The sequence below is a fragment of the Aquarana catesbeiana genome, linkage group LG02 (genome assembly GCF_042186555.1).
Source record: "Aquarana catesbeiana isolate 2022-GZ linkage group LG02, ASM4218655v1, whole genome shotgun sequence".
Taxonomy (NCBI): domain Eukaryota; kingdom Metazoa; phylum Chordata; class Amphibia; order Anura; family Ranidae; genus Aquarana; species Aquarana catesbeiana.
The window spans coordinates 122,676,794-122,820,972 of NC_133325.1; the positions used below are offsets into that span (position 1 = coordinate 122,676,794).

The 144,179-nt window shown below is 43.0% G+C and overlaps 1 protein-coding gene across 1 annotated transcript; it reads left to right on the forward strand.

The window, feature by feature from the left end:
* The first annotated feature begins 12,598 nt into the window (after positions 1 to 12,598).
* MTMR6 (myotubularin related protein 6) lies at positions 12,599 to 116,974 on the forward strand. The gene is made up of 14 exons (XM_073613424.1): positions 12,599 to 12,730; positions 36,506 to 36,622; positions 39,735 to 39,897; positions 43,363 to 43,520; positions 45,978 to 46,106; positions 57,806 to 57,940; positions 60,294 to 60,426; positions 67,595 to 67,704; positions 69,919 to 70,044; positions 80,027 to 80,076; positions 87,959 to 88,159; positions 97,237 to 97,371; positions 97,456 to 97,582; positions 107,204 to 116,974. The coding sequence occupies exons 1-14, from the start codon at positions 12,707 to 12,709 to the stop codon at positions 107,510 to 107,512; spliced, it is 1,917 nt and encodes a 638-aa protein (XP_073469525.1). The 5' UTR covers positions 12,599 to 12,706; the 3' UTR covers positions 107,513 to 116,974.
* Positions 116,975 to 144,179: the final 27,205 nt, after the last annotated feature.

A 144,179-nucleotide genomic window follows, 5' to 3' on the forward strand; every position in this document is an offset into this window, starting at 1 on the left:
CAGATGGAGCGCACAATGGCGTCCCCGCGTCCACTTGTTCTTTTAACTTTGTACACTTGTTTGTTTTTTGTGCTTCACTTTAATAAAACAACAACGTACTTCACCATGGGAGACTGTTCCTTTTTCACTCTTTGATCCTGTTGTCTGGAGATTTGGTCCCTTCTTTTGAAGACCGATTGGAGGCTTCATTGCCGGGTACTGTGAAGGACCATGGGAACATCTTGCACCCTAATGTTGTATATGACTTCTGTAATGGCGGTCGTGTATATCTGGTAAGTATATTAAGGGACCGGTGTTGGTGGAGGAAGATTTACAATCACTTGTTTATTGGGATGCATGAGATCACTGCACTACTGGAACCATTTGATTAATTTTTGGACTTTTGTTTATACACTTATTCTTTGGACATTGCACAATTTTTGGTATCCACATGAATATTGGGTGGTCATTTCTATGCTCATTCATTTTGCACTTTATAATTGTTTAGCAATACTGTTATTACGGTAATGACAGTTAATAACAGTACTGTTATTACCCACTGGGTTCACATTATTGCACTTTGCACTATTGTATAATATACCCTATGGGCGTGGTTCATCACCAAATTTTCACTTCATAGGTATTAACCTCACAATGAGCAGCTCCTAAATATATAATTACATTTTTTCACACACCTTTGCGCAGGTAGGGAATAACACAGTTACTCCCCTATTCACATTTATTATCACCTGAGAGGAGATTATTACCCACAGCAATGGATATTTTTGATTATATAAGTAACAGACCTACTGACTTGAATGATGTTTTCTCCACGGCGCAAAATTTGGGGCATATTTAAATCAAAATTTTAAAGCTTTAAAAAATGTGATGGATAAGAAAATCCGTGTATGGTGGGACATAGCCATCTTGGAACAATATGGTAAAAGTAAAATGACTTCCAGACATCTCCGGTGGGATCTTGGTCCTAATTATGTACTTTCAGATCCAGAACTGGAGAGTGAATGGTATGGTTTTTTAATTTAAGTGAACAAACACTATTGGACCTGATCATTTCTAGAAGGAAAATTAAATTACAAAAATTACAGAATAAAAATCACAGAGTTAAGAGAGGCATTATTACATTTCAAGAACACCCCTGAATATAAAGAAAAGTACCCTCAGGTTCAGAAATGCTTAGAAAAATTAGATAGGGATACTAAACATAAAAAGGTAAAAAAGTATCAGAGAGATCTGAAGGACTACAGAGAGCATGTTGTTTACAAATGGCAGGATCAGGGGAATTGGCTCTGGTCCAGTCTGCTGACTCTTCGCCTGAAAGACATGAGAGGGTAGAACCTAACTCCTATTCAACACCTATTATGAGGGGTAAATCTTATTCAACAGCTGTCATGATGGGTAACCCTAGTATTCAGCCCAGACCGATAGGGGTAGAGGTTCACCTAGACCCCCACTGTACCCATATCCCATTGAAGAAAGGAATCAATATGAGCACTATGATAGGAACATGAGTTATGGTGTACCCACCCATAACCGGTTCCAACCCTTACAACCATATAATGAACTTTATAGAGGCAACCAGCCCAATAGGAGTTTTCACAGGAGAGTACATGGGGATCCACCCAGAAGGGGTAGTTGGGATTACAGCAGAGGATAGCCAGCGTACTGGGGAGGGAGGAAGGGTGGCTATTATCAGAACCAGACCTGGCCCAATTATCATCAGGATACCCACCAGAAACACCAGGGTGCCCCGCAATGGCAACAAAGCAAGACACCCCAGTGGCAGCATGGAGTACAAAGAGACACTCCAGAGGTAAAAGAGGAGGAAGGAAGAACAAAAAGAAAGAGAGACCAATAGGCGAGGGCATCTTCAATCTCTGGTGAAATTTTCAGCATCAATGAATTGAAAGTGCTAGAGTCGGGACTAAAATATGCTACAAATATAGGATTCAAGAAGTTTGATGCTTTTATTGACACAAAAAAAATTGTAAGAAAATTAAATATCAAGAAACATTTTGCAGACAAACCAACTATAGGAAATATTGATACGAGGGTCTTTCAAGATAGTGGTTTGAGGAATCGTTCCACACTCAACCCAAAGAAATCTTCCGATCATTTTTTGGAAGCTTTTAAAGCCATGGTAAAGCAGGATATTAGATTGATTCAAACAAAGGTTGGAAGGAGGAAAGGTAACATACAAAAGGGCATAGAGGCCTTAGAAAAAAGGAAAAACATAGCAATAAGAATGGCAGACAAAGGGGGAGGAATTGTGGTGCTTAAGAGCGAAGAATTTATCAAAGAGTTAAACAGATTGGTTGGAGACGTGAATACATACAAAAAGCTTAGCGGCAATCCGACCAATAAACTCAAAGCCTCTCTAAAAAGGATCATCAAGCAGGCTCAACACAAAGGAAATTTTAACTAAGAAAGAAGCCAGGTACCTTATTCCAAACGCTCCCAGATTATCTGTAATATACCAACTTCCAAAGATTCACAAAAACAAGGATTATCCACCTGGGAGACCCATTATAAGTGGTATAAACTCCGTGTTCTCTCGTATAGGCGAGTTTGTGGACCGATTTTTGCAGCCCATTGTACAAACCTACCTATATTATTTGAGAGACAGTAAACATCTTAAGAGATATTGAAATCATGGATAATACATTTATTGTCACCATAGACGTTGAATCACTGTATACCAATTTTGAGACAATAGGATGTAATATCTACCACTAGGAGAGCCCTAGACTGTAAATCTGATCTTAAGAGAGAACAAAAAGAATTCCCGTTAGAAGCCCTGAATCTAGCCATGTCTAACAACTATTTTTGGCATGAGGGCACCCATTACAACCAAATTAGGGGAGTGGCCATGGGAGCCAAGTATGCTCCAAGTGTGGCCAATATACTAATGAGTCAATAGGAGGAAACCAGTATCTTTGGTAAAACCAAACCAGAAGTATCTTTGTACAAAAGATACATTGATGACATCATATTATGGGATGGTACAGAAGAGAGTTTAAGAGTATTTCTATCTAATATTAATAATAATTGTTATGGACTCAAGTTCACTGATAGTTGGGATCTAGATGAACATAGTTTTCTGGATTCGGTTTTGATGAAATGTGATGGGTTGATAAACACCAAAATCTTTTTTAAGGAGATGGATAGAAATAGTTACATCCCTACAGCAAGTTGCCATCGTCCCAAGTGCTTGGGGGATCCCAAAAGGTCAGCTGATGCGTATTCAACGCAATTGTGATAGTATGGGCGATTACTTACAACAGTCTGACATGGTCGTGAATAAGTTTAAAGAAAAAGGGTATCACAAGCAGATTTTAGTACCCATACAAAAACAGGTAATGGAAATGGATAGAAGGACATTATTGGAGGATAGACCTAAAAAGAGAAAAACTAGTGAACATCTAACCAACTTTAACTGAGACTATAAAATACTAGAGCGTATTGTGAACAAACACTGGCAAATATTACTAAGGGATAAAACATTAACTAATATAATCCCCAGGCGTCCACAATTTATCTACTGTACAGCACCAAATCTAGGGAATAAACTAGCCCCTAACATTCATGCTCCTCCTAAAAAGAAAGTTACATTTTTGGATCAAACTAGCTTTTTCTACTGCCATAAGTGTAAAGCATGTCAAACTACTAGGAAAAATAAGAGAAAAATAGATACGTTTAGATCATTTAGCACGGAGAAGGAATATAGTATTGAGAAGTTCATTACATGCAAATCTACTCATGTCACCTATATGGTGGTTTGCCCTTGTGGGTTGCAATACATTGGATGTACCACGAGACTATTAAGTACAAGAATCAATGAACATCTCAATAATATAAAGAAAGGGTTCTCTAAGCATAGCCTTTCAAACCACTTCAGGGTGCATCATAATCAGGAGCAAAATTCGGTGCAGCTCTGCATAGATACTAATCAGCTTCCAGGGTTTTAGTCAAATCTTAAAGCGGTGCTCCAGCACCCCCACGAAAAAATGAAAGTCAGCAGCTACACGTGATGTAGCTGATGACTTTTAATATTAGGACACTTATCTGTCCTGGAATCCAGAGATGTCGGCACCCCAGCTGAAGTTTTCATCAGCTTTCGGGGGCTGCCGCCGCCATAGCCTATAAGGCAAACTGGCAGTAAAGTCTTGCGGCTTCACAGCTGATTCTCTACTGTGCATGTGCGAACCGCACTGAGCTTTCTGAATGGCCTGGGGCTGGGATAGGAGGAGTTGGGGGTCGCATTGCTGACGTACCTCGCCGCGGTGAGGTCTGATGGAAGTGGAAACAAGTGCCTGTCAAAAACAGGTATCCGCCCCCCCCCCCCCCGAAAGGTGCCAAATGTGGCACTGGAGTGGGGGGGGGGGGGATGGAGCTTTCCACTTTTGAGGGGAACTCCTCTTTAATAGTACAAGCTGAAGTTAGAAACTAATTGGCTACCATGCACAGCTGCACCAGATTTTGCACTCTCCACTTTTAGTAAATCTTCCTTACTATTACTGATCTTTACTAAGTTGCGTGCATGGTTCCATAAACAACAATGCATTTAATTTTAAATTAGTAGTAAATCTAGAGTTTTTTTTATTCCCATGTGTAAGAGGCCTTATTCTTATTCTTCCCACCACTTCCTCAGTCTGACCGGCCAAAGCGGTGAAAGTGGAGGAGAGCAGGACTGATTGAGGCACTGCTAGGTTAAAGAGCTTACAGTCTGCTAGGAACACAATAGAAGGTGAAAAGCTTACAATCTACTGTACAGTACAAGAGTACAGACACACATACACTTGATGCAAGGAAATCTATCATAAATCTTCCAGCATTTTGCCAGGGAGCCATGAAAGTTTAATGTTCTGGAAAATACTCTATATGCATGTGTGTAAGTAAACTCCAATGCAAAACACCATATGCGTTTACACAAGTACAAGGAGTACAGCCATGCACTTATATGGCCTGGAACTACATGTCACCTCTGGCTCTATATTAGGCAGGATATAGATGGTTAAAGAGCTTACCATCTATCAGGGTATACATTATGATACAGAATACGAAGGATCTTATAATCTATTAGGGTATGGAGGGGGGGCACAGAAGGTAGCAGAGCTTCCAATCTATGAGGGTATAAGGGGGATATAGAAGTCAAAAGAGCTGTTATGGTATAGGGGAGGATACAGATAGCAATAGAGCTTACAATCTATTAGGGTAAGAAAAGGGTTTTTGGAACCTTAAGTAAAGCACAAGACACGTGGTAGGAGAAGTGTAGCAAGTCAGGATCTGCAAGGCACGTCTAGGGAATGAACCCAAGGAGGAAACGAGCGCACCAACACACCCCAAGGGCACCCTCCAAATGTAATAGGCGAAGGTGAAAAAAATGCAGATATGTCTGTAGAGAAAATCATATTGGACCACTATGTGTGAATAGTACCAGTATATACATACAGTATTCATGAACTATAAACCCTGAAAAAGTGAAAAGCATAGCAGATACAAAGTGAAGGTAATCATATATCAAAGAGAAAAGATCCTTATCCTTAATCCTAAGATCCTTAATAGTTGGCAAAGCCAAGAAAACGCTGCAGAGGGCGTAAATCCATGGGTCGGGGCCACTGTAGGACTGCTGAAATTTTCTCTGGGTCCATCGAAAAACCAGCAGTGGAAAAGACATAACCCAGGAATTTAACCTGTTCACGATGGAATTCACACTTCTCCAATTTACAATAGAGATGGTTCCCTCTTAGTTTCTGAAGCACACGACAGACATCTGTGTGGTGGCTCTCCAGGGACTTGGAAATATGAGGATATCATCGAGATAAACCACCACACATAACTGCAACAAATCTCAGAGGACATTGTTAATAAGTTCCTGGAAAACTGCCGGGGCGTTACAAAGGCCAAAAGGCATTACAAGGTACTCATAATGGCCTGTTCTGGTATTAAACGCAGTTTTCCACTCGTGGCCCTCCTTAATCCTCATGAGATTGTATGCCCCTCTCAAATCAAGCTTTGTGAAAACGTTGCTCCTTTGAGGCGGTCAAATAACTCCGTAATCAATGGAATTGGATAGGCATTCTTAATCGTAAACGATTGAGATCCCTATAATCTAAACAAGGTCTCAGTTGAGCACTATTCTTCACAAAGAAGAAACCAGCACCAGCAGGAGACGAGGATTTGCGGATTAGGGTAGTATTGGGGGCATTAGTGGTAGGTTAACCAAAGCACAAAAACACAAGGTGAGTATAGTAGCAAGTCCTAGTTGCAATCTCGAAACACCCAATACGAAGACAATATGCGACCGGTCTAAACTATGTGGCATGTTCACCAATGCCAGGAGCATGGCGGACAAGATGGGTGAACTAGAGATACTGTTGTACGAGGAGGAGTTGGATTTTGTGGGAATTTCAGAGACCTGGTTCAACAGCTCTCATGATTGGCTGGCAAACATTCAAGGGTATACCCTATACCGCAAGGATAGAGAGGGTAAAAAAGGGGGAGGGGTATGCCTATATATCAAGAATAATGTACAAGTGAATGTGAGAGATGACATCACTGAGGGAGCTAGAGAGGAGGTGGAATCCTTATGGGTAGAGCTCCAAAGGGATAAAGCTAAGGGGAAAATAATACTGGGAGTATGCTATAGGCCCCCTAACCTGAGGGAGAAAGTGGAGACGGATCTCCTATCACAAATTGGAGTAGCAGCAAGGATGGGAAGTGTTATCATAATGGGGGATTTTAATTATCCAGACATAGACTGGACGGAGGGAACCGCGCATTCATTTAAGGCTCGCCAGTTCCTTAATGTCTTGCAGGACAATTTTATGGGTCAGATGGTAGACGCACCAACTAGAAATAAAACATTACTGGATCTACTGATTACCAACAATACAGACCTGATCACGGATGTGGAAATGCAGGGCAATTTAGGTAACAGCGATCACAGGTCAATTAGTTTCAGTATAAATCACACAAATAGGAAACATAAAGGGAATACAAAGACACTGAATTTCAAAAGAGCCAACTTCCCTAAACTACAAACCTTGCTAAAAGGCATAAACTGGGCTAAAATATTAGGAACAAAGAATAGGGAGGAGGGATGGGTTTGCTTTAAGATCATATTAAATAAGGGCATTAGCCAATGTATCCCATTGGGTAATAAATTTAAAAGAGCGAACAAAAGTCCTGGATGGCTTAACTCCAATGTAAAAATGCATATAAAAGCAAAGGAGAAGGCCTTCAAAAAATACAAGGTTGAGGGATCATCCTCAGCATTCAGACTTTATAAAGAATGCAACAGGAAATGTAAAGGTGCAATTAGGACAGCTAAGATAGAACATGAAAGACACATAGCGGAGGAGAGCAAAAAAAATCCCAAGAAATTCTTTAAGTATGTAAACAGTAAAAAAGGGAGGACAGACCATATTGGCCCCATAAAGAATGAGGAAGGACATCTGGTTACAAAGGATGGGGAGATGGCGAAGGTATTGAATTTATTCTTCTCCTCAGTCTTCACGAGTGAATCGGGGGGCTTCAGTAACCAAAACTGCAGTGTTTATCCTCATGACACAACACAGGAAGCACCTCCATGGTTAACAGAGGACGGAATTAAAATTAGACTTGAGAAACTTAACATTAATAAATCACCGGGACCAGATGGCTTGCATCCGAGGGTACTTAGGGAACTCAGTCAAGTGATTGCCAGACCGTTGTTCCTAATTTTTACAGATAGTCTACTGACTGGAATGGTACCAGCTGATTGGAGAAAAGCCAATGTAGCACCTATATTTAAAAAGGGCCCAAAATACATCCCTGGGAATTACAGACCAGTTAGCCTAACATCGATAGTATGTAAACTCTTGGAGGGGATGATAAGGGACTATATACAGGATTTTAGTAATACAAACGATATCATTAGCAGTAATCAGCATGGATTCATGAAGAATCGTTCTTGCCAAACCAATCTATTAACCTTCTATGAGGAGGTGAGTTGCCATCTAGATAAGGGAAGGCCTGTAGACGTGGTGTATCTGGATTTTGCAAAAGCATTTGACACAGTTCCCCATAAACGTTTACTGTACAAAATAAGGTCCGTTGGCATGGACCATAGGGTGAGTACATGGATTGAAAACTGGCTACAAGTGCGAGTTCAGAGGGTGGTGATAAATGGGGAGTACTCAGAATGGTCAGGGGTGGGTAGTGGGGTTCCCCAGGGTTCTGTGCTGGGACCAATCCTATTTAATTTGTTCATAAACGATCTGGAGGATGGGATAAACAGTTCAATCTCTGTATTTGCAGACGATACTAAGCTAAGCAGGGCAATAACTTCTCCGCAGGACGTGGAAACCTTGCAAAAAGACCTGAACAAATTAATGGGGTGGGCGACTACATGGCAAATGAGGTTCAATGTAGAAAAATGTAAAATAATGCATTTGGGTGGCAAAAATATGAATGCAATCTATACACTGGGGGGAGAACCTCTGGGGGAATCTAGGATGGAAAAGGACCTGGGGGTCCTAGTAGATGGCATGCAATGCCAAGCTGCTGCTAACAAAGCAAACAGAATATTGGCATGCATTAAAAGGGGGATCAACTCCAGAGATAAAACGATAATTCTCCCGCTCTACAAGACTCTGGTCTGGCTGCACCTAGAGTATGCGGTCCAGTTCTGGGCACCAGTCCTCAGGAAGGATGTACTGGAAATGGAGCAAGTACAAAGAAGGGCAACAAAGCTAATAAAGGGTCTGGAGGATCTTAGTTATGAGGAAAGGTTGCGAGCACTGAACTTATTCTCTCTGGAGAAGAGACGCTTGAGAGGGGATATGATTTCAATTTACAAATACCGGACTGGTGACCCCACAATAGGGATAAAACTTTTTCGCAGAAGAGAGTTTACCAAGACTCGTGGCCACTCATTAAAATTAGAAGAAAAGAGGTTTAACCTTAAACTACGTAGAGGGTTCTTTACTGTAAGAGCGGCAAGGATGTGGAATTCCCTTCCACAGGCGGTGGTCTCAGCGGGGAGCATTGATAGCTTCAAGAAACTATTAGATAAGCACCTGAATGACCACAGCATACAGGGATATACAATGCAATACTGACACATAATCACATACATAGGTTGGACTTGATGGACTTGTGTCTTTTTTCAACCTCACCTACTATGTAACTATGTAACCTCGAGAAAGTGCGTCTGCAATATACTCCTCTATGGCCTTATCCTCCAAGATCGACAAAGGGTAAACCCAGCCACAAGGGGGTATGGCACCAGGTTGAAGGTCAATTGCACAATCATACGAACAGTCTGGAGGCAAACTACCGACTTGACCTTTGTCAAGACATCGCTAAAATCACGGTACTCCTCCGGCAAGGAGGAGAGTGAAGAGGTGCACAGGACCTTGACTACCTTCTGGAAGCATGTTTTACTGCATTGTGGCAGCCAGGAGAGAACCTCAGCACGGAGCCATTTAAAAGAGGGGTTGTGCTTCTGTAACCAAGGATAACCAATAACCAGCGGAAACTTAGGTGAGGAAATAAATTAGAATTGGATTATCTCATGGTGAAGAGCCACGGACAATGGAACAGTCTCATGAGTCACATGGGCAGGCTGTAGAGGTCTCCCATCAAGAGCCTCAATGGCAAGTGGAGTGTCACGCAGCTGCAGAGGAATTGAGTGTTTAGATACAAAGGCAGCATCAATGAACAGGCCTGCAGCCCCAGAGTCGATTAGAGCCTGTATCTCGACGGACGACTCAACCCAACCCAAGAAAGGGTAACCGAAAACCAGGGGCTTATCCTTCTGGATAACTGGGGATGAAACAATGCCACCTAAGGTCTGTCCGTGACAGGACCTCAAGGTTCAGGCGTTCCCTGGACGGGTAGGACAAGACTTCAAAAAGTGACCTACCTGGCCACAATAAAGGCACAATCTCTCCCTCCTCCTAAGGGTTCTCTCATCCGCAGAGAGACGCGTGAAGCCCAAGTGCATGGGTTCGTCTTCACTGACCAACTCGGTACCATGAGGCATAGGAGGTGAGGGAGGCAAGGGTGGGACTGCAAACTTCAGAGACAAATGTAAAGGAGGCTTCTGCAAGCACTCTTAAAAGGAAGTCTTTCTCCGAGTCTGGAGTCAATTAGGAAGGCAAACGTTATCAACCTCTCCAACTCAGTGGGTATATCTCGGGCTGCTATCTCATCCTTGATGGTATCCAAGAGACCATGAGAAAAAGCAGCCACGAGGGCCTCATTGTTCCAAGCAGCCTCTGCTGCCAGAGTACGGAATTCAATGGCGTAACCGGCAACAGATCTTGTACACTGTTTGATGGACATGAGGCACTTAGCAGCAGAAGCGGAGCATGCTGGAATGTCAAATACCCCTTTAAAAGAAACCACAAACTCAGGGTAACTCAAGACAACAGGTTTTTGCGTCTCCCACAGAGGGTTTGCCCAGGCCAAGGCTCTCTCAGAAAGCAAAGATATCACGATACCTACTTTGCTTCTGTCTGTGGAAAACACCTGGGGCAGCATCTCAAAGTATATCTCAACCTGGTTGAGAAACCCTCTGCATTGGACTGGATCGCCCCCAAATCCCTGGGGAAGCGGAGCGGAACCTACATACCTCTTATAGAGGTAATACTCGAGGCGGGTGCCTGCACAGAGACTGGAGCAGCAGCAGGGACGGCCTACAATACAGGTTGTACCAGAGAAGACACAGTGGGAGATTCCTGGTGAGCCGTGCGACTCAGCTGTGTTTGTAAAGCCATGGCAAACTGAACTATGCGGTGATCCTGCTCATCCAATCTGGAAAAAATATTGCCAACAAGTGGATTGACTGCATCTTCTGAATTCATGGCCTGAGACACTTAATAGAGACAGAAGTACAGTTAAATCACACTTGTTTAATAATAATAAAAAAGGTAAACAGAGTAAACATAGTCAAAACATAGTCAGAGTTCAGGAACTGGAACGGATAGTCAGACAATCCAAAACGTCAGAGAGCCAGAGATGAGCATAGCAGAACAGCAAGCAGGATCTGGAGCCAGAAGGAATGTCAGCCAAACAAGTCTTTAACAGGAACACAGGAAAACAGGAACACAGGAACACAGGAACACAGGAGATAGTCTCTAGATATGTGACCAATGCAAAGGCACAGATTATCTGGACTGGACGGCTTAAGTAGGCAGGACTGACGAGCAGGATATCAACAACAGGTGAGTCACTGTGGAGAGATAGAAGCTGGCAATTAGCCGACAGCTGAGCGGCCAGCTTTGAGAAGGAAGGGCTGAGCCCAGCTCTGACAAATAGAAACTATCATTAAATATGGAATAAAGGATGCGTGTATTCAAAAACTAGACTCAGTACAAATAATAAAATACAGAAAGCATATGCGGACAAAATGTATAGTATCATCCAAATCATACACCAATATGAATTGATCAAAAAGTAACAAATTAATCCAGACCAACCAGTCAATTGTGCCTCCATCCCTATTAATATAGAAAGCAAGGGAGTTTTGGGACCTTAAATGAGCTGCATGATAACATACACCTCCATCCCAAAATCAGAAATAAGAAAGGGGTTTTTGGGACTTTGAGTGAGGCACAAGACACGTGGTAGGAGAAATATAAACTTGTTTAATTGGCATATAAACAAAGCGTTGAACATGGTTTTATATATATACACACAAGACGATGGCATACAAAAATGATTTTATGTATGTACATCTGAAATCGCATAGTATCCCATGGAAGTAACTAGTAGAAAAAGCCAGTGCTCATTTAGTAATGGATACAGATGGGTTACAGGATGCAAATAAATCACAGTTGAGGTCAAGCTGTGTGTTGGGAACATGACATAGATAGGCTTGACGCGTTTCGTGGGCAGGTGCCACTCATCAGGAGAAACCGCATAACGTATCTGAAAAAACTGAAAACAGGTACCTTTTTTATTTTTATCAGATACGCTGTGTCAGGCGATCCTATTGGATGCCTAGCGCTTTGGCGGAAGACACACAATGGAGGAAGCTGGAGTAGCGGACACCAGAGCCGCTGCCTCCACTTCAGGAGAGGACACCACAGCCCCGCCACACGAGTGGGTAAGTGCCGCTCGCAGGGGGGGGTTGTTTGTTTGCTGCCCCCCCCCCCCAAAGAAGAACCCACCAACCGCCACTGTTACAATCTATTAGGGTGTAGGGGTAGAACAGAAGGTAGCAGAGCTTACAATCTATTAGGGTATAGGGGAGGATACAGTGGTAGAAGAGCTTACACTCTATTATGGGGGAAATACATAAGGTAGATGAGCTTACAATTCATAGAGATAGAGAAGCTGAAATCGTTTACAGCCAATCAGAGAATAAGGTTATAATGTATAAGATTTAAAACATTAATATTCTTATCGTTCTGGACTATGTGAAAAGGGTGAGCAGTGAGCACACAGCGGGTGTCATTAGAGGTCTGAGCTGATTATTATCATGATGTGGTTGGGAGAGACCACACTCCGCACATCCCACCTTCTATCGGGAGAGAAATCATGTGCAGTTCTCCAGGTGACCTCGGGGTGGCGCCTGACACAGTGTCGGCGGCTGCGGCGGCGCAGTCCGGGCGTGTAGTGTGCTGTCATAGAGCAGGAAGTATCTCCAAGATACAGCGGCAGGAAGAGAGGCGGAGCTTCCTCATACCCCGCCCATCATCTCCACAACACAGCACGGATGGAGCACATCAGGACCACCAAGGTACTGTACACAGCCATCCCCCCATACACCGAACCGGGCAGTATTGTATATTGATGGCGGCTATGGGGTGTTACAGGAGGACACTATGTGCTGGCAGCATCTTCTACATTACACAGAACCCCAAACACAGACATGAGGTCATCTCATCACTGCACAGAGCCCTCCCCCACTCTACCAGCATGTTGTCACCCTCCCTTCCCCCTTCCAGTATGTTGTCACCCTCCCTTCCAGCATGTTGTCACCCTCCCTTCCCCCTTCCAGCATGTTGTCACCCTCCCTTCCCCCTTCCAGCATGTTGTCACCCTCCCTTCCCCCTTCCAGCATGTTGTCACCCTCCCTTCCCCCTTCCAGCATGTTGTCACCCTCCCTTCCAGCATGTTGTCACCCTCCCTTCCCCCTTCCAGCATGTTGTCACGCTCCCTTCCAGCATGTTGTCACCCTCCCTTCCAGCATGTTGTCACCCTCCCTTCCAGTATGTTGTCACCCTCCCTTCCAGTATGATGTCACCCTCCTTTCCAGTATGATGTCTCCCTTCCAGTATGATGTCACCCTCCCTTCCAGTATGATGTCACCCTCCCTTCCAGTATGTTGTCACCCTCCTTCTAGCATGTTGTCACCGTCCCTTCCAGTATGTTGTCACCCTCCCTTCTCCCTTCCAGTATGATGTCACCGTCCCTTCCAGTATGATGTCACCGTCCCTTCCAGTATGATGTAACCCTCCCTTCCAGCCTTCCAGTATGATGTCACCCTCCCTTCCAGCCTTCCAGTATGTTGTCACCCTCCCTTCCAGCATGTTGTCACCCTCCCTTCCAGTATGATGTCACCCTCCCTTCCAGCCTTCCAGTATGTTGTCACCCTCCCTTCTCCCTTCCAGCATGTTGTCACCCTCCCTTCCAGTATGATGTCACCCTCCCTTCCAGCCTTCCAGTATGTTGTCACCCTCCCTTCTAGCATGTTGTCACCCTCCCTTTCAGTATAATGTCACCATCCCTTCCAGCCTTCCAGTATGTTGTCACCCTCCCTTCCAGTATGATGTCACCATCCCTTCCAGCCTTCCAGTATGTTGTCACCCTCCCTTCCAGTATGATGTCACCATCCCTTCCAGCCTTCCAGTATGTTGTCACCCTCCCTTCTCCCTTCCAGCATCTTGTCACCCTCCCTTCCAGCATCTTGTCACCCTCCCTTCCAGCATCTTGTCACCCTCCCTTCCAGTATGATGTCACCCTCCCTTCCAGTATGATGTCACCCTCCCTTCCAGTATGATGTCACCCTCCCTTCCAGCCTTCCAGTATGTTGTCACCCTCCCTTCCAGTATGATATCACCCTCCCTCCCAGTATGATGTCACCATCCCTTCCAGCCTTCCAGTATGTAGTCACCCTCCCTTCTCTCTTCCAGTATGTTGTCACCCTCCCTTCCAGTATGTTGTCACCCTCCCTTCCAGTATGTTGTCACCCTCCCTTCCAGTATGTTGTCACCCTCCCTTCCAGCATGTTGTCACTCTCCCTTCCAGCATGTTGTCACTCTCCCTTCCAGCATGTTGTCACTCTCCCTTCCAGCATGTTGTCACCCCCCCTTCCAGTAGGCTGTCACCTTGTCTTCCAGTATACTGTCATTCTACCTTCCAGCCTTCAGTATGATGTCACCCTCCCTCCCAGTATATAGTCACCCTCCCTTCTCTCTTCTAGCATGTTGTCACCCTCCCTTCCAGTATGTTGTCACCCTCCCTTCTCTCTTCTCTCTTCTAGCTTGTTGTCACCCTCCCTTCCAGTATGTTGTCACCCTCCCTTCCAGTATGTTGTCACCCTCCCTTCCAGTATGATGTCACCATCCCTTCCAGCCTTCCAGCATGTTGTCACCCTCCCTTCCAGCATGTTGTCACCCTCCCTTCCAGTATGTTGTCACCCTCCCTTCCAGCATGTTGTCACCATCCCTTCCAGCATGTTGTCACCATCCCTTCCAGTATGTTGTCACCCTCCCTTCCAGTATGTTATCACCCTCCCTTCCAGTATGTTGTCACCCTCCCTTCCAGTATGTTGCCACCCTCCCTTCCAGTATGTTGCCACCCTCCCTTCCAGTATGTTGTCACCCTCCCTTCCAGTATGTTGTCACCCTCCCTTCCAGTATGTTGTCACCCTCCCTTCCAGTATGTTGTCACCCTCCCTCCCAGTATGTTGTCACCCTCCCTCCCAGTATGTTGTCACCCTCCCTCCCAGTATGTTGTCACCCTCCCTCCCAGTATGTTGTCACCCTCCCTCAGTATGATGTCACCATCCCTTCCAGCCTTCCAGTATGTTGTCACCCTCCCTTCCAGCATGTTGTCACTCTTCCTTCCAGTATATTGTCACTCTCCCTTCCAGTATGTATGATGTCACCCCCCCCCCCCCTTCCAGTAGGCTGTCACCCTCCCTTCCAATATGCTGCCATTCTACCTTCCAGCCTTCGGCATGCTGTCACCCTCCCTTCCAGTATGTTGTTACCCTCCCTTCCAGTATTTTGTCACCCTCCCTTCCAGCCTCCAGTATGTTGTTACCCTCCCTTCCAGTATTTTGTCATCCTCCCTTCCAGCCTCCAGTATGTTGTCACCCTCCCTCCCAGTATGATGTCACCCTCCCTCCCAGTATGATGTCACCCTCCCTCCCAGTATGATGTCACCCTCCCTCCCAGTATGTTGTCACCCTCCCTCCCAGTATGTTGTTACCCTCCCTTCCAGTATGATGTCACCATCCCTTCCAGCCTTCCAGTATGTAGTCACCCTCCCTTCTCTCTTCTAACATGTTGTCACCCTCCCTTCTCCCTTCCAGCATGTTGTCACCATCCCTTCCAGCCTTCCAGTATGTAGTCACCCTCCCTTCTCTCTTCTAGCATGTTGTCACCCTCCCTTCCAGCATGTTGTCACCCTCCCTTCCAGCATGTTGTCACCTTCCCTTCCAGCTTTCCTGTATGTTGTCACCCTCCCTTCCAGTATGTTGTCACCCTCCCTTCCAGTATGATGTCACCATCCCTTCCAGCCTTCCAGTGTGTTGTCACCCTCCCTTCCAGTATGATGTCACCATCCCTTCCAGCCTTCCAGCATGTTGTTACCCTCCCAGCATGTTGTCACCCTCCCTTCCAGCATGTTGTCACCCTCCCTTCCAGCATGTTGTCACCCTCCCTCCCACTATGATGTCACCCTCCCTCCCAGCATGATGTCACCCTCCCTCCCAGTATGTTGTCACCCTCCCTTCCAGTATGATGTCACCATCCCTTCCAGCCTTCCAGTATGTTGTCACCCTCCCTTCTCCCTTCCAGTATGATGTCACCCTCGCTTCCAGTATGATGTCACCCTCGCTTCCAGTATGATGTCACCCTCGCTTCCAGTATGATGTCACCCTCCCTTCCAGTATATTGTCACCCTCCCTTCCAGTATGATGTCACCCCCCCCCCCTTCCAGTAGGCTGTCACCCTCCCTTCCAGTCTTCCATTATGCTGTCATTCTACCTTCCAGCCTTCAGCATGCTGTCACCCTCCCTTCCAGTATTTTGCCACCCTCCCTTCCAGCCTTCAGTATGATGTCACCCTCCCTCTCAGTATGATGTCACCCTCCTTCTCAGTATGATGTCACCCTCCCTCTCAGTATGATGTCACCCTCCCTCTCAGTATGATGTCACCCTCCCTCCCAGTATGTTGTCACCCTCCCTCCCAGTATGTTGTCACCCTCCCTCCCAGTATGTTGTCACCCTCCCTCCCAGTATGTTGTCACCCTCCCTCCCAGTATGTTGTCACCCTCCCTCCCAGTATGCTGTCACCCTCCCTCCCAGTATGTTGTCACCCTCCCTCCCAGTATGTTGTCACCCTCCCTCCCAGTATGTTGTCACTCTCCCTTCCAGTATGTTGTCACCCTTCCTTCCAGTATGATGTCACCTTCCCTTCCAGCCTTCCAGTATGTTGTCACCCTCCCAGCCTACCAGTGTGTTGTCACTCTCCCTTCCAGCATGTTGTCACCTAGTCTTCCAGTCTGGAGCTCGCTGTCAGGATCTCACTGGAGGCTTTATACATTCCTATTGGTGACCAGTGCTGGATTTATAAGGGGGATTCCCCGGACCCCCAACAGAAGGGGCCCTCTGTATACAAGAATATTTTATATAGGAAATTAAGTCACAACTCATGATCTGAAGTCTGGGACAGTACCTATCAGGGATTATTGAAGGCAGAGGATCAGCCTGACATGCGGTGAGCATCTTTATAGGGAGGTGAGGTGTGCTTTGCTGTCATTGTATACAGTGGTGTATGATGTGTGTACAATATTAGTGGCCCCCATACTGTCATTATTATTATACAGGATTTATATAGCGCCAACAGTTTACGCAGCACTTTACAATATACAAGGGAGACAGTACAGTTACAATACAATAATTTACAAGAGGGTTAAAAGGGCCCTGCTCATAAGAGCTTACAATCTAATAGGGTGGGGGAGGTTGTACAAATGTTGTAACTGTGGGGAATGAGCTGATGGAAGTGGTAAAAGATTAGTTGGAAGATTCATAGAGTAGGAATAGCCAGACGGGTTAAGGTAGAGAGTTCCAGACGATGGGAAAGGCTCTGGAGAAATCCTGGAGACGAGCATGGGAGAAGGAGACAAGGGAGCTTGAGAGCAGAAGGTCTTAAGGCTGAATTCACACTGATGCAGCTCCTAGCAGGGGTCCTGTGCATTCCTGTTCACCCTTTCAGGTCCAATTGCAGCCCGAATTTTTGGCTGAAATGGACCAAAGGATGCACAGGGCTCCTGTGCAAATTCGCACCTGAGCCGCAGCCGAGATATGTGAACCGACTCTCTAAATCTCCTGCTATTGTGAATTGGATGTGGGGAGCCTGCATCCAATTCAAATGGTGTGAACCCAGCCTGAGAGGAGCAAAGAGGACAGTTTGGGTGATATTTGGAGACAAGATTGTTGATGTAGCTCAGGGCGGAGTTGTGAATGGCTTTGTATGTTGTGGTTAGAATTTTTAATTTACAGTGGAACCTCGGATTACAAGTATAATCCGTTCCAGGAGTATGCTCGTAATCCAAAGTACTCGCATATCAAAGCGAGTTTTCCCATTGAAGTCAATGGAAATGAAAATAATTTGTTCCGCATTGACTTCAATGGGATGCAATACTGCACGCGGCCAGAGGCGGGGCGCCGGAGAGCCTCGGAAACGGCCGAAAAGGCCCCGAGGACACTTCGGCTGACCTCGGCAAACCTCAGAAAGACTTCCTACTCAAGATTTGCCAAGGTAAGCCTTGCTGTCCTCTGGCCTTTCCGTGCATTTCCGAACGGTGCCGATCGACGTTCGGCTCTGCTCGGCTCCGGCGCCCCCCCACCTCAGACCAAAAGCGGTACTGCATACCACTTTGGCCTGAATCGTGCTCGTTTTGCGAGACAACACTCGCAGACTGAGTTACAATTTTTAAAAATACAGTGCTCGTATTGCGAAACGCTCGTTAAACGCGTTACTCGCAATCCAGGGTTCCACTGTATTTTGCTTGGCGATCGGGAGCCAGTGTAGGGATTGGCGCAGAGGAGTGGCAAACACTGAGCGGTTGGTGAGTCTGGCAGCAGCATTCATCATTGACTGAAGAAGGGATAGCCTATGGAGAGGTAGGCTAATGAGAAGGGAGTTGCAATAGTCAAGGCGAGAGAAAACAAGGGAGCGAATGAGTAGCTTGGTTTCATTAGTTAAAAAGGGGCGCATTTTAGAAATCTTATGGAGGTGAAGTCTTCAAGCTTTCGGCAATGATTGGATTTGGGGCTGAAAGGACAGGTCAAAATCTAGGATTACACCTAATACCCTGGCAAAAGGAGAGGGATTGTTGATTGCATTATTGATTTTGATGGAAAAGTCATGGAGGGGGGCACGGACGGGGGGGGGGGGGGGTATTATCAGCTCAGTTTTAGAGAGATTTTGTTTAAGGAAGTGGTGCAACATCTATGCTGATATGTCAGTTAGTAAGTTAGTAATGCGAGATGAGACCAAAGGAGAGAGGTGAGGAGTAGACAGATGGATTTGGGTGTCATCGCCTATAGATGGAATTGGAAGCTGTGGGCGGTTATCAAGTCACCAAGGGAGGAGGTGTGGATAGAGAAGGGGTCCACGAATAGAGCCTTGGGGGACCCTCACAGAAAGGGGCAATGGAGAGGAGGAGACAGAGATGTAGGTAACACTGATGGAGCGCTGTGATAGATAGGAGGAGAACCAGGATTGAGCAGAATTTTGGAGGCCAAGGGATCGGAGTTTATTAAGAAGGAGCAAGTGGTCAACGGTATCAGAGGCCACAGAGAGGTATAGTAGTAGGAGTATGGAGTAGTGGCCATTGGTTTTAGCAGTTAGTAAATCGTTTTTAGTAACTAAAAGTGAGTTTTAGTAAGGCAGTTTCTGTGGAGTGCTGCAAATGAAAGCCAGACTGTAATGCTGCATACACACGAGTGGACTTTTCGACCGGACTGGTCCAATGGTCTATTCGACGGACTTTCCGAACAAACGGACTTGCCTACACATGATCACACCAAAGTCCGACGGATTTGTACGTGATGACGTACGACCGGACTAAAATAAGGAAGTTGATAGCCAGTAGCCAATTGCTTCCCTAGCGTTGGTTTTCGTCCGTCGGACTAGCATACAGACGAGCTGACTTTTCGATAGGAACTGGGTCCGGCAAAGTTCCGACGTAAAGATTTGAATCATGTTCCAAATCTAAAGTCCGTCAGATTTTCGACCGAAAAAGTCCGCTGCAGATCCGATGAAGCCCACACACGGTCAAATTGTCTGCCGGACTCGACCGTCGGACCAGTCCGGTCGAAAATTCCACTTTGTGTACACGGTATAAGGGGTCAAGAAGGTTATTTTCACTGAGCTAGGAGCTAAGATGGTTGTAGATTAAGCGTTCTAGAAGTTTAGAGGTGAATGGGAGCAATGAGATGGGTCTTAAGTTGTTCAGGTTGGTAGGGTCCAGTGAGGGCTTTTTAAGTATGGGAGTGATCTGTGCATGTTTTAGAGGGGAGGGGAAGGTGCCACTAGAGAGGGAGAGATTGAAGATGTGAGTGAGGGAGCATAGGATAGAAGAAGAGGGTGACTGTTGTAGTTGTGAGAAAACAGGATCCAGGGGACAATTGGTTAGGTGGCCATCTGAGAAAAGTTTTGTAACCTCTTCAGTAGTAGCCAATTCAAAAGAGGAGAATGTTGCCTGGGCAGTGAGTGAGTTAGTGGGTGCAGGGCGTGGAGGATGAAGCAGAGAGTTAAATGTTGAGAAGAGCCGACGGTGATTGGATGACAAGGTATTAATAAGAGAGACAAAGTAGGTTTGTTTGGCAGCATGGAGGCAGGAATTGTATTTTAGGGGGGCAGATTTATATAGGGTGAAGTCCTGCAGGGATTTGGTTTTATGCCACAGTCGTTCAAGAGCACGGCAATGTCTCTTGAGATTTCTAGTGTTGTCAGTTTGCCTGTTACCTCTGTGCAGAGAGGCCAGCAGCACTTACGGTCTGTATACTTATCACCTCCACTCCCTGCTGTTTTCTGAATACAGATAATCGTCAGCAGCTCTTCACTTTGCCCCCTCCACGCTCACTGGAGTGCTGAGCTGTGGAGGAGCAGGGAGCGGCCAGATTAGGCTCGCTAAGAGGCTGAACTGGGTGTCAGTCCAGGCACCTGGCAGATCCCGACTTCCATTGTCGCGATGACGCGGTAGGCTCTGAGGAAGAAGGTATTCCTTTGAAACGTGTCAGCCAGCAGCGTCCCTGATGTCTTCTCCCTTGCCAACTGGAGACTGTCAGTTTCAGGACTGATTGCCACGAATAGGTGGCTCATACAAGCAATATTTCTCTGCATGTTTATGAGCAGTTTTTAACTGCTTGCCGACCAGCCGCCGCAGTTTCACTGCGGCAGAATGGCATGGCTGGGCAAAACGACGTTACCTTACGTCCCCTCACCTTTTGGCCACTAGGGGCGCACGCGCCCGTAGCATGTGCCAGGAGCCGATGCGAGTGCCCAGTGGGTGCAATGACTGCCGGACACCTGCGATCACTCATGACAGAGATCCCGGTTCTTTTAGGGGAGTAGAGACAGATCGTGTGTTCATACTAAGTATGAACACCGATCTCTCTCTCTCTCTCTCTCTCCTCTTAGACAGTCCCATCCCCCCTACAGTTAGAACACACCTAGGGAACACAGTTAACCCCTTGATCGCGCCCTAGTGTTAACCCCTTCCCTGCCAGTGACATTTATACAGTAATCTGTGCATTTTTATAGCACTGATCGCTGTATAATTGTCAGTGGTTCCAAAAATGTGTCAAAAGTGTCCAATTTGTCCGCCGCAATATCGCAGTCCCGATAAAAATTGCAGATCGCCGCCATTACTAGTAAAAAAAAAAATAAATAAATAAAAATGCCATAAATCTATCCCCTATTTTGTAGACGCTATAACTTTTGTGCAAACCAATCAATATACGCTTATTGCGATTTTATTTTTATTTTTTTAACAAAAATATGCAGAAGAATACATATCGGCCTAAACGGAGGAAAAAATATTTTTTTTGATAAAAAATTTGGGATATTTATTATAGCAAAAAGTAAAAGATATTGTGTTTTTTTCTTTTGTTAGCGCAAAAAATAAAAACCGCAGAGGCGATCAAATATCACCAAAAGAAAGCTATATTTGTGGGGAAAAAAGAACGTCAATTTTGTCAATTGTCAGTTAAAGCGACGCAGTGCCGTATCGTAAAAAATGCCCTGGTCATTAAGTGGCCAAATCTTCCGGGGCTGAAGTCATTAACTTTGTTTTGTCAATAAATTAACTTGGGATAATGCACTAGGCTGGTGCGCCCTGTTGTCTTTACTTTAGGTGGCTCATTTCAAGCGATATTTCTCCACATGTTTGCGAGTAGTTTTTAACTTTATTTTATTAATTTACTTGGGATAATGCACTAGGCTGGGCTGCCCTCTTTTCTTTACTTTTTCCGTGATGACGCAGTACCTGGACTGATTTCTGTGATGTCAGCAGAGAGCAGACTTCAGCCCGCCCATTGCTGAAAACGGGTCACAGGAGTGCAAAACAAATTGCACTTCTGTGATCCACAGACGTATAGCCAAACAAGCTTTGGCTATACTTCTTTAGCTTTTACAAAGTCTGCTGTCTCAGTTTTTATGTTGGCAATTTGCATATACTCCATAATGTTATGAAGAGTGACCAGATGAATTGCAATTAATTGCAAAGTCCCTCTTTGCCATGAAAATGAACTTAATCTCATAAAAATACATCTCCATTGCATTTGTGAAGAAGGGCTTCAGGGCTCCCAAGAAAGTCCAGCAAGTGCCAGGACCGTCTCCTACAGTAGATTCAGCGGATCGGGGCACCACCAGTGCAGAGCTTGCTCAGGAATGGCAGCAGGGAGATGTGAGTACATCTGCACGCACAGTAAGGTAGAGACATTTGGAGGATGGCCTGGTGTCAAGAATAGCAAAATCGTAAAATTGAACATGGCAACAAGTAAACAAATTAAATTACCTGTTCAGAAGTCTGCATACCGTTCTTAATACTGTGTATTGTCCCCTTTAGCATCAATGACAGCGTGCCGTCTTTTGTAATATTTATCTATTTATTTATCGAATTCTTGAAGGTGGTTTAGCTGCCTATTCATCTTGGCAGAATGCCTTCAGGTCATGCAAAATCTTTGGTCAACTTGCATGAACCACATGTTTCAGATCTCCCCAGAGTGGCTCAATGATATTAAGGTTGGGAGACTGTAATGGTCACTCCAGAACCCTCACTTTTTTCTGCTGTAACCACTGGTGGGTCAACTTGGCCTTGTGGGTAGGGTCATTGTCTTTCTGGAAAGGAGCATCCCATGCTCAACTTTCGCGCAGAAGAATGCAAATTGTCTGCCAGTATTTTCTGATACCATGCATTCATCTTGCCATCAATTTTCAGTAAGCCATCGCTATGCTTTGCTGTAGGAATGGTATTCTTGTTGATATAGGCTTTGTTGACCCCTCTCCAAACATAGAGCTTATGGTTGGGACCATAAAGTTCTATTGTGGTCTCAGCACTCCAAATTACAGTGTGCTACAAGCTGTGAAGCTTGTCAAGGTGTTGTTGGGCATATTGTAACTGGGCTTTTTTTGTGGCATTGGTGCAGTAAAGGCCTCTTTCTGTCAATTCGACCAAGCAGCTAGTTTTTGTTCAAGTATTGTTGTTTTGTGCTCCTTAAAACAACCACACCATCATTTTTCAGAGCAACCTTTATTTCTCCTTAGGTTATCTGTGGGTTTTTCTTTGCATCCTGAAAAATGATTCCACTTCTTAAGTGATTGAACAGTACTGACTGGCGTTTTTAAAGCTTTGGATATCTTTTCAGATCATTTTCCATCTTTTATAAAGTTCAATTACCTTGTTACGCAGGTCTTTTGACAGTTCTTTTCTGCTCTCCATGGCTCAGTATCTAGCCTGCTCAGTGCATCCATGTGAGAGCTAACAAACTTATTGACTATTTATACACAGAAACTAATTGCAATTTAAAAAGCCACAGATGTGGGAAATTAGCCTTTAACCCTTTCGCTGCCAGGTCCTTACATTGCACGGACCTACATTGTAATACAGTCAGTGGAGTTCAGAGAAGGCATGTTTAATTAAAGAGAACCTGTCACCTAAAAATCATCACATAGGGGACTTTTTGTCCCCTATGTGATTAAAAAGTTAAGCAAAAATAATTTATTTTTGCAAAAAAACGAAGTTAAACAAAAACTTTTGAGCCCCCCACCCTCACTTATACGCATGTATGAACGTTAATGCACGCTTCAGGGGCGCCCACCCATTAAAATGTTGATTGCGATAAACATGCTACATATCGCTGTGCATGCCCGAGTGAAAGCAATAATTCTAGACTTCCTCCATAACGCTAATCTGATGACCTATAGGGTACTGAAGTTTGTCGGCATTTCACAGGCGCACACAAATTTAAGGTTTGACATGTTGGGTATCTGTTTACTCGGTGCAACCTTGGCTTTTTTATTTTACCAAAAATGTATTGCATTTGTTCGCCCTAAAAATTACTTTAGTGTGTTTTTTACAAAGATGTTGTATTTCCTAGACCTTTTCAGTAATATTGTGCGACATAATAAAATAGTTTTAATTCCATTTTTTTATCTAGGGTGTATGCTTTCAGAAAATATATAATATTTTGGGGTTTTGTGTAATCTTCAGGCCTAGAGGGATTTTTTTTAAACGTGTGCAAAAAAAATGCAAAAACTGCTTTGGCAGTGAAAAGGTTAATTGCCATGTGTGACCCGTGTGTGTGTCACCTTTTGTGTCTGTACCATGGCTAAACGTTTCCGGGTATGGAAACTTTTGATAAGGACCATTTGGGTGATTTTTGTTATCATTATTATTTAAAAAGGAGCCAAACAACTATGTGATAATAAATGGCTTCATATGATGACTATCCTTAAATAAAAGACAGTTTTTGGCATGATCAGTCATATATCAGTGCCAAAATTTCACAATTTCTGCCAGGGTATGCAAACTTTTGAACACAACTGTAAATTAGCAGGAACAGGAAGCATCCAGCTAACCCCACTGCTTAAGGTGTAATGAATGTGGTTGTAAAGGCAGAAGAATTGTATGCATTAGGATAAAAAATCCTTCTGTGTGCAGCAGCCCACCTCAGCCCCCCTAACACTTACCCAAGCCTGTCCTTTATCCAGCGATGTTGCAGGAGTGTCTAAGCTGCCCGGGGCTCCCCTCCTCATTGGTTGAGATAGCAGCGCGGCACGATTGGCTCCGGCTGCTGTCAATCAAAATCAGTCAGCCAATCAGGAGAGAGAGGGGGTGGGTCCGTGTCTGAATGGACACAAGGAACTGTGACTCGGCTTGGGTGCCCCCATAGCAAGCTGCTTGCCGTGGGGGAAGTCAACAGGAGGGAGGGGCCAGGAGAGCCGAAAAGGGAACTGAGAAGAAAAGGATTTGGGCTGCTCTGTGCAAATCCACTGCAACAGGGCAGAGAAGTATAATATGTTTATTATTTTTAAAAGAAAAAAACTAGACTTTACAATCCCAGCATTAGTGACCACCCTGTACTTCCCAGACATCTCTAAGTCACTACATTCCTCCTCCTCCTCCTTCTCATCTCGGACAATAATATAATAATGGTGCGCTCAAACGATTGGTGTATTAGTGGACTGGCAATTGACCCTCATGCTGGTGACACATCAATGTCTGAAGAGTTTTGGCCCATTTGCCACTAACTTGATCACTAGCAATGTAATTACAAAGCTCGAGCCATTATGAAATCATGTATAATGCAGTTAGGTTATTGCGTGACTGACCGGCTTTGTTCGTGGCCATCGGGTAAGCGGCAATGTATGAACTGTATGTTTTTGAGCTTAGATACGCTTTTATGTGTACTTCCACGTTTGCAGCCAAATTGGCAAACAGTAATGCCCTGTACACACGATCGCACATTCCGACAACAAGATCCATGTTTTTTTTCCGATGGATGTTGGCTCAAACTTGTCTTGCATACACACAGTCACACAAATCTTGTCAAAAATTCCGATCGCCAAGAACGCAGTGACGTACAACACGTACAACGAGCCGAGAAAAAGATAAATAATGTCCGATGGAGCCTATACACGGTCGGAAATTACGACAACAAGCTCCCATTGAGCACTTTCCGTTGGAAAATCTGACCGCGTGTACGGGGTATTACTTTATATTTGTTACATGTCTCCTTTTACTGAAAAGTTGGAAACTAAAGTTAAAGTACAACTAAAGCAAAAACGTTTTTTATTTTAGTTTTGGATAGAGTGCAGAGGGATTAGACCACCTGTCTGTTATTATTGCTTTCTGTGCCCCCGTTAACCACTTCAGCCCTGGAAGATTTGGCTGCTCAATGACCAGCCAATTTTTTGTGATTCAGGACTGCGTCGCTTTAACTGACATTGTACCCAAACAAAATTGACGTGCTTTCTTTTGGTGAAATTTGATCACCTTTGCGCTTTTTATTTTTTTGCGCTATAAACAAAAGAAGAGCGACAATTTTGAAAAAAACACTATCTTTTATCTTTATCCCACATTTTTATCGGGACTGCGATATTATGGTGGACACTTTTGACACATTTTTGAGACCAATGACAATTATACAGAGATCATTACTATAAAAATGCACTGATTACTGTATAAATGTCACTGGCAGGGAAGGGGTGAACACTAGGGGGTGATCAAGGGGTTAAATGTGTTCCCTCACTGTGTTTTAACTTTGGGGGGATGGGACTGTCTAGGACAGTGGTTTTCAACCCTTCTAGTGCTGTGACCCCTTGATAAAATTTCCCAAGTTGTGGGGACCCCTAACAGCAAAATAATTTTTTGTAGCGTGGGTTGTCAGCATCCAAAGCAAGACAAGTAATTTGCGCCCCTAACCCACCGACATTTAGTGCTCCCCGAGTCCCTTCCACTCGTACAGTATAAAACCCCTTATGGTACATTTTAGGATGTACAACTCTTTCTCTTTGTTCTCTTTTCCTTCCCTTTTATCTCTCTATTCTAATTTCTTCTTTTTTTTTCCCCATCCCTCTCTCTAGCCGTCTTTCTTCTTCTTTCTCTTATTCTTTCTGTCCCTTTTTCATTGTTCTCCTCCCCCCCCCCTTTTCCTCTCCCTTCCATGTATTCTCTATTTTTATTCCTTCTCTTATTCCTTGGTGGGGGGGTCAGCTGACATTTCTCACCAGTCAGCTGACCTCTAGTCTCTGCCCCCTGGCCGCAAAAAGGCTGGGAGAGCGGTGCAGGCTTCAGGAACAGCCCAGGATTTGGTTACCCCTGGCAAATCATCATTCGACCCCCAGGTTGAGAACCACTGGTCTAGGAGGAGAGAGAGATCGGTGTTCATACTTGGCACGAACACACGAATCAAGCAAATCTATTACCTGCAACCTGTGGTTGCAGAAAAGGAATTTGCACCGTGTATGGCCGGCTTTACTTTACCCCTCCCACTTTCACTCTCAAATTGTTCACGGTATCTTGCCCAAAGGCCTTCTCCAAAGAAACAATTGGAAAGGTCAGAAACATTTATTAAATTAGTTTTGGGTATGCTGTGTGTATAGGGACACATGACAACATATAGGGAGGTTTTCTCAACTGTGAATTCGCTAGTAGAAATACAGCACCTCCGACACGTCTCAAAAAGTTTAGTCTTTCTTTCCTTTTGAAAGACTATACTATTTTGAAACGCGTCGGAAGGGACACTAGGGGCTATCATGACATCACAGATAGAAAGGCCTTGTCTTTATGAGCGGGCTTGACAGCCGTACTGGGAGGTCTGTCTATTGTCCCATCAGCAGAGGTACTGACATTAACGATCAGTACCAGTCTATGGGATGACTATTTATAGCACTTCTATTGCTAGTGTATGTGTTTGGGACATAGTACGCCTGGGGTCATTAGAAGTGACAGAAATATTATATTTTCCAGAATCTTACGGCAAAAATCATACTTTTCGTAGAGCACCTTTTGCACTGTTGTATTCAATATTAGTTTCATGCAACAAAATGCGAACGATACGTTGTACGATAAGTCTAAACATTGTAACAATTTGTCAAAGGAATAGACTTCTGTGTGTAAATGAGGAAAGTTTAACCACTTAAACACTAAACCTTTTTCTGACAAAAGTTGGTTTCAAGTTAAAATCATTTTTTTTTTTGCTAGAAAATTACTTAGAACCCCCAAACATTTTTTAGTAGACACCCTAGAGAATAAAATGGTGGTTGTTGCAATATTTTATGTCACACTGTATTTGCGCATCGGTCTTTCAAATGCAATTTAAGAAAAAAAATTACTTTAATGAATATAAAAAAAAAACAAAAAACTAACCAGTAAAATTAGCCCAATTTTTTTGTATAATGTGAAAGATTTTACGCTGCGAGAATCGAGATCTTTTATTCTAAGCAAAAAAATCGTGATTCTCATTTTGGCCAGAATTGTGCAACTCTAATCAGTGACAATATTTGTTTACAGAAACATTTTAATCGTATAAAGATTATAAAGTGTTGGGTGTGGTTCTTGCTTTATAAGAGTGCTGTGAAGTCCAGAGATTCCTCTGTGTGACTTAGAGGGCTGTCAGAATCATTTGAGGAGTTTTTTTTTTCTTCTTTTATTTTTTTGCATAGATCTCCATTAAAGTGATTGTAAAGGTTCAATTTATTTATTTTTTTTTAATAACAAACATGTTATACTTACCTGCTCTGTGCAAGGGTTTTGCACAGAGCGGCCCCCCGATCCTCTGCTTCTGGGGTGCCCCAGCTGCGCTCCTGGCTCCTCCCCTTCATCGAGTCCCCCCATGGAGAGCCGCATTCCATGGGGGCACCCGTGCTGGCGTGCTCATGAGTCCCACTGCTATGTCCATTGACACAGACTGCAAGACTCAGCCCCGCCCCCCGCTCCCATGTCACTGGATTTGATTGACAGTAGCGGGTGTAAACCAATGGCTCCCGCTGCTATCAATCTATCCAGTGAGGATGGAGGCAGCATTTGGACCTGCTGGTCTCGTGCACATCGCTGGAACGGCCAGGCTCAGGCAAGAAAAAGGGGGGCTCTGGGGGCAGCTGCAGCACACAGAAGGTGAAAAACCTGGAGACTTGACAATCCTTTTTAGAAGTAATTTGCACTTTTTCAAGAGACAACTTGTGTGAATACTACTTTGGAAATGTTTTAAATGTTGCACATAATAAATACTCTGCACTCAGTAAAGTAATCTTCATCTATTATATTGCCTTCAATAAAGAACAGAGCTGCTGTGTTCCTTGCTTGGTGAGCTTATACGTAGCTCTGTTTAGCAGCAGCATTAGTGGGATTGTATCTGGAAGCCCGTGGTCTGTTATGATCCAGGAAAATTTGTCATTTGCATCTTTTTTTTATAGCAAGCAGAAATGTATAAGTAGGATCATAAATTCTAATAAAGCACAATCAAAGCGTGCGAGCCACTAAAGCCCAAATAAATGAAGCAGAACTCCTGGCAAAAATAACCAGTACAAAAAAAAATCACCAGTGTTTTCTGCAATATTCACATTCAGTTCAGAGATTGCCCCCAAATACTTTATCCCACTGCTAGATGTCCTTGGTCTGATGGCCAGCATTATTCAGCCCACCATAGACCTGCCTCAGCATTCACTGGACAGTGAAAGGAGAAGCAGCACAGTGATAAGCTCATCTCTCTGTCACTCTGATTTCTCAACCTATCAGCTCAACTGATTGAAATATCATCAGGCAGAGATTTGTTCAGGGGGGGTCTGGACCTAGAAAACTGTCGCATTTAACTGCAACGTCGCTTTAACATGCAAAATATTCAGGGATACTGCCACATGTTAAAGGCTAAGTTCACTTTTTGAAAAAATAGAATAAAAGAACTTTTTTGACAGTAAAATGAGCATTTATTTATTTTTATTTTTTCCAAGGAGCCTGCAGAGCTTTGCAGAGTTCATCTTTGGAATATGTTACATGTATCAGCATCTCCACCTTCTCCACCCATACCTTCTTTCTACTCCCGCTGTCACAATTTGAAACCAGTGCGGCCGCGCAGGTCTCCGCCCACACGGCCGCATCATTTTATTTATTTTTTATTTTAGGTACTTGTATAATGCCGTCAATTTATGCAGCACTTTACATATACATTCACATCAGTCAATGCCCTCAAGGAGCTTACAACCTAAGGTCCCTAACTCACATTCATACATACTAGGGGCCAATTTAGACAGGATCTGATTAACCTATCAGCATGTCTTTAGAGTGTGGGAGGAAACCGGAGCACCCGGAGGAAACCCACACAGGCACAAGGAGAACTTGCAAGCCTCAGGAAGATGGTGTCAAGGTCGGGATTCAAACCCGCGGCCGTTTTTGCTGCTGGGTGAAAGTGCTAACCACTTAACCACTGTGCTGCATCATTCATTCGATCATTCATTCACAGTTTCCTGTGACTGAATAGACTACAAGTATCGTCAGTGATTGCAACTGATGGCTTGAAGTTCTTGGTGAACCACGAGGGCGCTGGTGAGCGTTCTCGTAGTTTATTGATCTTGCTGCTCGGATCAAAGGTAAGAGCAGACAGCTATCCTGAAGGTCTACAGAAGCCTGACATTGCACCCGCGATCACAGTCACATGACAATAAATAAATAAATCTTTCTTGAACATTTTTTTTAGGCAATAACATGGTGTAGGTGGAGATGATTGATGCTAGCTTTCATTTTGTTCAGACGGCTTCTGCATCCAAGGCTCCTTTTTTACTCTACAGTCGTTAGCAATTACACTTGACATATTTAATACTGATTTATTATATTTATTAATATTAAGCTTTTTGTGAGTCTCTTAGTGAATGTTATTAATCAGCGTACTATATCCCATCCCCATAGTGTTTAACTATTGGAGCACATGGAGGAGGAGGAAAGATGGGAGTGTAATTTACCACTGTGTATACACCCACTTGTTTGACTCTATAGTCATGTGGGCTGCACAGATAAGAAAAGGGAGCAAATGAAGAGCTTAGGAGGGAAATTAAATTAAGCATGCTCTGTAGAGGACACCATCTCGGCTAGACAATCTCAGGCTGCAGTGGGGACACCGAGAAGATGGGAGAGACAGCTGAAAGCAGGATCAACCAGATATATTTCACTCTACACAATACAAAAGCTTTAGTGGCTTTGTAAGTATATGCACTCTGCTATATTACATGTAATGTAAGTTTTTCATAGTCTGGGTTTAATGACACTTTAAAGGAGAAGTACAGCCAAAGCTTGTTTGGCTATATTTCTACTGTGGATCACAGGAGTACAGTTCATTTTGCACTCTTGTGACCCGTTTTCAGCAGACAGCGAGCTGAAGCCTGCTGACATCACAGAGCCGATCCAGGCTCGGGCCGGATCGTGACAATGAATTCAGCATCTGCCCACATGCCTGGACCGGCACCCAGGTCAGCCTCTCAGCAAGCCACAGGAAGCTTGAGTCAGTGGCTCCCGCTTCCTCAACAGTCTAATGCTCTAGTGAGTGTGTAAGGGCAGAGCAGAGAGTCAGTGAGAACTGAGCGGTCGGCAGTATTTGATCGCTCAGTTCTCAGTGTTAGAACCGGCGGGGGGACGGCTGCAGCATCGCACTGATCCTGCATCCAGCTAGGTAAGTATGATTTAAAAAAACAAATCACATATTTCTTTTTTAAGGTTTAACTTCTGCTTTAACATGGTGCCATCATCTATTTGTCAGCTTGCTGCCCCCAACAACACACTTTGGGGTTGATTTACTAAAACTGGAGAGTGCAAAACCTGGTGCAGCTGTGCTTGGTAGCCAATCAGCTTCTAATTTCAGCTTGTTCAATTAAAGTGGTTCTAAAGCCTAAACATTTTTTACCTTAATGCATTGCTTGCATTAAGGTAAAAATTGCTTAGGCATCAAATGTTGCCCCTCACCCCCCTTATACTTACCTGAGCCCTCATTCGATCCAGCGCTGTGCACATCTGCAGCTTTTTTCTCCCCTCACTTCCTGGTCTTACTGGCTTTACTGGGGCATTGGGGGCCGTTCGATCCCAGTGCTGTCAATCAAAGCAAGTGACAAGGGGTTGGAGTCCCGCTGTCTTTGTCAATTGACGCAGCAGCGGGGCTCGGGAAAAAGAATGCACAAGTGCCCCCATGGGATGCGGCTTCCCATGGGGGCACAGGGAGGAGCCAGCACCGCCGGCGGGGGACCCGAGAAGAGGAGGTTCGGGGCTGCTCTGTGCAATTCCATTGCACAGAGCAGGTAAGTATAGACATGTTTGGGATTTTTTATTTTTTGTAATTGTTTTAAGCTTTGACAAAACAAACCTGGAAGTTGATTGGTTTCTATGCAGACCTGAATCAGATTTTTCCCTCTCCAGTTTTAGCAAATAAACCCCTTTGTTTTTCTCTATCATTATAAAGTAACATGAACAGAAAGCAGCATGATCTCAGAATACAAAGCTGAAGTTGATGTTGCACAGGATCCTCGTTCCCCGGTTTGCGCAGTTGGCACAGTGCGTTCTGTGCATGTGGTTCTGTTTACATATTTCTAACAATGAGCACAGCTGTTATTGGTCGGTACATCTGCTTCAAGCCCTGGCTTGATTGCTTCCTTTGTTGCAATATGTGAAGAAATTCTTTGTTGGCAGGAAGTAAATTACCCCAGAATAATTGTCACCAAGGGAAAAAAAATCTTCTAGAGTGCTGTGGATAATCCTGGAACATTCTGAACCAATACAACTATGAATGGGCAAAACAGTGTTTTATTTTACCTTTTTATTATTATTATTATTATGTGGGATCATTAAAGAAGAGCTCTGGTCCAGTGCAAAAGCAGGGCATTCCTTTAAAAAAAAAGGAGATGCTAAAATCATGATTAAATATAAGACTTTTCATTCTTTCTGCTTATATAATATACTATATTATTTTGCTAATTGTTCATCAGATTGATGCACCAGAGATGGTAGGCACAGACACAAAGGGGTGTATTTCTAAAAAAAAAATATCTGCACAATTTGCAAAAAACAAGCTGCACAAAAGGAAATGTAAAAATCTGAATGTTCCAGTGGATGTTAAATGACGTAGTTTGGTGGTTTAAACCTCTGGCCAGGTGCCCCAACCACTGAGCAGGAAAGGGCACTCCGAATTGCCTTTGCCAAGTATTACATCACACCACACTGCGTATCACATGGATTATAAGGAATACTTCTCCAGTTCAAATAAGCTGAAGCTTCCAATATGTAAAAAAGGATGCTCTTGTGGTATCACTGTCTACCAGTACAAGAATAAGGCTATTATAATAAACTCAAAAAATACATAATAAAAAAAAAATAAAAATAATAGGTGTACATAAACCAATGAAAGGGAATATGTGATGGGAAATCACACAAATAAAACCACATAGGAAGGTAGGTCAGCCTCTCCTACCATAAGTAAATCTAAATAACACACACTTGTGTATAAAATGGCTAGTGATTGACATAAAGTAGCTCAATATCAAATCAGCGTTATAAAAGTCCTAAAAAACAGTCAAATATATATGGTGAGAAAAATATATTAATGCAAAAATGTGCTAGGTGATGAAACATGCACAACACACAGCCAAAATGGGATTAGTGTCTCTTCTTCCAGTGCAGTGACATCTCCTGTGCTGATTGGCCTCTCACCTTACTGCTGTAAGGTAACAGATAATGGATAATCTGTGAAACTTCAATGGTTTAGATCAGCTCTCCTGTGGTTAGCCCAGCTGATGGATCTCTCGCACTGCAAATTTCAGCTCCTCTCCTAAGCCAGGTGATTCCCCGGGATGGTTGTTATGGCTCCTCCAGGTAAATCTCATGGTCCTTCCCGGATTTCTCTGTGTAGTGTATAAAAGAGAGGGATTCCCAGATAGTGTAGTAACATTTTGATATGTTTATTGAATAAAACTGCTAAATAAATTAGTTATTACTACACAGGGAAATCCAGGAAGGATCCCCACACCACAAGATTTACCTAGAGGAGCCGTAACAACCACCCCAGGGAGTCACCTGGGTTAGGAGAGGAGGACCCCTAGAGTGAGCTGGAATTTGCAGTATGAGAGAACCATCAGCTGGGCTAACCACAGCTGATCTAAAGCATTGGAGTTTCACAGATTATCCATATATGCTGTTACCTTACAGCAGTAAGGTGAGAGGCCAATCAGCACAGATGTCACTGGAAGAAGAGACACTAATCCCATTTTGGCTGTGTGTTGTGCATGTTTCATCACCTAGCACATTTTTGCATTAATATATTTTTCTCACCATTTATATTGGACTGTATTTTTAGGACTTTTATCATGCTGATTTGATATTGAGCTACTTTATGTCCATCACTAGCCATTTTATACACAAGTGAATGTTATTTAGATTTACTTATGGTAGGAGGGGCTGACCTACCTCCCTATGTGGTTTTATTTGTGTAATTTCACATCACGTATTCACTCATTCATTGGTTTATGTACACCTATTATTTTTTTGATTATTTGTTTGAGTTTTTTATAATAGCGAAGCTTCCACTATACCAATGGTCATCAACCCTGTCCTCAGGGCCCACTAACAGGCCAGGTTTTATGTATTACCTTGGGGAGATGCAGACTAGAATACTGCATCACTGAGCAGCAAATGATATCACCTGTGATGTATTTCAGTTATCTTGCAAACCTGGCCTGTTAGTGGGTCCTGAGGACAGGGTTGATGACCACTGCACTATACCATCAGTAATATTGGGGGAAATAGGTTGCTCACTTTGCATAGGAATTATGCTCAGAGCTCAGTGAATGTGGTGAAAGTTCACTTTTCAAAGAATACCCAAACATGTGCAATGTGCGGAGCATCACCGCAATTGCATCCAGAGGAGAAGAAATGTCATAGGCATGATTCTTGGTAATGGCTAACTGATATGCAGTAAACCAGTACACTTATAACTCCGCTTATCAGATGTGGTTTTGTTGACATTGCTGTTATTGAGTTTTCTGCTGTAAACAGTAACTTTGTCTGTTAAGTAGGACAGTGGTTACGTGTTGCCATGGCAACACAGGGCCGCCTTTTCCTCTTGAATCATTTAGTTTGACTATAGAGAAGTGACTCCGCAATCTTTTCCAGTCCTAGGTTTAGAAAAATCTTTTTAAACAGAATAAGGGAGCATATGTTGTAAAGCGCTGCGCAAACTGTTGGCGCTATATAAAACCTATATAATAATAATAATAATGTTTTCCTTCAAGGGGAACAAAAGCCTAACTATAAGGCCTCGTTCACACAGGCATACTATAGCATACACCTACACAGATATGCATAGGTGTTCCGTGCATCCCCATGCAGGCAGTCCCATACTTGTCAGTTGGGAAGCAGAGGCTGCCCAGACACAGCTGCTTCTCCCAATGTGACAGCTGCGCAGGTGAAAGAGTCAGAGCGTATGCGTTTGGGGCCATGCACTCACATGGCTGTCAAATTGGGAGCAACGGCTCTGTCTGTGCAGCCGCTGTATCCCAATTGACATGAACGGGACTGCTTGTGTGCAGCTACACGGAACACCTGTTCATCCTCAAGCTGGCAAACACAGTCCTTGCATGGGCGTACGCCATAGTACACCCATGTGAACAAGCTGATGTGATGTTCCCTTCCCCTCCTCCTGCCTAACCTATATAAAAAAGATGTGTGTACTTAACTATTCTTAAAGGAGTTGTAAAGACAGAAGGTTTTTTTAATCTTAATGCATTCTATGCATTAAGATAAAAAGCCTTCTGTGTGCAGCAGCCCCACTCAGCCCCCCTAACACTCCCTCTCTGTCCAGTGATGTCCACAAGTGCTTCAGCCACCCGAGATCCCCCCTCCTGATTGGCTGAGACACAGCAGCGACATCATTGGCTGCTGCTGCTGTCAATCAAAGTCAGCTAGCCAATCAGGGGAGAGAGGGGGCAGGGCCAGGGTGGGGGCTTCGTGGCTGAATGGACACAAGGAATTGTGACTTGGCACGGGTGGCCCCATAGCAAGCTGCTTGCTGTGGGGGCACTGAACAGGAGGGAGGGGCCAGGTTTACAGAAGAGGGACCCAAGAAGAGGAGGATCCAGGATGCTCTCTGCAAATCCATTGCAACAGAGCAGGTAAGTATAACATGTTTATTATTTTTATAGGGAAAAAAATTAGACTTTACAATCACTTTAATCTGCTCCTGTCAGCTCACATGATCCTGGTGCTCTGGCTCCCCTGTGTCAGTGAGTGGCTGCCGCAGGGGAGAGGAGGAAGCACCGACAACAGCTGGGTCATGAGAGCCTATGGGTAACATCACGACTGCCGGACTTCACAGCTGTTGTCGAGCGCTTCCTTACAAAAAGCTGCAGGATCAAGTGACTAGACCAAAGTGGAGTGAAAATATGTGAGTTCACAGATCTTTTTTATACAGGATAGGTGAGAGGAGGGGGAGAGAACATTTTTAAGAATAGGTAAAGTTAGAGTTATCTTCCACTTTAATTACATGTAATGTTTCATTATTACCAATCAGATAATTAGTTTAGTGGTTTTTAAAAGAATTCACCTCCAAAAACTTTACATCATTTTGTAGTCCTTCCTCTGTAATTAAGTTTTTTTTTTTTTTTTTATTAAGACTTATGATCTACACTGTATTGTTTCAGTTATTTACAGATAAATGCTGAAAAATTGTGATTGCATAGGTTGTCACCTCCCTTGCTGTGACCCCCACCAATGAGCTGTGGTGCAACCAACCGCCGGCATCAGAGCGGATGGCTGGTCCGTGTCTGCTTTGTTTATGCAGGCTGGTTGGATGTAAATGGACTGCCTGTCTGTTTACGCCCAACCACCATCCAATCTGATCCGCCAGATTGCTGGGGAACTGATCCTAATCCTTCTATTGTTAGTGGATCGGATGTCGGCAGGTGTCAGTGGACAGATGACTGTTGACACCTGTCGCTCCATAGAGGAGACTGGAGAGTCCGATCAGGTCCACCCATGTGAAAGGGCTCTTAGACTTTAGTAATACTTTAATATGTGTTGCCTTGTGTGTTAAATTGTGTACTTACTTTGGTATACAAGCCTATTTACTAGCACAGAGCATGCCCACTATGCCTCTGAGAACCCTTTTTTGCCTCTGCAGAAATGTCACACTACTTTGCTGGTATACATTTGCCTAGGACGGCTAAGATGTCCTTGACATCCTGCTATATATAGAGCTTTGCTATTATGCGTACCTGAGTCCTTTTTCTGTTTGTTTTTGCAGGTGGAGCAGGTGAAGTTATTGGATCGCTTCAGCCCTAGCAACAAATCTTCTTCTGGGACGCTGTATCTCACTGCCACCCACTTATTGTTTATAGACTCTCAGCAAAAGGAAATCTGGGTAGGCAATTGTACAGTGAATGTAATGTGTTTACAAAAATCTTATAATATGACATTTAATATTCAAACTGGAAGCTGAGCAGACAACCACCAACCTGGCCCTGGGAAGGGCTCTTCTGATAACACTGAGTGCCTTGTTAACCGCTATTAAAGTGGTTATCCATGTATTTGTAAGCTGATATTCAGCTATTGTGAATAATAAGTACCTGCTGAGTGTCGACTTCTGTCACAGCTATTGATTTTCTCCTTTTTCTTACAATTAAAGGATAAGTTCACCTTAGTAATAATAAATGCACACCTTTTTTGTAGGTAAAAAACAAATGTGCATTTATTATTTTTTTTTACTCAGCAACCTGTTTGGCTTTGAACCCGAGATCAACAGATCACAGATGCAATGCCAGGCTCCTTCAGACACTCCGTACAGCTGAGTACGGGCAGACAGTTATTGAATTGCAGGAAGACTCGATGAACTACGAAGACGCACACTGGTGCCCTCACAGTTCATTGAGAACTACAAGCCATCAGCTGCTGTAGCCAACGGTAGATGTGGTTCATTCACAGAACTCTATGAATGAATTACACGGCCATGTGGACAGAGCCCCGCACAGCCACGCAGGTCTAGGTTTCTGACAGTGGGTGCAAGGAGAAAATCTTCCATGCACTGTCACTGGGAGGGCGGGATTAGAAGGGAGAGGAGACAGTAGCTGGAAAATGTTACATGTTCCACCCTAAATATGGGCGGAACTTGTAACATGTTCCAAAGGTGAACTTATCCTTTAAGGCTGGCAATAGATAAGTCCGTTATTTTGGTTCAACCAGTGGGTTGAACGAAAAAAATTGACCCAATTCCCCCATCCACACATTTTATTATGATAGTGTTACGTTCTGTTTGCAAAGTGGCTAATGTAGAGTAGCCATATGCCAGGACAGGGTATGAAATGAAGGTTGAGTGTCTTTGCATTACGTTTGGTTTAATAAATGTAGATAATAGTATAAGTGTATGTGCCTCCCGTTTATATTACATAAAACAATTTATTTGAACTTTTAACCACTTAAGGACCACCCTCATTTTGAGATTGGGGTGTTTACAAGTTTAAAACATTTTTTTTTGCTAGAAAATTACTTGGAACCCCCAAACATTATATATTGTTTTTTTTTTCTAACACCCTAGAGAATAAAATGGCAGTCATTGCAGTACTTTTTTTCCCACCGTATTTGCGCAGCACTTTTGTACTTTTTTTTGGAAAAAATCACTTTTTTGAATAAAAAAATAAGACAACAGTAAAGTTAGCCCATTTTTTTTTTATATTGTGAAATCATCAAAAGTATGCCACCCAGTTAAGTTAATCAGAGCTTGTAGTAATTAATAGGTACCATCATCCTTAGTCTATATAAGGCAATGTTAATTGAAAAAGGGGGAAGGGAAAACCAAAAGGACCTCTCCAATCCGGTCCTACCTTTTTCCTAGGGGTCTTAGGACTATTGCGGTACCAAAGGGATATAGACCATATTATGTAAAATCATTAGTTTATTAAAGGATAAGACATTAAAAGAATCCATACAAGGATAGTCCTAAGACCCCTAGGAAAAAGGTAGGACCGGATTGGAGAGGTCCTTTTGGTTTTCCCTTCCCCCTTTTTCAATTAACATTGCTTTATATTGTGAAAGATAATGTTACACCAAGTAAATTGATACCCAACATGTCACGCTTCAAAATTGCGCTAGCTCGTGGAATGGTGTCAAACTTTTACCCTTAAAAATCTCCATAGGTGACATTTAAAAAATTCTACAGGTTGCAGAGGAGGTCTAGGGCTAGAATTATTGCTCTCACTCTACCGGTCACAATGATACCTCACATGTGTGGTTTGACCACTGTTTTCATATGCGGGAGCTACTCACGTATGCGTTTGCTTCTGCGAGCGAGCTCGTCGGGACGGGTCGCTTTAAAATTTTTTTTTTTTTTCTTATTTATTTTACTTTATTTATTTTTTCACTGTTTTTTAAAAAAAATAATTGGATCACTTTTATTCCTATTACAAGGAATGTAAACATCCCTTGTAATAGAAAAAGCATGACAGGTCCTCTTAAATATGAGATCTGGGGTCAAAAAGTCCTCAGATCTCATATTTGGACTTGAATGCAAAAAAAAAAAAAATGCATCTTCCCCTCACTCGTCTCCATACCACAGACGTGACAGGTCCCGATCACCTCCGTCGCTACCGACGGTTCCAGTAAGCAGCAGAGGTCGCGGGAGAGCGGCGGGAGGGGGGGTGGCACCTCTCCCGCCACCAATAACTGTGATCTTGCGGCGAATCTGCTGCAGAGACCACCATTATCGTAAACACGACCAGCTCCTGAAAAGATGGACACCTCGATTGTGGCAGCAGCTGCTGCCGTTACCGAGATATCCGTCTTCAAAGTGCCGACGTATATGTACAGGAGGCGGTCGGTAAGTGGTTACAATGGCCAGGTCAGTTCTACAGAAGCTTTTGTATTTTCCAGACAAAATGTATTCACAGACCTTTGATAATATAAACAAACATTTTGGGAAAATTTTTTTTTTTATACTTGCCAGAAACGCCCTGTTGCTATGTAGTGCTCCTAATCTGCCACTTCCTGGTTCGCGGCGCTCCTCGACGCTTCCTCCCTCGCCTGTGCTCCTGGGAAATGTGAGTCATCATTTCCCAGGAGTCTGTGGGCAGTACTGTGATCAAAAATCGTGTTATTTCCCAACAGGTTGCCATAACAACGGGGCAGGACCTTCCTCTGTTGCCGTCCGTTGTTATGGCAACTTTTGAAACAATTGACGCTACAGATGCTGAAGAATCGCGCATGCGCGAGATTGAGAGGTGCATGCTGGTTACCCAGCATGCACCTCTCCATTGCTATTCCCGGAAGAGGTATCAATTGGGCTTCACGTGCCCGCATTCATCATGGCAACGGCCAGAAGAAGTTTTACTAAATTGTGAGTTTAAAACAAATATATTATCAACATCCACAATCGTTTTTAATGTTAATAATGCATTATGCTTGTATACCAGAAAAATAAAATAAAAAATGTGGCCAGAACTCCGCTTTAAACAATGTGGCTTATACATGTGTATCTGTAACAGATTCTACACCATCACATTGCTGCGGTGGAGAAGCTAGCTCTCACAACTACCGGCTGCCCTTTAGTGATACAATGCAAGAATTTTCGAGTGGTCCACTTTATAGTTCCCAGGGAGAGGGACTGTCATGACATCTACAACTCTCTGCTACTGCTGTCAAAGCCAGGTAAGATATAACTGCCATCCCCATATTATAATTGTTTTGTATCTATGCTTTTCCCAACATATATGATATTGAAATATAACAGGAGAAAACATAGCCATACACCAATATCAGTATTCAGTAGTTTTATGTATTTACCAAGATGAAAACAGCACTTCTCCGCCTATGTCCTCAAACTCTGATGTGTTTCACCCTTTAACAAGGCCTAATTGTACACGTCAGAGCTTCAGAATTCATCTTGTTAAATAAATGGATTACTGAATGCTGCTATTGGTGCGTGGCTAAGGCTTCTTCTGTTGGATAGAAGCCTTGGGGGGGGGGGCAGGCACTTACTTTGCCAGAATTTTGTTACCCTGTCCCAACTATTTGGAGACATGTTTCTGCCATTAGTTTCAAAATGAATTTATTTATTTCTTATAATTTGGCACATTTTCTGAGTTTAACCACTTTAGTACCACGCTATAACCAACAGACGGTTACAATGTAGTACTATAGTTTTGGGGGGGCAGTCATAGTTGTCCTCCCGGAAACCTTCCCCCGGGGTCATGTGTCGGCATGCTCTGTGACCGCTGTGTTCTTTGGACACAGCTGATCACAGATGGGGGTATAGGGACAATCACAGTGGCCCTTTACCATGTTATCAGCTGTGTCTAATCCCAGCTAATCTCATGTAAACAGACTTGATGGTTATCGGCAGTCCTTAACTGACGCACTATGTCTGTTTGAGGAAAGGAGTGCCGATTACCGGCAAGGCTGTCAGCACACTGTTTACACTGATAATCAGAGCACTGATCATCAGTGCAGCCCCATCTGCGCCCTGATTATTAGTGCATCCCCATTAGTGCCGACTATCAGTGGACATCAATGCCCATCGTTATAGCCTCATTAGTGCACATCATTGAAGAAGAAAAATTACTTATTTGCAAAAATCATTTCTTTTTCTCCAAAATGTTCATTTTTTTTTTCATTTGTTTAGCAAAAAATAAACCCAGTGCTGATTAACTGCTTGCCAACCAGCGCACGACGATGTACGTTGGCACAATGGCACTGCTGCGCAAATGGGCATACCTGTACTTCCCCTTTAAGACACGGCTTAGTGGACACATGCGGGCCGCGTACTCCACGAGCGTGCTCATGGGTCCCGTGGACTCCATTTCCGCCAGGAGGCCGCGATCGTGACACGGAGTGACAGAACGTGAAAATGTAAAAAAGGCATTTCCCTGTTCTGTCTAGCAACATGACAGGGATCTACTGCTCCCTGTCATCGGGAGCAGTGATCTCTGTCATGTTGTAGTGAGCCCATCCCCCCACAGTTGCAATCTCTCCCTAGCACACACTTAACCCCTTGATCGCCCCCTAGTGTTTAACCCCTTCCCTGCCAGTGTCATTTACACAGTAATCAGTGCATTTTTAAAGCACTGATCGCTGTATAAATGTCATTGGTCCCAAAATAGTGTCAAAAGTGTCTGATGTGTCCACCGTAATGTCGTAGTCACGATAAAAATCGCAGATCGCCGCCATTACTAATAAAAAAATTAATAATAAAAGAACCTTAAAGCTATCCCCTATTTTGTAGATGCTATAACTTTTGCGTAAACCAATCATTATACGCTTATTGTGATTTTTTTTTTTTTCTTTAACAAAGATATGTAGAAGAATACATATCGGCCTAAACTTAGAAAGAAATTAGTGTTTTTATATATTTATATATCGGAATTTCGGGTTGGAATTTCCGACAACAAGGTCCTATCACACATTTTCCGTAGGAAAATCCTATCGTGTGCACAGGGCATAATTGTTTTTTATTTTTTGAAACTATTTCTTTAGATCCTAAAAGGCTGGAGGAATCTACAAATTTAATTTCTTGATTTGCCCACTGGGGTTTTAGTTCACTTCTTCCCTGTTACACCCGACCACTCTTATGCCCCGTAGGACCTTGTTGTCAGAAATTCCGACCGTGTGTAGGCTCCATCACACATTTTCCATCGGAATTTCCGACACACAAAGTTTGAGAGCTTGCTATAAAATTTTCCGACAACAAAATCCGTTGTCGGAAATTCCGATCGTGTGTATACAAATCCGACGCACAAAGTGCCACGCATGCTCAGAATAAATTAAGAGACGAAAGCTATTGGCCACTGCCCCGTTTATAGTCCCGACGTACGTGTTTTACGTCACCGCGTTCAGAACGATCGGATTTTCCAACAACTTTGTGTGACCGTGTGTATGCAAGACAAGTTTGAGCCAACATCCGTCGGAAAAAATCCATGGATTTTGTTGCCGGAATGTCCGAACAATGTCCGACCGTGTGTACGGGGCATTACCTGTAAGATAGGAGAAGGAGGATATATTTCCACAGATTCCCCCCTTTGCCTTATATATATATTTTTTATATCCTTCCAAAAGAAAGAATAACAAATTTAGGGCGGCGCCATATGTACCAGAGGTTACAAGCATTGTTTCTGTAGCTTAGGGCTTTTGCCTTAGTTGGAAATAATGTTTATAACAATGTTTTATAGACGGATTTTTTTTTCACATGGCACTATAAGGATGTCATTATACTCACAATGAGCCAGAGTTGTGCAAGATTTACTTTGCAAACTTCTTTGCCATCTGTTTTGCAATAACCAAAGGGTCTTCTATTCCCCAGCAACATTTTGAGTTTATAGCAGGTGAGAGTCAGCAGCTGGGGCTGATATTTGTCAGACATTTGTAAACACAGTGTTAAAGTATAGCTAAAGGCAAAACATTTTTTCTTGGATAGAGTGGAGAGGGATTAGAACACCTGTCAGTTTTATATTGCTCTCTGTGCCCCCATTCACAATCTCTATTCGTCCTGTTTACTGTTATCACCAAAAGTGAAAATAAATAAAAATGCATAATTTTGGGTTGTTGCCAGAACAGAAGGGAAATCTTCCAATGGGAACACTAGTTCTGGTGACTCAGGTGATAACAAGGATCTCCCTCATTTTGGGGGGATTTCCTCTCACTTCCTGTATTGGCTATGGGACAGGAAGTGAAGGGAAATTAACACCCCCACCCAAGTGGGACACAGATGTAAAAAAAAGACTGACAAGCATTACAACCCTACTTTATTCTTTTGCAAAATGAATAACAATATTTTGCCTTGAGTTCTAGATGAGTGGCTGCAGCTAAGGCTGATTTGTGTCAGACAGTTGTACACACACCCTTATACTGTACATGTCTGAGCCAGTATCTCATTTGAAGAAGTAGATGCTGTCCCTGGATGATGTCTGTATAAAGAATGCTGCTGTCTTGTTGGTAAAAACAGATGACAGCTTTGTCGGGGGGGGGTAACTTGTGATTTCTGTGAGAGATAATAGCATATATGAAAGTAAGTGATGCTAGAATCTAGATCCACTTTAAGGTGATATAAGATTCTGATATAATATGACAGATATTATAGTATGTAAAAGATGACCTGATCCTATTGATTTTTTTCTTTAGTGCGATATGCTGATATCTATGCGTTTTCTTATAACCCTAAACAAAATGAGAAGGAACGAATTCTTGGATGGCAGTGCATAAACCTGAAAGAAGAGTATCAGCGAATGGGGGTCCCTAATTCTTACTGGCAGTTGTCTGATGTCAATAGAGATTACAAGGTAATTCCACACTGCAGGTGTCCCAGTCGCTTATTGTGCCTGTTGAATTAGGTAGACCAACTGAAATTCACTTCATGGGCGATCCTGTTGGCATCCTTCCGCTCCACGTCGTTCGACTGAAATATCAAAGAAGCCGAGTGGAAAATCGTCAGTCAAGCAGCGGCTTACAGAATACAATAGCTGGCACTGCAGCTTCATCTATCTGCGCTGTGTAATGTGGATATAGAATTTTTTTTTTCTTATGCGTTTGGTTATTTTAGAAAAATCTGTCATTGTATGGTCACTTACTTAAATGTAGTTTTCCTAATTAAAGTGGTTGTGAAAGCAGATTTTTTTTTATCTTAATGCAGTAAGATAAAAAGCCTTCTGTGTGCAGCAGCCCCCCTAATTCTTACCTGAGCCCCATCTCGATCCAGCGATGTGCACGAGAGTCTTGGATGCCTAGTACTCTCCCTCCAAATTGGCTGAGACAGCAGCGAAGTGCCATTGGCTCCCGCTGCTGTCAATCAAAATCAGTGAGCCATTGAGGAGAGAGAGGGGGCAGGGCCGGGCCATGGCTCAGTGTCTGAATGGACAAAAGGAGCTGCAGCTCGGCTTGGGTGCCTCATAGCAAGCTGCTTGGTGTGGGGGCACTCAACAAGAGAGAGGGGCCAGGAGAGATTAAGACAAAAAACCTTCTGTGTGCAGCAGCCCTGCTAATACTTACCTGAGCCCCATCTTTCTCCAGCGATGTTTCACGAGTGCCTCAGCCATCCGGGACTCCCCCCCCCCGATTGACTGAGACACAGCAGCGCCAAGCTGCTTGCTGTGGGGGCACTCAACAGAAGGGAGGGACCCAAGAAGAGGAGGATCCGGGCTACTCTGTGCACAACCACTGCACAGAGCAGGTAACACATGTTTGTTATTTTTAAAGAAAAAAAAAAGAGAGTTTAGTATCACTTTAACCACTTCCCGCCCGGCCTATAGCAGATTGATGGCTGAGAAGTGGTTTCGTTATCCTGACTAGGCGTCATATGACGTCCAACAGGATAAACCGCAATTGCGCACCCGCGGGGTTGCATATCGTGGCGATCTCTGGTGTGTCAGTCAGACACACCGCATCTCTGATTGAGGTAAAGAGCCTCTGACAGGGGCTCTTTACAACGTGATCAGCTGTGTCCAATCACAGCTGATCACAGTGTAAACGGGAAAAGCCATGTATCAGCTTTTCTTCTACTCGCGCTGACAGACGCGAGTAGAGGAGAGCCGATCGGCTGCTCTCCTGACGGGGGGGCTTCACTGATTGATAGTCCCCCTGAGGATGCCCACCCAGAACCACCAGGGATGCCCACCCATGACCACCAGGTAAGCCCACTAGAGCCCACCAGGTATGGCAATCATTGCCCATCAGTGATGCCTGCCAGCGCCTCTGATCTGTGCCGCCCATCAGTGCCACCTATCAGTGCTGCTCATCAGTGCCACCTATCAGTGCTGCTCATCAGTGCCACCTATCAGTGCTGCATATAAGTGCCAACTCATCAGTGTCATTCAGTACTGACTCATCAGTGCCTGTCAAAATTTTCGTTCTTTTTTTTTTATTTGTAGCGCAAAAAATAAAAACCCCAGAGGTAATCAAATACCACTAAAGAAAGCTCTATTTGTGGGGGAAAAAAATGATAAAAATTTTGTTTGGGTACAGTGTCGCATGACCGCGCAATTGTCATTTAAAATGTGAAAGCACTGAAAGCTGAAAATTGGTCTGGGCAGGAAGGGGGGAAGTGCCCGGTATTGAAGGGGTTAAATGGGTTCAGTTATCTAGCTGAAATGTTTTTGTCTTTGATTAGGGAATGGTTATAACTCCATCAGTTTTTTTTTTTTTTTTTCCCCTTGGCTCCCATTTGGTTAATTTTCTACCAAACTTCCTGCCCTAGTGACAGCATTGTCATTAGAAAAGGAAGTGGCCAGATATCGCTCTAACAGTGACACAATGGCAGTTAAACCCCTTTTTATTAATAGGTTAAGAAAAGAGTGAATCCTCCGGGTAATTTTCAGTTGTTCCTGTTTCCCCACTGGATGTTTTCCCTTACAACCAACGTCACCAGGAAGGGAAATTTCTTGAACAAACACAGACCACAAAATACAGAAGGTCCTGTCCATTCCTTAGAAATGAATACAGAAACACTTTAGCACTCTGGAATGCTTTGTCCGATGCAGCCCTCCTCAGATTGGGGAATCTTCAACAAACTGTAAAAACACACTGGAAGGTGCCTAGTGCATTACCACCGTGTACACTTTCTATTTATTTAGTGAACATATGCTAGTGTTCTCACAAAGATAGTACGTAAGTGCATCAGATAATAACTCCAGCCGCAAGGCATGCAGTCTATTCATAGCACAGTAGAAAAGATAACGCATTTTGGGGACGTACGCTCTTCCTCAGAGCTCAGCCTGACCCTAACCAAATCTTCTGTCTTTCAGGTGTGTGAGACGTATCCACGAGAACTGTATGTGCCAATTACAGCAAGCAAGCCGATCATTGTGGGGAGCTCAAAGTTTAGAAGTAAAGGGAGATTCCCAGTGTTGTCCTATTATCATCAGGAGACACAGGTAACCATTGCCTGTCATTTTATATTGACAGAAGACTAATACGTTTTGTAAATCTGCATTGAGATAATAAAATGAATTGTCTTCCCAACAATAAGCACTGCTTCAGACTTGAATCTGCCTTAAGACGATCAGGACTTACAAAGATTAGAGCTGGCCACATGTGGCTGTTTTCTGTCAATTTCCTTGTCAAAAGAAGTTTATTGAGTATACAATGTTATAAAGATACATAAAGTAAGTTTACAAGGATCTATAAAGTAAGCTCATTGTTTTACAGGAGGGTTTATATAGGTAAATATCATGAAATTTCAAATATTAAACATTGGGTTCACGTAAACCTAAATTAAAGATATATATCATTTCCTTAGTTACTTTTGTAGGTATTTAAATGATTTATACCTACTATACATATTGTTTACAAGTAGAGTGTATATAGGTCAAATAAATTCTGATAATGAGCTTTAATCGTAAGGTGGAGAAAAGGAAAGAGAAAGAAGAAAAAGGGTTGAAAGGTAGAGGTATGGTCCACAAGGTTGTCCCGCTCGTCAGTTTATTATTCTTTTTAGTTCTCTTTGAAGCCTTAGAATGGGTGTCTCTGTAAGTCATTTAATCTGTTACCATGGCAACAGGACAGAGTCATTGAAGTTTGACAGGAACTGTTGTTTTATCCAAGGATGCCAAAGTTTTTCAAATTTTGGAATTTGATTTTGATCGATGGCTACCATCTTAGCATGGGACATTGTATTATTCATTCTGTGAATTGTTTCTGCTAGTACCAATGTAGGAGATTTCCATGCCTTGGCCACTGTTTGTTTTGCAGCCGTTATTAGTTGGATCATAAGTTTGAATTGAGAGAGTGTTAACCATTCCGGTTTTAGATTAAGTAAAGTTAAATATGGATCTGGTTGTATTATTTTTTTAAATATTTTAGATGCAATCACGAAGACTTCCTTCCAGAAGGTTTGGATTACTGGGCACGTCCACCATATGTGTAAATATGTGCCTATTTCTGGGCATCCTCGAAAACAAAGAGCTGAGGTATTAGGTGAATATTTTGCCACTCTAGCGGGTACAAGGTACCAGCGAGTTAGGACTTTATAATTTGTCTCCAGTGCTAAGATGTTGGGTGAGGATGACTTAGATGTGAGCCATATGTTAGACCAGTCCGTGTCTTCTAAAGTTCGTCCCAGGTCCTCCTCCCACCTCTGAACGTAAGAGGGTCTATTAAGATTTGCTACTCCATATAATTGATTATAAAGTGATGAAATTGTACCTTTAGCAAATGGATCTTTTGTACAGATTGATTCAAAAATGGATAATTGGGATAATGGTGTATCCCCCTTTAGGAATGGTGTATAGAAATTTTTGATTTGGAGATATCTGAATATCTCAGAGTTTGGTAGATCATATTTTTCTCTAAGCGATGGGAATGAAAGGAATGATTTAGATGCTATGAAGTCATTTAGTGTCTGAATGCCTGATGTTGTCCAAGCTTTTAAAGAATTTGGGTAGATCCATGCCGGATAAAAGGCCGGATTTCTGAAAAAAGAAAGGAGAGGATTGTGTGGAGATTGTAACTGATATTTGGTTTTTAGTTTATCCCAGAGAGATAAGAAGTGTTTAGTTATGGGATTATGAATTTTAAAGCGGTCTTTAGGATCAAGCCATAATAAATTTGATATTAATAGAGGGTCATTTTCTGAAGCCTCTATAAATACCCATAATGGGATTTCCTGTTTTGCATGGTATTTGGACAGACTGGCCAAATGTGCTGCTCTGTAGTAGTTAGTAAAATTAGGGTATCCCAGGCCTCCTTTATTTTTGGGAAGATGTAGTGTGTGTATAGGTATACGTGGTTTAGAAGAGCCCCATATAAACGAAGTTGCTCTTTTTTGTACTATTCTCAAAAAATAGGAAGGAATTGGAATAGGGAGGACTCTGAATAGATAAAGCAATTTGGGTAGAATAGTCATTTTGATTACATTAATCTTCCCTATCCAGGATAAAGGAAGTTGCGACCATTGTTTTATTAGATTTGTGATCTGTCTTAATACAGGAGGATAATTGGTTGAGAATAAGTCAGAATGAGATGCTGTTAAATGAATTCCAAGATATGGGATTGATTTTTCTGCCCATGTGAATGGGAGTGCAGCCCTAGCCGGGATCAATTCCATGTTTGTGAGTGAAATATTAAGCACTAGGCATTTCTTAGGATTAATCATAAGCTGGTATTAAGTTAGGACCAGAGACCTGTGGTGATGATAGAAAAAGTAATATATCGTCTGCAAATATACATAATTTGTGTGTAATACCTCCTACTTCAATGCCAGTTATAGTTTGGTTTGTTCTGATGTATTGGGCCATGGGTTCGAGTATAAGGGCAAATAATAAGGGAGATAATGGGCAACCCTGTCGGGTACCTCTTTCGATATTAAAGGCTTCAGATTTGTATCCAGCATATTTTATATAGGCTTTGGGTTTATTATACAATGCTTTGATCCATGTTAAAAAGTGGGGTCCAAAACCCCATTTTTGTAATGAATATTGCATATATTGCCAGGATACTGTATCAAATGCCCTCTTAATATCGAGAGATAGAAAACATAAAGGGATTTTCCGTTTTTTAGCAATATGTGCCAATAACACTGCCCTGCGTATATTATCGCCTGCCTGTCTATTTGGCATGAAGCCTACTTGATCTCTATGTATTAATTTTCCTATAATGCTATTGAGGCGTTTTGCTATTATTTTTGCTAATAATTTAATATCGAGGTTTAACAGAGAGATAGGCCGATAATTCACACAGGAAGTATCATCAGAAAGGGGTTTTGGGATCATACAAACAATTGCCATTAGTGTTTCTTGCCGAAAAGAATGTCCATCTAGAAGTTTGTTAAAAGTTTCAGTGAGAATGGGAGAGAGTATTTCTGAGAATGTTTTATAGTATAAAGCCGAGTAGCCGTCTGGGCCTGGTCTTTTGTTAAGTTTTAGGTCTTTTATGGCGTTAGCAACTTCATCTATAGTTATAGGCTCATCCAAACTGCTTTTTTGATTCTGAGATAACTCAGGTAAGGTTATTTTTGAGAAGAAGGATTCAGTCTCTGTAGGATTAAATTCATTGTTTGTCTTGTATAAAGTTGCGAGATGTGAGTGAAATTTATGGACTATTTTAACTGGATTACAAGTGTAAAAATTTTTTGATAATTTCAAACGTATTGGTTTGAAAGATTTGTTAGTTGAATTTAATGCCCGAGCCAAATATGTACCTGGTTTGTTTGTATTCATGTAGAAATTGTGTTTGGAGCGTTTGAGGGATTTATCAACTGACTCAGTGAGAAATAGATCGTATTCCAATCTAGATTTTTCCAGATGAGATTTTGTACTCTGAGATGGATTATCTTGAAATGATATGTAGGCTGCATTAAAATTGAATTCTAGTTTTTTTGCTAGATTTTTGCGTTCCCGTTTAAATAGTGCCATTTGTCTTTGTATTGTACCACGCAAGACAGGCTTATGAGCTTCCCACAGTGTTATTGGGGAAATGTCTGTTGTATTATTAATTGATATGTATTCTTTTAAAGCTTGTTCAATGGCCATCTGATGTAGTGGGTGTTTGAGCATTATGTCCGGTAAGTACCACGTTGGGTCATGCGCTTTTGGTATGGCTGAGGCTATAGTAGTGTATACTGCATTATGGTCAGACCACGGAATCGGAATTATATCTGATGCAATAATTTCTGGTATCATTCCTATTGTTAGAAAAATATGATCTATTCTGGTGAAGGTTTGATGAGGGTGCGAGAAATAAGTGAATTTCTTTTTCATTGGGTTACTTTCTCTCCATGAATCTACCAGATTGTATTTGGAAAGAAGTTGAGAAAAAGGTAATCTAGAGGTTATTTTGGATGGTGTAAAAGGTGATTTATCTAGAAATGGGAGGAGGACCTGGTTCGAATCCCCACACATTATCACTGTTCCTATTTTGTGTGTATTAATCACTTGTAATATATGTGAGAGGAATGGTGTAGGTTGTTTGTTAGGAGCGTAGTAGGAAATCACCGTGATTGCTGTATCCATTATATAACCCATGAGTATCAGGTATCTACCTTCTGGGTCTTTAATTTCTGATGATAAGGTGAATGGTGTGGATCGGTGAAATGCAATTAGAGTTCCCCTTTGCTTGGTACAGGCAGAAGCCGTGTAAATTTGTTGATAAAAAGGAGAAATATATTTTGGAGTAGAATCTTTGGTGAAGTGTGTTTCTTGGAGGCATACTATGTGAGCCTTCTTGTTATGGAAAGTACGGAAGGCTTTGGTCCTTTTTTGAGGGACATTTATTCCCTGAACATTCAGGGAAAGTATATTCAGTGGTGCCATGGCAATAGATCAAATAGTTTTGACTTACTTTTTGTTATGCAGAGCTGACTGCGCAGATCAACCTGTGTGGACTGAAGAGATGAATAGATAGAAAAGAAACCAGTGAATTCTGGAGTAAAGAGTAAACAAAAAACATATGAGATTAGATGATACATTGTATAAATTATTTTTTGCAAGTAATCACAATTTACCCGTGAAAGAGAATAAATATTTCTCTCAGGGGAATAAGTGCCTTCGTCACACTCCCACATAATATGGTTGGGAGAATGAGGAGGGCTAATGGGGGTACACGGATCTTCCGCTTACAGGAGAGAAGTGCTGCTATGTCAAAAGACATCAAAATGATGTTTCATTAATTGGAGTGCAGAATATAGTGGCTAAATAATTCAGTTAGAAAGGTACTGTTAATAACTTTGGTATTGATGAAGATAGTTTGAATTATTTTGGGATTTTAACCCTTTTAGAGTAAACAATTACATATTTTATTCATATGTAACTGTTTAGATATGTTAACTCATAAAATAGAGGTTGTATTGCTTCAGATTAGAATAAACAAAAACATAATTCTAGGAAATAGTTAGGTAATAATATATTTGTTTTAAGAAAAGAAAGAAAAAGCTTCCATTACTTCTGGATTATTGAATATATTTGTCCTAAAAAGTAATACATCTATTGTTATTACTTGATAATATATAACTGAACAAGAATTTCCTTATTTCACTTATATATTCTAAGGCTATATGAATCAGAAGTAATAAGAAATATAACTGGAATGTAACATGATACCACACAGTGTGTGACTATCAGAATGCAGTTACATTCAGTTATAAATATAGGTTTTTTATAGAGAACCATCTCTTAGTATAATAAATGAAGAGATATCAGGAATTAGGATGTCAGTCCATTGAATCTTCTTGGTCCATGGATGATGTGGCATAACGGCCTCTTTTGTGAGAATGATGATTCCCATTTTGTTCTGAAATTTTCTGGGTGCTGCCTGAAGGTGAAGATGATGCCATTCTTCTGTGTGTGGGAGTGTTGCTGCTTGTGGGTTCTGTCAGATTTAATTTTAAAAGGGTTTGTTGTAGTTCATCTGCTGATCTGCTTCTGTAAATTGTACCTTGGTAGTTAAATCTGACTGAAAAGGGGAAACCCCATTGATACATAATGTTGTGGCGTTGCAGTTCCATTAGTTGGGGTTTCATGGATCGTCTTTTAGTAATAGTAAGTTGGGATAGGTCAGCAAAAATTTGATAATTGTGTCCTTGAAAATTAAGTTCCTTTTTTTCTCTTGCAGCAATTAGTATTTGTTCTTTTGTTCTGTAATAATGAAATTTTGTGATTATATCACGTGGGGGTCCATCTTTCTTTTTGGCTGTGAGGGCTCTGTGTACTCTGTCCAGTTCTAAACGTTCAATAGGGATATCTGGCTTTAGTTCTTGTAATAGAGCAGTAATAGTAGATTGCAGGTCTGTCACAGTTTCAGGTATTCCCCTTATGCGCAAGTTTGAACGTCTGGCTCTATTTTCGTAATCTTCAAGCTTAGTTTGAAGTATTAAATTCTCTTTTTTTAATTGTTCCAATTCTGTTATATTTTCTTGGGTTGTAATTTCAATTTCATCCATTTTTATTTCTAAGGCTGCGGTGCGGTTTCCCAGCTCTCTTATTTCTTTGGTTAGGCTTTTTGTTATTTGGTCTGAGGTTTGTTTTAAAGCCTTATGAAGCATCTTTTCAAATTGTAATAATATTACTGGGGATACTGAGGAGGCTTGTGGAGAAGTTTGTGAGAGGATTTGTTCTGTATCTGACTCAAATGGAGAGTCTTGCTGTGACATTTTCTGTCTGTGAGAGCGCCCTGATGCTGTATCTTGTGAGGTGACTGGAGCTGCTTCAGCTGCAGTGAGTGCCTGTGAGCTCTTTGTGAGGTGATTTTTATTTCTGCCACGGTTTCCTCCCAGTACCATATTTCCTGCCCAAACTTTCACAGTTTGTTCCCTGGGGCAAAAAGGTTCAAATGGATACCTTTTGAGCCTGCAGGCTCCGCTTTGTCCTTCTCTTCTCTCCTCAGCGGTGTGGAGCTCTAACAATGCATGTCTGCTCTGCTAGGCTCCGCCTCCTGCCCCCTGTCAATTTCAACCACCTTTTTTCCATTAGGAATCACAGATATTAAGCAAGTAATCATTATAAACTAAGCAATCTATCACTCAGAGATTCCAACTACCGCCATTGTTCGTTCGATTATGAAGTTGAAGCTGGGTAAGAAATTGACTGCCATAGTAATAGTTTTTTGAAAGATTGCACTGAAATGGAATTGAAGCAGGAACTAACTAAGGCAGGCCATATATATGATTTATGAATCTCCCGCGCTCTAAATAATTCAAATATATAAAATGCAATATAACAAATGCTGCTACTTCAATAACATAAATATCAAAAACAGTGAAACATATATACCAAACACATATATGTGAATCCACAGAAGCGCAACAATATCAACTAATTGACTCAGTGCTCAAAACGTAATAATAAGAAAAAATGTGCAATACATAGAAGAAACAAAGAAAGAAGTCCAATAACAGTCCTCTTTTGCCAATGATAACTTCATGCAAAATGATAAGTCCCAGCGATGTCCTATTGGGAAAAAAAACACCAAAAACGATCCACCACCACTGTGTGTCACATCCGACCCACTCCCATCAGATGGCAACTCACCAAAAGCTGTTGCCCACCATTGTGGTTGGACTAATGCACTATAAGAGTCAGCTGTTAAGGAATTCAGTAAGCCAATCCACTTCTCCACCCCTCTTGTGGTAGAAGTACACATAAAAAAAGAAAGGCTCCACTAGTGTAATATTGTCAAAGCACAATCTTTAATTTAAAACCAATATTTAATCTACTTACATGTTACACATCTTGTATCAAACATTGTACAGCATAATAAAGCGATCCCCATAAGTCTCACCACCTCCATGCTAGCTCACAACTTTCCAGGGAAACGCCACTCCCTCTCACAATTTTGATGCAATGATTCCATTTGCCGTATAGTCATGCCCGATGCGTTTCGTCACTTCCGACTTTGACGCAAGACCCTCTGTGACAAAGTCGGAAGTGACGAAACGTGCCAATGCGTGACTGTATGACAATTTTGATACCATCTTTTAACCTCCCTGGCGGTATGATTATTTCGGATTTTAGGTGCTGAAAGCGGTACAGTTATTTTGCATGGAAATTTGGCGTTTTATATTGTAGGCCTGTAATTCTTAACAATAACACACTTAAATCTGTCCAAACAAGAGTCTAGTAGATATCCCGGATATGATAAAGTTTGAAACACAAAAACATAAATTATAATATAATAAATAAATATAAATAATTAAAAAAAAAAAATAATAATAATAAAATAAATTTCCCCACGATTCACTATCGCTCAATTCTGCAAGTGTTCTAATTTACTATCACTGTTTTCTAGCTGATCTAAAGCCACTTTTGACATAAAGGGACACTTTTTGGTTGCTATGGACAATCTCCAGTTTCCAGGCAGAAAGAACAGTATATATCATATAAAACTGCATGCAGGGCACGGGCCAAAGCACTGGGGACAAAAGGGATGTGAAATAATTTCATACAGTACTGTAATCTGTAAGATTACAGTACTGTATATGTTATGGTTTTATACATTTTTTTTAATTTGCCGCCAGGTTCCCCCCCCTTGCGTCGTGCCGCTCGTAGAGAACGGAGTCTGGCACGGAGAGGCTTCGGAGGAGACAGAGCCCGCAGACACAGCGGGGGACATCGCAGGATCCCGGGGACAAGGTAAGTAACATCGCACCAGGATCCTGAAATGTAATCCCGAGTGTGGTTGGGGGTTACCGCTAATGGGACTGAAATTTAACCCCGAGCCACACTCGGGATTACCGTCAGGGAGGCTACAACACCAATTTAACTCTTAATTTTTTGGGAATTTTGACAAATACGTGTGTGTGTGTGGGGGGGGGGTGCTACACTTTATAAGCTAACTGTTGGCTTTCTGTGAATTTTGGCCCCATTGTTTCCTGGGCTCAGCTGTCCCGTCTCCGTGCCCAGATCTGTGTCAAGATTGTCTCCAGGTGGAGGACAGGGAGACGAGCAAGCATCCATTTGCTGGTCTTCCCTAGTTGTAAATAGCCCAAAAGCAATGTATATAACATCACTTCCGGTTTCTCTTGTCACTTTCCCTGGCCGCTATAGCTAAGGAAAAAGCTAGTGGTTCGCCATATATGCTCCACAACTTAAATGGAAGGCAGGCATTGGGGTTGCGCCAAGTATCTATTTACTTGGCGCAACCCCATATTTAAAATTTTACTAAATAACTGGGTAATATAATGTGTTTGTGTGCCCATAAGTGAACTTCAGCCTATTTTTTACTGAAAATTTGCACTTGATATTATGTCACATTAAAAAATTAAAACTACCATTATTTTATTCTCCAGGATATCTGCTTTCAGAAAAAATATCATGTTTGGAGGTTTTAACTAATCTTCAGAACTAGAATGATTTTTTAAATGTGTACGAAAAACCGCAATTCTCATCTTTCATAAACGGACCACAGAGAGGAAGTGCAAAAACACCTCTGGCAGCAAAAGGATTAAATTAAATATATGGTTATCATATCAACCTAACGATAAGGATTACACATACTTCAATTTTCATCTTATTTCAACCAATTTCATTGCAAAAACAATTTAACCAATCACTTCAACCACCAATTTCATTGCAAAAACAATTTAACCAATCACTTCAACCACCAACAGGTTTTATCATATAATTACCATGATAGCCACTGTTAATGGTAGGTTGCCTTGATTTGTTTTGTCATTTTTGCAATTGAAAATGGTAGAAAGTGATTACATGGTTGATACATTAGGCCAGGTACAGACAGTTTGAATCTTCCTGCTGACGCGGCCGAGAATCAAACCTTTTTTAGGAAAGCTGAATGTACCTAGTTGATCAATCAAACTCACTTGTGATTATCACTAGCAGCTGCTGTAGCCTCTAGCAATAGTCAAAGTCTTCTCCTGGTGGGGGCGGCTTCCCCCGCCTCCCCCTTGGGTGCAGACAATTGCTTGGCAGAAGGGATTTCCCTGTTAGCACTGTCTGTGTTGATGGGGGAATCATGCAAATTTGGACCATCTATGGCTTTCCTACGGCTGTTTTAGTGCTGTCCATCAGCAACTCAACCCTCATAGTTTAATTTGTTCCAGATTTCAAGTGACCAAGTAAATGGGAATTGCAGTGGAAATTGATGGAGACCAGTGCAGTGTCTGGTGAAGGGCATTTCAGTGCAGGGATTTATTAATGCATTAAATACTATGTAAACACTTACAATGAGCTTCTTTTTTTTCCCCATTGTTAGGAGCATTTAAAGAGTTTTGAATATGTTGATAAGTGTAAAAGGATAAAAAAAAAACTGTTGATCCTACTTTTCTGTAGTCATGTCCCAGGATGAGAACACTGATCCTCCATAAATGTAGTACAGTGGGTTACTGTTTTCCCCCTAAGACAGAAAATGTTCTTTTACCATTCTATTACCAGGATAACATAATACAAATAAAAACGCATGAAGGACTGGTAAGCTGCAATATATTACTTCTTTTTTTATTTTTTTATTTTGTTCCTTATTTTTTCCTTCTTCTGTCCACCTTGGGAAATTGGTTAAATCAGTCAGAAGGCTCTTTATTGCTCAGGAAACCTAAAACCCCATTCCTGAGCAGTTGAAAGTATCTCTGTATATCAAGCATATTCTCCTTTTTAATAAAATATTCAAATGACACAAGGCGCAGAGCTTGTACAAAAAGGTGTTGTTTGGGTGTGCCTAGGGCAGCATAATATCTAGGTACAGCCCTGAACATGATGATCATGACACACACAATATACCGCCAAATTAAAATGCTAATAAGTAGCTTTCCGTTGCAGAAGTAATTGAACAGGTCAACTTCCCACCAACATAATTACATATTATGTGAGGTTGAAAAAAGACACAAGTCCATCAAGTCCAACCTATGTGTGTGATTATATGTCAGTATTACATTGTATATCCCTGTATGTTGCGGTCGTTCAGGTGCTTATCTAATCGTTTCTTGAAACTATCAATGCCCCCTGCTGAGACCCCCGCCTGTGGAAGGGAATTCCACATCCTTGTCGCTCTTACAGTAAAGAACCCTCTACATAGTTTAAGGTTAAACCTCTTTTCTTCTAATTTCTAGTGAGTGGCCACGAGTCTTATTAAACTCCCTTCCGCAAAAAAGTTTTATCCCTATTGTGGGGTCACCAGTACGGTATTTGTATATTGAAATCATATCCCCTCTCAAGCGTCTCTTCTCCAGAGAGAATAAGTTCAGTGCTCGCAACCTTTCTTCATAACTAATATCCTCCAGACCCTTTATTAGCTTTGTTGCCCTTCTTTGTACTCGCTCCATTTCCAGTACATCCTTCCTGAGGACTGGTGCTCAGAACTGGACAGCATACTCCAGGTGCGGCCGGACCAAAGTCTTGTAGAGCGGGAGAATTATCGTTTTATCTCTGGAGTTAATCCCCTTTTTAATGCATGCCAATATTCTGTTTGCTTTGTTAGCAGCAGCTTGGCATTGCATGCCATTGCTGAGCCTATCATCTACTAGGACCCCCAGGTCCTTTTCCATCCTAAAATCCCCACAGAGGTTCTCCCCCCAGTGTATAGATTGCATTCATATTTTTGCCACCCAAATGCATTATTTTACATTTTTCTACATTGAACCTCATTTGCCATGTAGTCGCCCACCCCATTAATTTGTTCAGATCTTTTTGCAAGGTTTCCACATCCTGCGGAGAAGTTATTGCCCTGCTTAGCTTAGTATCGTCCGCAAATACAGAGATTGAACTGTTTACCCCATCCTCCAGGTCGTTTTATGAACAAATTAAACAGGATTGGTCCCAGCACAGAACCCTGGGGGACCCCACTACCCACCCCAACAATTATTCATCTCTAAATGGCAGGATTGGCGCTAGGTTGAGGTGATCTGTTTTACAATGTTTGTGATCAAAAGCTGGATGAAAGAGGTTGAAATTGTTGGAAAGCTGTTTGTATGGCCAGAATAAGTGTCAGTAAGAAACATCTCACTATGTATGGTCCACAGTTTATTCATCATAGATTAAATTGTGTCAGGGCCCAGTAGTGTGACATTTCTGCCGGGGATGGACAAATCTCTTAGTACTTCTTGTTCCCTGTAATAGATCTGCCTGTTGATGCTCACCATAACTCAGCATTGCATGTACAATTGAAGTAGTTTCTGGTTTCTTTCTTGTTTTAGGCAGCTATTTGCAGGTGCAGTCAGCCTTTGTCTGGCTTTAGTGCAAGATGTCTGGAGGATGAACACATGCTGCAGTCTGTTAGTAAAGCCAATCCTGGGTGCAGGTCAATGTATGTCATGGATACCAGACCTAAGGTATGTAAACAAAGTGTTACATTTGTCATTGATTTAAAGGGTTATTTTACCTTTTTAGAAAAAATGATAAGGTGGTCTACGCCCCCCCCCCCCCAATTCACTGCTGTCCTTACCCCCATGGGTGATGAGCCGTCACCGCCCTAGCTGTCGGTGTAGCAGTCCGGGGATTTTAAATCCCTACTCTACTTTCCTGTCTTTCTGCAGGGCTTCCGGGACAGATCAGAGCGGTTGTCTGTGCCAGCGCTGATCTCTTAGAATCGGTCTTAGCCGTCCTGGAAGCCCTGAAGAAAATGAACGGGGTGTTCAGATTCTGGGACTGCTGTACTGCTGCATGGGAACTGACAGCTCATCACCCACAGAGGTACATACGATGGGGACCAGTGAGGTGGGGGGGGGGTGTAGGGTGTCCGTTCCCCCTTCCTTTTTTTTTTTTTTTCAACTTACACTTTAAAGCCTGATACAAACCTTGACAGTTCATACAAAGCAGAGGTAATCTTAAGGATATTAGAAACTGAAATTGTATATCAGTTACTACTTTTGTTGTGAAATACAATATTGGCCCACACTGGCTTCTGAGCCTCCTTACTGGTACCCTATTGTGATAGGCAGCCTTACTGACCAGGAGTGGGGAGGGACTGGGACTTTCCAGAAAGACTTATCGTATATTTAAAGGCAAAACTTTTCTTTAGTTTTGGATAGAGTGGAGATGTCAGTTTTTATTGCTGTCTGTGCCCCCCGTAGGGTGATCCCCCTCTTTATTTTTCCTCTGGTTGTCCCCAGAAAAGTAATAAAATGGAAATCTTCCAATGGGGACCTGCGGGTCCCCAAGGGATTCCCTTTAAATTGCAGGAGTTTCCTCTCACTTCCTGTTTTGGCTATGGGACAGAAAGTGAGGTAAATCTCCCCAATGGGGCACAGATGGCAAAAAAATAAACCAACAAGGGTTACAACCCTACCTTACTTTATCTAAAGTGAAAAAATCTGTTTTACCTATAATTCTACTTTAACCTGTTCCTGTCCGGCCTATGGCATAATGCCGCCGGCATAAACCTCTCGTCGATCCCAGTGGACATCATATGACGTCCTCCTGGATCGCACCCCGCATGTAATATCAGCTGCCTTTGTCACTTAAAGCTGATCTCAAACTAGGTTCATAAAACATACATTAATTAATTATTCTCATTAAAAATAATTACGTGTATTTCTAAAGGCAAATTCTACCTTGTAATAAGTACACCAACATAAAAAAAATTGCATTTACAGAATTTTTGCATTTAAGCCTGCAGAGCATTGCAAAGAAGCATCCTACAATACAAGAAGAGGAAACAGTTTGGCTAGGGGACTATTGCATGTGACCGTGATTCATGTTGCACCCTAAATATGGGTGTAACATGCAACATGGTGTAAAAAGTGGTCATTGCATTTAAATGCAAGCAACTAAATTTGATCAGCCTCTTGGAATTCCCTGTATAGTAGCACTGTAAGGCCCCTTTCTCAAGGGGTAGACTCTGCCAGGAGTCCGCTTGCTCAGCGGGGAATATGTCCGCTGATCCCTGCTGAGCAGACGGATGGCTGGCCTGTGTCCACTCTACTTATGCAGAATAGACACAGCCCATTCTGCTCTATGGGTAGTCAGATGTAAATGGGCCACCTGTCCGAAATGGATCCCCATCCGTCTGCTTTTAGTGCATTGGATAGGATTGGATGTAGGCGGATGTAAATGGACACGTCTGTTTACACTGACCGCTCCATAGAGATAAATGGAGGGTCTGATCTTGGCCACCTATAACACTGACAGGTGGACCTGATTGGACCACTACTGTGAAAGGGGTCTAATTCCTTGTTTAGCAAAGTGGGAGAAGAAGGGTTCAATCAGGTGTACTTATGCTTGTGTAATGACAAGAAACTGTCTGACGGGGAGAATGCAGAGCGGTAAAGGCATGGATTGCTGCTGGTTTATCACTTTCAAATCACGCGGTGAGGGCAGAGAGGTGACCTAGTATTATTAGTCATTATAAAACAGGTCACCAGGTTGGCTGTACTGTCTGGCAAGCTGTTTAAATCTCATAACTGGCTACACAGAAATGCGTATCCTTTAGGAGGTAAAATAACTCCCATATAGGTACAGCTGTGTATTCATCGGTTTACCTGGAGTTCTCTCCCAGCACTGAAGGCTAAACTATCAAGCAAGAATGGTATCACCCAAGGTTTCTCCTATACAGTATCTTCTGAAATGTTATGCTGCTTGCCTTTTACAAATCCTATGTGTTCTCAGAATTCATGATTGTTTCAATAAATGTTTGATCAAATATGTTTTTAAAACAAACATTTTGTGTGACATTATTATTTACAGTTGAATGCCATGGCAAACAGAGCAGCAGGCAAGGGGTATGAGAATGCAGATAATTACTCCAACATTAAATTTCAGTTTGTTGGAATTGAGAACATTCATGTAATGAGATCGAGTCTGCAGAAACTCTTGGAAGGTAGGTGACTTACCTTCCAAAACTATTTCTGTTACATTGATTTTATTGTGTGTTAATACATATAGTTCACTGATAATAAAATAACTGATAATCCTTGTACAGGTTACCAATCGCACACGTGATCCTGATTACAAAAAAAGTCCAAATTTTTATAAAACTTGCCGTGTTTACTTCCTTTCTGTCCCAGCTATGGTGGGGTTCACAACTAACTAAAAACTAACTACACTAGACATTCTGTAAAGGGCCGATTATTGAAAAGGTAGACTATCCCATATAAAAGGAACTGGCATAAGTCTAGAGGAGGGTGATTCAGCACAAAGAGTCAATTAATGGTGTTTTTCTAAGGGGCCAGATGTGACGTCAGCAGCTCAGCTTCTACGTGTTTCAAAATGCAAAGAAGCTGAGCTACTGACATCTCATCCGGCCCCTTGGAACGCACGCCGGCTCCGGGAACACAAGTGGTGGTACAGACGATAGTAACAATCGAGCTGGTTGTGTTGGCACCCACAGAATGTGAGTGAATTTTAACTACTTTAAAATGTTGTTTGTTTCAACTTTTTAAATAAAATATACTACACTATGAAATATCTCTGGGTTTCTTGTTCACCCATATGAGTGAATGAGAATTCATAACAGTGACATCTTTAAGCTGGATGGCATTTGAACCTTTATAGAGAAGATCTGACATCACATGTACAGAATCTATCACACAAGGCTTGTAGGCTAGTAGGCTTGTAGTCCTAGGCTATGTACTTGTCAGTGTGTTGGCTGTGGAGGGAGTGAGCGCACTGCGGAAGGAATTTTCAGTATGGCCACTACTCCCACAGTGCCAATATTGACAGATTCATGGATCTGCGCCCAGACAGAATTCTAAAGGTTGTCTATGATACCCTTTATGAATTTGCCCAAATGTGCGTGCAGTCTGTAAATGTAGCTTTTTTTCTTGTAAAATTGAAACTACGCTACGCGGGGGATTAAATAATTATTTCCCCCACTATAACAGGGCAATGTCAGACTGCACTGTGAGCTACCCCTTAAAGCCTATATTAAAGTAGATGTAAACCCGATTCATGAAATTTGAGCTGCGGACATATATCTACAGTGTTTCCTTATCTTTATTCAAAGCACTGATTCCCCTGTGTTTCTTCTGTTTCCTAGCTCTGTTATCAGCCTGACAACTTTTGACATGTTCTCCGACAGGGGGATAAAACCAGCCTGAAGTTTGTGTTGTGGGAGTTTGCTATAAATAGATTTGCACAGAGCTGCTCCATTCAGAGCAGAGCTCTGCAAGTCTTTGCCTATGTGGAGAGGGGGTGTGTGCCTTTCCTCCAATCAACTGTCTTGGCTGTATGCCAATAATCCACTCCTACTGCTGAACAGGAAGAGAAAATCTCTAACATGATGTAAGAATGCTAAAGAATATAGCAAGGGAGCAGATGTAAAACTTATGTAGGGTGATTTGTTTCATCTCTTTGTATCATCTGAGGTTATTCACTTCACTGGGTATTACATCCAATTTAAAGCTTACCTGTAGGTAAAGTGAAACTTTTCACCCTGGATGCAGCCAATTTCATCACCGACGCATGTGATCTGAAGGTCCAACATACCTTGCCAGACCTTCAAAGCTCCGTGCCGGTGTCTTGCCGAGAAAGTTCCCCCCGGTGGATAAGGACCCCCCTGTACTGTGCAGGCGCAGCGCTGACGCAGTACGAAAGACTAGGAGCCGCCGAAAATAGCCGAAGATGAAAAACTTCAATCAGCTGTACACGGTGCCTGCGCCCTAGGTCCAGGTTGAAGCCCCACCATCCAAGTGGACCAGGGAGAATAAAAAAGTGCCGAGCAAAGCGAGGCCGTGCTCGAAGCGTGGCGAGCGGCCCTCTTACAGGCGCCGTGTACAGCTGATTTATATTCTATTCGGCTTTGGCTATTTCCGCCGACTGTACAAGGGCTGCGCCTGCGCAGTAGAGGGGGGTCCTTATCCGTTGAGGGGAACTTTCTCGGCAGAACACTGGAACCAAGGTTTCCCGCGTGCATGCGTGGGAGTGGCGTCAACCTATCACATGGCCGGAGCGTGCGAAACCCCGAAAAAAAAACCCTGTAAGATGTCAGCGATGACGGCACAAAGCTGGAGAGCTTTGTTCCAAGGTTAGTATTCTATAACGTGCTAGTATAGGATGCATACTAGTACATTATGCGATTGCCTTGCAGGTTTTTTTTTTTTTTTAACAGCAGTGGTTTACTACTGCTTTAAGAAGTTCGTAAATAAAAAGTTTGTATTCTTTCATGATGAAATTTTAAGCAAATAAAATAATGAGATTCATAAAATGTGACCCACATTCTTTGCATGCCCATAAAGTTTTACAACCAAAAAGTCCCATGTATTTATTGGGTGATTGCAGCTTCCTGCTGTTTTTGTTTTCTCGCATTTCCTGACTAAATTGTAAAATACTTTTTATATAAAAGAATAAAATAAAAATAAATATATACAGGAAATTGTGGGGTTGCTTACCAGCTTGTAATACTGTTAACTTCTGAGGCCTCATGCACACAGGACATTTACTTAACTCTCCTAGAAGCCAGCAGCATTTTTGCAGAAAAAATGCCTAATGCTTGTAAAAGTGTCTTAAGCTTTTACAAGCTTTTGGGAGATTTTACAGGCGTTAATTATTATCGTTATTATTATTATACAGGATTTATATAGCGCCAACAGTTTGCGCAGCACTTTACAACATGAGGGCAAACTGTACAGTTACAATACAGTTCAATACAGGAGGAATCAGAGGGCCCTGCTTGTTAGAGCTTACAATATAGGAGATTAATTTCATTGGCCAGAATAAATAATTTATTTGAAGTTAATTAATGCTCAAGCACTAATGTTTAACTGCTTTTAGAAGGTGTTATCAGCTTTTAGCAGCTGTTAGTAGCTTCAAACTTTTTTTCTGCCCAAACGCTGCTGCTCCTGAACACACTGGCAGTGTTTTTTTTTCCCTAACTCTAACAGCCCTTATAAGCTCCTGTCGCTAAATGCTGCTAAAAGCCTGTGTGTGCATGGACACATAGGCTAACATGGAGGGGTGTTTAGAGGCAGGAAAAAAAAAACGTCAGATGCCCCTAGAAGCAGCAGTAAAAACGTCCAGTGTGCATGAGGCCTAAGACCCTACAGTATTTACTTGCAAGTCTTGTTGTATCCACTAGAGGTCAGTGTATACCTGAAGATGCTTGGCTGAGACTTATTTGAAGGAAAACACTGGGTGTGTTAGGGATTAAAGCTGGACTCCAGGCAGAAATGTTATTTTTGTAAAGTTCATTTCTTAGCTTTTAGCAATATCTTTTTGTTTTTCTATACAAATATTCACCCATTGAAATATCTTTACTTCATTCATTCATGGTGTAGCCTCCTGGTGTAGTTTTGTATGACCTTTTGCTCACTATGACTGCTATTTCCTTGACCACTGGTCTTGTAATGCCTCTGTTTAATCCCAATGCAGTGAGCGGTGACGTCATTACATCACTGGTCGCTGGAGTGAAGGGCCCAATAGTCTGACCCTTCCACTAACATTGCATTGTTTTCTGGACAAGTCAGAAGATTTCTGGTCTGTCCAATCCACACCTACTGTAAGTGACTGGCAGGCTATGCAAAGGACCCCCCCACAGTCACACCCATTGCCCCCACAGTCGCACCCATTACCTGCTATATTTTCCATTGTATGATGGAAGTTGTAGTTTGGTTCATCAACCATGCACTGTGACAGGGAGTGACATCAGCTCTTCACTAATTTCTCCTTCCAATGCTTGCCAATAGCTGCTTTGTCTCATTCAAAGTGATGAATGAAACAAAGCAGCTATTGGCAAGCATTGGGAAATATATAAAGTGATGACGTCACTGGGGTTTCCCACATATTTACTTTTCATTAAATCACATTTCAATTGTGTATGGCAACAGGAGTTATGGGGCGAAATTAGATTGCAACACGAAGTTCAGCTTTATCAAATGTAAATGCTACACAAGCTATTTTGTAATTTACTGTTACTAATATTATAGCTCAATTCAAAACCATTTTTGGTAGAATGGATAGCGGGGTCCTCCTGTCTTCCCTAAGCAGAAGGGTTTGAGCTGAAGTTCCATTTTAAAATAAAAATTTTGCATCATGGCATCTCAAACATAGGAAATATTCTCCTTTCTTCCTTCCTGGAAACACAAGAGAGGTTTAATACTTTCTCTTTCAGTATTTCCTTTTCTGTACAGGGATGGGAGTAAGAAAAGAGCTTGCAGTGGTGAGCTGCATTGGAGTTTTTTTTTAACCCCCGTACACACAGGCCGATTGTTGGGCAGCATCAACCAGATCAATAGAAACTGGCTAACATTTGGCCGTGTGCACTGCAGCCGGTCGGTCTGACAGAAGCCGGCTGTTCGGCCAGCTTCTATCCAATGGGCATGACAGAAAAAGGTCTGCCAACTGGCTCCCGATCTGCGCTGACCAAAGTGTTCTGGCAGGGGGGCTCTCCCCCTGTCAGAACACAATAGAACAGAACGGCGGCTCCAACCTGAGCTGTCAGTTTTTTTTTTTTCTTTCGTTCAGCCCGCTGGGTTGAACAAAATAAAAACTAGCGGTGTGTACTAAGCTTTAGGCTGTGGCTCTTCACACTCACCAGACTAGGAAAAGGTTACTGCACACAGCAGGTGTCTTCGGATAAGCTGTAGATGTACCTCCTTGAGCCCAACCTCTGGTTTGATTAGGGACACATTTTCACCTCTCTTCTGGGATTGGCTGGACTTTTTTGTGCTAATTGGGGTTGTAGTTATTTCTGTTATAATTTAATTAGAGACTTATTTCTTACTGTACCTTCATTTTTTTTCTGTTCCTTCCTTTTGCATGGTGAATTTCCAGGCAGAGAAGTCTTTGCTGTGTACATTAAAGTGTTTCTTATTGCTTCCTTGTGATTGATCCCACTTAAGCCTTATTTTGAAAGATTTCAGCAAGTATATCTGAATAGTATGTCTGTGGAGCAGAAGCATTAAAATTTGCAGTTCGTTTTAATTAAAACATTTTTAATGTATTTAGGAGGGAACTTTTATTCAACAAAACTCAACAGTGTGTTACCCTTTTAACCAGTGTGTAGATGAATTGACATCCTTAGGCTACACGCACATGGGCACATTTGCCCGTGCAGCGTAAAGACACTTCATATTTTTGGAGTAGCAGATGTCCTAGAGCTGTGTGCAGCCACCCATAGACATGAATGGTTGAAGGCAGCTGTATGCAGTTATTTGCATAAAGTAGCACAGACATAATACCCTACATCTGCGAATAGCAGCACATAGATGTGTACAGTTTCCTTCATTCATTCATGTCTATGTGTGTTTAATAGCCCATATACAGCCAACAATAACCAATAGTGGGTGTCAGCCCCAATTCATGTACAACATGGTCCACAAAGGGACGGGGAAATGGTGTGGAGCACCGGGACTTTGTGACACCCAGATATTTTAAATGATCATACACAATAATGAAGGTATAAAGCAAACATTTATTGAAAAAGCTACTACCGTTTGCTAAACCACGTTATTACCACCCCACGTTTCCATGAAGCTATACTACTTTTACTTTCTGGCTGTTATCCCTTGTGTCTGGGAAACATGGGCTGCTAGTGTTTTTCTTTCATCTTGCGTTTCTCTTCCATCTTGTGATCTTCCTATGCTCCACCTCCACTCTGGATGATCTCCGGCATCACCAATCAATTTGCAGTGTGTACAGCCTATCAGCTATAGAATTCTCCATTGTGCTTTCCAAGGGCCATCCCCTGAAGAAAGGCACACTGGTTGAAACGCGTTGGACCGCTTGGCAAAACGCCTAATAGGATATCTATTTGGATTCACTGTATTGTAGTACTTTGTACATGTTCAATGTTATTGGTATTTTTAATGCTCAGTGATGCCCTCTAATCTGATAGAGGTGACATTTCAGCGTTTTCAATAAATATTTGTTTTATACTTTCATTACTGTGTATGACTATTTAAAATATCTGTGGACCATGTTGTACATATTTATGTGTGGCTGTACACAGCTCTAGGACATTGTGTGCCCATGTGCATATGTAGCCTAATTATTTCACTAATCCAACACAGCCCTATCATATATATTTATATTTGTTGGTCAGCAGGCTGGTGTTTTTTGGAGGAAGAGAAATTGACTTACCTGTGACAGCACTGAGCCAATCAACAATGTGACTGGGAAATGCAGAACTCTCAGAAAGGATGAAGACTATGGAGCTGTCTGGTGGCTCATGGGTATATATAGGAGTAGGGTTGGGATGAAACTGAGGCAAATGCCACTAAAAAGTCTAATACATAAATGCCGGGCAAAAGAGCAAAGGGATGCTCCTCATAATCCAGGTCCTGATTTACCTAGTGCACATATAACAGAAGAGAGTTTTATTAAAAACTAAAAGAAATGGGAATAATGCACTCACTGCATTTGGAGCTGCCGAACATACCTAGAAGCCGCCGAGCAGTAACAGGTGGATTGCGTTCCACACCGCAGTCTGTCCTCTACTCCAGTAGTCATCAGCTCTTGTCCTCAGGGCCCACTAACAGGCCAGGTTTGCAAGATAACTGAAATACATCACAGGTGATATCATTTGCTGCTCAGTGATTGCAGTATTCTAGTCTGCATCTCCCCAAGGTAATACATAAAGCCTGGCCAGTTAGTGGGCCCTGAGGACAGGGTTGATGACCACTGCTCTACTCTGCATAGTTCTCCAGTGGACTCCCAGCCAGAAGATAAAGCTACCAGCCACTTACCTGCCAATCTCTGCAGACCAAGCCAGCAGCTTACCCGCCGAACTCTAGACATGCTTTTATTCCTCCAAATTCAGTGAGTGTGTTATTCTTATTTCTTTTAAATTTTTAAAAACTGCCTACATTTAGATGAGTGCACCCTCTTCTGTTTATACTTATACATCCAAAACTCTATTGACTTCAGTGACTTGTAGTTCACACAGGACGTCTCCATGTGTCTGTGGAGATCTGCATCAAGGTTAACCTGTTTGCATGGTAAAAGCACAGTTTCTCTTTAAGCCTTTCCTACTACCCTCATGTTCTTTTTTTACAGGAATATTATTGGTGTGACTAAATATTAACCTTTTTCTTTTTTTTTTTTTGTTTCAGTTTGCGGGTCTAAAAACCTCTCTGTAAATGACTTTTTCAATGGCTTAGAGAACTGTGGATGGCTTCGCCACATCAAAGCAGTGATGGATGCTTCTGTCTGCTTAGCCAAGGTACACAGATCATCTTCATATGTCAGCATGCATTACAATGGAATTAAATAAATCAAGAAGTCTTGTGTCCTTTTCGTTTCAATATTTTTATTGAGGTTTTCACAAAAGAGAATACAAACTTGGTTACAAGGAACAAGTACAGTATAAAATATATACTAAATAGAGGGATATCCAAACAATTTTCAAATATGTAGATACACCTACAGTGTACATTCTTTTAAGTATAGATCTTTACTGTCTATGATAATTCTACTATCCTCGTTTGAATGAGGTATCCCCAATTCTCGTTTAGAACTTCTGATGTGACCTAAATATAATACATTGCATCTTTTATATACCGTTAAAGATAGAGCCTCTACTTTTTGTAATTTAAAATTAACCTTCCGCTTGTGACTCTTTGTATGTTGTAGATGCACTTATTGACCACTGTAAGTATTAACAAAGGGGGTGAAAATCTGCATATTGAGGATACCACATCCCTCGACTCCCTGAGACCAGAATTCATTCTGAAGAAGTAGTCACTGTTCAGGGTTTATAGGGAATAAGTCAGACGACCCTAATAAATCTACAGCAAAGACTAAAAGAAGAAAACAAAAAAAAGGGGGGGGGGGGGGGGGGAGAGGAAAGGATGAAAGAGAAGTAGTAAAGAAGAAAAATAGAAAATGACCCCGTGCTCCAACTACCACCATTCAGAAATAACTCTAATTGGGTATAGATCTGGGATCTCCTGTCTAATATTTGACCCATGGGTCCCAGACTTTCTCGAACATCTGCATTTTATCTTGTAAGATCGCTGTCATGCGTTCATTAAGCATAATCCGGGAAAGTTTGTGCTTTAGTTGTGCGAATGGCAAGGCAGCCGTTTTCCAGGATTTTGCAATAATAATTTTTGCTGATATAAATATATAAATGTTATGAGACGTCTCTGGGATCTCGACGCTGTCTCCACCTTACTGCCCAGCAACGCCTGTCTCTGAGATTTAACAAGGTTCACTTGGGTGAGGGTGTAGATGAAATTGTAAGTCTTGTGTCCTTTGACTTCATCGCCCCACCTCTCCACCTTATCCAATCAGAGTACCCTTTGCATTCAATCAGAAAATGCAAAGCATTCTGTAAATGGTTCCTGTGCTGAGCGGCTGACCCCCTGTGTTCACAATAAATCAGGCCGACCGCTCAGCACGGGGCCCAGAAGCAAGTGGAGATCACTGAAGTAGCAATGTCTATTTCCATGATTTCCAGCTTCCAGGGGCATCTAGTTACATTGGCCCAAAATGGACCAATGTAACTATGTAAAAATATACCATGTCTGGAATGCTTCTTTAACCCCTAAGGGTAAAACAAATCTAAATGCCTAAGTCCAATATTTTTATTTTGACATGCGTTAGTAAAACTGTACATAGCATCACAACTACTTTGTGCATCCAGGTGGATTATAGCGTGTTTTTTTAGGACAAGTTGGGCTTTCATTTGGTGGTAAATGGTAATAGATATCTTCTGATTTTTTTTTTCTTATCAGCGGAAATAATAGTAAAAATTATTTAATTTTTTTTTAATGTAACTGTATATTTCTTGCTACTACCATAACCTACCACCAAAGAACAACCCAAAATCAATTCTCCTGCTCATGACAATTGCAGCGATACCACATATGTGTATGTTAGTTGTTGTTTGTACGCGTAGTACAGCCCAGAAACAATAATGCACATTTTGCTTTTTTTTAAATCCTACCTAAAATACACCAACACTGACACTAATACAAAAAAAAAATCCTGTCCAAAAAATACTGACCCTGACCCTGACCTTTGACCCAAACACTAACCCTCGCACTGACCTAGATCAAACCTTGATTTAGGGGTTTTTTTTTAAATTATTTTTATTGTTATTTTTTTCCTACACACCTTTTTTTTCTATCTCTGCAAGGACAGAGAGTGATACAATGTATCTCTCTTGTCCATTCACAGAGACAGAAGACACAGGGGCGGGCGTCACAGTGACTGGTTACTGTGATAGCCAATCAGAGACTACCACAGAGATCAGGTGACCCGGAATTGGATGTTCTGGGGCTCTCGGTGAGACCCTGGTCTCTGTTCTGGGAGCACATTATGTATATTGTAACTGGAAATTGTAGCATTGCCATTATTATGTTATTTACCTTTACAGTGTTATCTTCCTTTTATTATCACAATGTTAATAAATCAATGCTTGTGTACTTAGGCTATATATGAGGAGAATACCAGCGTACTGGTACATTGTTCTGATGGCTGGGATCGTACGTCACAAGTCTGTGCATTGGGATCATTATTGATGGATTCTTTCTACAGAACCATCAAAGGCTTCATGGTGAGTCCAGCTACTTTTGCTGCAGTGATGTCATTGCTTTGTAGAGAACAGGTCAGTTGCATACTTAGGAACATCTTTTCAAGTCTGGTACATGGTTTGCCCATAACCAAAGAATAGCAGATGGCACCTGGCAGTCAGTTATTTTAGGCTTTTGCTCCTGTAACCAGCTGCCAAATTACACATTTCGTAGGAGCATAGGCATGATAAGTGTAGTCTAATTTGTACTATTCATTTAAAATCCCATTAACAATATTAGATCTACTTTAAGCCACTGTGGTTTTCAAGGCAACAAGTAAGCAATGGCAGCCCAATTATTTCCTCCATGACTGGTAAAATTAAATTTTCACATGTCAAGTTCATTGGCAAAGTTCTTTTAATGCTATTTTTTTCTTTTTTAGTTATAGTTACTCATATGAGGTCACTACCACTTTTTATATTTGAATGTGGCTAATCAGCTAGCAAAAGGTTAGAACATGCCAAGCTGCCTCTATAAGGCATTAGGTCCCCCTGCATAGATGTTGCAAAAAGGGAGCCTGTGCGTCTTCCTGACAATCTTGCGCATAGCTAAAGGAATGGATTAGTAACAAAATATTTTGGTTAAGCCTTCACTTTGCCATACTGAGCCTGGGTTCACACTGCTGTGGTGTGAGACATTGCATATAATTAGCACAGGAATCGCAGCACATTCCTGTGCGAATTACATGCGGTTTCTCTGGTATGCGATTTGAGCCATGGACTTGTATGGCTCAAATAGCAGTGCATTTGCACCAAACTGGTGCCAGGACCCTTTTTTTGTCCGCACCAGAGTCGCGCTGCCTTTTGCAAACCGATTGCAGGGTGTCGTTAACTTAAAATACACTCCGCAATCGGTTCGCATGGACGAATTGCGATTTAGACACAGTGCCATATCCGCAGCAAATTCACTGTAAATTTGAACCGTATCTAGTGTGAACCCAGGCTGATGAAGTGAATGAAAATCTGATTATGTTTAAACTGCAACATATTATTATCAGAGCCAGACTTCTCCTGACCATGTGAACATGATTACCTGGTGCCCAGTACACCCCAGACTTCTGCATACATGTCTTTACTATTCAGGCACAGCACAGAGTTCTAACTGCAGTTGTGTCTGTGTTCATATAAACAGCCAATAGCTTGAAAACAGACACAAATGGAAGAAGGCATAGTCACCTGCCCTGACTTCCTAAATCCGACTTCTTCCTCTTATGACCTCTGTCCTCGTTTTCTCGGATTGTTAGCCTGTCACCAACTCTGGCCACTGTCTTTTCCAGACATGCTTAATTCTCTTCTTACTTGTCTGGTGTTATTTTATCCCTCAGTCACAGTGGCTTATGATGCTCAGTTACCACAGTAGGTTCCTGCCCTTATGATCAGATAAGTTCTCCCAGCGACAGAAGAGGCGCTTCAGTTCTGCAGTCACCACACTGTACTCACAGGCCAAATCACTGCAATTAATTTAAATATTTCCATAGGAAATTCATAAGGTTTTCCTTCTTTAACAACAACCAATTCCTACAGTCATGCAGAAGAATTATGTATGTAGCGAGGCTTTGAATATACCTTCAATGATTATTACCACAACTGATATAAAGAAAAGCAAAAAAAAAAATTACAACTTTTTTCTTGTACAAAGAGTTTTATTTAAAATACAGATCAACAAAATAATACGTAAACAGTGGTGGACACATCATGTATACATAGTTGCATAAACTTCAGGTGTCAAAAATGAAAGTCCGGGACACAAAGATTTACACAAGCTCTTGAGAATTCGGGGCCGATCATATGTGATCAGCAGATCCTGATAGTGTGGTAGCACGCTAGACTTCAGTTGCGTGTAAGTGATTTTACAGAGCCATATGTAGCACACGTGTCAAGAGAAGAATGTAAAACATAACATTTCAAAAAGAGAAAAAAAACTAAAGAGGATACATAAGGAAAGACAGTATATACCTGTAAGCAATAGCAACCTTTTCTCACCATGTGTCCAAACCCAGCAGGACCTAGCCCATGGGCCTGAGAGACATAAAAAAGAGAAGATAGGAAGAAGGCTTAAGAAGGAGGAAGGCTGGAAGAAGAGTGGGATATGGGGAGTCCACGGGGTGGGGGGAATAGAGGCATACTAGAGAGAGAGTAACGCTGGGTTGAATCAGGAAGAGTGGGTATTGTGCCACCCAGGGCTGCCATGTCCAGAGGAATTTTTCATGGGTATCTGATAACACGGCTGTCAGTTTCACGTTGACCATGATATCATTTGTGTGGTTTTTAACTGCTTCGAAACTGAGAGCCGGAGTTTTTCAGGCTTTTGCTATGGTCAAATTAGTTGCAGTAAAAATATGCTAAGCCAATTGGCGTTCTGGGTGTAGAATTACAACTTTTCATATATCTTATAAAGGAAGAAATATATAATAAGACACATTCAACCACTGATTAGGTATACAAATAGTGGAAGAACATAAATTTAAAATACAGGCAGTCCCCGAGTTACAAATATCCGACTTACATATGACTCCTACTTACAAACAGAGGGAGACAGCAGGAAATGAGAAGAAATCTACCCCTAGGAAGGGAAATTCATTCCTATAAGAGTCCCCTAGGAAGGGAAATTCATTCCTATAAGAGTTATGGGAAAAAGGTGTCTCAACTAAAGCTCTATCGCCAATCCTTGTTTTCACAACACCCCAACATTTTCAAAATCCAATCATCACAGGGGCAGAAAGTGAAGTTAAATCTTCGGAACAGGGGCACAGAGAGCAAAACAAATGTTACAGGGGTGTTAACCCTTCCCTATGATGTCCAAAAACCTAAAAATTCTTCTTTTGGCTGGAGTTACACTTAAAAAATGTACCTGTTCCAGCTTGCATACAAATTCAACTTAAAGTGGTTGTAAAGTCAGAAGGTTTTTTAGGTTAATGCATTCTATGCATTAAGATAAAAAAACTTCTGTGTGCAGCAGCCGCCCCAGCACCCCCTAATACCTGAACCCCATCTCTGTCCTCCTTATTGGCTGAGACACAGCAGCCGCACCATTGGCTCCCACTGCTGTCAATCAAAGTCAGTTAGCCAATCAGGAGAGAGAGGGGCGGGGCCAAACCAAAGAAAGAGCGGCTGGGCCGCCCCCTTTGTCTGAATGGACACAAGGATCTAAGACTTGGCTCGGGTGCCCCCATAGCAAGCTGCTTGCTGTGAGGGCACTCAACAGGAGGGAGGGGCCAGAAGAGCAGAAGAGGGACCTGAGAAGAGGAAGATGCCCCGTGCAAATCTCCTTCACAGAGCAGCTAAGTATGACATGTTTTGTTATTTTTAGAAAAAAAAAAAAATGATACTTTACAAACACTTTCAGTACAAGCCTACAAAACCTGTGTTTGTAACCCGGGGACTGCCTGTACTCTGAGATTATATATTACAGGTCAGCGCATTTCGCGGGATGACCCGCTTCCTCAGGACCTTGAATCTCACATAGAAAGAGTAGTCACTAAAATGATATTGAAAAATCCATGTTAGCAAATTAAACAAGATGAATAATTATAACAGTGGCTATCTTTCAAAGCATCCTTAGATCACTGTACAATGAAACATATAGTAAAATCAGAGTAATCAATAAAGCCTATACCCATTCGAGGAAAAGAGAAAAAATGAAAACAGTCTTCTCTATGAAGTAATAATGTAGTATCCTTAATTCCTAACCCTTCTGCAGTGTGGTACCCTCAGCTTGGCTAAGCATTGTATGTAACAATATGTGAAATTTGAATAGTAGAGTCGCAATACAGGTAATGGAAAACTCTTTTTAAAAGGCTCGCTATACTTTCAAAGAAAGTATCTTTTTTTTTTTTTTTTTTCTTTTTTTGCTAAACCCCTTTGACCTAAAATGAGCCTCTTTCCTACCCCAATTGCACTTTTTATTGTCAAGTTCCTCCACCCCAAAACTCGCTTATCCATGTCTTTATGGACTTTATGGTGTGGGGTTGTTTTTCAGGGGTTTGGCTTGACCCCTTAGTTCCCGTGAAGGGAACTCTTAAGCTGTCAGCATACCAGAACATTTTGGATAATTTCATGCTCCCAACTTTGTGGGAACAGTTTTGGGATGGCCCCTTCCTGTTCCAACATGACTGCCCACCAGTGCACAAGCAAGGTCCATAAAGACATGGATGAGTGAGCTTGGGGTGGAGGAACTTGACAGACCTACACAGAGTCCTGACCTCAACCGGCTAGAACACCTTCTCGTTCAACATCAGTGCCTGACCTCACAAATGCGCTTCTGGAAGAATGGTCAAACATTCAAATATACACACTTCTAAACCTTGTGGACAGCCTTCCCAGAAGAGTTGAAGCTGTTATAGCTGCAAAGGGTGGGCCAACTCAATATTGAACCCTATGGACTAAGACTGGGATGCCATTAAAGCTCATGTGTGTTGTAAAGGCAGGTGTCCCAATTTTTTTGGCAATATAGGGTATATATTTACCTGAACCAGATGGCCATAGCCTTCAGGAACCTTTTAAGACTCTGGCTAAAATTATATTTCCTCTGGCCACACCTGGACATCTGATTCCCATAGACTTTCATGAGACGGTTTCCCGATACAAGACAGGCCTGGGGGACAGCCCATTGGAAATCGATGGGGAATGGCTTTACAGGTATGGTCAAAGAAAACAAAGTTTCATCCAAATGCTTTGTGATCCTTTAAAGCCTAAGTTTAGCTAAAACTAAAAACAGAAGAATCAGCACAATGGCCAAAACTTACAGTTAGAGCCCTTTCACACTGGGGCCGGCGGCGGTAAAGCGCCGCTATTGTAAGCAGCGCTTTACCGTCAGTATGCGGCCACTAGTGGGGCGGTTTTACCCCCCACTAGCGGCCGAGAAATGGTCAAAAACCACCGCAAAGCGCCTCTGCTGAGGCGCTTTGCCGGCGGTATAGCCGCGCCGTCCCATTGATTTCAGTGGGCAGGAGCGGTATACACTCCGCTCCTTCACAGCTCCGAAGATGCTGCTAGCAGGACTTTTTTTACCGTCCTGCCAGCACATCGCTCCAGTGTGAAAGCCCTCGGGGCTTTCACACTGGAATGAAAGCAGCGGCACTTTTGGGTCGGTTTGCAGGCGCTATTATTAGCGCAATAACGCCTGCAAACCGCCCCAGTGTGAAAGGACCCTTAGTATGAGGAGGTGTCCCTTGTTCAGATACTTCAGCTTTCAGTAGAAAACTTGTGTCCACTGCTACTACTCCCAAATGAAAGGAGACTGTTTGGCTCTTATTGATGCAGTGCACATCATTCTACAACTAGAGTGGCACAGTGGTGGGATGGCACAGTGGTGTAGTGGGTAGCACTCACGCCTAGCAGTAAAAAGAGTCACTGGTTCGAATCCCAACCACGACACTACCTGCCTGGAGTTTGCATGTTCTCCTTGTGCTTGCTTGGGTTTCCTCCGGGTACTCCGGTTTCCTCCCATACTCCAAAAAGACATGCTGGTAGATTAATTGGCTTCTGTCTAGGTTGGCCCTAGTATATGAATGTGTGTTAGGGACCTTAGATTGTAAGCTCCTTGAGGGTAGGGACTGATGTGAATGTACAATGTATATGTAAAGCGCTGTGTAAATTGACGGCGCTATATAAGTACCTTAAATAAATAAAATAAAATAGAGGATCAACCTGTTGCTTCTACCAGCCCTGTTTCCAATCTTGGGTCATTTAAAACTCCTAAGGCCGCAAATACTTTCTTTTGCATGTAAATTTAAAGCTATTTCTCTATGGAGATTGAAAGCATCCTGACAGGTTGTTTGCTCTCCCAAATGTTTAGCAGCCTTATAACCCGTTAGTGAGTTTTCTGTACAGAAGTAGTCTATCTAGATTTATTTTCGCTTGAGGTCCCTATCTTTTATCTAAATCTAGCTTTCACTTTATTTTTTCAAACTGTTTGATTGATTAAAATCCCTTAAAAGAGATCTTCCAGCTGCCAAAGATGATTGTGCGCTTATAAAATGCATGAATCAGATAGTAGTGTTGGTAAATTTTGCAGATGCTTGGACAGCTTGCTTCTAATGCAGCGTACACACGGTCGGACTTTTCGACCGGACTGGTCTGACGGACGCCGACGGACCAAATCTGACGGACAATCCGATCGCGTGTGGGCTTCACCGGACTCTTCCCGTCGCAAATCTGACAGACTTTAGATTTGGAACAGGCTTCAAATCTTTATGTCGTAACTTCGCCAGACCCAGAAATCCGCTTGTCTGTATGCTAGTCCGATGGACAAAAACCGACGCTAGGGCAGCTATTGGCTCCTGGCTATCAACTTCCTTATTTTAGTCTGGCGTACGTCATCACGTACAAATCCGCCGGACTTTGGTGTGAACATGTGTAGGCAAGGCCGTTCGTTAGAAAGTCCATCGGAAGTCCGTCGAAAGTCTGCTGGAATGTTTGTTGGACCAGTCTGGTCGAAAAGTCCGCCCGTGTGTACGCGGCATTAGACACTTCCCTGTGGTAAGTGAACTACTAGGGCTACAAACTGGAGTTTCACTCCCTGCCCCATTCCCATTTTTTCACCTTCAACCTTCCTGTATCACCGTGTAAGATCTCTATCTAGCCCAGTTTTGCATTAAAGGTGTAATTGCCACGGGTCCTGAGGCAGTATGGTTTCAGAGGCTTTTCTCCAACCTGTTCACTGTTCCCAATCCCAATTCACCCCATTCTTGATCTCAAAGTTCTGGAAGTCTTCATTTAAGTCCATGCATGGGTTAAATGTGTAATCGTTTCCTAGCCTGAGGGTGTGTTTAGGTTGTGGTTAGGGCTTTGTTGTGGTGTATTATAATAATAATATTAACATATATTTTGGTTTGTATATTTATTTATATCTGTTTATGTTTATTTCTGTCAAAAAAGCCAGTTTGTTTTCTATGCTGAAGTAAGCTATTTTTGTTTGTTTATATATAATTTTATTTATTCTGTATATATGTAAATATCTTTTTATTATGTTGTATGTTTGTAAGATTTTTAACAAACAAAAAATTTACACTCCCATTATGAGAGGAGAGAAGCACACAGAACACCTATGGCTGTCCCTCCCCTCTGCTTCCCATTCACAGAAGCCTTATGTGTTATAATACAATGGCTTCTGTGAATGGGCAGAAGGAGGGGGAGGGACAGGCATACCAGTTCCAGCGACTCTGCTCTTCGAGGAACTGAGACCACAGTGAGCAGTGTCAGAGCTCCAGAAGTTATCTTCCTGGAGCACAATAAATCTGTCAGATGTGAATAATCAAGATAAGTCTATAATGCATCAGTTACCTCATTAGACTTAACTCATTGTATGCCTACAGTTTTCACAAAGTAGCTAAATTCATGGAATTTAGCTTTTAAGTGGAATTCTGGTCTTGAATTAACTACTCTTAAAGTAACCGTAAACCTTCCTCTGCAATGGTTTTGCACAAAGTACTCCTGATTCTCCTCTTCTGCCCCACGGACACTCCTGGCTCCACCTCTTTGGTGAATGCCCCCATAGAGATCCACTCCCTATGAGGGCATTCGCGCAGGCTCCATCCCGAGCTGCGCTTCTTGTGTATAGATACAGACTGCATGGCTTAGCCCCACCCCCCTTCTTCGTCACAAGATTTGATTGACAGCAGCAAGAGACAATGGTTCCCACTGCTATCAGTATGCCCAGTGAGAAGGGAGAGAATGGAGAGAGCACTGGATTGAAATCAGGCTCAGGTAGGTTTAAGGGGGCTGGGGAAGATCCTGTGGCAAAAAGGATATATTAAAAAAAAACCTTAAGTCTTTAGAACCCTTTATTAAAAATGATTCCTTCTGAAAATAGGTAAGTAACTCCATCTTTTTTACACAGGTTAGTAAGCATAGGTTTTAGGAGGAGGTAGGGGACAGTTTTCAGAGTGGTTAAGGTTAGGCCTGGAATTCCTACTTAAGGGATAAAGTACAACTCCAGCCTAATCTTTTTTTTTTTTTTTTTTTGGTTTTGGAAAGAGTGAGGGATGGCTAAAGTGTATTTCCACTTCTGCTTTCAGATTTGTGGAAAACCCCACTACATGCTTTATTGGTGGTTCCATTCACATAGCATACTGATGTAGCAGGAAGCTGGCTATCTTACCTGCAGTATCAAAAGACGCTCTGCAACATTGTTGCAATGAGACTGTTTCCCTTTAGTGCCAGCTAAGACTCTGTGTCATCACATCCTATCAACAGAGTGATTACCATCGGGGAGCAAAGCATAAAGGGAACTGTAGTTCCAGGACTCAAGTTTTAACTGTATGGAACTACAAAAGACCAGCATGCTCTGAGGGCAGGAAAGGAGAGACTCCATTTTTAATTTTCTGAGGAGAATTCAGACCGTTGACATGCTGTCTCCCAGGTGATTTCACTCTGCCGCCAGTCGGGACATCCAGCCTGAGAGAGGGGGATCCCAGGTGCATATCCAGGCGCACCTGCACCGACAGTGAAGCGTTCCAGTGTAAGGTGACCAGTTGGGTCGCCAGGAGAGCCTGCTGTTCCAAGATGTTTGTTTGGGCCTTGACCGCAGGGTTGGGTGAGAGGGCTTTTGCCCATTTGCAGGAAACAGGAACACTGCACCCACCATAGAAGAAGTTAAATGGACACTGCATACAGACATCATTGCTGTTAGTCTTCTTCCTGACACTTGTAGTGCCACAGGGCTAAAGGTTAAGGCCATCCATTTCCAGGGACACTGTATACAGACTCCATTGTTCTTTTCACCTTGCTGAGAAAGATCTTGCCTTCTTCACTTCATAATCCAGACAAGTTGTGTTGTTTGGCCCTGCTATTCAGGAGTTTAAGTGCACCAACAAAAGTGGCTAGCTGAAGACACAAAGTTTTATCTGTTCTTCAAAAGGACTGAAGCTACTAGTGCCATACGGACCCGCACACACATATTCAGGGCTCTGTGTGTGACAGTTTATCTAGGAAGTTAAGCCATTACAAGTTGGTTTGAATAAAGTGTTTAAAGTTGGGCCTGTGGTGTCAGGGGACAGAAGAGAGAGGCCTGACACAACGAGGGTCATTCCTCTGCTCTCCGCCTGCCTGGACTCATAGAGCCAACCTGAGTAAAGGTAACCAATCTGATATGGATTGCCATATTGGGATTTATTTGCCATGTAAGTGTGCCTCTGCTCTTGGGGTTATTCTTAGGTTTTGAATCCCCTGAAAGCATCCTGAATATAGTATTGAGCTATATTGCTCTCCCATTGCATTCCTTGAACATATATATTGTTACTGTTTGTTACTTTTCCACAGAAATATTGCAGTAAAGACAATTTCCTGTGTTTTATCATAATGTATGTGTTTTTCATTGGTTATTGCACTTGCATTAGTGCCAGAGGGGGCTGAGACTGTTACTGGAGTTGAGAGGCAGAGTAATGGACTGAACAAACTTAAGCGGCTCCTCTGGGGGGTAGCGCTACACTAAAAAGAAAATTATACAGTAATTCTTACATTTTATGTTTCTTAGGAGAAAATGTCATGGGTGACTGCAAGCATTTGTAAACCAGTGCAGGGTGAGTCTATCCCAATATAAAGGCTGAGGACAGGCTGCGGTATGGGTTAAATTTAAATGACTCCTATCGCAAACCTAGTCAATGCACACTGAGCGCCTGATGAAACCATACATAAGCAATGGTTGCTTGAAGTGCAAACCACTTGTCTTTCAGGAGAGACAGAACTGCCAGCAGCTGAATTTAGATGTAAATCTACACTTTTCTTGCAAAAGCCAATCTTAGCTGGTTCCACACAGCAAGGGATTTCATTTTTTGTTATTACATCAGGGCTATGTTCCAATGCCAGTTCAAATGTAAACTGCCTCGTATAAATAGCATTTAGCTGGGATCTTTTCTAAAAGTAAGAAATCTGAATAAAAATACAGCCAGTTTTCTGTGTTCTGCTATAAGAAGTGAACTATCTTCTGCTGTCTTACATAAAAATGCTCTCCTCTTTCTGTCCTTAGGTGCTGATTGAAAAAGACTGGATATCATTTGGCCATAAATTTTCTGATAGGTAAATATTGGCTACAGACTTCTCTGAATTGCACAGTATATCCCTATTTTAAAACACAGAGGCAGGAAATTCGGCAGGAAATCGGTGTTGCTCATACAACCAATGAGACGTTTTTTGTTTTTTTTCTCGAGAAACGTTCTCTACGATGAAGGTAAAAAAGGAGAGTTGTCGTATATAGCTGCCATCCAGGAGCTGTATATTTTCTGTAGCATGTTTTCCCTTTCAATGGTGTGTATTATTTGATAGCACGCAGTTGTACAAGTTTAATTTTAATGTAGGGTAAATGATCAATGCAATTGTGTATAGAACCAGGTGGAGTACAGGAGTTCTTCCTTACTGAACTCACATCAGACATTTAGGCTGCATTCACACCAGAGCATTTTCAGCTCATAAAACGCTTCTAAAACACCCGAAAAATGCCCAACAAGCAAAATCCTGTTCATTTCAATGGCACCTGGGCAGATTACAGGTGTTTTTCTGCTTTTTACATTGGTGACCTGTACAAAAACACGGTAAAAATCGCAGTAAAAACGTGCCACTTTGAAACGCTCAGCTATGAATGCAGCCTTAGAGATTGGACCTGCTGACGATTTGACACCTGAGACCCTGATCTGTATATCACAGTTGCTGGTTTCAGTTACACTATATTGTCAAAAGTATTGGGATGCCTGCCTTTACATGCACATGAACTTTAATGGCATCCCGTAGGGTTTAATATTGAGTTAGCCCACCCTTAGCAGGTAAGGTCCATAAAAAACATGGATGAGTGAGTTCGGGGTGGATGAATTTGACTGGCCTGCACAGAGTCCTGACCTCAACCCGATAGAACAAATTTGGGATGAATTTAGAGCGGAGACTGTGAGCCAGGCCTTCTCGCCCAACATCAGTGCCTGACCTCACAAATGCACTTCTGGAAGAATGGTCAAACATTCCCATAGACATACTTCTAAACCTTGATGAAAGCCTTCCCAGAAGAGTTGAAGCTGTTATAGCTGCAAAGGGTTCCCCGCTGACAGCTAAATGTAAAAAAAAGAAAATTGCCTGTAAAAAAAAAAAGAAAAAATTGTGACAAAAACGGCGTGGCGTCTGTTATGGATTTGGAGGGGCCCCCCGCCAAAATTCTTTAAAAAATGGCATGGGGTCCCCCCCAAAATCCATACTAGACCCTTATCTGACCATGCAGCCTGGCAGAGCGAGCACCCCCCCCCCCTTCTGAACCATACCAGCCCACATGCCCTCTACATGGGGGAATGGGTGCTTTGGGGGAAAGGGGTCCCCCTATGTGAATGAGTATGAGGTACATTGTACCCCTATCCATTCATCCCAAAAAGCTGTGAAGTGTTAAAAAAAACAAAAAAAACAACAAGAGACAGTTTTTGACAGGTCTTTCATTAAAAAATGAAAAATGTCCCCCGTTGTAGCTCCTACATGTCTTCTTCCTCCGTTTCCGATGTCTTCTCCCTCCGGTGCAGTCTTCTCCCCGAGCTGTCTTCTCCCCGAGCTGTCTTCTTCCTCGCCGCCGTTTACACGCTAAAAACAAAAAGAGCAGATCTTTTTCTAACGCTGTCTTCCTGCATTGTGTTGTCTCCCGCTGTCTGCCATTTCTTATATAGTCGTGGGGTGTGGCCATCCGGTGACATCACTCGGAGAACCCGTCCCTTGTGACGACACGTAGATTCTCATTCACATAGGGGGGTGGGATAGGGGAACCCCACAACCACCGGCCAGGTTTGTGGGGAAGAGTCTTGTCCCCGCCCCAAAGCACCCATCATCCCATGTTGAGAGCATGCGGCCTGGTATGGTTTTGGGGTGAGGGGGGGCGCTTGCTTGTCCTCTACCTTTCCAGACCTGCCGGGCTACATGCTCGGATAAGGGTCACTATTTTTTTTACATTTAGCTGTCAGCAGTGATTCATCGGTTATTAAGGACGCTGCAGCTGGCTTCCCAGCTAGCTCCTTAGCAACCAGCTATATACAGTGTTTAAATCGAAAAAGAAAAAACGCAAAACACATCAGAAATCGCATCACAAGCACAACACTTGGTTTCTGGTGCGATTCCATTTAAGTCTATTACACGCAAAGCGTGGGAAAAAAGTCCCCAACCCTTTCCAAAAACGCACAAACAAAATGGAATTTCACATGTCACGCAACTTGGGGTCTCACAAGTTGGATCCCAAGTCGCTGCAGTGTGAACCGAGCCTTAGGCCGCACTTGTACGACAAATGCAAGTCAATGTTTCCCTATGACAGCTGTCTTAACTGGTCCGACTTTGAAAAAAGTTGCTGCACTATTTTGGTCCAACTTTGATCCTACTTCAGCCCATTGAATATCATTGAAGTTGGATCAAAGTTGGATCATCGTCTTAACTGATCTGACTTTGGCATGCGACTTACGCTCTCAGGATCTTGAAGGGGAACTCTACGCCAAATAAAAAAAATAAACGGCATGGGGTTCCCCCTCCAAGGCTCTTCGGTCTGGTATGGATTTTAAGGGGAATCCCCATGCCAAAAAAACAGCGTGGGATCCCCCCAAAATCCATACTAGACCCTTATCCGAACATGCAGCCTGGCAGGTCAGGAAAGGGGGTGGGGACGAGCGAGCGCCCCGCCTCCTGAACAATACCAGGCTACATGCCCTTAACATGGGGGGGTGGGTGCTTTGGGGCAGGGGGGCCCTGCGCCCCCCCACCCCAAAGCGCCTTGTCCTGGCCGGTGGTTGTCAGGGTCTGCAGGCGGGGGGCTTATCAGACTCTGGAAGCCCCCTTTAACAAGGGGGCCCCCAGATCCTGGCCCCCCATCCTATGTGAATGAATATTGTACCCCTACCCATTCACCTAAAAAAAAAAAGTGTCAAAAACAGTACACAGGTTTTTGACAAAATAAATTTATTAAATCAGCTCCGGCGTCTCTTCCGATTTCTTCTCCTCTCACCGGCTCTTCTCCGTCTTCTGGCGATGTCTTCTTCCTCTGCTGGTTCTCCTCCGCTCTCCGCTTCTAGCCCTCTCCAGTTCTTCTCCTCTGTCCACTGTCTTCTGCCTCTGCCGGGTCTCCTCTTCCTCTGTTCTTCCTCTGATGTTGACTCGACGATCTCTCCCGCTCGAATGCTGGGTCCGCCGTGTGCCACTACTTATATTGGCATGGGGCGGGGCCAGCGGGAGACGTCACCGTCCCATCATGCCCCGGGAGGTGATGTCATAAGGGCAGGAGAGAGCGTTGAGTCAACATCAGAGGAAGAACAGACCCGGCAGAGGCAGAAGACAGCGGACAGAGGAGAAGAACCAGAGAGGACTAGAAGACATCAGCGGAGAACGGAGGAGAACCGGCAGAGGAAGAAGACATGGCCAGAAGATGGAGAAGAGCCGGAGAGGGGAGAAGAAATCGGAAGAGACACCGGAGCTGATTTAATAAATAATTTTGTCAAAAACCTGTGTATTGTTTTTATTCAGTAAACAGTGACTATCTCCTGAACGGCGCACGTTTAGGAGATATTTACAGTACCTTTAGATAAGCTTTATTCTAGGCTTACCTATAGGTACAACTTCCCCATGGAGGTTTACAACCTCTTTAATGGGCCAGGAGGCAGCAGCGCGAAGGTGTTATAAGTAGCCTATTAATTTGGATGAACTGATAAAGTACTGAAATGGACCAAAAATCAGACATGCGCTATTTTTTTCAGATTCAGGGTGCCACAACACGTGGTAGTGCGTTACTGTGCATTGGGGTGTACTAAAATGCATGTGCGTTTAAGGTGTGTTGCGGTGCCTTTGAAATATGAAGAGGTGTGAATGAGCCTTTAAAGTTCCCCATATATTCAGATTTGTTCTAATTGTGATCTGTAGTCTCCTCTTTCTTTACAAAGGTTCATTCTCATAATTTCTAGGGACACAAGTAGCACAGGAATTGGCTTATCTTGATTTCAGCAAAGCATTTGATACAGTTCCACAGAATGATCTGAAAAAAAAAAGTTGTACAAGCTAGGACTTAAGACCCCTTTCACAATAGGGCCGTGCACGTGCATTAGCGGTAAAGCGCTGCTCATTTTAGCGGCACTTTACCGCTGTTTAAGCTGCGCTTTTCGGCTGCTAGCGGGGCTCTTTTAACCCCTAAGAAGGGGTTAAAAATGCCCATGTTGCGGCGCTTCGGAAGCACTGCCCATTCATTGCCATGGGCAGGGACATTTTGGGAGCACTGTAACGCCTGAAAACGGCCTCAGTGTGAAAGGGGTCCAACTCTTAGGTGGTTCAGTGGATATGCAGATGGCTAAAGTATAGATATCAGAGTGTGGTTGTTGGGGTTCATTTGGAACAGAGTCACTAATGGTGTACCATAAAGCTATGTACTAGGTTGTGTTCTATTTAATATATTTGTAAGTAATTAAAGGTTAGGACGAGGAAGATATGTCTTTTTGCTGATGACACAAAGGTGTATGATAAGGTCGATATCCCTGGAGGTGTCTAACATGGAACATGATTTGGCATTGTTGGAAGATTGGTCAAAGCAGTGGACACTGCAGTTCAATGTTTCTAAATGTAAAATAATTCACCTAGGAAAAAAGATTCCCTTGAGAGAGTACAACATTGGGGGTACAGTGTTCGTCAGCACTAAAGGGATTTGGGGGGACTTATTTCAGATGATTGCAGAATGATCAGTGTGTTGCCATGCAATTCAAAAAGCAAATAGAATTCTAGGATGTATCACTAGAGGGGTCACCAGTAGGAGGAATGAGGTCCTGATTCCCCTATATAGATATTTAGCAAGACCTCGTTTAGAATACTGTGTCCAGTTCTGAAGACCTCACTTACAGAAAGATATTGGTAAGATAGGATGAGCCCAGAGACGGGTAACAAAAATGGTGAAAGGTCTGGAGGAAAAAACATATTGAGAGAGATTTCAGAAGCTCAATATGTACAGTCTGAGTGAAAGAAGGGAAAGGGGGGAGATTTGACTGAAACTTTTAAGTACATCAATGGGGTAATTAAGGTTCAGGAGGGCAGGATTTTCAATATGAAGTTAATATGGAGAACATAGAAACATGACGCAAAATTAGCAGGAGGAAAGGTCAAAACTAATCTTAGAAAGTATTATTTTACTGAAAGAGTAGTTAATGCTTAGAATAGAATAGAGGTATCGAGTCAATCAACAGTAAGTGGATTCAAACATGCTTGGGGGACATACAGCGGGTAAAATAAGTACTGAAGACATCACCATTTTTCTAGGTAAATATAATATTAAAGGCGCTATTGACATGAAATTTTCACTACATGTCGGAAACAACCCATGCAATCTATATATACAAAGACACCAAAACAAATAAGTTCAGAAATGAAATTCTGTGTAATCAAAATGGAATGACACAGGGAAAAAGTATTGCACACGCTAACTGAAATGTATTTAATACTTCATACAAAATCCTTTGTTGGTAATGACAGCTTCAAGATGCCTCCTGTATGGAGAAACTAGTCACATGCATTGCTCAGATGTGATTTTGGCCCATTCTTCCACACAAACCGTGTTCAAATTTTGAAGGTTCGTTGGGCCTCTTCTATGAACTCTAATCTTTAGTTCTTTCCATAGATTTTCTATTCAAGTCAGGTGATTGGCTGGGCCATTCTAGCAGCTTTATTTTCTTTCTTTGTAACCAATTGAGAGTTTCCTTGGCTTTGTGTTTGGGATCATCTTCTTGCTGAAATGTCCACTGTCATTTCATCTTCATCATCCTGGTTGATGGCAGCAGACTTTTTTTATCAAGGATGTCTGTATCTTTTTCCATTCATCCTTCCTTCAATGATATGAAGTTTGCCAGTACCGTATGCTAAAAAAAAACAGCCCCACACCATGATGTTCCCACCTCCAAACTTCACTGTTGGTATGGTTTTTTTGGGGTGACATGCAGTGGCATTTGACCTCCAAACATGGTGTGTATTATGGCATCCAAAGAGTTCAATTTTAGTCTCATCTAACCAGACTATATTCTCCCAGTATTTCACAGGCTTGTCTAAATGTTGTGCAGCAAACTTTAAACAAGTGCTTTTTCTTCAGGTCTTTCTAAAGCTCTCCACAAGTGGTCCTTAGCTCTTGGAAAACTCTTATGATAATTCTTTTCACTCCTCTGTCAAAAATCTTGTGAGGAGCACCTGGTCATGGCTGGTTTATGGTGAAATTATCTTCTTTCCATTTAAGGATTATGGCCTCAACTGGGGAAGGAAATCCTTCTGTAACCAATGCCAAGGTTTGAGAGATCTATTTGCTTTTACCCATCAAGAGATGTTTCTTGTGTGACACCTTGGGAATGAGACACCTTTTTATAGGCCATCAGTTGAGACTGAACCAGCTGATATTAATTTGCACTGACAAGGGGCAGGATTGCTTTCTAATTACTGATAAATTTCAGCTGGTGTTTTGGCTTTCCATGCCTTTTTGCACCTCCCTTTCTTCACATTTTCAATACTTTTTCCCTGTGTCATTCCATTTTATTATACATAACTTAATTTCTGAACTTATTTGTTTTGGTTTCTTTGTATGTAGGGATTGCATGGGTTGTTAATGACATGTGATGAGAATTTCATGTCAACAGCACCTTTAGAAATATATTTACAGTGAACCGAGGCAAATTTTCCCATAGAAAGAAAAATAAAACAGCGCTAGCAGAACTTAATAATATAAACAAATGATATAGTGACTAATACCATAAATCGGTATACGTGTGCAAGCAAAAATATGTATTATATAAAAGCAAATCTATACAAATCTTTAAAGTGCTTGGTGCTCATATGATGATAGAATAAAGTGCAGCGATGCTCCAAACTTGAAAAATGTGTGAGGTGCCAACACTCCCCCTTCGGTGACCCCACTCACCTGAAACAATGGACCCTCAGCTTTACAGTCTAGGGGTCAAATTGGCTGTGATCTATTGATTTGGGGTATGTAGGATGATTGCTCAAAGGCTTCTCCAGCGGGGTTGCTTTATGACTGAAAGGATACGCCACACTCCATAGATGGGGAAACAAAGATAGAGCTCATAGTGATATAACGCTAGGATAAAATATAAAAGCGCAAACTAGGCGCCACTTACAGGATCACTGGCAAAAAACAGGCATCAGTAAGAACATCCGAGGCCGCCGCTGAATAGCATGCATTCTACAGAGGAGGAAATTGCATCAATGGTTAGCGTGAACCGGAAGTGCATTGACGCGTTTCGCCCCTCCTCCAGGGCGTCATCAAAGGAAACTTTCAGTGTCTCTCTGTGACCGCGATCTCACCTACAGGAAGTCGTGACCACATGGCAGGGAAGATGGCCGTGGCTTGTGTTTTTGAACTGAAGCAGAGTTTGCGTACCAAAGCTGTACCTAGAAAAATTGTTACGTGTTCAATACTTATTTTACCCGCTGTATATGTACATAGATCTCTAACAGGACATAAAAGTAAAAAAAAAATATATATATATATATATATATATATACACACACACATTTTTTACAAATGGGGCACACTTGATGGACCACTTTGTCTTTTTTCTGTGGTCAGTCTTCTATGTTTCTGTGTTTCTTTCTGTTTACTTTACAAAGGAACACAGATACTGGTACTCCTTTTTCCTCAGTAACCATTCTAATTTCTTAACATCTGAAAATCAATTTAAAAAGAGCTTTCAAAGCCCACAGGTGCTGTAAATACATTTCTGATACTATTATATCACTATAATTTTGATCAAGGTCATTTTATTGGATGCTGTGTGACATGGTTTCACCTCTATGACCCCCTTCTGTTAGTCAGGTGCTGCGCTCCTCCACACACATGTGATGCTCTCTGTGAACAGATTTTATCTGAAAAGGATACGTTTTTAGCTCTGTAAAAGTACAAAAGCCTTTTCTCTCTTCTTTCTTTCAGATGTGGGCAATTATATGGTGATTCTAAGGAAGTTTCTCCGGTGTTCACTCAGTTTTTAGAGTGCGTCTGGCATCTCACTGAGCAGTTTCCTCAGGCTTTTGAATTTAATGAAGCATTCCTTCTCCACATACACGAGCATGTACATTCCTGTCAGTTTGGAAACTTCATAGGAAATTGTGAAAAGGAGCGGGAAGAATTGAGGTAAGGGATGCATTCTGGGTAAAAAAGTGGTTATGCCATCTGTTTACATGTACAGTGCCTTGAAAAAGTATTCATACCCCTTGACATTTTCCACATTTTATCATGTTACAACCAAAAACGTAAATGAATATTTTTGGGATTTTATGTAATAGATCAACAGAAAGTGGCACATAATTGTGAAGTGGAAGGAAAATGATAAATGTTTTTCAAAATTTTTTACATATAAATATCTGAAAAGAGTGGCGTGCATTTGTATTCAGCCCCCTTTACTTTGATACCCCTAACTAAAATCTAGTGGAACCAGTTGCCTTCAGAAGTCACCCAATTAGTAAATAGAGTCCACCTGTGTGTAATTTAACCTCGGTATAAATACAGCTGTTCTGTGAAGCCCTTAGAGGTTTTTTAGAAAACCTTAGTAAACAAACTGCATCATGAAGGCCAAGGAACACACCAGACAGATCAGGGATAAAGTTGTGGAGAAGGTAAAAGCAGGGTTAGGTTATACAAAAAAAATGATTCCAAGCTTTGAACATCTCACGGAGCACTGTTCAATCCATCATCCGAAAATGGACAGAATGGCACAACTGCAAACCTACCAAGACATGGCCGTCCACCTAAACTGACAGGCTGAGCAAGGAGAACATTAATCAGAGAAGCGGCCAAGAGGCCCATGGTAACTCTGGAGGAGCTGCAGAGATCCACAGCTCAGGTGGGAGAATCTGTCCACAGGACAACTATTAGTCGTGCACTCCACAAAACTGGCCTTTATGGAAGGGTGAAAAGAAGAAAGCCATTGTTGAAAGAAAGCCATAAGAAGTCCCCTTTGCAGTTTGCGAGAAGCCCTGTGGGGGACACAGCAAACATGTGGAGGAAGGTGCTCTGGTCAAATGAGACAAAAAAAGAGAGAACTTTTTGGCTTAAAAGCAAAAAGCTATGTGTAGCGGAAAACTAACACTGCGCATCACCCTGAACACACCATCCCCACCGTGAAACATGGTGGCGACAGCATCATGTTGTGGGGATGCTTTTCTTCAGCAGGGGCAGGGAAGCTGGCCGAAGTTGATGGTAAGATGGATGGAGCCAAATACAGGACAATCTTAGAAGAAAACCTGTTAAAGTCTGCAAAAGACTTGAGACTGGAGCGGAGGTTCACATTCTAGCAGGACAACAGCCCTAAACATCCAGCCAGAGCTACAATGGAATGGTTTAGATCAAAGCATATTCATGCGTTAGGATGGCCCAGTCAGAGTCCACACCTAAATCCAATTGAGAATCTGTGGCAAGACTTGAAAATTGCTGTTCACGGATGCTCTCCATTCAATCTGGCAAAGCTTGAGCTATTTTGTAAAGAAGAATGGGCAAAAATGTCATTCTATAGATGTGCAAAGCTGGTAGAGACATCCCAAAAAAGACTTGCAGCTGTAATTGCAGTGAAAGGTGGTTCTACAAAGTATTGACTCAGGGGGGCTGAATACAAATGCACGTCACACTTTTCACATATTTATTTTCTTCCACTTCACAATTATGTGCCACTTTGTGTTGGTCTATCACATAAAATCCCAATAAAATACGTTTTTGGTTGTATGAATACTTTTTCAAGGCACTGTAATACAACTGCTTGTAACTTGAAGAAGTACAAAATATATTGACTATGCGCAAGTACAGTTCCCCTGACAGCCAATCCAATTTCATCTTTGTGTAGTCAGGTGAAGAGAAAGAAGACATCCATTTGGTTGCTGTGGGTTAGGGACAGTTTATGATCTTGTGGGACTGCTGTTAAAGGAATTAACACTAGGATGGGTTGGGCATTTTCTGTGGATTGACAATTGTACTTCAATAGCAAGTCTAGACGACAAGTAAAAACAAACATTAAACTGAAAATGTTACACAGGAAGCATTGCAGCCGTTTGAAAGAGAGGAAGTCCAGTCAGCTACTTTTTTTAGTTAAGGGCTTAATTTACACTGCAAGAGTGGTACCATGAAGAATCGTTACAGAAAAAAGCCAGCACAGTAGGGTCCAGTTCAAATCTTTACTGGACTTCCAATAGACCAGTGTTTTTCCACCTTTTTTCAGTCAAGGAACCCTTTAAAATTGCTCACAATGCTGATGTGCACCAGTCTGAAGGCTCGCTCACACAAGGAGGTGCGTCCAAGCATGAGTGTTTATTTGTGTGTTCCCATGTGTTGTGTTTTTAATTAGACACAAGTAGCGAGAGAATGGGAACTTTATAGGTGCAAATCGACACAATATTCATAAAATCATTATTTATTTTAGATCAATAAAAATAACTGTATAAAATTCAAAGTCGCAAGACTGATAGGTTTAACAGACACATTTTACATGTTCCATGTTACAGTTGATGCATCCATCTCAACATGTTTGGACAAATATTTTACAGCTTCTTCAGGATTATATGCATCAATTTAGACCAGAGGTTCTCAACTCCTGTCCTCAGGACCCACTAACAGGCCAGGTTTGGAAGATAACTGAAATATATAACAGGTGATATAATTTGCTGCTCAGTAAATGCAGTATTCTAATCTGCATCTCCCCAAGGTAATACTTAAAATTAAAATCTGTTAGTGGGTCCTGAGGACAGGAGTTGAGAGCCACTGATCTAGACTGTTAGATTTCAATCAAATATTGTCTAAAGTTGCAGTGGCAGTTGACACCCATAGGATAATGGTCTAGGCAACTGTATAGACAGCCATAGGCAGAATAAAGGTCCGGGAGGGAATCAAAGTTCCTACGTAAAACTCGGGAGCAATTTTAGACTCTATTTTTGTCTGGATTGTCCAACAACCACAAAATATGAGGATCCAGCTGGAGCCACGAGGGAGTAAACATACTGAAAATACCTTATTGACACAGTCTGTGAATCCTCATGCCTTGTGGGTGTGGGATAATCCAGACAAAAATAGAGTCTAAAATTGCTCCCGAGTTTTACGCAGGAACTTTGATTCCCTCCTGGACCTTTATTCTCCCTATGGCTGTCTATTCAGTTGCCTAGACCATTGTCCTATGGGTGTCAACTGCCATTGCAACTTTCGACAATATTTGATTGAAATCTAACAGTCTAGATTGATGCATATACTCCTAAAGAAGCTGTAAAATAATCAGCGAAACATGTCGAGATGGATGCATCAATTGTAACATGTAAAACGTGTCTGTTAAACTTATCAGTCTTTTGACTTTGCATTTTATACAAACAATGATTTTTATTGATATAAAATAAATAATGATTTGATGAATATTGTGTCGATTTGCACCTTTAAAGTCCCCATTCTCTCTCTACTTGTGTCTAATAAATTGGGTGCTAGATCTTTTAAATCCTTTCTTTCAGGACTAAATTTTGGTAATGTGTTTTTAATTAGTTTGCTCTATGCTAGTGAAACATGGAAAAAATGTGCTGACATGATTTTTAAATTGAGCCCCACCAAAATACATTGTGTTGCGTAACCATGTTTTAAGTGACGAAAACATGCATGCAATTGATGGATGAGTGGAGGTGCCATTAAGAATTGCAAAAGCTTGGGGAGCTCTCCAATGTATCCATTTTTTCAGATTCCTCCCACCCCCGAACAACTTTTGCCAACCTCTTACTATTCTAGAAGAATATTACTCGGGAGACGGGGGCGATGCCGCATACACTCTCGACCACCTACAACCTATTGATCACACCCCCAGAGACCCATTCCCTAGGCTGTCTTAATGCGTGGGAACGGTATTTTAATCGCACTTGTAGGCCCCTTTCACACTGGGGCGTCGGCACCGTCGGGTGCCGCTTTACCATCATTTTTGCGGGGTTTTCAGCCACTAGCAGGGCAGTTTTAACCCCCGCTAGCGTCCGAAAAAGGGTTAAAAGGAACTGCAAAGCGCCGCTGTAGCGGCGCTTTGGTGGCGCTGCCCATTTAGTTCAATGGGCAGGAGCGGTGAAGGAGCGGTGTATACACCGCTCCTTCACCGCTCCAAAGATGCTGCTTGCAGGAGTTTTTTTAACGTCCTGCAAGCGCCCCACTCCAGTGTGAAAGCACCCGGGCTTTCACACTGGAGAGACAGGAGAGGCACTTTACAGGTGCTATTTTTAGCACTGTAGCGCCTGTAAAGCACCTCAGTGACTTAGTCCCCAACAAAGGCACCATATCCTTCAGATTACATACAAATCGTCCGTTTGCACGAGAGTGCAAGAAACTAATTTTAAAATTTTAACCAGATGGTATAGGAACCGGTGAGGTTACTTAAAATTTTTCCCGCAACCTCTGATCAGTGATGGAGATGCCAGGAGGAACGGGGAACACTTTTACATATTCAGGGCCTGTCCCAGGCTAACACAATTCTGGAGAGAGATCAGATGTATTGCCCAAAAATTTACGGAACGTCCAATCCCGGATTTTCTCCATGCCTCCACTGCCCTTGGGAAGGTATACAAAAAATCAATCATCCGCCACCTCCTTGACGCTGCCAAGGCATGCATTCCTCTTAAATGGAAATCACCACAAGCTCTGACCATTGGGATGTGGCTAAAGAAAGTAGAGGAAATAAATAAATTTGAAGACCTTATCCTCTCAGCACGTCATCATCAAGAACGCTACTCTAAAACTTGGTCGCTCTGGAACTTGTTCGTCTTCTCTGATGAAGGCCGTTCCCTTTTTGAATGCGATCAAAAGACTAAATTCGCCCTGGTATGACTCTGGACATGTGATACTTCGGAGACACCAGTCATGCAATCCATATACTGCCTGTATGATTCCTGATATCACATTTTACATCACTACCCCCCCCCCCACGCACCTCCTTTTTTAACCTCTTCTTACTCTCCTTCCGTCCCCCCCATTTCCACTCTTCCTACTCTATAATGTTTTCCTTTCTCCTTTCTGATCCATATCTTTATGGCTCAATGGTATTCTTCTTTATATAAAAGTTTGAAAAAAGATTGATTAGAGCTGGTTCCATGTGCTCACCCTGCCAAGCACTCTCGCTATGACCTTACAGAAAGCCCTAATACAGTCTGATGATTAAAGGTTTTGTGTGTTAACTTCTGTGTATATGGAGCAGGGAGAGCACATCCCGTTCCTCCTCTGGGCTCCCTCCCTCTCGCTGCTGCTATCTATACTACTGCTAGCAAAACGGTGTTCACTGCCCGACCTTTCCTTAGCAATTGATGATGTCATTATTGGTTGGTAGGACGCAAGCGACTGGCTTGTACAGCTTTCAGTTTTGCCAGCAGTAGTATAGATAGCAGCAGGAAGGGGGAGAGAGGCCAGAGGAGGAATGGGATGTGCTCTCCCTGCTCCGTATACACAGACGTTAACACAGGAAACCTTTAATCATTGGACTGTATCAGGGCTTTCTGTAATTTTGCGGCGGCACCCCAGGGTGAAAAACCCTGCATTAGACCAATGTCGTGGCGCCCTTTATCAAGATAACAGACAGAACGGTCATATATAACGAAAACTCTTATGTCGCTCTTACCCTAAAATTTTTATTATAATAATGAAAGCACCATATACCTAGATGTCAACAAGGCCTCTTCGTTTCAAACTAAGATCATCAAATTTGTGCTTGGGTAAAGTCTTAAAGTAAACCTATATATACACCGTGCAGAATTTATGTGAGAAAATATCACATGATATAATAATGAACACAGCTTAGTTTAGTGAACTTGCCCTATAATAGTGGCAGTATATGTTCATTCATCTATGGTAATTTCGTAATTGCCACAATTATAGCTCAATTAGTAACTAGCCGTAACTCTCATTAAAGCCGGCTATTAGTTCTAGTTTTATAAGATGTCGTGTTTGTGAATTTCTGAAGTGGCAGGATCGCTTTGTTTAGACAGATTAATGCTTCATCAATCTGTGTTGTGGTAATTGGCTGTAATTAAGTTAATGTACTAAAACGATATATTTCTGGATTAAAGAAAAGTCTCAGATTAAGGTCACCCTAGCTGATGGAAACAGGGCTGGTTTCCTGATTAATTAGATGGTGATTAGGATGAAATTAAAGTACCGCCTGCCCCTTAGAAGAATGTTTATATGTGGCCTATTTCTCCTCTATGTTCCTGTCAGTGTCTTTAATACAGCATTACTACCAGGTTTCTGTTTATTAATTAGGTGTAAATCCAAGTACTAAAACTGATATAAATGTTAACAATTTAATGTACAGTAATTTCAAAAATTATTTTACATGTTTTACATCTACATCTTTTACTAAATAATAATTCCTGGCAATGCTGCCATGAATGTCCTTGTGTAACCACTTCCTATCATGGGGTGACAACACGCCGTCTCCCAACTGTGCTATTGCATTGTCACATGTGCTGATGGAGAGTACAAGGGTCCATTTGAACACATTTGCTGGTATAGTCCATTGTTATCACCATCAGGAATCCCAGCCGAAAAAAGGTCATGCAACCATTACTGGAGTGCACGTGGGCCAAAAGTGGCTGCAAAGATCAGGAGGCTGCATGGAACTCAACAAAGGATAAAAAAAACATGAAAATAGGATTTTATTTTAAAAAATTGCAATTGTTTACAACACAGTGTTTTATCAATCACTAAACCACTTTAAAGTGGACCTTTACTCATCAGATCCACTTTAGCGTTCTGGACTCCTCATCTGCAATGTAAATTGCCACTTTTTTATGGTTTACTTTTTTATTTTTATGTCTAGCCCCATCAACATTCTCACCTAGACAAGAGCCTCCTGAGATTGCCCTGTCGCATATCTCAGGAGGCTACAGGAGCAGGGACATACAGTAGCTGGTGGTTGAAGCTGAGGCATGTTATTGGGGGTTGGCTGTCTGAACCCAGAAGAGGCAGCTGACTTCTGATAAGGGAAGAGGGCCAAGGTGGACCCTGGACCCAGACTTGGGCACCTGGGCAACAGATCGCAGCAAGACTATGCTGGATTTGCTGGGCAGGGGAGTATCTGAATCTTAGACAACCCAGCATGACAAATGACAGGTAAGTGAGGAGTTAAAAAAATATATAGGCGCAAGTGAAGTTGCACTTTAACACATTCCTTTCATTTTTAACTTTCCTACCCATTTCTGTGGGTACATTCAAAGACTTTTATTATTGGCCTGAGTTCAGGAGCACAAAGAAATAGCAAAAAGAAAGCATATCCACCAACATGTCCATGATACAGCATGGCCCTGAAATGTTGGTGGATATGCTTTCTTTTTGCACTTTATCTTTGGGAACTGCATGCTTTTGAATCTCGATAAACCTTAATTTTTAAAGTTAATTTTTGGTGTGCCCGAATATACTATAATATGGAATCCCTGTTGGCTGTGCGTCCCTTTTGAGGGCCGGATAGGGTCTGGTGCTGGATGGCTTGGCCTGCAATTGGATTCAGTGGCAGTCTGCTTGGGACAAGAAATAGACCAGGACATCAGATGTTTGTTAGCAACCAGTCAGCTAAACATAAATTCTGAAGGCCACTGGGAACTGTGTGCTCACAGGTGAGGAGTCAGGAGGCAGTGACAATTTTCTTTTTTTACTAGGCCAACTTTAGGGCTTTGTCAGAGGTTTGTGCTGGGCTACCAATGCATAAGATGTTATTTTGGGGCTAAGCAGTAAAAAAAATGTTAACAGGTAGAGTTTTTGGTGTCTCTTCTATCAAAATATTTTGTGCACCACCTGTGGAGCTTTCTCAGTGTTATGTACATTCTTGATCCAGGAGGAAGCAAGCAGCAATTTTCTTTGTATAATTTGCATTTTCCAATGCCAAAATGTTTTCAGCATAGACAAGTCCGTATATGAATCACATTAAATAAACAGTGGCGTTAAAAAAGAAAAGCACATTATGCCTCTTGTTATAGTTTATATCATAGTAATATAAATATTGATATTTAACAAGCATATGCAATGCTTTCTACAGTCTGAGATTGGTAGACTTTTTTTTTTTGGGGGGGGGGGAGACTTGTCTAGGTTTTTTAAACATACATCTATGTAGCTTTATAAGATTTTAAATCAAGATTGTTAACAGAGCACCTCCCAAAGACAAAGGAGAATAGGACCATAGATAGCATAGATAGGACCAAGGTAGCAGCTTTATCCTGCCCCTGTACCTTTGATTAGCATTGAAAAGTGCAATAAGAACTGAAATTTGCCCAATTACCATTGTCTGTACAGGTGTAACTCCTCCCCATCAGACGCAAACTGCCTTCAAGTGGATCCCTCCTTGCGAAATTACAGGAAGATGCACAACTTTGACCAAATTGCATTATACCTGTGGTTTACTGCAAGAGAATGAAGGTTGTAGCTGGGCCCCCTGGACATCTCCTGAGCCTTAGGTTTCTGCCCAAGTTGCTTAATGGATTATTTGGCTTTGGCAACTCTGTGTGTATTCAAGAGCTGTGGATTTAGAGCAAAGCCCACAGAAGCCACAAATACTTAAATGCTTCATGTATGTGCAGAGAGGTGAAGTTTTCACTATTAATCTTTAGGGGATTGGAAAACCCACTAGTGTTGATGAGGCTCTGGAAGGATCTCGACCAGTATTGTTGGGATCCACCCAGCTGCCTGATTGACACCCGGCTTTGGCTCTCAAAGCTCAGCCAAGAGACAAAACCAGCTGCAAGACAAAACCAGAGAAAATTCCCAGCTCAACTCACCAACCAGTCTGCTTACCAACCGAATTAACCTGTCTAAAGTGTTAAAAACAGGAGTTTAGTTAGCACACATTTGCAAACGCATGCTCAGTTCTCTGGCTTAGAGCTAGCAGGGGACAGCTGCAGAATCAGACTGATGCTGCAGCATGGAGGTGAGTATGTAGCTTTTAACTTCTTTAAAGTCGATTCCTTTAAGTTCTTGTTTGCATAATGATTATACCACATATCTTTAATATTGTGCATCTGATTCATGAAAACTGGAGTAAAAGTGGGTCTGATCATTTCAGTTTGGTGTGCATATAGTTTTCTGCCAAGGCTTTTTTCGTGTGGATTTTTAATATATTTTCACTGTTGGCATCATCAACATAGTATTTATTAGTGTGACAGTAAAAAAGAGGATTGCAGATTTAATTTCAAACACCATTTGGGAAATTCAGCATCTTTATTCTGTTTGTATAGATTAAAGGAGAAGACTCACTCGTTGTGGGCACATCTTCTTGGTGAACGCAGCAAATATCAGAATCCTCTGTTTGATCAGAGCTCCCTCAAGAGCCAGCCAGTCCTGGAGCCAAACACCATCCATTCCAGCTTCAAGTAAGCACATCTTTTCATGTGTCTTATGTGTCCTGTCTCAGGCTGGTTATTATCAAGGTCTTTAATGCTGTCATTTGTGAACAGATTCTGGAGGAACATGTATCACCAGTTTGACTTGACATTGCATCCCAGACAGTCTGTTGCCAATTTACTTGTAAAAATAAGTGCTGAAAACAAAGCTTTGGAGGATGAATTGAAACAACTGCAACTGGTAAGAAGACCTCTAACCATATACTGTATAGCCTGACATACAGTATGGCTTTTTTTGTATTTAGGTTATAAAGTACACCTATCGGTTACTAACATTTTTTATACTGGCTACTCACAGCTTCCAAACATTTCTGACAGAGAGAGCTGTTACACCTTTCCTGCACCTTTTTATTGGCCTGTTGTTATGATGGCTTTACTGGCCACTTGGAAAGTGTGGAGTGTGGAGAATAGGGCGCTCTGGATAACAAGGAGACTTTAACAAACAGTACATGACTGGCTCTTGAAATGTGATTAATGGACCACAGCAGCACTTCAGAAGAGGGAAGCACACTGTATAGGAAAAACAAAGCAGAGAAGAAAGCGCTTCTAAGTGCAGTAATTAAACACTTTAATGACAAAGAAGGGTTAAAAACACTGACAAGATGGAAGTGAAAAACAGGCATATCAATGAATCCATAACGTCCAGCGGGATGCCTCCTGGGAGTAAAGACAGCTGCAGGTGGAAGTTCCAGCCGACCAGCGGTGGTAAACACTGTGTCTCTGATCCAAGATGGAGAGCCGTGCTTGTCAGGACCAGCATGGAATTTAGGCAACCAGAAGTGACTTCAGAGTGAGCGGGACATATTTCAAAGCATGCTCAGTCGCTCCTTCTTCAAACCAATGAAGAAAGAGCAACTGGGCATTCTCCGAAGCATGTCCCACCCACTCTGATGTCACTTCAAGTTTCCTGTATTCCCGATTCATCATCTTGGATCAGAGACACAGTGTTTCCCACCGCTGGTCGGCTGGAACTTTCACCTGCAGCTGTCTTTACTTCCAGGAAGCGTCCCGCTGGACAATACAGATTCATTGATATGCCTGTTTTTCACTTTTATCTTGTAAATGTTTTTAACCTTTCCTTGTCATTAACCACTTGCCGACCAGTCTCCGTCATTATGCTGCGGCAGGTTGGCTCTATTTTGTGAATTCGCTGTAGCTATACGTCGGTTCGTGCAATAGATGCAGTGGGCGCACGCATGGCGCCGGAGGCTTGCGCCGATGCTCGTGCCACCCACGATCACTCCACAGATACCAAAAAGGAGATCTGTGAATGTAAACAAACAGATCCCCGTTCTGACAGGGGAGTAGAGAGAGATTGTCTGTTCCTAGAGATCAGGAACAGCGATCTCTCTCCTCCAGTCAGTACACTCCCCTTACAGTTAGAAACGCCTCCCAGGGAACACATTTAACCCCTTGATCACCATTAGTGTTACCCCTTCCCTGCCAGTGTAATTTATACAGTAATCAGTGCATTTTTATAGCACTGATTACTGTATAAATGTCACTGGTCCCAAAAGTGTCCAATCTGTCCGCCGTAATGTCGCAGTCCCACTAAAAAAATCGCTGATCACCGCCATTACTAGTAAAAAAAATAAATAAACATGCCATAAATCTATCCCTATTTTGTAGACGTTATAACTTTTGCACAAACCAATCAATATACGCTTATTGTGATTTTTTTTTTACCAAAAATATGTAGAAGTTTACATATTGGCCTAAACTTAGGAAGAAATCTGTTTTTTTATATATTTTTTTGGGGATATTTATTATCGCAAAAAATTAAAAATATTGGTATTTTTTTTCAAAATTGCCGCTATTTTTTTTGTTTATAGTGCAAAAAATAAAGACCGCAGAGGTGCTCAAATACCACAAAAAGAAATCTCTGTTTGTGGGAAAAAAAATGCCATAAATTTTGTTTGGGTACAATGTCGCAAGACTATGCAATTGTCAGTTAAAGCGACGCAGTGCCATATCGCAAAAAATGGCCTGGTCATTAAGGGGGTAAATCCTTCCCGGGCTGAAGTGGTTAAAGTGTTTTATTACTGCAATTAGAAGCGCCTTTTTCTCTGCTTTGACTTAAAAAGGAATGCAGTGCGTTTCCTGTCCAAATCGCATGCGATTTCCCCCACCTCTCCTGTTTGTGTGAACCCAGTATGTGTAATGTTATAACAATTCACATTAACGTACATATCTAGTCAAATCCAAATCTGCATAGTGTCCCCGTCCCGCCGTTGATAGAAAACCACGGCCCGCTAGAGGTGCTCACAGGGCTGGAGGAGATGTATAGGCAGTCCGCCCCCAAGCTGACATCACTTCCACCCTATGCCCACAAGGGTCCCCGAATCTCTCCTCCAGCCCTGTGAACTCCTTCAGCGGCTGTGGTTTTCTGTCATTAGCAGAACGGGGACACTATGCAGATTTGGATCTTAAAGATATGTACTTTTTAATGTGAGTTGTTATAACAATTTTAATAAACTGCCCATTGCTGCACTAGATGGTGTTTCCCTTTCTATACTGGGTTCACACAGGAGTGGTGGGGAAAATCACATGTGATTTGGACAGGAATCGCACCACATTCCTGTTTAAATCACATGCGATTCTTTGCAGTGCCATTTGAGCCCATTCATTTTGTATAGACCCAAATTACACTGCAAAGGTATCGGTTACTCGGTATCAGCAAGTAATTGACCGAAAGTATTGTTACTCGTAGTCGCCGATGAAAAAACGGTATCAGTGCAACCCATGTTTAAAGTAAGGCAAAACTTTTTTTTTTTCATTTTGAATAGAGTGAGGCTCGGTTCACATTGATGCAACATAGGATCCGACTTGAGAAACCCCAAGTCGGATGACATGTGAAATTCAATGTTTCCTTATGGGAGCTGTCTTAACTGTCCGACTTTAGAAAAGGTTCCTACACTACTTTGATCTGACTTTGATACGACTTCAATGCCACAGAGTGTGAAACGTCACTGCTGTCAGATTTTATTTTTGCCCATTGAGAAGATTTCCCTTTACTTCCTGCTCCATAGCCAAGACACAAAGTAATTGGGAATCCCTGGTTGTCAGCTGGGTCACCAGAACTAGTGTCCTCATTGAAACCCTCATTTCTCCTCTATTATTGTTTTGGGGACAAACTAAAATGTGAGATTTTCTTTTACTTTCACTTCTGATGATAACATTAAACATAACTAATAGAGAGGGTCAATATCCCTAATGGGGGGCACAGACTACAATAAAAACCTGGCAAGTGTTCTAATCCTTCTCAAGTTGGCGTGGCTTGATGGTGGAGCGAGCGGCCGCATAGTTACAGCGCTCCGGCTCTCAACAACCATCCTACAGGCATCCTGAGTCCTATCTCCTCACCGAAGGTCTCAATTTGTTCCCCACGGTGGTGGGCACGAAGCAGGCTGGCTACCATGGTGAAATACGGGCCGGCTTGGCCCCCATCCACGTCGGACCGTCTGGCGGGATTCCGGAGGCAAGATGGCGCCGGGACACAGGCCTCTCAGGCAGCCGCGCTGCAGGCGAATCTATCTGATGACCGGAGCTCTGCTAGTGGGGTGAGTGCTTCTACTCCTGCTATCTTCCGTACACAGACTGTCTCCCAGTTATCACAAGACCCCCAGACAGCTCAGGACCCCCAGCAATCCACTGATGATGATGGTGAGCTGAATCCCCCTGCTGAACCAACCCTAGCCACCATTATGCTGGCTATACAAGATTGTAAGGCCTCCCTCACTACTCAAATAGCCTCCATAAGAATGGATTTCTCACTCCTTAAACAGGATGTCCGAAACCTCCGTGACATGGCTGGGGATATGGAGGAACGTATTAGTTCCGTGGAAGACACTATGCACCCCCTAACTGTTAAAGTGAGATAATGCTGGGGAACTAGCAGCTCTCCACACCAAAATTGACGATTTGGAGAATCGTTCTAGAAGGAACAATTTACGTTTTGTTGGATTCCCTGAACGCACGGAGGGCTTACACCCTGAAAAATTTTTATACTCCTGGCTGAGAGATATCTTTGGCACTGATGCGCCATCGTTTTCATATGTGATTGAGAGGGCACACCGTACACCCCCACGTCCACCCCCAGAGGGAGCACCTCCACGTTCAATCATCGCTCGCATCCTAAATTTCCAGGATAAAGTGGCCATTTTACGAATAGCAAGAGAGAAAGGTCCGCTTAAATACAACGGCAACAATATCTCTATTTATCCTGACTTCTCCGCTGAGGTGCAGCGCCAGCGCATATCATTCTCAGCAGTGAAGAGTCGTCTACGTGAGGAGGGATTGAAATATGCCCTGCTGTTTCCTGCCAAGCTCCGCATCATATTCGATGGTAAAGCTCACTTTTACTCCAACCCTAAAGAAGCCATGGCTTGGCTAAACGACCGATACGGGCCCGCAGACAGGCGCAGAGGTCACTGACAGCTTCCCCTGTTTAATGTTCCCCTCTGCTGAACTCCTTATGGATGAAACCATGCAGTCCCCCATCCACAAAATGTTAACCTCATCATATGGGGCTACTCACCTATACCTGAGGTCTTGTAATGAAGGGGAAGAGAGAGAAGAGAAGGAAGAAAGATCTATAATCCTGCAGCAACCTTTAACATTCCTGCTTGGCCTGTCATTTCTTTTTCTTTTTCTTCCCCTCGCTAGTAAGAAGGACTGATTCTTATTTTTCTTATTTTTTTTGGGTCTTCCTACAAAACATACCGAAAAGACATCCTGGATCAGGACATAACTTTATTTTTTTCTACTGTCAGTTGAGAGCCACACCGATCTCCACGTTACCTCCCCACCAGACAGTGGTGTGACCACGGAATAGTTGGACCCTCAATAACACTTCCCCCCCCCCCTTTTTTTTTTTTTTTTTTTTTACGGGGTAGGAGGGGTCTATTTGGGTTTTGGGATCCAAGGCTCGCTAAGTTGGGGATGGCCGAGCGGGGTGGGGGTTATGGGTTTTTCAAACACGGTTTGCACTTTTTTGTGCTCTTTTTTTTTTTTGTTGCTTTTTTTCCTTTTTTCTCCTTTTTGCAATTTATATAGATGCTGCTCGGAACGGTTTATTGGCTTACTCGGGCCTGTATACTGACAGTACAGACTCGAGTAAACATAGATATTTGAAATGTGCTATACATATCATTGAATGCATGTGGCCTGGCGCGGCCTGTGAGGTACTAGATAAGTATGTGCTTATTTGTCCTTATGATCATGATATATTGTTTGTCTTACAATGTCAGGGTCCTTAAAAATAGTGTCATGGAACACTAGAGGTTTGAATGCCCCCCAAAAAACGATCTCTCGTTTTTTCAGTCCTAAAGAAATGTCGTCCTCATGTGGTGTGTCTACAGGAGACCCACCTAACTGACACTAAGGTGAGGGCCCTTAAGCGTCCATGGCTGGCTCAGGGTTATCACGCTACGCACACAAATTACTCTAGGGGGGTTTCTATCTTAGTGGCTAAATCCCTCCCAGCAGAAACCTTACAGGTCAAGACAGATCCAAATGGGAGATATGTCATACTTACTCTACAAATCTCCTCAATAACATTTACTATTGTCAACCTCTATATTCCTCCGCCCTTTTCGGCAGAGGTATTATTGAAATTGTCACTGTACTTGTTGGATAGACCCCCCGGACCTCTCCTTTACATCGGTGATTTTAATGCTGTACTGGACCCAGCCGTGGATCGCTTGGGGGGTGGGGGTAGACCCTTTCCCTCCCTTTTGAACTGGATGCAGGTTTATGACCTTACTGAATTATGGCGCTGGAAACACCCAGATGATAGTCAGTTTTCTTGTCATTCAGACTCATTCCACACTATGTCTTGAATTGATATGGCCTTCGCCCCAGCAGACACTCTCCCCTTTGTCGCTGCAACCTCATATTTGCCTAGAGGGGTTTCAGACCATGCGCCCCTTTCTGTGGACCTCACCATCCTGCTGGGATCTACCCTCTCCATTTGGAGGTTAAATTCTTATTGGCTGGAGGATGAGGAGGTACAGGGAACATGTAGGCAAGGTATCAAGGCATACTGGAGGGACAATGTGGGGACAGTGGACCCTTCTATAGAGTGGGAGGCCTTCAAGGCTTCATTGAGGGGCACCTTTATGTCCATCACTGGGGTCTTGAGGAAAAACAACCAACAACATACGGCAGAACTTGAAACTGCCATGGTACAAGCAGAATCTGTATATACCTCTGATCCGACCCCGGACACAAGAGAAACATGGCTATTGAAATGTAGGGAATATGAAATACGTCTGTTAGACCTTACAAAAAAGAAATTGTTACACACGGCACAGAAATCATTTGAACATGGTAACAAGGCTGGACGCCTTTTAGCATATCTAACAAGGCCTGATCGCCCTCCAGTATCCATTCCTCGTATCTATACTAAGACAGGCCAAATGAGTGAGGTCCCTGGGGATATTATGGAAACTTTTTTAAACTTCTACACAGAACTTTACACTTCCAGGGCTGAGTACACTGAATCCCAGCTAAACGAATACCTTGCTGACATATCTCTCCCCTCCATTTCTACTGAGGGGAGGGAGATGTTAGACGCTCCCATCTCGGTTGAAGAGATTGCAGTAGCCATTGCTCAAATGCCAGCCCACAAGACTCCCGGGCTGGATGGTTATCCCACTGAATGGTATTCACAATTTAGGGATTTACTGTGCCCATTTCTGCTACGTACATATAATAAGGCCTTGGATGCTGGTATCCTTCCCCCCCACCATGCGAGAAACCTTGATCGTGCTCCTGCTGAAACCCCGCAAAGATCCACTTAAATGTGAATCATACCGCCCAATATCCCTCATAAATGTGGATGTTAAGATCCTAGCAAAAGTGCTTGCAAACCGCTTAAATACTGTAGTTACGTCTCTGGTCAATAGTGACCAAGGGGGTTTTATACCTGGACGATCCACAAGAATGAATATCCGCAGACTATTCCACAACCTGCAATACCCTCATGAGTGTTCCCGTACACGTGCCATTGTGTCTTTGGACACATGTAAAGCATCTGATAGTGTGGAATGGCCATATCTCTTTCGTGTGCTGCAGGTGTATGGTTTTGGTCCTCGCATGGTGGCATGGATTAGACTACTTTACACATCCCCCCAAGCCCGAGTGCGAGTTAATTCCTCAATCACTAAATCATTCTCCATTACAAGGGGCACGAGGCAGGGATGTCCTTTATCCCCGCTTCTGTTCGCCTTGGCTATGGAACCGCTGGCGGCTCGAATTCGTACATCCCCTTCCATCAAAGGCCTGCCTATTGCTACCATTGAGGAGCGTATTTCGCTCTATGCAGACGACACCCTGGTGTATCTGGCAGATACTAATACATCACTTCGATCGCTATTGACCGAGATTAATAGGTTTGGAGATTTCTCTGGATTCCGGGTGAACTGGGACAAATCCAGCCTGTTCCCCCTGGATTCTGCGGTAACCTCCCAGATCCACCCGGACTCCCAACTTACATGTAGTAACCTCCTTTCGATACCTTGGGGTCTTGGTACAATCGCCTTTATCCACCTACATTACTAACAACTTAGACCCCATACTGAGTAGACTACAGGAACAAATTAAACAATGGATGGACTTGCCCCTAGATCTTATGGGAAGAGCAAGTCTACTTAAAATGATCTACCTACCGAAACTGCTATACGTGCTGGCTATCTCCCCTTGCAAAATCCCCAAATCTATTTTTAAAAGGATAGATATGATTTGTACAACGTTCCTGTGGAGTGGGGGGACCCCCAGGGTGGCATTGGAGACGTTAAGGCTGCCATCACATATGGCGGGGTTGGCGTTTCCAAATTTTTTTCTTTATTACTTAGCATCACAGTTAGTGCATGTGCATGATTGGCTATGTCTGGTCCCGGCAAATGCATGTACTACCACTGAGGGAGCCATTGCGTCTTCCATGGAAACTCTACATAACATTGTTTATAGAGGTAGGGTTCCAAGTCGACCAGGCACCTCTATGCTAGCAACTTCTCTCTTACTTTTTCGATATATCATTACAAAAATCTCTAAACATTCCTGGTCCACATCCCCAAATAATCCCCTGTGGTTCAACCCTACTTTGCAGGAACTATACTCATTGCCCGACACTCAGCGATGGTACTCCAAGGGAATAAAATACTTATGTCATTTGTATGATGCCCAAGGGTTTAAAACTTTTCAACAACTGAGATTAGACTTTGACCTACCACGCTCTTATTTGTTCCACTATTATCAATTTAGGCATGCTATACGAGCTCAGTTTGGCTCCTTAAAGAATCCCATTAATTTTCCCCCACTAGAGAGACTACTAAGACAACCAGACCCTAATAAGCTTATCTCTACCTATTATGCGGCCCTAATGACAGACGTTAACCCCCGATTTAGTAAAGCACAGGAAAAATGGACATCCATGGACATCTCATTTACTGAGGAAGACTGGACTGAATTCAGAGACACATATAAAGCCACGGTCATCTCATCTAGAGTTATACAGATTAAATTTTTTCACCACTCTCATCTTACTCCGGCCAGACTACACAAAATGGGGCTGAAGTCCTCCGCTGAGTGCTTTCGTGGTTGTGGAGGGAGTGCTGATTTCATGCACTGCTTCTGGACCTGCCCAGTGGTTCAGGACTTCTGGGTGGAAGTAGGCTCCTTCATTTCCTCTGCTCTAGGCCTCCCCAATATCATCCACCCAAAAAATGGTCTGTTGGGGATCTTTGGAGATTTACAACTATCAACACAGGCAAAAAGATTACTACGAATCCTCTACTTTTATGTTAGAAAGACCATCCTGCTGTCATGGAAGGGTGTATCAACACCCTTGAACTCCCTATGGCTAAAATTAATCAATGATGTTATACCACTGTATAGACTTACCTTTGAACTAAGGAAACGGATAAAAACATTCCATAAAATTTGGGGTAGATGGCTGGCTAGCCCTCTGACCCTCACCTTGTAGGATATGTAGTTGGGACATTTGCAGGTCGCGCCAGGATAACATATAATTTATGCAAATTATTAATACCGTTATATACGGACGAATTGCTTGTATAGGTAGTTGTGTGCAAATATTAGCAGATGTACCAATGTCTGTCTTTGTTTATATGAGCTGTATGTTATTGCTGTTTACCAATGCTTGACCGAGCATACTAAGTGGTTGTTTGTTGTGCTTGTTTTGTACAACTGGTTTGTAAAATTAATAAAAATATCTTTAAAAAAAAAAATCCTTCTCAAGTTTTGCCTTTAGTTATACTTTAAAGCTGACTTACTGCACAGATATGAAGTACACAGAGCACACCAAGACTCAAGTAAATATAAGCATGCCTCTTATATTTGTACAGTATTTATTTAGTCCGGATTTCAGCTATGACATGTTACCCTTTATGAATGAGGCAGTTGACTGCTGGCCTGGGAGGAACATTACTTGGATGGGTTATATATCATGTCCTGATCACTGTTCCCTGCTAACATTAGCAGCACGGGGAGAATTTGCTGTTCCAATTTTCTCCTCACCTCTACATTGACATTGATACAAAGGGTGGTTGGTGTCATCTGTACTGCCTTTTGCCCTCTTTTTCTATATACAGTCTTAAGGTGCCTACAGTCATTAGAGAAAGTTCACCCGATCTGAATGTTTATGGTCCAGTTGGACATAATTTTCAGGTCCTTCAGTCCTCCTGAATTCCCAACCCCTATATAACTGCTACCTTACATAAGCTCTACAGTAATGAATGCTGTTAAAGATAACCTGTAACACTTTTTTTTGTTGTTGCAGAAAATGAGCAATCTTACCAAAGGAGGTGAATATGCTGGAAACAGCTGTATCAGCTCTCCTACCACAGAGTATATCAACTCTCCAACCACTGAATATATCAGCTCTCCTACAACAGAGTCTCCCAAACTGAAAGAATCTCCGTGTTACGAGAAGGAACAAGTTCTTCACCCCCTGCAGGACCCTGTTCAAACCATAGATGGCAACACTGCAAAAGACAACCGCTATACTGAATATTCACAGGAGCCCTCTAAAGAAGAGCCCTCCTTTGTCAGTCTGGAGTGTGGAGTTGCTAAAATGAGAGTCAGTTAGATGTTGACTGTGCTAAAAGTGCCTTGCGAGTTCACAAAATCCCTTCTAGCACATAAAAGGCTGTCATTGGGCATAATACTACTCAGTCAATGGAGAAAGAAAAGCCCAAATTGACTTTTAGCTAGATGGACTGGAGACTCTACCTTGTGAGGGGCCGTTATATAACCGTTAGGTAACACTGCTCCATCTAGGTAGAGCAGGATTCTAACGTTGCATTTTTGGAAGGTATCAAGCTTCCAAATCTGCACTTACCGGTGTTTAGAAGTGGGCAATGTTTGTACTGTATAACTCCAGTTTACATTGATCATCTTTATTCCACATACAGTCAGGTTCTCCTAATGGAGGATCTAAAAGCCTTCATAGTATGTGTGAAAATGTTTAAAGGAAAATCGCTTCTGCTGGCCGTAGCAACCAGTTCCCTCTTTAATGTTTATGCCTGTGTGCCATTTTGATGTTGATTGGTTGGTGTGGATGGTACAGAAAGAATTCCTCTTTTTGACTTATCTGTACATAGGGTTCTTGGTGTCTTCAGGGTGTCTTGTAGTGTTCACTGGACTTAGCGTGTCTATAATCTGTAAACTGTGTAGTTCGTATTTTGAAGTATGTAGCTGTACTGATACCGCAAAAGCCTTGAGAGCTTGTAAAGACTTGGGAAGACCAGGGACTGCAGGCCAAAAGTGATTGTATTCATTGTGAGTTGGTGGCACAAAGCTAAGCCATCACTTAATGCCTTTGTGTATTGAGCCATAGAGCTCTGTATAGTTCTCCTACAGCTGCTGCTAAGGCTTTGCCCTAACGGAAAGAATATATAATGCCCCCCACATCCCCATTTAGCTTCTGTGTACTCTAAAGAGGTAATAATAACGAGGACCTTTTATTTTCTGTGTACTAGCCCCCCAATACCCTTAAACCTAGGGGTGTTTCTCTGTCTCCCCTTGTGCTTGGCATTCAGGTTTTAAATCCTCTGCAAGTAGTATGCAAATAAAGATGACTGGGGATTGCCTGGTGGGCAGACTGAAGTCAAGAACATTTGCATAGATTGTGCAAGGTTTATGAATCGTGCATGCCTTTGCCCAAGTAGACCTATAAGTGCATAATACTTACGTTCCTAATATCCAGTAGGTCCTCTTTAATATCACCTAGATTGCCAGGAAGGTTGTATCAAAATATCAGCAATGCATATGGTACAAGTTTTTACTTCTAGCAGTATTGCTCCTAAAACGCAAGTTGGCTCACAAACTTATCCAGTATATAGAAAAAGATTGTACTAACTTTGAAGTGAGAAATATCATATAGTCTTGTTTAGCAAAGCAATACAAAGTGTGGATGCTATCTACAAAGTACAATAATCCTGAAAAAAAATCTGATTTCTGTTTAAAATGACCAGATCAGGTCAGAGTTTATTTTGATTGGTTGCTGAGGGTTACTATCCCTTTACATATCAATTCTACTTTGTAGTGCTTTATTAAGCAAGTCATGTTGTATGTACTTAGCTATTTTAGGCTGAGGAGAAACAAAAGGGGGTCTAAAATATAGAAATTTTGTACTAGTGGCCACTGAAATGTTCCACCATGAAATAAAATGTCAGTTTTGGAGTATCCAAATGTGCCATGGAAAGAGCTGGACCCTTTCACTGCTCAGTAATTTTGTTTAAAAAATGATAGTCCGCTTCATTTATCTATCTCTAAGTACCATACTTAGGGGTGTATTGTTTTTTTAAAAAATGCAGAGATATTCCTTCTGTGCAAATGGAGGCATTATATGTCATATATTATATATATATATATATTATATTATATAACATATATTATATGTTATTAAAGTATAACTAAAGGCAAAACTTTTTTTGTTTTTAGTTTTGGATAGAGGGGAGAGGAATTAGAACACCTGTCAATTTTTTTCTGTCTGTTCCCTGTTAAGGAGATTCCCCCTCCCTGTTTGTCCTGTTTACCATTATCATTGAAAATGAAAGTAAAGAAAACCCCAAATTTTGGGTTGTCCCCGTAATAATAATTTAGGGGAAATATTCTAATGGGGACACAGGTTCTGGTGACTTGGGGGTCTCCAAGAGATTCCCTTAATTTGCAGGGATTTCCTCTCACTTCCTGTTTGGCTATGGTATAGGAAGTGAAGGCAAATATCCCCAATGGGACAAAGATGGCAAAAATAAACCTTACAGAGTTTATAACCCCCCCTGTAAAAATAAAAAGTTTTGCCTATAGTTTCTACTTCTCCAGGTCAAATGTGTGAATCAGGAAAATACTGCATTATGGCAACTGGATGGAGCCGACGAAAATAAGTGTTTATTTCCTATGATCATTGGCTCCATCTTGTGTCCATAATGCAGTATTTTCCTGATTCACACATGTGACCTGGAGATAAAATATCTTAACATATCTTAACATTTGTTTTTGCTGGTGTTCGCACAGAATGAATGTACATGCAGTTTTACAGGAAGAATAGTTCTGCAAATATTTTTGATAAACACACCCCTTACAATGGCAGATTCATCTTGTTAGTTTGCCATAGGCTCCTAATATCTTTTTTAATATATATGTAAACTCTAGTTCAAACTCTTTGATATAAGCCAACTTGTGAGCTCACCTGGGAATAGGTGCATGTGTAAAACACCTTAGACTTTTAAAATATATCCTTATGCAGCGTACACATGGTCGGACTTTTCGACCGGACTTGTCCGCTGGACGCCGACGGACCGAATCCGGCGGACAATCCGATCGTGTGTGGGCTTCACCGGACCTTCAGCGGACTTTTCCAGTCGCAAATCTGACGAACTTTAGATTTGGAACATGCTTCAAATCTTTACGTCGTAACTCCGCCGGACCCAGAAATCCGCTCGTTTGTATGCTAGAGCAGCTATTGGCTACTGGCTATCAATTTCCTTATTTTAGTCCGGTGTACATCATCACGTACAAATCCTTCGGACTTTGGTGTGATCGTGTGTAGGCAAGTCCGTACGTTAAAAAGTCAGTCGAAAGTCCGCTGGAAAGTCTGTCGGACCAGTCCGGTCGAAAAGTCCGACCGTGTGTACGCGGCATTAGATGTACTGGTTCAATTATGGTACACTTTAAGGTAAAAAAAGTGTGATCACTCGAAACTTGAGAAGACATGCACATAGCTCTGACTTCTCTGAACACCTTTGTGATTAATTGGAATGTTGAATGTGGGGCAGGTCTTCTCGTCCAACATTGGTAAATTAATCTCAAACGTTCTTTTAGCTGAACAGACACAAGTTCTCATGGACACTTCAAAATCTTTGAGAAAAGCCTTAGATGAAAGGTGGAGGTTGGAATAGATGCTAAGGGGTGCTAACTTCGTAATAACTCCCATTGTTTTGCTATTGGATGCCCACCAAGCTCACATAAGTGTGATGGTCAGGTGTTCACAAAATGTTGCCCATATAGTGTAGCAGGGATAAGCATAGAGCACAGACATTATGCAAAGTATGACAACACCCCATCTATCTACATTTATTCCACTGGAACCTTGATTTAAAGGGTGTTGCCATTGAGCCAACCAGGTATGAGGAGCAACAAAGAGTTTGTTATTTTTTATTGCATGCCACAATGCCAGGGATATAAAGATTTTACAACTACATGCCGATAATGATAAACTCTAGCAAAAATGTCCATCAGGACAAATAAAGATAAATCTTATTTTAATTGCATATCGTTAAGGAGGATACAGCCTGCTATTTCCCGCTATGGTTAATGTGTCATAGGTCAGAACTACCATGGGTACACAATATATACTCCTTTTGAAGACTTTCTAAAAGGGAATCATTTGCACTACAAAACTTGATGCTCATAGGAAGAGTTTGAGTGTTGTGAAATGACTGATATTAACGCCTTTCTGTTTGTTGACTTTTCTTTATATGCATAACTAGTAAGGGAAGCTGAGGTATAGATGAGTTATTAGCACGTTTAACTGAAGATGCTGCTATGTATAGATAATAGAGTTCTTCATTGTCAAAGAAGTGCAGAGTCCTGTCAGCTCTGCTTAAAGGAAATGTCATTAAAGTGGAAGTAAAGGCGAATACAATTTAGGTTAAAAACATTTCTTCCCCCCTCCTCATACCCATAAATTCAGGTACACACTACAGGTTTTTTTTTTTATGCAACCCAGCGGGTTGCACAAAAAAAACTGACAACTTCGGTCGGAGACACTGTACTAACCATGCAAGGTTAGTACAGCGATTTCCTCGGCTGAGCTCTTGTGTTTTGACAGAGGGATCGCTCCTCCCCACCAGAACACTCTGATCAGCGCTCTCTGCCATTGGCTGAGAGAGCTGATTGGGAGTCTGTCGGCTGCTGGTTTTCCAGCATGCACGTCCGACATACACATGGGCCGAATGTCAGCTGTTTTTTTTTAACCGACCGTTGTCTCCTGACATTCGGTGCGTGTGTACAGGGCTTAAAGGAGATCTATGTAAATACCCTTGGGAGGGAGCGGTGATAACAGAGGGGCAGTGGAACCTGGTGTGTGACTTCACAGCTCCAATAATTCATTAACATTGCCGAGCCACTCACAATGCTTACAGATCATGTGACTGAACCTGGACTCCCAGCAGAACTCTTTTACAAACATTAGACAGCATGGTTATGACGAGGGGGGAATCAGTGTTTTTAGTCTAAATTGTATTAGCCTATGCTTCCACTTTAATTTCCGGGTCAGGTACTAGCCCAGAGGCAGTGAAAATGCAAAAAAAGTGCTTAACAGCCCCAGGATTAGTCTGCAGCTAGATGTTTAAAGATTGGTAGTCTCCATCTGAGGCTTCTCATATAGTGCTTCATGACAGCAACATTGAGCCTATCAGTTTATTGGAAATTGGTGACTTACTGCACTTTGAGACACTGGTGCCTCATGCTGCAATGATATTCCTAATTTATTGTGGACTTGTGCTTATTCTAATCAAATAGAATCTCTGATCTTATATCTGTAAACTAGTTGTTATGGGATACTGTACTAGTAAACCGGGTGTCAGTCCATGCACCCTGGCGGATCCAGACTCCGTGGTTGGGATGACGCGGAGCCTGAACTGACATTGGTGACGTAGCAGAGAGCGGACTTCAGTCCGCTCTTTGATGAAAACGGGTCACAGGAGTTCAAAAGTTATTGTATTCCTGTGATCCATAGGAGAAGTACAACCAAACAAGTTTTGGCTATAAGTCTCCGTTAAGTATGGACAGCAGGGACACTTTACTGTGTAGATGGCCTGATTCCAGACATGATGTAGTTTTTATTTTATTAAATACTTCTCCATCTTTGAGTAATCCTGCCTTTAATGTTGCTTACTTCAGAATACAAGTCCTCCATGGACAAAATTATTCTCCAGAATGGATGCAGGCATCGTTACGCTTAATGCTTAGAAGCTGCATGCTCTATTGTGGATGTGTCCAGCTTTCTTCTAAGAGTTCACGATTGCTGATATACCCCTACAACATTAGAGAACAGATTTTTTTTTGTAATTGACTCCACTGCTCCAGGAGCACTAAATATAGAAATAGTCAGATGACGATGGATGTTGTACTCCAGGCTTGTTAGTGAAAGGTCTTATCTACGTGGGTGAATGAAGGATGTGGTGCAGTGTTGCCAAGGCCTTTTCATTACTGAGATTGGGTGAGATATTTTCAGCAGCGCCATCTACTAGAGGCATGAGAACGGGGATGATTAAACCCCTTCCTGCTGCCCCGGTGCCCTTTTAACTGGGCTTGTATGCCCATGGGTTGGAAAGGTTTGCCTAGTCATGTGAACTCTGTGATTGGCTGTCATAGTGGTCACGTGAAAGGAGCCCTTCCCACTGGATCCCCATCATTAGAACAGACAGGGAGCTGTCTTTCACAGCTCTGTCTCTGTACTGTGAGTGCACTTTCAGCACAGAAACCTCTGCCGCCCATAGACACACATGTGCGGCATGTGGGCATTAAAACCCACCCTTTTTGCCGCCGCACATAGGCGATACCTATGCAGCAAAAGGTTAGCAAAGGAAAGCACTGCTGTCAATCAATGTTAGCTAGCCAATCAGGGGAGAGAAGGGGTGGGGCCGCGACGGGGCTCCGTGTCTGAATGGACTGAGGGGCTCAGCTCGGGTGCCCCATAGCAAACTGCTTGCTGTGGGGGCATTCAACAAGAGGGAGGGGTCAGGATCACAGAAGAGGGACCCGAGAAGAGGAGGATCCAGGCTGCTCTGTGCAAATCCACTGCAACAGAGCAGGTAAGTATAACATGTTTGTTTTCTTTTTAGGAAAACAAATGAGACTTTACAAGCACTTTAAATAAGTGTGCGCATAGAAATTGCAGCATATTTCTCTGTGCACCAATCTTTGGTAATCGCCCCTAAAAGTTCTTTGTTTCACAGATTGTAACAAATTTACAGCATCCTGTCTACTTCCTGTTACTATGAACACTGGATTAAGAATACAGGGATGCAGAATGTGTGATTGTGGGGGATGGGGTTTACCAGTGATGGCAGGATTTCATGTTGGTAGCTAGGGGTTGGGGAAAGCGGCTTTTTAAAAATTTACTTTGGTGGCACCAAGAAGGGGGATGTCACCTTATTATAAATATGGCATCTCATCTGCAGTTAATGGTTTCAGCTTATGGGCCAGTTTACACCAGAGTGCAGGAAAGGCGCGTTCTGCGCGCATTTTCTGCACCGCTCCCAAAACGCACTGACTTTGCGATCTGCTGCGAGTGACAAAAATGTTGATGGTACCCCAAGCGCAGATCGAAAACCCAGTGCGTGTGTGGGCACCAAATCGCATGGTGCGGCACGTTTTTTAAAAGTAGTGCATGTAGTGCTTTTTCTGTGTTCTGATGTGATTTCAACCCATTCAAATGAATAGGCTGCAAAGTTGCACCACATGGGAATGTGCAGGAATTGCACAGGAACACACACCACATTCCTGTGTGATCATAGTGTGTGAACCAGCCCTAAAAGAAAAGAAAGTTAAAGAGTAAATTCACTTTTGCATTCATAAATTAAAATTTTGCCTCTTAAAAGAGAAGTATGGGATTTTTTTAAATTTTAGATACTTACCTATGTGGATGGAGCATCAGACCGATGCTGCAGCTGTCCTTCACCGTCTCTGCACTGAGAACCCAGCCACGGAACATCGCCGATGGCTCGGTCTTCACAGATCCCCGAGAGAGAACTGCTGACTGTCAGTCAGCATCTCTCCTCTCTGCTTCCACGCTCATTCAAGCGCTGAGCTGTGGAGGGGCAGGGAGCGGCCGTCTCAGCGGCTCGCTGAGACTGCCATCAATCAAGGCAGCTGGTGGATCCAGACTTGGGAGTCGGAATGACGCGTTGTCTCGACTGATGGCAGTGACGTCAGTGACTTCAGACCGCTCCCTGCAGAAAATGGGTCACAGGAGTGCAAAACAAAATTGCACTCCTGTGACCCTTAGGAGAAGCCCAGCCTAAAAAGCTCAGGCTGGACTTTTTATTTTAAAGTGGTTCTAAAGCCTCAAGGTTTTTCACCATAATGCATTAATTGCATTAAGGCGAAAAACCTTCTGTGTTGCAGCTCCCCCCAAGACCCCCTTTTTTTCTTACTTGAGCCCATCTGATCCAGCGATGTGCACGAGTGCAGCAGCTCCAGCCACTGTCTCTCTCTCCTCATTGAACAGATTAATAGCAGCAGAAGCCATTGGCTCCTGCTGCTGTCAATCCAATCCTGTGACACTAGCTGGGGGCGGGGCAGAGTCCTGCTGTCTTTGTCAATGGACGCAGCAGTGAGGAGCACTCACAGGCCTTTTCCATGGGGGCACCCGAGGAAGAGGAGGCGGGCCTGGAGTGTCAGCGGGGAACCCAGAATAAGAGGATTGGGGCTGCCATGTGCAAAACCATTACACAGAGCTGGTAAGTTCAGGCATATTTCTTAAAAATTCGTACGATTTACAACCACTTTAATACCCTCCACACTCCTCCAGTCTTGGCTGCACTTGTTTGTTATGTAGCAAGTTCAATGCCCACGTCTGCTAATTTACCAATCCGTACATTTCTCACTCCATACACTGGCCCTGGGACAGTGTATCAGAATAATGCTGGTAATGGTGAGCTGTGGTTAGTCATGTGACTGCACTGATCAAATGGAATCACTTCCTTCTTCCAGGGTAGAAGTTATTTTCCTTGGTCAGGGCAAGGATTGGAGGATGTTGAGAGTTAGCATTTTCATTTTTAGATGCAAAAGTGAAGTTATCCTTTAAATTGGGAAAGGTTTTTGTAAGTGTTTAAATGTGTTTAAATTTGAACTGTGAATGTGAACAGTCTTGAACCTAGAGTTACAGAAGGGATGAAATATCCATCTTTCTAAAAGAAAAGCAGCCTCTGTGCTGTTCATGTGTCCAAAATCCTACTCGATTGGATTTGTGATCTCTATTGAAGGCATGGATTGGGCAGACCACATGACCAGATGCTTAGGCCATGGAACAAATGAACAGCACAGAGGAAGCAACATTTTTCTGGGAAAAGTAAGAATTTCTTTACTTGGGCTTTATTCAGACAGGCGTTGACATGCGTTCTGCATGCAGGCTGCGTTTGTTATTGTACCTGCATGCGCCCTGAGCTGTGCGCAGACAACCTACAGATATTGATACAGACGCAGAGGCTGCATTGGCACAGCCACATGTCAAATTTTGACATGCATGCAGGAATGGGTACACGGATTCAAAGCAGCCAGTGTGTGTTCAGATTCATGCATCTGCTTCCACTTCTATAGGCTACCTGTGCGCAGCTCGGGGCGGATGCAGGTGAAATAACAAACACAGCCTGCATATAGAAAGGGTGTCAAAGCTCATCTGAATGAAGCCTTTCTCTTTATGTACGGTAAGTTGTTATTTTTAGTAAATATCCCATACACTCCTAGTTTCCATATAGTATGACACACTTTCCAAAATGTTTTAGTTCAAATGATGAAGAAAATGGTTTTGTGGATCAAATCTGTAATTGACATATCAGATATTACTGAACTTTGTAAAGCTTGTACTGAAACAATATGTTTACATGAACTGCTACCATAGCTCATAGGATCTTTCTCGTTTTGTACTTGTTTAAATTTTTTTTTTGTTTTTTTTTTTCAATGTTAGGATTACACAGAATAACTAAACTGGAAAGCATTATGTTCTAAAGGAAAATGTATTGATGTTCACGTAGCACTCAGTCAGCAGTTCTTTATGCGCTGGTTCTTGTTTAGAAGTGTTAGAAGGGTGTCTGGTGGTCTGCAGAAACCAATCTGAATACCCCATTCATTTTCCAACCTGCACTGAGAAATTGACAGGTGCTCATTGACTGTAACAAAAACACTTCCCTTTAGAAATAAGCTGGTTTTATAAGAGGTCCGGTATGGTTTGCTGATGAAATACACTTTTGGTTTATTACATCTTATTTCACATCTGCAGAGATATATGTAACAATAAAATATATGGGGTTCTTTCATCCTATGCTGCTTTCTTTGTTTTATATGTAGATTCCAGAGATCCCTCTATTAACCACTTCCTGCTCAGCCTATAGCAGAATGATGGCCAGGCGGTGGTTTCGTTATCCTGACTGGACGTTATATGGCATCTTTCAGGATAACAGCTGGCACGTGCCTGTAGGGGCATGCAGCGTGGCAATCGCTGGTGCTGCGTGTCAGTCTGACACACCACAACACCGATCTCGGTAAAGAGCCTTTGACAGAGACTTTACCACGTGTCCAATCACAACTGATCACGATGTAAACAGGAAAAGCTGCGTACCGGCTTTTCCTCACGCGAGTAGAGGAGAGCCAATCGGCTGCTCTCCCGACAGGGGGGGTTTGCGCTGATTGATTATCAGAGCAGCCCCCCCAAGGATTCCCACTCAGTATCACCAGGGATGCCACCAGGACAACCAGGGATTGCCACCACTGATGACCACCAGGGATGCCAATCTGTGCCCAAAATTGATGCCAATCAGTGCCCACAAATGGTGCCAGTCAGTGCCCAGTAATAATGCCTGCCAGTGCCTCCTTATTAGTGATGCCTATCAGTGCCGCCTATGAGTGCCTATCAGTGCTGCATATTAGTGCCCATCAGTGCCCATCAGTGAAGGAGAAAACTTACTTATTTACAAAAATTTTATAACAGAAACAAAGAACCTTTTTTCTTTTCAAAATTTTTAGCCTTTTTTTATTTGTTGTGCAAAAAATAAAAACCTCAGCAGTGATCAAATACCACCAAAAGAAATCTATTTCTGGGAACAAAATGATAAAAAATTTGTTTGGGTACGGTGTAGCATGACCGCGCAATTGTCATTCAAAGTGCGACAGCGCTGAAAGCTGAAAATCGGCTTGGGCAGGAAGAGGGGGGAAGTGCCTGGTATTGAAGTGGTTCCCAACCTTTCTAGTTCTGTGACCCCTTGATAAAATTTCCCAAGTTGTGGAGACCCCTAACAGTTAAATTATTTTCGTTACTCCTTCATTGCTATAATTTTGCTACTGTTATGGATCGAAATATAAATATCTGATATGCAGGATGGATTTTCATTCTTACAAATTTAACACAATTAAAAGCGTAGTGATTAACCACTTAAGGACCGGGCCTATTTTTCAGACTTGATGTTTATAAGTTAAAATCTGTATTTTTCCTAGAAAATTGCTTAGAACCCCCAAACATTATATATTTTTTTCAGACACCCTAGAGAATAAAATGGCGGTCGTTGCAATACTTTATGTCACACCGTATTTGTGCAGCGGTCTTACAAGCTCAATGTTTTTGGAAAAAATACACTTTGATGCTTCTGCCCTCCAATATTATGGAGCCGGGCGGCGGCAATCTCTCCCACACTCGGCATCCAGCCTGCGAGAGGACCCGATCATCTCCGCCGCTACCGACGCCTTCGGTAAGCGGCGGAGATGACCGGAGCACGGAGGGAGGGGGGCGGCCCTCTCCTGCCCCTGATTAAAAGTGATTGCGTGGTGAATCCGCCGCAGAGACCACTTTTATCTGAAAGAGCTCCGTCCGCTCTTGAAGAGGATACTGGGGTTGTAGGGCCATAACAACGGTATTCCTCTTCAAACAGCCGACTTACGACGGCGGGCGGTCCTTAAGTGGTTAAAGTGTTACTAAACCCAGGACCCTGCATTCACTATATCTGGTCTCCCACAATACACAGAACATGGAAATACAATTATTTTAGTACCGTATATTCTCGAGTATAAGCCGAACTTTTCAGCACATTTTTTTGTGCTGAAAGTACCCCCCTCGGCTTATACTCGAGTCAAGCGCTTTTCTGCAGCAGAAAATTACATTTTCCGAACCGACTTTGGGGCCCCCATATCTCAGGGCCACTTGGTGCTAGGAACCCCATCAAGTGGCCCCGAGATACGGGGCCCCAAAGTCGGTTCGGAAAATGTAATTCTCTTCTGCAGAAAAGTGCTTGACATTTTCCGAACCGAATTTGGGGCACAGTATCTCGGGGCCACTTGGTGCTAGGAACCTCAAATCTGGTGTGCAAACCCAGTGGAACTAGCACTACAACATATCCAAAGCTGGGGCTCCTAGCACCAAAGTGGTCCCGAGATACGGGGCCCCAAATCGGTTCAGAAAATGTCATTCTCTGCTGCAGAAAAGTGCTTGACATTTTTCGAACCCGGACACTGGACAAAGTTTACCAACTTTGGGGCCCGTATCTCGGGGCCACTTGGTTCTAGGAACCACAGCTTTGGATATGTTGTAGTGCTATTTCCACTGGGTTAGCAAATTCAGGGTTCCTAGTACCAAGTGGCCCCGAGATATGGGGCCCCAAAGTCGGTCAACTGTGTCCATCTGCAGCAATGTCATTTCAGGACCCTTTGGGTCCAGAGACCCCAAATTTTGGCTGCAGCTAGGAGGCATCTAGGAACCCTTAACTACCGAGTTTGAAGTTCGGGGGACCTATGGCTGCAAATGAGCACAGTGAGGCTGCAAATTGGCATTGTTGACCCTCTTTTACACTTACAGTAGCTGCGCATTTCTCACCCTAGGCTTATACTCGAGTCAATAAGTTTTCCCAGTTTTTTGTGGTAAAATTAGGTGCCTTGGCTTATATTCGGGTCGACTTATACTCCAGTATATACAGTTAATATAACCTGCTAAATACCTTTTCTCATCAGCAGTATATAACAGTGTTCCTTGTCCTTCTCAGACTTTTATATCTAGAATTAGGAAGTCATCAGGGAAACTACTTCAGACCCACAATGTCTTCAACAAACATTCAGGGAATATTTCTCAGCTCACTACAACCTGGCTCCACTACTTGTTGCATTAAAGACTATGTGCAGGAAACTGCCATTCCAACACTAGACGATAATAGGAAATCTTTTGATTGTCCCTTTTCAAATGAGGAATTAGCAGATCTAATTACTAACATTCCATTAGGTAAGAGCCCTGGTCCAGATGGATTTACCCCAAAATTTTATAAAACATATAAAGAATATCTGTCCCCATTTATGCTTCACTTATTTAATTCCATCTCTTCCACTAACCCATTTCCGACTGGAAGCCCATATTACCTAAACCAGATAAGGATTTTTTTTGTTTACAAAAGTTTTATTTGTAAGTTCCAAAGAAATATACAAATAGTATAGTAATAATAAAGCATATAACAGTGTTATAGAGCTATCATACAGGAATGATAGAGAGTTACAGACTATATAGTACAAAACATGGATATATATTCAGGGGAGGTATGTATACAAAAAATCTCAGGTATATATATAAAAAATAAAACACAGGAATGAATTTGTAAAGATATATACTAATTTGAGATCCAAAAATTTACCATTATGCTCTAGTTATCGTCCGATATCCCTAATTAGGGTAGACATAAAAATTCTGCCAAATTGATTGCGTCACGTCTCCAACCTCTTCCGAGCCTGGTACATATAGACCAAGCAGAAATTGTCCAAGGAAGAGAAGCACCTGACAACACAATAAATTCCCTTCTACTTATGGGCTATGCCCAAACAGCTAAAATATCAGTATGCAGGGCTGATTCTAGAGTCACAGGCGCCTGGGTGCAGAAATATTTCTGGCGCCTCCACATGGGCATGGTCATCTTACAAACTCCTCCCCTTTACAAACATTTTTATGGCAACAACTCAAACAGAAATGCTCCCCTAAAGAGTCTTCATTACCCTGGGATCCTCCAATGATATCTTAACCACTTGCCGACCGCCTAACGCAGATATACTGCGGCAGAATGGCACGGGCAGGCAGAATCACGTACCCATACGTGATCTGCCTCCCGCGGGCGGGGGGTCCGATCGGACCCCCCCCCCCGGTGCCAGTGGCAGTCGGCATTTGACTGGGAGCGTTGAGAGGCGAGGGGGAGACCATCCGATCGTGGCCCCCCCCTCGCGATCGCTCCCAGCCGATCAGGATTCCTCCCCTGCCTGTGTGTAGTACACACAGGCAGAGGATGTGATGTCATCTCTCCTCAGCTCGGCAGTTTCCGTTCCAGCGCCAAGGAGTGAAGACATGTAAGTGCACAAAACACACACACACACAGTAGAACATGCCAGGCACATAAAACACCCCCAACCCCCCCCCCCCGATCGCCCCCCGATCCCCCCCCAATCACCCCCCCCCCAGTCACAAACTGACACCAAGCAGTATTTTTTTTTTTTCTGATTACTGATTGGTGTCAGTTTGTGACAGTTAGAAGTGGTAGGGCAGTTAGTGTTAGCCCCCTGTAGGTCTAGGGTACCCCCCTAACCCCCCCTAATAAAGTTTTAACCCCTTGATCACCCCCTGTCACCAGTGTCACTAAGCGATCATTTTTCTTATCGCTGTATTAGTGTCGCTGGTGACGCTAGTTAGGGAGGTAAATATTTAGGTTCGCCGTCAGCGTTTTATAGCGACAGGGACCCCCATATACTATCTAATAAATGTTTTAACCCCTTGATTGCCCCCTAGTTAACCCTTTCACCACTGATCATCGTATAACCGTTACGGGTGACGCTGGTTAGTTCGTTTATTTCTTATAGTGTCAGGGCACCCGCCGTTTATTACCGAATAAAGGTTTAGCCCCCTGGTCGCCCGGTGGTGATATGCGTCGCCCCAGGCAGCGTCAGATTAGCGCCAGTACCGCTAACACCCACGCACGCAGCATACGCCTCCCTTAGTGGTATAGTATCTGTACGGATCAATATCTGATCCAATCAGATCTATACTAGCGTCCCCAGCAGTTTAGGGTTCCCAAAAACGCAGTGTTAGCGGGATCAGCCCAGATACCTGCTAGCACCTGCATTTTTCCCCTCCGCCCGGCCCAGCCCACCCAAGTGCAGTATTGATCGATCACTGTCACTTACAAAACACTAAACGCATAACTGCAGCGTTCACAGAGTCAGGCCTGATCCCTGCGATCGCTAACAGTTTTTTTGGTAGCGTTTTGGTGAACTGGCAAGCACCAGCCCCAGGCAGCGTCAGGTTAGCGCCAGTACCGCTAACACCCACGCACGCACCGTACACCTCCCTTAGTGGTATAGTATCTGAACGGATCAATATCTGATCCGATCAGATCTATACTGGCGTCCCCAGCAGTTTATGGTTCCCAAACACGCAGTGTTAGCGGGATCAGCCCAGATACCCGCTAGCACCTGCATTTTGCCCCTCTGCCCGGCCCAGCCCAGCCCAGCCCACCCAAGTGCAGTATCGATCGATCACTGTCACTTACAAAACACTAAATGCATAACTGCAGCGTTCGCAGAGTCAGGCCTGATCCCTGCGATCGCTAACAGTTTTTTTTGTAGCGTTTTGGTGAACTGGCAAGCACCAGCGGCCTAGTACACCCCGGTCGTAGTCAAACCAGCACTGCAGTAACACTTGGTGACGTGGCGAGTCCCATAAGTGCAGTTCAAGCTGGTGAGGTGGCAAGCACAAGTAGTGTCCCGCTGCCACCAAAAAGACAAACACAGGCCCGTCGTGCCCATAATGCCCTTCCTGCTGCATTCGCCAATCCTAATTGGGAACCCACCGCTTCTGCAGCGCCCGTACTTCCCCCATTCACATCCCCAACCAAATGCAGTCAGCTGCATGAGAGGCATTTTCTTTATGTCCTCCCGAGTACCCCTACCCAGCGAACCCCCCCAAAAAAGATGTCGTGTCTGCAGCAAGCGCGGATATAGGCGTGACACCCGCTATTATTGTCCCTCCTGTCCTGACAATGCTGGTCTTTGCATTGGTGAATGTTTTGAACGCTACCATACACTAGTTGAGTATTAGCGTAGGGTACAGCATTGCACAGACTAGGCACACTTTCACAGGGTCTCCCAAGATGCCATCGCATTTTGAGAGACCCGAACCTGGAACCGGTTACAGTTATAAAAGTTACAGTTACAAAAAAAGTGTAAAAAAAAAAAAAAAAAAAACACATACAAAAATATAAAATAAAAAAAAATAGTTGTCGTTTTATTGTTCTCTCTCTCTCTATTCTCTCTATTGTTCTGCTCTTTTTTACTGTATTCTATTCTGCACTGTTTTATTGTTATTATGTTTTATCATGTTTGCTTTTCAGGTATGCAATTTTTTATACTTTACCGTTTACTGTGCTTTATTGTTAACCATTTTTTTGTCTTCAGGTACGCCATTCACGACTTTGAGTGGTTATACCAGAATGATGCCTGCAGGTTTAGGTATCATCTTGGTATCATTCTTTTCAGCCAGCGGTCGGCTTTCATGTAAAAGCAATCCTAGCAGCTAATTAGCCTCTAGACTGCTTTTACAAGCAGTGGGAGGGAATGCCCCCCCCCTTCCGTGTTTTTCTCTGGCTCTCCTGTCTCAACAGGGAACCTGAAAATGCAGCCGGTGATTCAGCCAGCTGACCATAGAGCTGATCAGAGACCAGAGTGGCTCCAAACATCTCTATGGCCTAAGAAACCGGAAGCTACGAGCATTTTATGACTTAGATTTCGCCGGATGTAAACAGCGCCATTGGGAAATTGGGAAAGCATTTTATCACACCGATCTTGGTGTGGTCAGATGCTTTGAGGGCAGAGGAGAAATCTAGGGTCTAATAGACCCCAATTTTTTCAAAAAAGAGTACCTGTCACTACCTATTGCTATGATAGGGGATATTTACTTTCCCTGAGATAACAATAAAAATGATTTAAAAAAAAAAAAAAAAATGAAAGGAACAGTTTAAAAATAAGATTAAAAAAAATAATAATAATAAAGAAAAAAAAAAAAAAAAAAAAAAGCACCCCTGTCCCCCCTGCTCTCGCGCTAAGGCGAACGCAAGCGTCGGTCTGGCGTCAAATGTAAACAGCAATTGCACCATGCATGTGAGGTATCACCGCGAACGTCAGATCGAGGGCAGTAATTTTAGCAGTAGACCTCCTCTGTAAATCTAAAGTGGTAACCTGTAAAGGCTTTTAAAGGCTTTTAAAATTGTATTTAGTTTGTCGCCACTGCACGTTTGTGCGCAATTTTAAAGCATGTCATGTTTGGTATCCATGTACTCGGCCTAAGATCATCTTTTTTATTTCATCAAACATTTGGGCAATATAGTGTGTTTTAGTGCACTAAAATTTAAAAAAGTGTGTTTTTTCCCCAAAAAATGCGTTTGAAAAATCGCTGCGCAAATACTGTGTGAAAAAAAAAAATGAAACACCCACCATTTTAATCTGTAGGGCATTTGCTTTAAAAAAATATATAGTGTGTGGGGGTTCAAAGTAATTTTCTTGCAAAAAAAAATTATTTTTTTATGTAATCAAAAAGTGTCAGAAAGGGCTTTGTCTTCAAGTGGTTAGAAGAGTGGGTGATGTGTGACATAAGCTTCTAAATGTTGTGCATAAAATGCCAGGACAGTTCAAAACCCCCCCAAATGACCCCATTTTGGAAAGTAGACACCCCAAGCTATTTGCTGAGAGGCATGTCGAGTCCATGGAATATTTTATATTGTGACACAAGTTGAGGGAAAGAGACAATTTTTTATTTTTTTTAATTTTTTTTTGCGCAAAGTTGTCACTAAATGATATATTGCTCAAACATGCCATGGGAATATGTGAAATTACACCCCAAAATACATTCTGCTGCTTCTCCTGAGTACGGGGATACCACATGTGTGAGACTTTTTGGGAGCCTAGCCGCGTACGGGACCCCGAAAACCAAGCACCGCCTTCAGGCTTTCTAAGGCCGTAAATTTTTGATTTCACTCTTCACTGCCTATCACAGTTTCGGAGGCCATGGAATGCCCAGGTGGCAAAAAACCCCCCCAAATGACCCCATTTTGGAAAGTAGACACCCCAAGCTATTTGCTGAGAGGTATAGTGAGTATTTTGCAGACCTTACTTTTTGTCACAAAGTTTTGAAAATTGAAAAAAGAAAGAAAAAATTTTTTTTTCTCGTCTTTCTTTATTTTCAAAAACAAATGAGAGCTGCAAAATACTCACCATGCCTCTCAGCAAATAGCTTGGGGTGTCTACTTTCCAAAATGGGGTCATTTGGGGGGGGGGGGGTTTGTGCCACCTGGGCATTCCATGGCCTCCGAAACTGTGATAGGCAGTGAAGAGTGAAATCAAAAATTTACACCCTTAGAAATCCTGAAGGCGGTGATTGGTTTTCGGGGCCCCGTACACGGCTAGGCTCCCAAAAAGTCCCACACATGTGGTATCCCCGTACTCAGGAGAAGTAGCTAAATGTATTTTGGGGTGCAATTCCACATATGCCCATGGCCTGTGTGAGCAATATATCATTTAGTGACAACTTTGTGCAAAAAAAAAAAAAATTTGTCACTTTCCCGCAACTTGTGTCAAAATATAAAACATTCCATGGACTCAACATGCCTCAAAGCAAATAGCTTGGAGTGTCTACTTTCCAAAATGGGGTCATTTGGGGGGGTTTTATGCCATCTGGGCATTTTATGGCCTTCAAAAGTGTGATAGGTAGTGAGGAGTAAAATCAAAAATGTACGCCCTTAGAAATCCTGAAGGCAGTGATTGGTTTTCGGGGCCCCGTACGCGGCTAGGCTCACAAAAAGTCCCACACACGTGGTATCCCCATACTCAGGAGAAGCAGCTAAATGTATTTTGGGGTGCAATTCCACATATGCCCATGGCCTGTGTGAGCAATATATCATTTAGTGACCACTTTTTGTAATTTTTTTTTTTTTTTTTGTCATTATTCAATCACTTGGGACAAAAAAAATGAATATTCAATGGGCTCAACATGCCTCTCAGCAATTTCCTTGGGGTGTCTACTTTCCAAAATTGGGTCATTTGTGGGGGTTTTGTACTGCCCTGCCATTTTAGCACCTCAAGAAACGACATAGGCAGTCATAAATTAAAGGCTGTGTAAATTCCAGAAAATGTACCCTAGTTTGTAGGCGCTATAACTTTTGCGCAAACCAATAAATATACACTTATTGACATTTTTTTTACCAAAGACATGTGGCCGAATACATTTTGGCCTAAATGTATGACTAAAATTGAGTTTATTGGATTTTTTTAGAACAAAAAGTAGAAAATATCATTTTTTTTCAAAATTTTCGGTCTTTTTCCGTGTATAGCGCAAAAAATAAAAACGGCAGAGGTGATCAAATACCATCAAAAGAAAGCTCTATTTGTGGGAAGAAAAGGACGCAAATTTTGTTTGGGTACAGCATTGCATGACTGCGCAATTAGCAGTTAAAGCGACGCAGTGCCAAATTGTAAAAAGTGCTCTGGTCAGGAAGGGGGTAAATCCTTCCGGGGCTGAAGTGGTTAATAAACAAAATACAGGAAGAGAGTACTCCAATGGGACCTGGAGGGGGGGGTCTCTCTAATGGACACAGAGAGGGCTTCTGTTAGATAGTCTTTTAGAAAGAGCCCCCAGACGTACTGCAGACATACGATAGGAGATGGTCAGAGACTGCAAATATGTACTTGTATCAACATGAGATTGTCAGAGACTGCAGACATGATACAAGAGATGGTCAGAGACTGTGGACAGGATACAACAGATGGTCAGAGACTGCGGAAATGATACAAGAGATCAAATGCAGCCTACCAGTACCCACCAATTGCAGCCTCATCAGTGCCTATCAAATGCAGCCTGCCAGTGCCCACCAATTGCAGCCTACCAGTGCCACTGGATCAAACAGAGCTGTGACAATCTCCTACTGTCACAGAGCTTGGATTTGAATCTCCCGAGCGGCCTCTGTAACAAAGTCCCGCCTCCTAGACCAGCTCGCGGCTCCTATGATACACAACACACTGATTCAATTTCACTGTATTGGATCAGTGTTCCGTCTATTACAGGAGCTGGTCTAGGAGGCGAGACTTTGTTACAGCGCTGCCCGGGGGCAGACTGACAACTTATGGGCCCCCCGGGCAATAGGAGAATATAGGTCCCCAAGGTTTAAAGATGGCTGCTGTCATACCCTCCACACTCCTCTCCTGTACATGTCGTCCACTGTCATACCCTCTACACACCTCTTCTGTACATACCGCCCCCTGTTATACCCTCCACACTCCTCCCCTGGAGGGTATGACAGAGGGCAGTATGTACAGCAGAGGAGTGTGGAGGGTATGACAGTGGGTGGTTTGTACAGGAGAGGAGTTTGGAGGGTATGACAGTGGGCGGTGTGTACAGGAGAGGAGTGTGGAGGATATGACAGTTGGCGGTATGTACAGGAGATTAGTGTGGAGAGTATTACAGTGGGCGGTATGTACAGGAGAGAAAAAAATCACGCCCACCAAAAGGCCCCCACATCCATTATTTTATATCATAATTAAAACGAAAATTAAATTTATCAGGAAGTCAGATTTACATGCAAAAGCAACAGCACCCCAGTTCACATCAGGCGCCCCCCTTAACAGCAGGAGCTCCATACTTCGCATCAGGAGCCCCATTTCACATTGTGAGCTCCCTAATTAACATCAAGAGTCTCCTTTTACATCAGAAGTCCCCCCTTTATATTAGGAGTCCCCCTTTGCGTCAGTAGTCCCTACTTACATCAGGAGTCCCCCTTTAACATCAGAGTCCCTCTTTACATCAGTAGCCTCCTACTGAACATCAGGTGTCTTCCTTTATGCCAGAATCCCTCTTTACATCAGAAGTCTCCCCTTCACAATAGCAGTTCTCCAGCGGCTTTGGGTCTTCTACCCCCTATGCACATGCCCATGTCCTCCTCCTTCATGCACGTGCCCAAGTCCGGCCCTGGAACATACACAAGCTGGTGAGGTTAACAAGCAACCCCCCGGCCCCAACCTCCATCACCACCAGCGGCTGCTCGGTAGCCTACAAATTTTAGCACCCCAAAATTATTTCCATGCAGAGCGAACTGAGGAGCACGCTCCGCTACTGGCGCTTGCCTGCTATTGACTGAGCCAGAGAGGGGATGGAGGGCGTGCACAGCCTGAGGGAAGTGTGGCATTTGTACGGGACATCAGAGTGGCCCGGGGGGAAATTGGCACCCTGCCCCCACCTGGGGTGACCACATTTCCAAACTAACATTCAGGGACAATTTTACTAAGGATGGCAGGGGGCGGGGGGGGGGTAAATGTAGTCTCAGGGTTGATCAGCGGCGGGGTTAGCAATTAAATCATCCAGACACCAACCATGCTTGGTATGGTGTCAGGATGATCAAATCGCATTTCTATTATTACATTGTAATATATAATGAAATAGTTCAACTCATCATAATGCAGAATCAGTGGGAGCCCCGAGATTGTCGCTTGCCACCAGATGCAGCGTGTCACTTGCCACCATCACCTGCCACTGTCGCCTTCCACCAGATGCAGCATGTCACTTGCCACCATCACCTGCCACCAGATGCAACGTGTCACTTGCCACCGTCGCCTGCCACTAGATGCAGTGTGCCACTTGCCACCTTCACCTGCTGCCAGATGCAGCGTCTCACTTGCCACTGTCACCTGCCACTAGATGCAGCATGTCACTTGCCACCGTCGCCTGCCATCAGATGCAGCATGGCACTTGCCACCAGATGCAGCGTGTCACTTGCCACAGTCGCCTGCTGCCAGATGCAGCGTGTCACTTGCCACCATCACCTGCCACCAGATGCAGCATGCCACTTGCCACTGTCGCCTTCCACCAGATGCAGCATGTCACTTGCCACTGTCGCCTTCCACCAGATGCAGCATGTCACTTGCCACCGTCGCCTGCTGCCAGATGCAGCATGTCACTTGCCACCGTCGCCTGCTGCCAGATGCAACGTGTCACTTGCCACCGTCGCCTGCCACTAGATGCAGTGTGTCACTTGCCACCTTCACCTGCCACCAGATGCAACGTGTCACTTGCCACCGTCGCCTGCCACTAGATGAAGTGTGTCACTTGCCACCTTCACCTGCTGCCAGATGCAGCGTCTCACTTGCCACCGTCACCTGCCACTAGATGCAGCATGTCACTTGCCACCGTTGCCTGCCATCAGATGCAGCATGTCACTTGCCACCATCACTTGCCACCAGATGCAGCGTGTCACTTACCACAGCCGCCTGCCGCCAGATGCAGCGTGTCACTTGCCACCTTCACCTGCTGCCAGATGCAGCGTGTCACTTGCCACCTTAGCCTGCTGCCAGATGCAGCGTGTCACTTGCAACCTTCGCCTTTTGCCAGATGCAGCGTGTCACTTGCCACCTTCGCCTACTGCCAGATTCAGCGTGTCACTTGCCACCTATATCCTGGCACTCTCTCCCTCCCCTTCAGCTGGGCATGCGGGGGGCTGCAGTTTCTCTCTTAGGATTACTGGGGCTTGCCAGTCCTTGGGACTACATGTCCCATGAACCTCTTTTGTGCTCCTTTTTTGTTTTCCTACTCAGTAGGAAGGAGAGGGCCTCGCTCCCCACTCCTGAGTATAGCAGGATGAGGAAGAGAGGGAGGGGGAAAGAAGAGCGAGGGAGGGAAAAAGAAGAGCCCTCTCCTTACAGCGGCGGCTCGAGCGGGGGGAGGCAGCACAGTTTCTCCTCCTCGGACCTGCTCGCCGCTATCATTTGCCGGCGGGGAGAGCACGTGGGAGGGGGATCCGCGACACCTGAGCTTCAGCGCCCCCCCCGCCAGTATGCCTTCTCTCTGTTGATGTGGAGAAGGCCTCGGGTTCGTTGATGCAAATAGGGATGGGCCCAAATTTGCTTAATAAGATTTTAGCGCTATATTCTAAACCTAAGGCCAGAAAAAGGAATAATGGATCATTGACTACAAGTTTTCCTATACAAAACGGTACTCACCAGGGATGCCCATTATCTCCCTTGCTCTATGTCCTAGTAATGGAGCATTTAGCAACAGCAATTAGACAGAACCCCTCTATCACTAGCATACAGATAGATCAACAGGAAATAAAACTTGCTTTGTTTGCTGATGATCTGTTACTCTATGTTACTAATCCACATGTTTCTATGCCTTCTATCCTATCTGAATTTCAGTGTTTTGGAGCCTTGAGCAACTTCAAGGTAAGTGTATGAAAATTGGAAATTCTTAATGTGTCACTTCTACCACACCAAGTTACAGCGCTGAGGAATAATTTTTCTTTTAAATTCTGCTCCTCTGCATTAAAATACTTAGGTATTAATATTCCTCCTGATCCAGTCCATCTATATTCAACAAATTATATCCCTCTCATGCAGCGTACTCTACAGGATCTCAAAAAATATGATTTGAATCTATATTCATGGTGCGGGAGGATTAATATATTGAAATTGGACATAATACCCTGTTTTCTGTATCTTTTCCAAACTATTCCTGTTTTTGTCCCTAGATCTTTTTTTATCATTTTACAATCTGCTTTTACAAAGTTTATCTGGGGGCATAAGAGATCTAGATTACACAGGAAAATGTTATCATTACCTAAAACGAAAGGAGGAGCGGGGGCACCGGATTTATATTATTATGTTGCGCCAGTCCTGACTAGGTTAGTGAACTGGTTCTATCGTTCAGATACTAAACAATGGGTATCAATAGAACAGTGGTTGGATTAATTTGATCTCCAGGCACTTCCTTGGATAGACTTATCTTCTCGTGGTACTCACCGAGACTCATCCTCTTTTCTGCTCTATCTTACATCTCATCTATTGAATATCTGGGATAAAATGGTCTCACGGCTAGTGCTTTCTTCACAAGTAGGACCAATGGCACCTTTATTCGGTAATCCTCAATTCCCACCTGCAGTGGACCGGATAAGTTTCCTCATGTGGAATAAGGAGTTTCACCGAACAGTGAGCCAGATTCTCTGTCAGGGAACACTTCCGCCCTTACTGAACTTAATATCTACACAACAGCCTTCATTTATGTAATGGTTGGAATATCAGCAACTGTTGCCATTTTTGTCCTCTACTCCCTTAAACAAATCTTTTAATAGAGATCTAAATTTGAGTCTCTTCTGCTGCAAAACCAAACCTTAACCAAATATATGATTCTTATTATAAAAGATCATCCCGAGCTCCCGGAATTCACAAACAAATGGGCATGTGATCTCAATGTTCAAATTGGAACAGAAGAGTGGGAGAAGTCGTTCACCCCACACATTGCTTGTCATTGGCAATCAAAGCCCAAGAGACAAGCTTGTTTCTTGTTGGTATCGATGTCCAACGTCCTTGCAGCATATATATCCAGATGCATCTGATATATGTTGGCGGTGCCACTCTGCCAAGGGTTCGCTGTTACAAATCTGATGGGAATGCCCTCAAATTCATCATTTTTGGGACAGGATCATGCAGCTGTATACTACAGTTACAGGGTGGTTAGTCCCAATACACCTCAAATTACCCTCCTCTCCATTTTACCAGGCTCTTATAAAAATATTTAAAAGGCCCTGCTCAGACATTGGTTGACAGCGATGAGATTAGTTATTCCGTGGCATTGGCGGTCAATACAATCCCCCTCAGTGAATGAATGGGTTATAGAAATGGACTACATTGAGAGGATGGAGATCCTCTTGGCACATGATTTGTATACATATGAAAAATGCCGTCAGGTATGGGCCCCCTGGAGGATATTCAGGGAATCAATAGAAATTTAGAAGGCTTTATAGGAATCAGAATAGGACCTAAATGCAACTAAGTAGGGTTTCAATATATGATGTTTATTTGTGGCCTCTTTCTTTTTTTTTTTTGGTGTTTTGCTTTTGTTAGTATGTGTAATGTATTTGCAATATGTTTGATGGTACGACGATGCCATTTATATATGAATTATTGTCTATATGTACAATAATTTCTAATAAAATTCAGATTGAATATAAAACTGAAAATTGTGACACAGCCATCCTGGTCAGTACTTCTACTTTCCATCCAGGCACTGCTGTACTGCACTCATCCACCCCACTCTCTTTTGTCAGAACAAACCTGCTTGTACTACTGGAACAACTAACTTGTGAACTCTCAAAAGACTGATGTGTACAGTATCAGTACTAAAATTACATTCACCAATCAAATTCAAACCTGCCTTGCGAGTATAAATGCAACTTGTAATGCAGAGAGAAAGGGAATTGTACAGCTCAAGTGCCATTAAGTACACTCTGCTGACCCTGTGAGGTGGTGTGTGGGTACTGAACATAGAGATTCACAGAAATGAAAGCTAAAGTTTAGGTATGGATATTTTGTTATAGTTTGGACCAATGTATTTGTGTATGTGCAATATTTGGCCAATCCCTGTGGAAGGTGGAAATCACTTTAGTAAGCCCTGCTGTCCTGCCATTTAGTGAACACAGGAAGTCGCTTTGCATTTTCTTAATAAAAGCAACGCATTCTCTGACTGGAGAGACGGGGTGCTCAGCACAAGAACCTGAAGCTATAGTGTTGATCACTGGAGTAGCAGTGCCTCATATAGTGATTTCCAGCTTCCATGAGGAACTGCCAGGTATGGAACATGCTAAATTGGTCCAAGCTGGACCACTGTAACTGCAAAAATAGCCATACTTAACCATAAGCTTTAAAGGGGTTGTAAAGGTAAAAATTTTTTCACCTTAATGCATTCTATGCATTAAGGTGAAAAAACTTTTGACAGTACCGCCGCCCCCAGCCCCCCCGTTTTACTTACCTGACGCCTCGAATCTTCGCTGCTCGTGCTCGTCATCTTCATTGCAGCTCAGCCTGGTCGCTGATTGGCTGCAGTGGATGGATTGAAAGCAGCGCAGCCATTGGCTCGCGCTGCTGTCAATCACATCCGATGACGCGGCGCGCCGGGGGGCGGGGCCGAGTGATACAGCGAGCGGCTATAGCCGCCGGCTGTATCACGGGAGCGCGCCCGCAAGCACTCACCACCGTGCGAGGGAGCTCGCATGAAGGTGGTAAATGCTTGCGGGGAGGAGCTGAAACAACCGCCGAGGGACCCCAGAAGACCAGGTTCGGGGCCACTCTGTGCAGAACGAGCTGCACAGTGAAGGTAAGTATAACATGTTTGTTATTTAAAAAAAAAAAAAAAAATAACTTTACAACCCCTTTAAAGTGGATGTAAACCCAATGTCATCCTTTCTAAACTACTGCCATAGGGGTTATCTATAAGGATATACATGCCTCCTGCATGTATCTTTACCTGTCAAATGTCTCCCCTCTGTCTATTATGAGTCCCGAAAAATTGCATATTCTGTGGGTGGGTCTGTTGTCTGGAGCACTTGTCTGGAATTGCTGTGAAAGTCAAACTCATAACTCATATCATGTAGGTGTTATCTCTTCTCCATTACTTTTTCACCACATGTAAGCGCCCTACACCAGATCTCAAATAAGAGATTCCCTATTTTTAGGCAGCTGGTCTGCACTCCAGTCTAGCTTTGTTAATAAAGCAAATGATTCTGGATGGCTGCAGGTCCAAAAATCCTCTTTATTGAAGTTTCGTTTGACAGGTGGTTAACAGATGGGGAGTACTCGGAATGGTCAGGAGTGGGTAGTGGGGTTCCCCAGGGTTCTGTGCTGGGACCAATCCTATTTAATTTGATCATAAATGACCTGGAGGATGGGGTAAACAGTTCAATCTCTGTATTTGCGGACGATACTAAGCTAAGCAGGGCAATAACTTCTCCGCAGGATGTGGAAACCTTGCAAAAAAATCTGAACAAATTATTGGGGTGGGCAACTACATGGCAAATGAGGTTCAATGTAGAAAAATGGAAAATAATGCATTTGGGTGGCAAAAATATGAATGCAATCTATACATTGGGGGGAGAACCTCTGGGGGAATCTAGGATGGAAAAGGACCTGGGGGTCCTAGTAGATGATAGGCTCAGCAATGGCATGCAATGCCAAGCTGCTGCTAACAAAGCAAACAGAATATTGGCATGCATTAAAAGGGGGATCAACTCCAGAGATAAAACGATAATTCTCCCACTCTACAAGACTCTGGTCCGGCCGCACCTGGAGTATGCTGTCCAGTTCTGGACACCAGTCCTCAGGAAGGATGTACTGGAAATGGAGCGAGTACAAAGAAGGGCAACTAAGCTAATAAAGGTGTATGCTGCTCCCTTGAATGGGAGGAAGATATTTAAGGTGGGGAAGAGAAATGATGTAGATAGTTCCTATTGAGTGGGTGTCTTCTTAACCAAAAGCAAATGCACAGTAAAGCTGTGCACATTAATGTGAAACCAAATATAAACTGAGTGTGAATGAGTGTCAGGCTATATACCTGACCCAATATGAAAGTGCAATGTGTAAGACAACTCAACTTGTTTTATATGTAACATAAATAAATAAAGTGCAATAATTCCTAATCGTTACTATGCATGTGCAATAACCATATAAACGATATATACAAAGTAGGATCAATAGTCTCTAGAGATGAACACATGGAGACAGGAATCTCCTCATAGTCTACATTAAGGACGGAGTTATCCTGCATTGCTACACAGTGGCATATACTGTGGATGTGTGAGACCCCAAGAGGGGGGTGAAGGATCTGGTGAGTGCAGTCACTATAGGAGCACGAATAAGGCACGCACCGAGTGTTTATTCATTGAGAAGCCCACCAGAGTCCAAACGGATCCTTTCACCGGCACAATAGCACCTTAGAAATCAATTGTATATATCAGTCAGATACCCACCTGTTTACTCACACCAGCACTTTGTTTTTGCACTATTGATCCTACTTTGTATATATCGTTTATATGGTTATTGCTCATGCATAGTAACGATTAGGAATTATTGCACTTTTCTTATATTTATTTATTTATGTTACATATAAAACAAGTTGGGTTGTCTTACACATTGCAATTTCATATTGGGTCAGGTATATAGCCTGACACTCATTCACACTCAGTTTGTATTTGGTTTCACATTAATGTGCACAGCTTTACTGTGCATTTGCTTTTGGTTAAGAAGACACCCACTCAATAGGAACTATCTACATAATTTCTCTTCCCCACCTTAAATATCTTCCTCCCATTCAAGGGAGCAGCATACACCTGAATACATCAGGTCTGGAACGGCGCCATATCTACTCTTTTTTCCTTTTTCAACATTATTCTCCACCTAGTGGAAGTAATTGGTAGAGGCAGCAGTTCCAACATATATTTTCTAATCTCTATAGTACATATTCCATAGCGCGGGTACTCTTTCTTTTTCTTTAAGCTAATAAAGGGTCTGGAGGATATTAGTTATGAGGAAAGGTTGTGAGCACTGAACTTATTCTCTCTGGAGAAGAGACGCTTGAGAGGGGATATGATTTCAATTTATAAATACTGGACTGGTGACCCCACAATAGGGTTAAAACTTTTTTGCGGAAGGGATTTTAACAAGACACGTGGCCACTCATTAAAATGAGAAGAAAAGAGGTTTGACCTTAAACTACTTAAAGGGGTTCTTTACTAAGAGCGGCAAGGATGTGTAATTCGCTTCCACAGTCGGTGGTCTCAGCGGGAACGTTTAAAAAAATTAGATAAGCACCTGAACGACCGCAACATACAGGGACATACAATGTAATACTGACATATAATCACACACATGGATTGGACTTGTGTCTTTTTTCAACCTCACCTACTATGTAACTATGTGACTAAGATGGAGCAAGGGACAAAGAGGTAGATGTGTTTTGGGCAAAGGTAATGCCTAAGCGCTAACATTTGCATGAAACGCGTCTACCTTTTTGTCCCATGCTCCATCTGTTAACCACCTGTCACATGAAGCTTCAATAAAGAGGATTTTTGGAAGTGCAGCCGTCCAGAACATTCATCCCTTGGTTCACTGATTATAATGGTTAGCTTGTCGATCTCCCAATCTAGGGCAGACCATAAGGCCGGGTTCACACTGATGTTTGGCCACAGCGCAGGTGCAGTGTGATTGTATCCACATTTTAGGCATGGTTCCGTTGACTTCTTTTAGATGGTGCATTTTCTAAAAGTGAATCAAAGCCTAGGTTCACACTATTGCAGTTTCCCTACGGCTGCTTTTGTGTGGACACAGCAGCCCATTCAAATGGGAAAATGCTCTGCTGTTTCCAGTGCATGGGGGTGCCATTGAGAACTAATGACACCGCTTCACGTCAGCACATTTTTTTTGAGGAAAGCATGCAGTTTACATGCAGTCCCGCACTTGCAGAAGTGTAAACCTAGCCAAAGATGCAGCATACAGGGCTTTGATGCGCTTTTATGAAAATACATGGTCTGATAGAATTTAATAGGAACATGTAAAACACAGATAAATCATGCTGCACCCAAACCGCAGCACATTGGTGTGAACCCATTCCTCAGTGCAAACAAGTGGCACCAGTGCCGTACAGGCTGTAGGGTTGTTGCCTGAAGTCGGGGTAATGGTTGATCTGAGGTCTGGTGGTGGTCACTCATCATATGTATTGCAGGGGGAGGAGTATGGATTGCTAATATTTTTTGTTCCATTTCAAAACCTAATTTGAAGTCATACAGCATTGCTTCATTTGTTTATTTGCCTAAAAGAATTAAGAGCATCCTACAATGAGCACACACCATCCATTATCCAGATCAGCTGTCTTCACAATACATCTGGTTTTCCTGAATTGTGCAGATAAGCAAAGGCCAACTTTCCTTTAACACAATTACTGATAAAGAGACACAAACATGCCCATCATTGGAAAGATAAAGGATTTAGCTTGCTTTAAATCATTTACCACCTTGCATAAGTACTCATATTATGAGAATAACATGACGTGTCAAAATGTAACAAAATTATACTCCATAGCCATGTTATTTCAATGGTGATTAGACATTGAAGCAAGAATACAAACAAATTGTTATTTTGCACATAAGTGTACCAGATCTGCCAATATGGTACGTCGTGACAATAAAAACTGTATAGAAAAATAAATGCTGTGACAAATTTTTACAGTCCAACTAAACTTAAAATTATACAGGAACTTGGTTTAGTCACTTCATTGCCACATACACTTAAAGGGGATTCCTTTTCGAATGTATACCTCTACATCGGGAGGTTCATTAGCCTTGCTGAAGGGCAGTAAAAAAACAGAATGAGTGTGGCAGATTTAGGGCTCATTCACAATGCCCACATGCTGAATACTCCATTTTAGCGTGCGGGAAGCTGTCAGTTTTGGGCTGCAGTGAGGAATGGCAGTGGGTTGTGTGATGTGCGTTTTGACTTGACACAGTTTCCCTTTTTTTTTTTTTTTTTGCTTTTTTAATAAAAAGGGCTGCTGCACATGTCCAGAGGGCTGCATGATAGATTTGTTCATTTTTGCAAATTTGCTATTATTCAGGCATGTTGAAATCATTGGAAGTGCAGTTGAATGCACAGAGAACTTAATGCCATCTCCTTTTTAAATGGGGAAGCAATGTTTTGCAGTGAGCTGCTATAGAGCATTCACATAAAGAGTTAAATAAGGCTTGTAAAAGCAGCCATACATGGATCTCTGCCCAACTGGCTGATTTTCGATCCATGTATGGGTAGGCTGGTTGAACGGAAGTCGATCTACTGATTGACTTCTGTACAACCTGCATGTCAATTTATTTTATTTCAGGTTACTTATATAGTGCCGTCAATTTACGCAGCGCTTTACATATACATTGTACATTCACATCAGTCCCTACCCTCAAGGAGCTTACAATCTAAGGTCCCTAACTCACATTAATATACTAGGGACAATTTAGACAGGATCCAATTAACCTACCAGCATGTCTTTGGAGTGTGGGAGGAAACCGGAGTACCCGGAGGAAACCCACACAGGCACAGGGAGAACATGCAAACTCCAGGCAGGTGGTGTCGTGGTTGGGATTCGAACCAGTGACCCTTCTTACTGCTAGGCGAGAGTGCTACCCACTACACCACTGTGCTGTTTTTTTCCTGAATGATGAGTGATAGTGTATTCTACCAGCAGGGAAGGCTCCCCACTCTCAGAACACAATAGCACAGCGGGAGAGATTCCCCTATTCACATCAAATGTGAGAATGGGGGAATCAGATAATTGTTTTTCATTCAAGCTGCCGGTTGAATGAAAAAAAAATGATTAAAATGGTTGTAATCCTCAGTCATGAAATCTGAATATAGCACATATATCTGTAATGTTTACTCCAAGTGTAGTTTCTCTGGTGCTTTGTTCCTCTTATCAGTATATGTCACTTCTGACAAGTTATCCTGACATATGAGATAAATTAGTGATGGGGGAGGAGAGCTCAGCATGGAGCTTGTTTATTCAGAACACAGCTCTGCATTGTTCATTTGTTACTGTGCGTGTGTGAATGGGGGTGTGTCCAGAGGAGTAACTAGAATCTTCAGGGCCCCTGGTGCAAGAGACCATAAAGGGCCCCCACCAGGGGTGTTGCTAGGTCAACAAAAGATCTCGGGCTAGAGCCCATAGCAGTGAAGTAAAGAAAGTCATACGCTTGGGGCGGGCATACACATGTATATAATATACATATATATGTGTGTGTGTGTGTGTGTGTGTGTGTGTGTGTGTGTGTGTGTGTGTGTATATATATATATATATATATATATATATATAAAATATTGTTACATAGTGCGGATCCCCCCTTACATCAGGTTCTCCAGATAGCCTCCCCTTACAGGATACTTAGAAAGCAGGGAGATGGATGCACCAGTGGCAGTGCATCCATAAGGGCGCACGGCCGCCGCCCCCTCTCTCCTACCACCCCCTCTAGCACCAATAGATAGATTCATGCATTGCATGAATCTATCTATGGCCGCCGCTGCCACCCCCTATTCAGGTGCCTGAATTACAGCGGCGGGGGGTGTTTTTGAAGCACCTGATTAGAGCCATAGGCTCTAATAGGCGTAAAAAAAGGTGACCTGCGAGCGCGATGCTGGGCGCTCACAGGTCACTCAGCTGTGTTAGAAAAGCGAATGCACATTCGCTTTCCTAACACTAAACTGCCTCTCCCCCCATTAGGTGCTCAGATCTGTTACCCATTATCTGATTGGCTGAAACGACAGGCGATGTGATTGGATGCATATCAGGCGTCCAATCATAGCAGAGGATGGGAAGAGAGGACGGGAGAAGACATCGAGGAGCAGCTGTTCCACCGAGACAGGGTAAGTGCAGGCAGGGGGCACACTGGCAGCATTTGATATGGCACATTGGCAGCATTTGATATGGCACATTGGGAGCATTTGATGGCACAGTGAGAGAATTTGATATGGCACAGTGGCTGTGTTTGATGGGCACAGTGGCTGCGTTTGATGGGCACTGTGGCTGTGTTTGATGGCACAGTGTCGGAAATTGATGGGCACAGTGGCTGCGTTTGATGGCACAGTGGCTGTGTTTGATGGTACAGTGGCGGCAATTGATGGGCACAGTGGCTGCGTTTGATGGTACAGTGGCTGCGTTTGATGGTACAGTGGCAGCAACTGATGGTACAGTGAGGCTGCAATTTATGGGGATTTTTTTTTAGAATTTTTCAGTTTGTTTGCGCCTCCAAAAAATTTTGAGTACCAGCTGCCACTGCTCCCTACTTACATTAGGATCCCCAGAGAGTCCCCCCTTACATCAGGGTCCCCAGAGAGCCCCCCCGTACATCAGGGTCCCCAGAGAGCTTCCCCTTACATCAGGGTCCCCAGAGAGCTCCCCCTTACATCAGGGTACCCAGAGAGCCCCCCTCTTACATCAGGGTCCCCAGAGAGCCCCTCCCTTACATCAGGGTGTCCAAAGAGCCCTCCTTACATCAGGGTCCCCAGAGAGCCCTTTCCTTACATCAGGGTCCCCAGAGAGCCCCCTCTTACTTCAGGGTCCCCAGAGAGCCCCCCCTTACTTCAGGGTCCCCCGAGAGCCTCCTCTTACATCAGGGTGTCCAGACACCCCCCCCCTTACATCAGGTTCCCCAGAGGGCTCCTCCTTACATCAGGGTCCCCAGAGAGTCCCTTCCTTACATCAGGGTCCCCAGAGAGTCCCCCCTTACTTCAGGGTCTCCAGAGAGCCCCCCTCTTACATCAAGGTCCCCAGAGAGCCCCTTCCTTACATCAGGGTACCCAGAGAGCCCCTCCTTACATCAGGGTCCCCAGAGAGTCCCCCCTTACTTCAGGGTACCCAGAGAGCCCCTCCTTACATCAGGGTCCCCAGAGAGCCCCCCTTACATCAGGTTCCCCAGAGAGCCCTCCTTACATCAGGGTCCCCAGAGAGCCTCCCTTACATCAGGGTCCCCAGAGAGCCTCTCTTACATCAGGGTCCCCAGAGAGCCCCCCCTTTACATCAGTGTCCCCAGAGTGCCCCTCCTTACATTAGGGTCCCCAGAGAGCCTTTCTTACATCAGGGTCCACAGAGAGTAAGGTTACCACCTGTCCAGGATTCACCTAGACAGTCCGGGTTTTGAATCATGTTTCCGGGTTTCAGTCCACCTGAAACGGACACATTGTTCAGGCAGGAATATGGCTTGGAGCAGGGCTTGACAGGAGGGTGAGGGGGCACTATGTGCGCCGCATTACTATTCTCTTTGGAGTGCCCAAAAGTGTTCCAGGTCTGTTACAATCCTATAGTGTATACTAAAACAAAAAAAATGTACGGTGCGCAGCTAAAGTGTTCGAGTTTGGCTTGAAGAAAAAGTGGCAACCCTAACAGAGAGCCCCCCTTACATCAGGATCCCCAGAGAGCCTTCCTTGCATCAGGGTCCCCAGAGAACCTTCCTTACATCAGGGTCCCCAGAGAGCCCCTCCTTAAATCAGTGTCCCCAGAGGGCCCCTCCTTACATCAGGGTCCCCAGAGAGTCTTCCTTACATCAGGGTCCCCAGAGAGCCCCTCCTTACATCAGGGTCCCCAGAGAGCCCCTCCTTACATCAGGGTCCCCAGAGAGCCCCTCCTTACATCAGGGTCCCCAGAGGGCCCCACCCTACATCAGGGTCCCCAGAGAGCCTTCCTTACATCATGGTCCCCAGAGAGCCCCCCCTTACATCAGGGTCCCCAGAGGGCCCCCCTTACTTCAGGGTCCCCAGAGAGCCCCCCTTACTTCAGGGTCCCCAGACAGTCAACCCCCCCCTTCCAGAGGTTCCCCTGTACCTGGCTGGTCTCCGCTGTGCACCTTGGACCCCCAGCACATCTCTGTACCCCCCCCCCACCTGGGGAGAGGTGGAAGGCAGCGATCGGCAGCTCTATGGTGTTCACGGGCGGCGGGTTCTCCCTGGGGCTTGTAGTTCTCTCTCTGACTGTATACTCTGGAGAGGGGAGGGACCTCTGACCCGGGCATGTATCATCAAGAGTGTAGAAGCAGTCAACCCCCCTATAGTTCAGCCACTGGGTGTGTCACTTTCCTCCAATCAGCTCTTACACACTGTACAAGAGCTCTAACTGCAGCTCTCTGCCCCCTCCTTTGTGAAACTGACAGATGAAGAAGGATTTTATTCTAAATTCAGCTCTTTTGAAGGGTTGTAGAGAAGAGAGGGCTGCGGATAAACAAGTAAAACATATATAGCAGGATTTGTTTCATCTCTGTGTATCATCTGAGGCTGTTCACTTCACTGGGTAAATGCAAGAGTTTACAACCACTTTAACCGCTTAAGGACCAGCCTCCGTAGTTATACTGCGGCAATGTGGCTCGATCCCGCAAATCGCCGTAGGTGTATGCCGGCTCATACATGGCGATTTGTGGGCGCGCACGCCCACTGGCCAGAAGGACAGCCAATCAGCGGGTGAGGCGGACTTGATGTCCACTGGCCACCCGCAATCGCTCCTCACAAGGACAGAACGGGGATCTGCCTGTGTAAACAAGGCAAATATCCATTCTGACAGGGGAGATCACACAGATCCTGTCTTTCTGCAATGCAGGAAGACGGATCTGTGTGTTTCCCTATTCACACAGTCCTCCATACAGTTAGAACACACAGTGAGGGAACACATTTAACCCTTTGATCGCCCCTGATGTTAACCCCTTTCCTGCAAGTGTCATTAGTACAATAACAGTACATATTTACTGATTACTGTAAAAATGTCACTGCTTCCCAAAAAAGTGTCAAAAATGTCAGTTAGGTGTTCGATCTGTCTGCCGCAATGTTGCAGTCCTGCTAAAAATCACTGATCGTTGCCATTACTAGTAAAAAAAATAAAAAATAATTAAAAATGCCATAAATCTATCCCCTATTTTGTAGACGCTATGACTTTTGCGTAAACCACTCAATATACGCTTATTGCAATTTTTTTTTACCAAAAATATGTTGAAGAATAAACATTGGCCTAAACTGATAAAGTTAATTATAATTATTTATTATAGCAAAAAGTAAAAAAATTTAGTTTTTTTCAAAATTGTCGCTCTTTTTTTTTTTTTATAGCGCAAAAAAAAAAAAGCAGAGGTGATCAAATACCACCAAAAGAAAGCTCTATTTGTGGGAAAAGAAAGGAGGTCAATTTTGTTTAGGTACAGCGTCACACAACCATGCAATTGTCAGTTAAAGCGATGCAGTGCCGTATCGCAAAAAAATGGCCTGGTCATTAAGGGGGTAAATCTTCCGGGGCTGAAGTGGTTAATGTATTGCCAGCTTTAGGAAAAGAAACATATGTTGGAAAGCCTGCAGCATGCTTCCCCACCCCTCTCCATAGAACAAACACAAATGGCAGCACAACACAGCAGACTCAGCAGAAAGGAAACATAGATGCTGCAGCTAATGACTTTTAAAAATCCCAAGTTGCCTGGCTGTCACGCTGACCTCCTCGCTTCAGTATTTTGACTTAGACTGGGCTAGGCAAAGAAGTGATTCTGACTTTTGTGATTCAAATATTTGTTCCAGGTCAGTAATGGTATTGCCCATATTTATTTTATGACGGATGGAAAAGATACTGTATATGACACTTGAAGGCATTTAACGCGTTGGTATCCACCTAAAGTAAAATATTAGTAAAATGTATTTTGCTTTCCCTGAAATAGTAATTTTGCATAAAATTATTTCTAACGTCTCCTCTCCCAGACAGCCTTGTTGGTTAGAAGGATTGTTACGTGACGCGCGTGTCTGTGAATAGATAATTGGAGCACATTTCATGTCTGACAGAGCTGTCTTATATGATGGTTTAATTGAAGCCAATTCTGCCTGTTTCTTCCATCAAATGAACAATTGAGAACAGGAGAAATTAAAGTCTGTGGAACCCCATCGCTTACTATGCAGTGTGCATTATGCATATATATTAAATGAATTGACGATTCGGCTGCTTTCTCTATTTCTGAAAAACAAATTGTTTACGAGGCAGATGTGACACAAGGAGAGCAATCTTTTACAAATAAATGGCCTCATTTATCAAAGTCTGAAATAAGAACCGCCTAGGTTGCTTTGTAGCAATCAGTCTCCTTTTAGCTTTCATATTTTAGTGCAAAAAGAAAGAGAGTGTCTAGTTGGTTGTTGGAGGGTTAGGCTTGCCATATATGGATGGAAATTCAGCCATGTTCAGCAAGGACCGTCCGATATCGATTCATGTGCGAGTTGAACAGAAGTCCATCTACCAATCAACTTCTGTTCAACCGCCCAGTCAGATAAAATCCACAGGCAGTAGGCTGCAGTGATCAACTGTGTATTCTGACAGAGTGGACGTCTCCCCACTGTCAGAATACTATAGTGCTAGGGGCGGATCCAGAGTCTAGTCTCAGGAGGGGCACTGCCAGAAAATACCTTTTTTTTGCGGGCAATTTATCGGGGAAACGGCTGGTGTTGGCGCTTCAATCATCACGGCACCCTGGTTATTATGGTGTCAGGATGATTGAAGCGCATCATTTCTATTCTTACATTGTAATATAAAATTAAATAGTTCAACTCACCATAATGCAGAATCAGTGGGAGCCCTGAGTGTGTCACTTTCCACGTCGCCTGCCACCAAATGCGGATTGTCACTTGCCACGTCACCTGTCACCAGATGTGGATTGTCACTTGCCACGTCACCTGCCACACGTGAATTGTCACTTGCCACGTCACATGTCACCAGATGCGGATTGTCACTTGCCATGTCTCCTGCCACACGTTGTAGATTGTCACTTGCCACGTCACCTGCCACACGTTGTGGATTGTCACTTGCCACGTCACCTGTCACCAGATGCAGATTGTTACCTGCCACACGTTGTGAATTGTCACTTGCCACATCTCCTGCCACAGGTTGTGGATTGTCACTTGCCACGTCACCTGTCACCAGATGCGGATTGTCACTTGCCACGTCACCTGTCACCAGATGCGGATTGTCACTTGCCAAGTCACCTGCCACACATTGTGAATTGTCACTTGCCACACATTGCGGATTGTCACTTGCCAAGTCACCTGCCACACGTTGCGGATTGTCACTTGCCACGTCGCCTGTCACCAGATGCGGATTGTCACCTGCCGTGTCACTTTCC

Excerpts from the sequence above, each read along its gene's own strand:
- MTMR6 (XM_073613424.1), top strand. The coding sequence starts at position 12,707 with ATGGAGCACATCAGGACCACCAAG. Across the intron at positions 60,427-67,594 it reads TCTGCAGAAACTCTTGGAAG|TTTGCGGGTCTAAAAACCTC; the intron begins GTAGGTGACTTA and ends TTTTTGTTTCAG. Across the intron at positions 67,705-69,918 it reads CTTCTGTCTGCTTAGCCAAG|GCTATATATGAGGAGAATAC; the intron begins GTACACAGATCA and ends TTGTGTACTTAG.